The 144179-nt window shown below is 36.2% G+C and overlaps 2 protein-coding genes, 2 long non-coding RNA genes and 1 pseudogene across 4 annotated transcripts; 4 read left to right on the forward strand and 1 right to left on the reverse strand.

Annotated features, from left to right (window-relative positions):
• The first annotated feature begins 22932 nt into the window (after positions 1 to 22932).
• LOC122294129 lies at positions 22933 to 23331 on the forward strand. The gene is made up of 2 exons (XR_006237528.1): positions 22933 to 22993; positions 23091 to 23331. It is a non-coding gene; the product is annotated as an uncharacterized LOC122294129 (long non-coding RNA).
• Positions 23332 to 42891: 19560 nt separating this feature from the next.
• LOC122293741 (TIR-only protein-like) lies at positions 42892 to 66500 on the forward strand. Its single transcript, XM_043102230.1, has 3 exons — positions 42892 to 43457; positions 43621 to 43673; positions 66190 to 66500. The coding sequence occupies exons 1-3, from the start codon at positions 42925 to 42927 to the stop codon at positions 66498 to 66500; spliced, it is 897 nt and encodes a 298-aa protein (XP_042958164.1). The 5' UTR covers positions 42892 to 42924.
• Positions 66501 to 69351: 2851 nt separating this feature from the next.
• LOC122293742 (secreted RxLR effector protein 161-like) lies at positions 69352 to 70071 on the forward strand. The gene has a single exon (XM_043102231.1). The coding sequence runs from the start codon at positions 69352 to 69354 to the stop codon at positions 70069 to 70071; it is 720 nt and encodes a 239-aa protein (XP_042958165.1).
• Positions 70072 to 77823: 7752 nt separating this feature from the next.
• LOC122293744 lies at positions 77824 to 91280 on the forward strand (annotated as a pseudogene).
• Positions 85951 to 86404, reverse strand: LOC122294923. The gene is made up of 2 exons (XR_006237798.1): positions 86313 to 86404; positions 85951 to 86221 (listed from the first exon to the last, which is right to left on the reverse strand). It is a non-coding gene; the product is annotated as an uncharacterized LOC122294923 (long non-coding RNA).
• Positions 91281 to 144179: the final 52899 nt, after the last annotated feature.

Here is a 144179-nt window from a genome sequence, read left to right on the forward strand (position 1 = left end):
ATTATTTCCAAATTTGAAATATCTCACAGGTTGGCCTGCCTTATACCTATCAACAAAATAGGACAGTGGAGTGCAAATACTGTCAGATTGTTGAGATGGATCTCTCTCTCTCTCTCTCTCTCTCTCTCTCTCTCTCTCAGCTGCCTCCGTCGTAGTCCACAAATACTGGGACGACGCCTTCCTCACATCCACCTTTCTCATAAATCACTTACCCTCCTTGGTTACACATCATAAGTCTCCAATTGAGATTATGTTCAAATACGCACTTGATTATAACATCTTTTGTTTATTTGGTTATGCTTGTTGGCAGCACCTTCGTCCCTACAACACCTAGAAACTTCAATTCCGATCGCAAACGTGTCTTCCTCGTCTTCCTCGGCTATAGCCTACGTCACCATGGTTATAAGTGCCTCCATGTCTCCTCCAATCGAGTCTACATCGCTTGCAACCTTGTATTTGATGAGACTTAATTTCCATTTGTAGAAACACCACCTCAACCACAACTCTCATTCCCCACAACAACACATCTTCCCCCAACTATCACTCTTCCTCCACCAATTCCCTATCCTGAATCTACCTTACCTTCCCTTTTGGCTTGTACTCCTTTGAGCCTGCAACAATCAACCCCTCTTTCTCCATACACCCTCAACAACACCTATCTTGCCTTCCCCACCTCGACCCCCAATTGTCACATTGGCCTGAAACAACATCACTCGGCCCAAAAAATTATTTCCAAATCTCATCCCCTACTCATTACCTCAAGCCTTATTTACACACTCTACTTCATGTGATTTTGAGCCCACAGTTATTTAATAGTTGTATGTTTCTCAAAATGGCGTCGAGCCATGAATGATGAATTTTTGGCCTTAATGAAAAATGAAACATGGGCCTTGGTTCCTCCACGGCCCAATATTAACTAAGTAGGATGCAAATGGGTGTTCAAGATCAAATGGAAGATTGATGGCACAATTGATCACTACAAGGCCCATCTTGTGGCCAAAGGCTTTCACCAACAGCTAGAAATTGATTTTAGTGAAACCTTCAGTCCAGTTGTAAAACTTATTACCAGTCATGTAATTCTGTCTTTTGCAGTTACAAACAACTAGAACATTCGGCAATTAGATGTCAAAAGTTCATTTTTGCATGAGGATTTGAAGGAAGATGTATTTATGTCACAACCACCTGGGTTCGTCTATCCATCATTCCCAAATAATATTTGTCATCTCAAAAGACCATTTATGGCTTGAAATGGGCCCCATGAGCTTGGTTTGCTTGGCTACATTCAACGTTAATTTAGTTGGGCTCCCTCAATTCAAAGTCGTGGATGTCATCTTTGATACTAGGCCTAATTCACATTCCATCACTCATCTCATCAGTAAGTTACAAGCTAAGTTTGAGCTAAAGGATCTGGGCCCAATCCATTATTTTCTAGGCATCAAAGCCTCTATTCATCCAGAGGGACTTCTCCTATCTCAACAGAAGTATATTTTAGATTGCTTCAAAAGACTAATATGAGCTTTGCAAAACCAATCTCAACTCCCATGTCCACCACTGGCCATCTTTCTCAATTGTCTGGTGAAGGTTTTCGTGATCCTAGTCTTTATTGAAGTGTTGTTGGCTTGCTATAGTACCTGTCTCTCACTCGCTCGGATCTCTCGTTTGTTTTAAATTGAGTCTACCAATTTATGCACACACCTACAGTCCACCATTGGACTGTTGTTAATTGCATTCTACTCTATCTCTGTAACACTCCAGCTTTCGGACTTCCTCTCAAGCGCCGCTCCTCCTTTACTCATATGAATTCTCATATGTAGATTGGACTCAGACGATTGCCGTTCTACAAGTGGTTACTGCATCTTCCTTGGCTTCAATCTCATGTCATGGAGCTCTCAAAACAACCAGTCTCCTGATCAAGCACTAAATCAAAGTATAGAGCCATCTCAAATGCTGCTTTCAAACTAACATGGCTTCAATCTCTACTGCATGAACTCGACATCTTCCTTTAACAAACCACCAAGTATTGTGGTGTGATAATATCGGAACAACATATCTAATTTCAAATCCAGTCTTTCATGCCCACACAAAACACATAGAAATTGATGTTCATTTTGTTTGAGAGAAAGTTGCCTCCAATGCGCTCCAAGTCAAGTTTGTTTCTAGCATAGATTAGTTGGCGACTCTTTCACTAAACTCTTCCATCACAATGGTTTACCTTACTAAGAGACAAGCTCAACGTCACCATAATGCCAATGAGTTTAAGGGGCATATTAAAACAAAGTCCATCTCAAACTCCACCAAAGCAAAGCAACAAAGAGATACGGCTATTGTATTTTCTGTGTTCTATTTATTTATTTTTTTAATGTAATAAAGTAGTCATTGAATTACTTATGGCCTAAATTTAGAACTACATGTAACGTATTGGATAAAAACACTTACTAATCTCTATATATAAAGAGCACGTATAGAGTGTGCAGAAAGTCAATTCAAATATTCTTTGTTTTATGATTACTAGTACAAGAGCAACGTGCAAAGCACGTTTGTCTAGTTAGGTGAATTAATTATTTTAGGAAAAAATAATATTTTTCATAAAAAATTGATCCTAATAAAAAAAAAATTTAATGCACAGGAAAAAAAAATCTAAATTCTACTAAATATTTTTGGATAACAATAGTTAAGTAGAATATAATAATTACATGTTTGCATAGATCGAGAAAGGAAAACATCAGTTCAAAATTCAACAGAGTAATACATATTCATCATATTGCTATTTTTGTCAAATTTGTTTAGGACAAGTTTAATTCAAGTTTAACAAAAATATCAGTCCAAAATGTGGGATTTTTTTCATCATTATTGCAGTTCTAGGCCACGTTGTAAGGGATCAATAGAGACAATGTTGAAGTTTTTGTGTTGTTGTTGGCTGAATCTATCCGGGTCTGCAGGCTGCAGCAAATTGAATCATTAACTGTTTTTCTGAAGGTTGTGCTATAATATTTTCTATATATAGTAAATGCTCATGCATAATAAATATTTAATAGCATTGCATGATTAATAAAGACGTAAATAATTTATATGTAGAAACTTGAAGTATTGTTAATCAAAACAAGTTTTATTATGCAACGTAATTAGATTATTGGCATTTTTACTTTTGAGAATAAAAGTTATTTTCTATTCTACCTATCCTTCAATGAAAAATCAACGAAAGGATTTTTTTTGTTTGTTATAATTTGGTTTTAATAGATTTTTTGTTTTCGTAATATAAACCTAAATTGTGTTATAGATAATGTAATAAACATCTAAAATTACAAAATAACATTCTTTATTTTGAACAACAAAGCAATTAAAAATAAAAAAGATAACTCGCCAATGTGATTCATGAAGTCAAATGTTGAACAACCCAATGCTTCTTCTACAATTTCACCAAATATAATAGTAGTTAGTTTTCCTATACTGTTGTCAACTTCAACGTATGCTTGGTAGCTAGAAATGATGACAATATCATTTTATGTTAGAATTGATAAAAACTACATTGTGAAATTTTGTGGAATAAATTATAATCTAAAAATTTATAGTACTACAAAAATAGTTAACATGCAATAAAACTCTATACTCAAGCCTTTTTTTACCAATGTAGCACGGCTTTGAGATACTTGTGGCAACACTCATCTTTTCCACTAAATTTGGAGCCTCTCTGCAATCTCAAATAGATTAAGAAATATAATTATCATATAAAATATGGAAGAATGATGTGTCTATTCTACAGTAAATACACAACACTTGGCCAGACAGAGGGACAAAAAGTAAAAATGACCATCACAAAAAAAAAAAAAACACTGCTCATTGGGCAATAGCTACTTTTATGATATATAATTGTTATCTGAAAGAGAAGGTCCCAATTCAAAATCCAAATTATGCTCATGGTTGAATTTTGAGCATGTTTTAATTGACACATTTGACCTTGAATATCAAAATGAGTGTGGCAAAAGAGACCTGAACTGGATTAAATTACCTATTCTATGGGTAAAAGTTCCAACGAGCAAAAACAGACTCTGAAGTTTGAACCCATTTTTGGAGCATCATCCGATCCAAGAAAAAAAGTTGAGCTAGACCTCCACTCCAGAGCCTTTTGCAATTTAGATGAACTAGAAACTGCCAAAACTACCAATCAAATGTCATATGCAATCATATCATAGATTCATTATAGCTAACAAACATCAGAAAAAACCGACACCATAAGGATCATGTAGGGATAAGAACTTATAAAAACTTCGATTGTAATGGCCTTTATGATATATAAATAGAAGTATTGGCGACTAATGTATGACTTTTATGCAAAAAATGGCACCTCCATAAAGCTTTAAATAGAATTTACCCACAAGATCCCAATAAACAATCATATAACATATAAAGCCAACAACTGTTATACAGTCAAGTGCTTGTATCATTTTTGCATTTTTCTTTTATTGACATTTTGACTCTTATTTCTATATTGTTAAGCACATGCATCAAATATGCACATATTAGTTATCTATCAAGAGGGGATACCACAATTACCCAGGGGTGCAAAGAGGCTGAAAAAGTAAATCAATCCAAATAAAAAAAACCAAAAAGAAATAGACCAACACAAATCCTAATATAACTGATGGCCCATACAATTTTTTTACCTAAATTGCCAAAGACAACATGCATAGATCAATCAATCTCATTCCCCAATCATAATCATGCCCTTTCTAGCACTATGCACTGGGGCAACAGTAACCTAGCTAGCTTAATATACAGAGATGTCGATTTTTTAGTCAATTTTAAAAGATAATAGGGGTATTAATAAATAAAATTTTACCAATGTTTGATCTTCAGTGTGGTGTGGTGGAGGTATGTTTTTCCAAAAGAGATTCAACTATGTGGGGAGATGTTTCTCTCAAAGGCTCTTGGAAGAAACTCAGGTTTTTGCTCTATGTCTCCACCCAAAGGGCATAATAAAATGTTCATTTTATACCTCCCAAGAAACATAGCACTCAAAACCTAGAGAATTTAAGTTGTCTGAACATTAGCTCTAGCGAGGTGTCAAGCGCGAGTCTAGTGTACGTTGTACTTCAAAAGCCACTCAAGCGCCACGTTGAGCGAGGCTTGAGCAAACTCTCTATCTGGATTGTCGCTCGAGCTCTATGTCGAGTGATGCTTGAGCGAATTCTCTGTGTGAGTCCTGCTCGAGGGTTGTGTCGAGCGCTTGTCGAGTGAACTCTTTGTATGAGTTCAGCTTGAGCGATGTATGGAGCGCAAGTCAAGCAAACTCTCTGTATGAGTTTTGCTCAAGTGCTGTTGAGCACACTTCGACCCATTTCATGTCACCCCACTTCAACTTGTTAAACACAATTTTACAAAGTTCTTTTACAAAAATATGCCAACCAACTCATTTTTACATCAATAATCTCCCTCTTTAGCAATTCTTTGACAAAACCTCTAACCTATACATAGGACCTAATCCTGACATACCCCACACAGGATTCCCATATATAGGTACAGTCTTGAACAAGTTGGATTATTTCTGCAAACATTTCACAAACAGGTAAATGTACAAAAAAAAAAAAATGCAAGAAATATTCACACGTGTAATCAATGTCTACTAACAAATCAAGAAACAGAATTCAAGTATAGACATGACAAGTAGAAGAATTCAGGTGTATACAAGACAATCATAGTTTTCATCAAGAAAAGTTTCACTCAGAATTAACGAGACATTGAGTTTCAATTAAGAAAAGAAACAGTAGCACAAAAATTATGATTCAACTGTCCTACTCCATATGCTACTCCCCCTGCATATATAACAAAACCCCCACAAAAATTGTGTTTCACAAAACAAATCAACTATCCTACTCCATATGCTACTCCCCTTGCATATATAGCAAACTCCCCTTACATATGTACCACTCCCCCTTTTTGTCACAAAAGGCTAAGAGGCCCAATCACCACCATCATAAGTTGAATCAATGAGGAGCTCTTCCATGCCGTTAAAGTGTCGGGCCATGAGCTATTGAAGCCTATATCAACTCTAGTATCAAGGCGGGCCAGTTAATCAAGGACCGTATGTAGGTTGGGCTCGGTTGAATTTGGTGCAGACGTGGATGATGCCGAGCTAGATGGCTGAGAACTGGACAGTTGAGATTCGGATGGTCTAGAGCCTGACGGCTGAGAGGGGGTTATAGAAGGATGCTCAACATTCAAAGGGTGAGGGTGAATGTGTGCACAACTGAGCTAAATGGTCTTATGACCAATGGGAGGCTTAAGAGGGATTCTAGGCTCTTGGAGAAGAATGGCAACAGACTGAGATGTAGCAATCCGGATGACAAGATAGGCAAACGACAATCTAGTTCGTACTTTGTTGGACTGAAAAGCCTCAAGCATGACTCGACAAAGATGACTCCCAAAATCAATGGAGGCGTCATATACAGTAGAGTGGCTCGGTCAAGATTGACATCACTTTGATGACCAGCATGGTATAGATTGGTGAGGACAATCCTACTGAGTAGGAGATAGTCAAGATAAAATTTAATCTTATGAAGTGGTGACCTACCATCCCAGTTGATGTAGTAGCCACATAAGAATTCGGAGATGGCTGACTTGCTAGGAGGAGGTGTCCGGATATAAGGATAGACTAGGTTGGACACACAAATGGCATTTAGTAACTCAGGTAACATGCCTGGAGTGCGGTGAGAGAAGTTCTGAGCATATAGGTCCCATGTCCGTGCATTATGGAAGTGTTCTTGAGCGGGGGTAGGAGGATTTTGATGAGGACACACACATTGAGACATGGTGGCACACTGTAGATAGGCCAAGCACAAGTAGTGAGATAGGGTGCTAAAACAAATGAATGTGCATGCCTAGTAAGTCCAATGTACATGTCTAATGTGCATGCCAAGTATGCATGTCTAATATGCCCAAAATACACCTATGAGCATTAGGGTTTCAAGCCACGTGCCTGGAGGCACCATCATTCAATGCATGAGAAGTACATCCAAATGATAAGCACAAACCATGCATGATGTTGAAATGAGATAACAAACATGCCCAACACCTAAGGTGTATTCACATCACACGTGCAGGCTAACAAACATGCCCTATGACTTGCTTAAGTATTCACATGTAAAACCAATAGTGAGTTAGTCATTTCATCGAGCACATGGTGTGCGATCTATGCCAAGGTTGGGTTTCAAATACCATGGGTGTTTCATGACCCTCCTAAGCACAATCCATCACTCAACGGTGATTATGGTTCTTTAAGGATATAGAAAACAGACCCACAATACCTCATAAACTGTGATTCGGGTGAATCACATGATGAACACACAAGTGTGTTCACGAACTCTACTTACCATAAAAATTGAATATCAAAATATGAAAATGCTCAATGGGATGTGAAGATGAAATGCTTACCGTGATTAAGAAGGGATTTTGTGAGAAAAATCAAATGGAACCCACACGGAGAGCAAAGGGGAAGAGGGGAACTTGCACGGAGAAACAAAATGGGCAAAACTGTGCGAATGCTAGAGCGGAGGTGGGCAAGAAAGGATTTTAAACCTTTGAGCGAGACAGATGGGTCTCGAGCAGTATATCGAGCGAAGGTAAAAGAGCATCCTAGTTTTTACAAGATGTGATTTAAAATATTAGCAGTGGCACTTTAAAAACCAAAATACACATCAAATGTAAAAGAGCATCCTAATTTCATAAATCACACATGTAGCAAATGTAGATTATCACAAATAATATGAACATGCATGTTTAGAAAGTCCTTGCTCAATCAAGAAATTTTAACAGGAAGATATGAGTGGAGTTGGGTTGAACAAGAAATCATAAATGTTTGGGAAGCCCTTTTAAGATACAAAAAGTCAAACCTAAGGCTGCTAGGACCTAGATGCTTTTGTTTGAATACCTATATTAGTATTGGGTACTAGATGACTTTCTTTTAAAAAAAAAATTATTTTATTATTTTTTTATTATCATCACTATCAATTTTCTTTTTCTTTTGATATATAAGATTTATGCACAGGAGGAAAAATAATGAGGTCGTCTAGCCCGTGGTCAATTTTGTATATGAGTAGAGCTCCCTAACACCTTTGATTGCCTCCCAAAAAACTCATAGGTGGTAAAACGTCAACCGAGCTGGGAGTGTAGTGTGTAATGCCAATAACAAATTACAAATGATACACATTTCAAACCTTTGTAACCAATAGACATATGATACAATTCTCAAAAGACATATGCACATAGATTTTTAGAATTGTTAGCATCAACATCATATATCGCATCCATGGAATGCATGTAAGGGCAACAATAACTAGAAATAGAAGGAAAAAAAATGAACAAAACAATAAATAAAAAACATGCATGTAATGCATGTTTAAGCCCTCAGGTCAATGCACAAATAACAATAGCCTCTCTAAGACATTCAAATCGAAGCCCACCCAAGAGTTTAGTAAAAAGATCGGTTGGTTGATGTTCGGTGGGAATGTACTCAAGGGTCACAACGTGTGATTCCAAGTTCTCAAATGAGATGATGCCTAATGTCAATGTGTTTGGTTCTAGAGTGTTGGACATGATTTTTTGAAATGTTTATGGCACTAGTATAATCACAATAAACACTCATAACACCTTGAGTAATGCCATAGTTACATAGCATTTGCTTCATTCACAACAATTGTGTGCAACAACAATTTACTCAGCCTCAACCGTGGATAAAGAAATAAAGTTTTGCTTCTTGCTCATCCATGCTACAATATTAGTGCCTACATAAAAACACCCACCAGAAGTGATTTTCCTATCATTCGCATTACTGGTCCAATCAACATCTGAATAGCCCACAAGCTTAGTATTAAATTCTTTAGAGTACTAGATCCCATAATTAATTGTCTCATTCATATAGTGAAGTATATGTTTAACAGCTACAAAATGTGATTCTTTGAGATTGACTTGAAATTTAGCACAAACCCCAACACTAAACATAATGTCTGGTCTACGCACAGTCAGATACATTAGATTCTCAATCATGCTCCTATACAAGAATTGCTCAACATTCTTGCCTAACATATCAACGCTAAGCTTGACACTCATGCTCATGGGGGTTCTGGCATGGCTATTACCATCTAACCCAAATTTTTTGATAAGATTCTTCGCATATTTGGATTGGGATATGAACAACCTATCATCCAACATGCATAGATCAATCAATCTCATTCTTCAATCATAACCATGCCCTTTCTAGCGCTATGCACTTGGGCAACAGTAACCTAGCTAGCTTAATGTAGAGACATGTCGATTTTTTAGCCAATTTTAATGTGAAAGGTAATAGGGTATGAATAAATAAAGTTTTACTAGAATATAAAAGCACACTATAGAAGCAGATAACAGTACAAATTGATTAATAAATGTGTTCATTACATACAACACAAAGTATTGGTATTAAAGCTGAAATAGTTTAGAACATAACAAATGATTTTGTACATAATTATTTTAAGTCTATTAGTATACATCCGGAAAAAGTAGTGGTTCTACCCAACACAACACCTAGAGGGGTAGAATAGGTGTATTTCGGAATTTTTAGTTTAATAAAAATAAAGACATGCATAAAAGTCAATAAAGGAAGCATAGCACACAAATAATCAACACAATGATTTTAATTACGAAGTTGAAACTCATTTGAAGAACATTTTCAAAGTCTAAAACCACTCCAGGTGTAAGTCACAACCTAAAATCCACTATAGCACATAAGTTTGTTATAACCAATTTAGAGACACCCACAAAACCTTTAAAATAGCTAAACTTGGCTTGCAACATCCCGAGTGACTCACTCGATTTCTACATGCATGTAGTGTCATAACTCTTACCTTTTTATAGTTTCCCACGAAAACCTCTTGATCTCTGCATCAATAACAGCTCTAGAACTCTCCTGGCCAATGAACACGTCCACTCCAATAGACTCAACTAATGTTTGATCTTGAGTGTGGTGTGGTGGAGGTATGTTTTTCCAAGAGAAATTCAACTGTGTAGGGAGATGTTTCTCTCAAAGGCTCTTGGAAGAAACTCAGGTTTTTGCTCTATTTCTCCACCTAAAGGGCAGAATGAATTCATTTTATACCTCCCAAGAAACACGGCGCTCAAGCCCTAGAGAATTTAAGCTGTTTAAACATTAGCTCGAGCGAGGTGTCGAGTGTGAGTCGAGTACTTATTGTACTTCAGAAGCCGCTTGAGCACCACATTGAGTGAGGCTTGAGCGAGCTCTCTGTTTGGTTGCCGCTAGAGCAACATGTCAAGAGATCCTTAAGCGAACTCTCTGTGTGAATCCCGCTCGAGCGCTGTGTCAAGCGCCTGTTGAACGAACTCTCTGTATAAGTTCCGCTTGAGCACAAGTCAAGCAAACTCTCTATTTGTGTTTTGCTAGAGCACTGTGTCGAGCGCATGTCGAGCGAATTCTCTGTATGAGTTCTACTCGAGCCATGTTGAGCATACTTCAACCCATTTCATATCACCTCACTTCAACACTTGTTACAACACAATTTTAGAAAGGTTTTTATAAGAATGTGCCAACCAACTCATTTTTATATCAAACCATCCGATATGAAATACTTATATGTTCACCATATAGTAAACATAGTTTGACTCTCTACACGTGACATTAACTTCTTTCCTGTTCCTACCAAACTCATTGAAAGCATTCTACATTTGATGGATCAAGGAAGGGCCTAGGTGACTAATGGAGACTTTAATTCTAGAACCTTGACAACAAGAACATTTAATTGAAGCACTAGACTTGGAACCTTTACTGCAAAACATCACACAAATTCCATATAGGAAGAATGAAGAGAAAGTACTTAACATGCCAAAATATGTAAAAATACAGTACTAACCCCTTGCACTTGGAGCAGATTGCATAACAAGAGAGACAACTTCTTGGATGTCCCATTGTAGAGGTCCTCCAAAGAAACCTTTAGGGGACCACATCCTCTCCCCTCCTATGCTTTCATTATCTGTTGCTTCCACCACCTGAACAAGGTACACATGTAACGTGTCCAATTGTAACATGCCAATCAATATACACACACAAATTTAAATCCACCATCCATTAAAATTCAATACACAACAACCAACACAACCATAAAATGCAATAAAACCACTTGCAATATAGTATGTCCAGCTATTAATATCAACATACAAATGCTCTTTCAAGCTTCATACACACCAACAACAATCCCAACCAACATATCACTTCAATATTTAGTACTAGAATAGTTCTATATACAGTCCTCCTTAGAGGATTGTATTGCAATCCCAGCGTATGAAATGACCAGATTGTCCCCATTTTAGGCTTGAATTGACTACATTGCCCCTCTTTCTTCTACAACCTAAACCCAAAATATTTCCAATTGCAGAAAATTGTTTTTCCCTCTACCGTACTTGCCCTCTACCCAAACTACTCTCTCCTTCAACATCGATGACCACCCTCAACCCAATCTTCTCCACCCCTTAAAAATATTTTCACTTACTGTTCTCTGTGCTCAAATATTTTGTCCCGAATTTTTATTCTTTTCTCTCACTTTCACAAATCCACTTATCTTTCACTATTTGGGTTTTTTGTTTTGGAATTTGGGGAATGCAGTTGCAGAAGATGGAGGAAATGGAGCGTTGAACAGAAGCAGCTTGTTTGCCTAGCCAGAGTGCCCCTCAAGAAGAGAAGAATTCTGGTGTTGGATGAAGCTACCGCTTCTATTGATACTGCAATAGATAATATAATTCAAGAAACAATAAAAGAAGAAACAAGGGGATGCACTGTCATTATTGTTGCTTATCAAATAAATATTGTTATCAACAATGAATTGGTTCTGGTCCTTGATGAAGGTATGCTAAGAAATCCAATAGCCATTTAAGAAATTGGAAAGATTGACTTCCTGGGCTTTTTCATATATATAAAATTGCTAAGAATCATAGAGAAGTCATTACAGCTCAACCATGTGTGTTTCACATTCTATGTATGAATGAATCATGTTGATTGGTGCATGTCTTAAAGAGTGTCCAATCCATTGAAAAGATTCTCCAACTCCAAGCTTAGAAACTCTAATCAATTGATGGTCACAACCTTTTGCAAGATGCCTTGAAATATCATACTTATATTGTTGTAGCCAAAGTTGATAAAGGCGTTTGCTTTTTATTCCAGCCAACATGAAAGTCAAGGAATTGGTACTGCAGATTTACTCTTCTCTGAAGAAGGGGACGACAAATGCGATAGGGAGAGGTGATGGTGACAGCGATGGTGATGGGGTGATGGGGAGAGGCAACGGTGATGGCGATGGCTATGGGGAGGGCAATTTCATCCAAGGAAGGAAAGTTTCTCGCTAGAAGACCTCCCTCGGGCATCCCTTTCTCCCTTTTCTTTTCATGTAATGAAACGTAGTGTTTCATTTAGGTCTGCAAAGCAGTCCCCCGAATGGGGACTACAAATAGATTTATTCTTAGTACTAATTCATACTCCTATAGGCATAACTCAAATTGTAAGGCATCTCAACATGCTTGCTACTCATGTAATCCAATCCAACATAAATGTAGATATTTTATCCATCTAACACTTGAGTTCAACATAATAAATGACACAAGCATATGATCATAAACCAAATTCAAATATCACAAAATCTGAAAATGCGCTTAAAATCAATACACATACTCATAGCCCATCAATATATCACTTGAGCTCAACCCAAATCCATCACAAAACCATTGTTCATGCATAGCACATCCAATATACTCAATATATAACCTGTCAACATAAACATTTATGAACATTCTATTCAATCTATAAGCCTCTTGGTAATACATACTCATTCCAAAATCTCAATCCCCCACAAACACACATACTCTTGATGACAAGATTCCATTCACTATATCAATTCTTTATAGTTTATTGCAACCTACATATTCAATACATAAAATTTGTCCATATCATTTATACATCTACACAACACAATCACAAAGTTTTGTAAATTACAATCATGGCTCCACAAAACCACAACAATAGATCACTTCTTATTATCCATTTATACACTTACAAGCTAGTTATTTTCTCTATCAACTTTTACAAGTTTTCAACCATTTTTTCTTGATCTCTTAATCAATTAAAGCTTTACGTCTTTAGTTTCTCAATTATCCAGACTCCATTGATCATCGTTGGAAACGCCAAACAATATTGAATAACTAAATAGCATTAGTACATGCAATAAAAGCCAAAAAAAAAAACCCTCATGAAAGAGAACCCTGTAAGTAATCAAATCATGGTACAATGTATGTCTCTCAATGCTGCAATAATCCAACGCTTCAACAATACAAAGGAAGTACTCTACACATAAAATTTTCATTTCTTATTTTACACAAAAGAGTTAAAAAAAAAAAACTATTGCCAAAGTCTATTGTACCTTCTCTTTATGAAGGAGATCTAGAATTTAATTATATAAAAACTCTTGCAAGGGCCTGAAAAAAACTATTTATGCTCATCAAGTAATTAAGAAAGTAAGCATATAAAACACATGGTAACCCACTCCTGCATCTAAGACCAGATAATAAGCACACACAATCAAAGACAGAAAGATTGCCCATGCATCAAAATATATGGCAGCTAAAAAGGCTAATCATGGCTAATTGGCAAATAGCACAAAAGAAGGGTTACTGGTACATCATGACAAGTCAAGGTGCTCAATACAAACTTTTCATGTTTGGTAACTCAAATCACTTACAGATATTCTGAATAAGGGTTGCTAAAGGCCAACAAACCCACACATATAAAGCAACATAAACACTGAACGACAACATTCAATCTAGATGGAGACAATGGAGATGCCCCTAAGCAAGAAACTTGAATAAATCTCATGATACTACCATGTTCTTTGACAATCTGCACAAGTTAATAAGGATGAGAAAGAAAGGATGGAAAATACATGTCCCACAGAAAAAAGAAAAAAAAATCATCAAACACCCAATTTGCAAAAACTCTCTGACAAATCCAAAATTTAGGCACACACATAAATAAGTATCTTGGCTATTCTTTTTTCCCAAAGGAGGGGTCCTGCATCCCCCCAACAATGGAGGGATTTTTGGCCGATAATTTAACTGCTAATGCAATCTTCAACCTAGTTTCTAAATTTAATTTCCAATTTCTACTAATTGCAAGCCATATCACAAAAACTAAAAGAACCATCAGATCACAAAAATATCAGGTCACAAGTATATAATGCAAAAACTGAGAGAGAGAGAGAGAGAGAGAGAGAGAGAGAGAGAGAGAGAGAGAGAGAGAGAGAGAGAGAGAGAGAGAGAGAGAGAGAGAGAGAGAGAGAGAGAGAGAGAGAGAGAGAGAGAGAGAGAGAGAGAGAGAGAGAGAGAGAGAAGAAATAATTGTTGTGAATTTCACAATATATGATAGCATATGATTTACATACCTAGTCAAGTTCAACAACTCTAATTTTGGATAATTCTCAACAACTAATTGCAAGCTTTTATTTGAAATATTTTGTAATTTCCATATCAAAAGTACTGCACTAAGACAATCCTTTAAGATAGATATTAGAACTCAAAAGCTTAGTATGGATGCAAGATATATACAATACATATGAATGCACTTATGTATGTAAACTGCATATTTGGTATTTAGTTAGTAGGATGGAACCTAGCATTCAAACACCTTACAGCCACTTAAGTTCAATTCAGTTACATATTTGCAGTTCTTCTCCAGATGTTTTATTCCCATATCTGTTATTGTAACACCTCGGTCCTAAATGGATCTAGAGAGTTAGTTCTTATAACCTAAAACCATATCCCATAACATAATTATATACTTGAAATTCCAAATAAATTATAAATTCATTATTTCCAATCAAATATATATGTTTCTTCACCAGGACACCAAATAAATACCTCAATAAAATAAATTAGAATCTCCACAAAGACTCAAAAATATCCATAACTTAAAACACCAAAATGACATAAAATGATAATTCTATTAAATATGTCTCTCTCATAAATACTTGTACCCTTTCTCACGTCCTTTTCTACGATCATCAAATCTTGTTAACACTTTCTACTTTTGACTTCCAGCTGAAGTATCAAAATTATCTAGAAAATATTGTAGAAATAATGTGTGAGTTATCAACAACCTAGTAAGTAGAGAACATATACTAACATGTAAACATAAACATTTATAGAGTTCAGAATATAGAACAAAGTATTATTTTTAGAATGCAGAATCAAAACATGTTATCAAAATATAGAGTGAAATTTTCAAAAACATTCTTATTCAAAAATCCTTTGGCATATCATAAACTGAGACATTATTTTCATATCATATCAAAGCATCATTTCGGGACATATGCCATGTTTAACCCTTGTGATAGGGTTATAAACCAACATTATACCTGTGGCAGGGCCATATGCCACTATTATCATTTGTGACTGAGCCATATAACACTGTTATCACCCATGGTACAGCCTTAACAAAACTGATCATGAATAGAACAAAATCAGATATAGAATCAGAATCAAAAATTATGCCAAAGGTTTTTCAAATGGCACATCTTATATCATAACAGGTACTAAATAATTTCATATCATTTTTACATATTCAAAAGAGATTCAGAGCATCTTTGCATCACATGCATAAATTTTCAGTTTTAATATTTGCTTATTTTTTGCACAATTCAGAAATGAATGCAAAAAATGAGCTTATGTCTACAGTAGTCATGGTAGAAAATACTTTAATTTTTTATACAGATTTCATGAGTAATGCAGAACCAATAACCGAGGTTGTTTCAAATTTATTTTCATAATAAAACATGCATATTTTTCCAAAATCAACCTTAGATAATTTATTTTATACAAAGTCTAGTATAGAAACCTCACTTACATAGACTTCTTAACTTTTCTAAATTTTTCACAATAGTGACGAACAAGAATATCAATTGTCACCTATAAAATAGACATATAACTTACTTAAACCTCTAATTAAAATACACATTTTGATATTTAAGCCTGAAATACTAAAATAACCTATTTTTCTTAAATATCTAAAATTCTCGTAATTCTAAAATATCATCACTTTCCAAATTCATATATATCCACTTAATTTCTCTTACTATTAAACTCTAAATTATTCATAAAAAAATGCATGACTAATATTTTTACTAACTACAACTAATCCCATATAAAATATGTCTTCACTTAGTAATTACTTACATAGATTCATTTGAAACACAAGTTTACTTAACATCAAGCCCATCTTAAAAATACATGTCCAAAATTTAAAAAGTCATGCCCAACCCCTGTTTTGCCAAGGCTTTCCAATTAAGGCAATAATGTAAAAATATTGAAAAGGGTTTGAGGTGCTTTACGGATAATCAATGATCCAAAAGGGCTTGATGGCATATTCGTAAATACTAGGGAGATCAATGTCCATCAGGTTTAAAACTAGCTAAAAGCTACATTTCAAAGAGTCAAAGACCTATACCCATTTCTCTTAGAAGGGGGTGGCTGCTGAGCTAGACTCCTACTCACATCACCACATTTCTATTTCGATCAACTCAGATAACTTGAATAATAGAAGGACCCTTACAGGTTTTTATGGACAACTTGTTACTGCAAAAAGAAGTGAAAGTTGGGACCTATTGAGGTTAATCCAATCCAAAATCCTTGGTTATGTGTGGGAAACTTTAATAAAATTCTTTACCAAGATGAATAATTTGGATCTAACACCCGCCCCTTCAAGCAAATGGAGGAATTCAGACTGGCCTTGTTCGATTGTGGATTGGTTGATATCGGATTCATAGGTTCCAAATTTACCTTGTGTAATAGAAGGGAGGGGTCTGACTTTACAAAATCTAGACTAGATAGGGCCCTGGTAAATGAGGAATGGTTAAACCTATTTGCAGTTAATCAAGCCTTTGTGCTACCTGGCTAGAGCTCTGATCACAATCCCCTCTTAATCTAGTGCATGAACCCTGCTCAAGAAGAAGCTCCTAAATAGAAGATTTTCGGGTATGAAGTTGCTTGGGGCAAAAGAGTGGGATGCCTTGAGCTTATCCAAGTTGCATGGCAAAAGGGTAATTCTAATGGATTAAAGCTCACAACCACTCGAGAAGGCTTGGAAGTATGTAGAGAAAAGCTCAAATCCTGGAGTAAGGAGGCCTATAGGAATCATAAGAGGCTTCTTAATCAAAATAGAGAGAGGCTTAGATTGTTGCAAAACTCAAATACAGGCCAGTTTAGTAGCTAAATAAGTTCCCTTCAAAGGGAAGTAGATGGGTATCTAGAAGAGGAAGAGCTCAAGTGGAGACAGAGCCAAACAAAGGTGGCTTAGGGATGGGGATAGAAACACCAAATTCTTTCATAAGTGTGCTACTCAAAGTAAACATCTGAATTCTATTAGAAAGATTGTAAATGAGGAAGGTCTTATAGCTTCTAGCCAAGAAGGAATTGCCAGGACATTCCAATCCTTTTACCAAGGCCTTTTTTCTACCTCAAACCCGAGGAATATAGAAGTTGCTTTATAGTCTTTCCAGCCTTTAGTCAGTGAAGAGATGAATTCCTCACTTTCTAGGCCTTTACTGAAGAAGAAGTTGTAGTAGCCATCAAAGGCATGAACCCTCTTGGATCTCCTGGCCCAGATGGTTTCCCACTTGTATTCTACCACCAACATTGGGGCACAATTGGTAAGGAAGTTACGAGAGCAGTACTTGAAGCACTCAACAACATGAAGGGCCTTAGTGATCTCAACTAGACTTTCATATCCTTGATTCCCAAGAAGAAATCCCCCCAATCTATAGTAGATTATAGACCCTTCAGCCTCTGCAATGTACTATATAAGATCACCTCCAAAGCAATTGCTAATAGGCTTAAAACCATCCCACCCAACCTAATTTCTCCAACTCAAAGTGTTTTTATTCCAGGGAGATTAATTTCTAATAATGTGGTTGTTGCATATGAACTGTTGCACTCTATGCAAACTAGGTTAAAAGGGAAATGTAATGGTTTTATGGCCTTAAAATTAGACATGAGTAAGGCTTATGACCATGTGGAATAGGAGTTCTTGTATAAAGTAATGATTACAATGGGCTTTGCTGCTTCATGGGTAGACTTGGTGATGCAGTGTGTTACTACTGTCCATTACTCATTATTGATCAATGGCATCCCCCAAGAGCTCTTCTCCCCTTTTAGAGGAATCAGGCAGGGAGATCCTCTCTCTCCCTACCTCTTCATCATTTGTTCTGAATTCTTGAGTCATAGCCTTAATAATGCTGAGTTGTAAGGCCTAATTTTTGGAATTCCAGCTGCTCGAGGTGGCTTACAGGTGAATCACCTTTTATTTGTAGATGACAGTCTAGTTTTTTACAGATGCAACCCAGCTGAATGGAGTAGATTACAGTAAGTACTCAGCAATTATGAACAAGTAACTGAACAAAGGCTTAATCTTGACAAAACCTCCATCTTTTTTAGCAGCAATACCAAGCCAGAGATCCAACAAGCCATTCTACAGCAAGTAGGGATTAAAGCCTCTGGCCCTTTTGACAAATATCTAAGACATCCAACATGGGAAGACAAGGAATCAAAGCATTCAGCTTAGTTTTGGACAGAATACTAAAACGGCAAGTTGGAAGACTAATGTAGGGGTGTTCAAAATTCCGAGACTTCCGATTCCGACCGATTTCCGCTCCGATTCCGACACTAGCGGAGTCGAAATATTCGGAACTCGGAATCAGAATCGGAATATTCCGATTCCGACTCAGAAGTCGGAATCGGAATCGGTGCCCGGGTTGGTTCCGATTCCGAATACCGAATTTCGAGTTTTTTTAAAAAAATTATGCAGCTGCAAAACGACGTCGTTTTGCAGCTGCATAATTTTTTTAAAAAAACTGGAACGACGTCGTTCCATTTAAAAGGGAATGACGCCGTTTTTCGTAACTCTCACGCCGAGTGCTCTCAAGTCTCACAGACAGGACCAGTCTCGACTCTCACTGTCACATGACTCACATTTCTTGCCTCTCAGACCATTCACAGAAGCACTGCTGCCTCTCACGCCTCACGGTCTCGACTCTCACCGATTTAGTTTAGGTCCCTCCACAGACCTCTCACGCCGCAGGCCCCCACCGATTAGCCATCGCCGCACTGCGTGATTGCTGAATCCAAGCAGTTTTTTTAGTAAGGTAAATATAGGAATTATTATGAGATAAATTGTGTATTCCGAATTTTATTTAAACGGATTATTTGATGTATGGAATTTTTTTGTGAATGGTGAACGATGTTGTGATTCTGTGAAATGATTATGTATTGAGGAACCATTTTGCATTTTCAGTATTTTTTTTGTTTGTGATTTTGGACATTGAAGGCAACCTGTTTGTAGAAATGTCACAAAGAAAATGTTGGGCTATTTTCAGCCGTGGTTTCACTGGTTTGGTGGATGTTGGGGTCCACTTTATATATCTACATTATCATATATATGTCCTAATTTATATATATATATATATAATATCCGAATATAGTATAGACTATGGTTATATACTTATATCTCAGCCCAGGACCCCCAAAATTGATACGTTTGGTTCCTGAAATAGATGGCTTCTCCCTAGATAGCCACCCTCCAGGTAAATGCAAAATGCTAGTGTAAACTCTCCAATCTTTCATATAATATATTTTAAAAGACTTCAATTATTCATTATTTAAATTATAATATCATCAATATAATCGAGATCACAAAATCTAAGATCAAAAACAACATTTTTCTTATTCCCCTTGGTGTTTATGGACATTGACACCAGAATCATGTGCCATATCCGAGCTTCATCTTGATGAGAATATTCAAATTCTAAGGCTTAAAGGGTGTGGCAGTAGGTATTTGAGAGCCTCTAGGGAGTAGAAAGTTTGAAGTATCAATAACAAATATATATGTAAAGAAGACCATGTGAGGTTTAAACATCAAGAGATTCTTCAATACTGCTTAAGCCTTAAGGTCAATACCTCAAGGCTATCTCTTGAGGCTTCCCTCTAAAGTTTATTATTAATAATTTACTTTGGGCTCATTAGAGAGCGCTGGGACCTACAGGCTATATAGCATGGACATGTTTGTGAGGAGTTAATCCGTAAGACATCAAGAGGCTTAGTAGCTATAGGCAACTGGCGTATTTTGCTTGTGATTAAAATGAGATGCAGTAGAGGCTAATTTTCCTCTACTGTCTAGCCGTCATTCATAACCCTATATTATATATGGTATATTATAACCTGGCTGAAAATTATATTGAGATAAAGATATATGTGTATTATATTATATATGGTATATTATAACCATATGGTATATTATATTTTCCTCTACTGTCTAGCCGTCATGAGATAAAGATATATATTATATATATATATAACTTGGCTGAAAATTATCATGAGATAAAGATATTGAAAACTATATATATATATATATATATATATTATAACTTGGCTGAAAATTATCATGAGATAAAGATATATAGGAATATATATATATATATAACTTGGCTGAAAATTATCATGAGATAAAGATATTGAAAACTACAGCAATCTAATAATAAAAAAGACACCTTAAATTGTTCTAGGTATCACTAGAAGGAACTAGAAGGATGATCATGAGCCTCATTCACCATGCAAGAATCTGTAGTAATGATCTTTGGCAGATTCTTTTATTGTTTTCTTAATAAACTTATTAATTTGGTCTTCTATAAATGTGTCAGATTTGAAGCTATGGAGGAAGAACCATATGGGACCCCAGAACAGGATCAAGATGCCACAATGCTGTCCCCAGCACCGAGATCGAGACCCTCTTCTAGAACACAAACTTCATGTGCAAGTACTCGATTCCCACTCCCGATAAATATAGAAGATGAAGATACATTTAATGAGGAGACTGAGATGGGTATTGGGGATGAGCCGGATGTACCACCTCCATCCGCGAGTGCCAAGCCACCACGTCCACGATCAAATAAAAAAAGATCGTGGACGTGGGAACATTTCACCAAGGTTGACGGTGATCCCTCGGAACCGCACGCGGCTTGCAACCATTGTGGCCAAGAAGTTGGATGTCATTCAAAGAAACAAGGCACTACTGGATTGATATCATATCTAAATGGTTGCCAGAGGTATAAGATAGCGAAGGGATCGGCGGCCAAAGATCAGACAACGCTGAGTTATGAAACTTCTACTGCGACTGATGGTACGCAAGTTAAGAAAATGGTTATCCCTCAATACAGTGAGAAGTTGTTGAGAGATGCGCTTGCCGAGATGATCATTGAAGATGAGATGCCTTTTATGACAGTTGAAAAAAGAGGGTTCCGCAAGTTTGTCAAGCTCATTGAGCCACGATTCCCAATGCCGTCACGGTATACAGTGATGCGGGATTGTATGAAAAGACATTTAAAAGAGAAGGCTGAGATGAGACAAATGTTTGTGAGGACTGGCCAGAGAGTCTCATTTACGACTGACACATGGATGTCTATACAGAATGTTTCCTACATGTGTATTACAGCACACTACATTGACAGTTCATGGATTTTAAAAAAACGGATTATTGGATTCAAAGAAATCAGTGATCATAAGTGTGCATCAATTGGGGCGGCAATGGATGATTGCTTGAAAGATTGGGGAATTCAGAAAGTTTTGTGCATTACAGTTGACAATGCTAGTGCCAATGATACTGCAATCGAATGGTTCAAGCGGAATACAAGAGTGAGAGATGATGTCATCCGGGACCATGAGTTTATCCATATTCGTTGTTGTGCTCACATAATCAACCTGATTGTGACTGAGGGCTTAAAAGAGGTTGATGATTCCATTACCAAAGTCCGCAACATTGTGCGGTATGTGAGGGCTTCTTCCCAACGGCTGAAAAAATTCAGGGCAATAGAAGAACAACTTGGAATAAAACATTCACGGACGCTGTGCTTGGACATTCCCACTCGATGGAACTCTACATATATGATGTTGGATGTGGCACAGAGGTACCAGAAAGTATTTGAGCGGATGGAGGTGAAAGATGGGGGCCTTAAGTATGCTTTGCTGGAGCCTGCCGGAAAGGGGCTCGGTCCGCCGGACACACATGATTGGACGAGTGTAGGATTTTTTGTCACATTTTTGCAGATTTTTTATGATATTACAATGAAAATATCTGGATCCGCATACACGACTGCAAACTTGTGGTTCAGTCAGATCTCGACACTACACCACCACTTGGAAGATGGTTGTGATAACCCTAGCGGACTTCTATCTGGTATGGCTCAGAGGATGCTGTCCAAATATAATAAATATTGGGGGCAAGTTGAGAAGATAAATAGATTACTCTTTGTGGCTGTGATCCTTGACCCCCGAATCAAGTTGGCCGTGATAGAATATTGGGCTAATTCCGTCCTTGGGGCAATGAAGGCTGCATCGTTTATTACATCGCTTAAAACTGATCTCGATGACTTGTACATCCATTACAAAAATAGTGGACAACCTTCATCTTCAGCGGGTACCTCACATGTGACTCCGACACCTCCCTCTGATGACTTTAGCCCAGTAGGTGCATTGTCTCGATGCCATAGGAATTACGACATCATGAATGAGTATCATCAGCTCGTTGCGTCGAAGAATATTATGGGGTGTACTTCAGAGGTTGAACGGTATTTTATGGAAGAGGTCGAGGCACCTAGTCCTGCATTTGAGATATGCATTTGGTGGAAGGCTAATTCTGTCAAGTATCCAATCCTTTCCCGTATTGCCCGAGATGTGCTAGCCATTCCTATTACGACAGTTGCATCTGAGTCGGCGTTTAGCACTGGAGGTCTAGTGTTGGATGCTTTCCGGAGTTCTTTGTCACCGTCAACTGTGGAGGCCCTCGTTTGCACACAGAACTGGATCAGTGATACACCCCTTGGACTAGATAGCATTGGCATTGACGATGAGAGCTATAGGCTTGAAGATGGTAACCTTATTTTACTTGTTTTTTTATTATTGATTATTTTAATTATTTTTATGATTATACTAATTTATTTAATTTATATTTTTTTATCATTTCACAGATGTAATTGTGAACCCCAGTATAGTTGCTGATGACTGATGGAGTATGGATAAAGATAAGTTGATATCAGAATTAACTTATTCCGTCCTTGGTATTAATGGTAATTAAATTTTACTTTTACTTGGTTACATTTTCTGAATCAATATTTGGTTACATTTATTGATTGAATTTTTTTTTCTTAATTTCATGTACTTCAAATGACCAACTACGATGCTGCAAATGATGTTTCTTTTTTGGTTGAATCAAAATGTTTGTTCTTATGGACTGTTTAATCAAACTTTGAACTCGGCTGTTATTTCTATTATTCATTATTTATGATCTTCTGAATTATGTATAATTAGCTCCTAGCTAGCTATAAAGGAAATATATAGTCAGACTTTTAATGAAAATTATATCAATCTAAATTTTGAATATGAAGATAATAATATTAATACGCAGATCGGTATGTAAATTCATTTGTATGTAACAAAACTCATAAGCCAAAAATGCGAAGGGAGCTAGCTAGATCATGAGCCGCCTATATATATATATACACACACACACACAGATATATATATATATATATATATATATATATATATATATATATATATATATATATATATATATATATATATATATATATATATATATAAGTACTATATCTCCCGTAATGCAAGTCTCCTTAATTAGTAAATTAAGCATAAATGGTAAAAGAGAAATGCTATGTACTAATTTCAAAAGTACAAATTCAAGTCTTTTATAAAAAGACTGACTTCATTATAAAAAAATTTATATAACACTGAGTGACTGATCAAGAACTATATTTTTAATCGAAGAATTTTACTACATATAAATTATAAGCAGAGTCGTGTATTAATCTACATATAAATACTGATTTCTTTATATTTAAAATTTAAATTAATACTATTTTAAGTTAAAATTTACTTTTTGATTAATCACATTAAACTAATACATATATTAGTATATAATTAAATTTAAAATAAGATAAAACCTATCATACTGAATAAGTCGGAATTCGGAATTCCGGAACCGATCGGAATTCCGAATTCCGACTGGAATCGGAATTCTGACTCATGTTCGGATTTCGGAAGTCGGAATTCCGATCGGGAGTCGGAATTCCGACTTCCGAACAGAGTCGGACTCCGATTCCAGTCGGAATCGGAATCGGAGCTCGATTTCGATTCCGACAAAAGTCAGAATCGGAAGTCGGAGTTCCGATTCCGATGTAGTCGGAATCGGAGCACACCCCTAGACTAATGTACTGTCTCAAGCTGGGAAAGAAATATTACTAAAGTCTGTCCTACAGGCAATCCCCACCTAAAGTATGGGCATCTTTAAACTTTCCAAGCCAATTCTCAGGAGCCTCAACAAGTTGTTGCAGTCATTTTGGTGGGTCTAGAAAGATAACAGATCCAAAACATTGGTTGAGTTGGCAGGCACTTGGAAAACCCAAGGACAAAGGGGCTTGGGTTTTAGAGATTTTGAGCTCTTTAATTTAGCCATACTAGCTAAACAAGGGTGGAGGATTATCTAAAATCCTTCCTCCCTTGCTGCTTAGGTACTCAAGGCCAAGTATTTCTTGGGATCATATTTCTTCTCAACTAAATCAAGAGCCAGTGATTCATATGTTTGGAGGAATTTCCTCTCAGCAAGGCCAATTCTCATGGAGTGACTATTATGGAAAGTTGGAGATGGGCAACAAATGAAAAAATGGCAAGACAAGTGGCTCCCATGCCCTTCCACTTATCGAGTGCAATCTCTTGGCTAGACTGAGGCAACAATTTTAGAACCCATCAATCCAGAAACTATGCAATGGTATTTACCTCTCATCCATGCCATTTTCTCAGAGTCTGAGGCAAGTTTAATTAGCAGGATGACCATTAGCCCCTGCATAAATCAAGATGTGCTGACATGGAGGTTCTCAAGCAATGAAATTTTTTTAGTGAGAAGTGCTTATCACCTATAAGGCACTATGATGGAAGACAGAAGGGGGCAATCCTCAACACATCCCCACACATCGAGTTTTTGGAAGAAAATTTGGGGTATCCAAGCTCCTCAAGCCATTAAGTCCTTTTTGTAGAGAGCAACTAGGGAGTCCGTTGCTACTAATCTGAACCTATATAAGAGGAAGGTGGTGGAGTCCCCTCTCTGTCCAATTTGCTTCCTGTACCTTGAATCAGTTACTCATGCCCTTTGGACTTGTATAGCAGCCCAAGATGTCTAGTTTATGAGCTCAAGAAGGATATAAAAGTTGGGTATACTGAATGGCACTTCTTTAAAGAGATCTTGATGCTTATTTTGGACCAACTACATTCCTTGGAATTCACAGAAGTAACAATCACTGCAAAGGCAATTTGGCGTAGAAGGAATTCTTGGATTTTTGAGCACCAATTTTACTCTCCCCTTCAAGTGTCAAAGTATGTCCATGCAGAGTTGATAACTATTGGCCTATGGATAGAAAATGGGGGAAAACAAACTAAGATCCAGGTGGCACATAGTACTCAATGGTCTGCTCCTCCACTAGATTTCTTCAAAGCTAATTGGGATGCAGCCATTGATAAAGGAAATTTGAGGATAGGACTTGATGTGATTATCAAAGACTCGATTGGTCTTACTATAGCCTCATTATGCTCATCTATCCCCTTGAATCATGATCCATTGCTAGGGAATGCAGTAGCAGCACTTATAGCAACTACACTGTGTGCTAAACTGGGGCTTCACCAGATCATACGAGAAGGAGATTCCCTTGCTGTGGTTCAGTTTGTCCAACACAAAGATGAAAGCTGGAGCTCCCCTAAAATGGTTAGAGACATCAAAACTTTATTATCCAAGTCCGGGAATGGTCTATCCATCATATCCCTAGGGCCATCAATGTAATTGCTCATGCCTTAGCAAAATTTGTTCTGACATGTTCGGAGGACTATATATTTCTGGAGGACTACGTACCCTCTATGTATACAGCATTTACTCTAATGGAATGAAATTTATCCTTTCAAAGAAATATATATATATATATATATATATATACCCGTTTCTGGAGAGAGAAGTAGGAAAAAAAAGGGGGGAAAGAAATTAAAGAAAATTTAACATCGGGATGAGGAGATTACCGAGAGGCAGATGCGGCGGAGACTCGGGCAGAGCAGGTTGCTGAACAATCTGAGGAAGAGATAGAGAGAGTGTGTTGAGAGAGTGAGAAAACAGAAAGGGAGGGCACGGCGTCGAGCGGGAGGGAAAACTCACCGTGAGACAGTGAGCAGCTTGCGATGGTCTGGGGTGACGTGCAGTGCTCGGCGGCACCTTCTGTGTAGGTGGAGACGACGTGGAGGGGCTGGCGACGTCGCTAGGCTTCACCGACGTGTCACGGGGCTGAAAAATTGAGACGGGGAACAGGTCTTCTTGCTCTGTTTTGGGTTTCCTGAAATAGAGGCTCTCGGTGGTTACAGAGGTCTGGGTAATGCTTTACGTTGACGGCTTCTGTCATGCGGGGGAACTCGGCACGTTGAGTTCTCCGCCTATGAAAAGATTTCACCTAAGGGCATCAGCAATGGTCTAGCCATTGTCAAGTCTAAATTTTGGCTAGAATTGTAAATTTTAGCTATAATCAAAACTTTTAGCTAAGTCCATCACATTGAACTAGTTATTTTGAAGTAAAAATAATAATATAATATTTATTTTATTAACTTATCACATTGAACGGAGCTGGACGACGGAGGCATGTAAAAACGAAAATGAAAATGAAAACAGAGATAGTGGCATGCGACGGAGCTGGGCAGCCCACAAGTGGCTCGACAGAGCTGGGCATCTTCTGAGGCGATATGGAGGTGCAGCGGCGTAAGCGAGGCTCCGATTGGCAGCCCTGTTTTTCTTTCTGAAAAACAGAGCTCATTAGTCAATGACAGTGAGGTGGACGGAGGTCAGCTGCGACGGAGCTGGGCGGCCCGCAAGTGGCTGGACGGAGGTCAGCTACGCCAGAAGAAAACGCCGTCGATCTGCATGGCCCCGTAACTGAGAGAGAGATAGAGTGATGAGAGAGAGAACAGAGATGAATTTGAAAAACACTTCCATGCGACAGAGAGAACGAGAGCACAATATTCTACTCTGTTTTGAGGTTCTCCAATTACTGAAAACGAAAACACTTCCATGCAACGGAGCTCCGGCGTAGAGAAAAAAAAGAGAAAGAAATGAAGAAGGAGCAGATCAATTGCAGATGAAGGAGCGGAAAGAATAAAATAAGCTTTGGCTGGACAACAGTCGCTCGCCAAGTTTGGAGGAAGGGATACAATTACTGTGTCAATTATGTTAAACTTTCAAGTTTTAGCTAGGCCATTGCAGATGAATTTCTGTAAATTTATGCTCCATTTTAGACTTGCATGGGCAATGGCGAGGCCATTGCGAATGCTCTAATTCAATTAAAAATATTTAATGATTTTAACTCAATTAACAAGCCCAATAAAAAATATTTGATATCCGTGAAAAATAAAAATTTAGATATGAAATCCCACTCCCCCCCCCAAAAAAAAAAGACATACTTTTTAATCTCAAGTAGACTTTTCATCTATATAAATCTAAAAAGTTTTAGAAATTAAACTTGATAATAGGTCTGGGTGTTACATTCTCCCCCTTTTAAAGAACATTTTATCCTCAAAATTTGTTGCATCGAAAGTAAGGCCTAAAATACTTAACCCTCATAATCCAAGCCTATTATAACTTCAATTTTTGCCAAACCTAATATTTGAAAATCCATACTTTCCAAGATGATCTTTCACCTCGGGTAGTCAAACCTAAAACTATGAACCTCAACAAAGGAATTACAACCCTAATAATTCCTCTATTGTTTTTTTTTTTAATTTTTTTTTATAACTAAACCTCAAATATCATTATAAAATAAAAATAAAAACACTCTCAACATAACATTTCGATCTCCTAATATATGGTAAAATGCTCCAAAGTTAAGTCCTGAGCTCAAATCACAAATTCGTGAATCCTCCCAAGGTCTACTCTTAAACCATCAAATTTCTAAAAATTCACACTTTCATTATGCACACTGACCAACCAGAATTTTTAAAAAGCGGGTTTGGTGTTAGGTCAGGTGTTACAGTAATCATAGAGTTGAGTTCATAATTCAAGTTAATCAGTGACGAAAAAAAGTATGGATCTAAAAATAGGACTTGAAAACTTGTAAATTTTCAAACCCAATGAATATTAAATACCTCACATTCCAATAGATAGAGAAGACCTTCAGGGATGGACAAACATTGGTTATAGCTTCAATTCCCTCATCGGAGATCTTTTGGCATTCATTCAGATTCAGATACTCCAGATTTTTAAGAGAATCCAAACACCATGAAATACAAGTTATCAAATAGAATCTTAAGTTACAGAAAAGTATCCATTAGAAAGCATATCATTTTCTGCTAAGCAAGATAAGTTTTATTAATGGTGATAAAAGAGAGACCATGGCCTTCTACTTTCCAGATTTTACAAAAATTTATGCCCGATTAGGCAGCACATAACCATCATGATCACAATGATTAAGCAAATTGAAAATATACAAGCCATATGTGTGAGCAATCCAGAATCACTAATATTCAAAACTTTTGTTACTTTATTTGTTTCTCTATCTCTGAGTCTTCTCTATTTCCTGCAATCTTCAAAATCGTTTATGATTCACCTTATTGAACCAGTTCTTGACTAAAATTCTTTCCAATACATATAAATCTTTCTGTAACTATAATATATGACCTGTTTTGTCAAAAATAGGTATGTCTACCATTATATTCCAAAAATTATACCTACACATAAGTATTTTCATGCTAAGAATAGTTGACCATGCTTCTTATTTGGTAAGGAACACATTCAATCTCTACCTGAGTTGCCATTTTCTTCAAAAGCAACAAGAGAGAACACATATTTAGGTATCGTTTGGTTATATAGTTCAGATGAAATGAAATATTTTGTTGAAAGTTGAATAAAATATTGTTATAATATAATTTTTAATATTAGTTTTGTTTTAGGATTTAAAAAAATTGAATTGTTTATTATATTTATATAAAAATTTTAAAAAATTGTAATAATGAGATAACATAGTTTGATTTTGTGTAACCAAACCAACCCAGGGGAAAACCAGGGCGAATACCCCATTTTGGTGACAGGACATGGGCCTCTAACTCCGAACACAGGTATAAAGGCAACCTCCAGACAACAAAGTGGAGTTGGACTTTAAAAACTCTGCTCACTCCTACTACCCTAAAACCCTTAACCTGAAGTTCTATTGACTTAGGTTTTTTTTGCTTAAGGGGTAGTTGGATGGAAATCAGTGTCTGGTGGTGGTGGTTGTCAACATTGGGGTTGCTTTGGTGAGGCTCACAATGGTGTTGTCATGAGAAGTGTGACGGGGCTGGTTGTGAGTTTTGATGGAGGAACCAAAGGGCCCAAACTTTGGCCAATCGACTTGGTGGTGCTAGTCACTGTGCGACAATCAATCTTGGGTCGGCGTGACTGCGGCAGGGGTGCTGGTGCGGCTAAGGTGGTGATGGGGAGGTTGTGTTGGTTGTGCAATACACGATGGAGTAAAACAAAATAAAAGGGCAAATGGCAATGCAGAGAAAGAAGGGTCAGAAGCCCAGAGACAGAGAGAGAGAGATCTACGTTTACCCCTATCAGAGTTGGACGACAGTGCAAAGAGGTGACGATGATGCAAGCTGGAGGGGAGATGTGAGGCAGCATTTTGGGTCTGGAGATAGAGAGAGGAAGAGGGAAGAGGGAAGAAGGAAAAAAGGAAGAGAAAAAGAGGGACACACAAACAAAATAAAAAAATAAAAAAATAAAAATTGCTAGACATAGGTAAAATCGATTCATGACTAAGACAATACATCTATGGATCCGACTTGCCTCCAGTTGCAAAGTAACACGACATCTCCTTTTATAAGATCCAAGGACTATTGTTGCATCTTTTAAACAATAAAAGGATGCTAGTGCTGTGTTGGAGAGCAGCATATTTTATTTATTTTTTATTTGTTAATTTTTGTCAAAATCTTGCTAAAAATAAATTTTAAAGATTCCTATTTTTTCTATATTATTTATGTGTTGATATATAAATATATTATTTATTATAAATAGTAAAAAACAAAAATATATTTGTCTTCCATGTTGGCACTTGCAAAAATATAAATATTAAAAAATAAAAAAATTTTGTCCTCCACGCTATCACTTGCAATAACTTTACTCCAACACATTGCATCAATTATAATTATTTTAACCAAAAAATAAAAATAAAATTATTTTTTTAATTATTAAACACACTAATAATAAAAAAACCTTCTATTTATGAATTAAACATAATTAATATCAAATATATTTATATTTTTTTTAATATTTATATATAAACATATAAATAACATAACAATTGTCTCTTTAAATTTATTTTTATTAAAATTGTAAGTACATTTTTAACATGGTTAAAATTTTCTTGTCAATATACAATGCTAGTGACCGTTTAACAGGAGATTTTCTGTTACTTCGGACCCTACAGCCGTAATCGGATACAAAAATGCTGACACACATTTGCCATCTTATCCCAGCCGACCACAAAGACCCCATTTTTTTGTGGTTCGACAGCCAATCCCATATCTGACACGAATGAACCTTCGCTTAAATATATATAAAGGACGATGGTTTTTTTTTAACCTTTTGTTGATTTCGAGGACGGTGTTAAAGGCCGTGGAGGCTTGGTTGTAGAAAAATAAACGCAAAATAAAGCCACGTGGAGGCTACTATAGTAGTAAAGAAAAGGTAGGATATCAGATTAAGATATAATTGTCTTTTAGTCCTGAATTGGTAGGATATCACTTAAGCCACGTGGAGGCTTGGTATTATTTTGTCTCAGCGATTTTTTTCTTTTATTTTGTTTGTGTGTTTTTTTCCTCTTTCCTCTCTCTCTCTATCTCTAGACCTGCCACCCCAGATCTGCCCTCCAGCTTGCAGAGCCGTGGCCGCTACGCACTATCGTCCAAGTCCAGAGGGATGCTCTCTCTCTCTCTCTCTCTCTCTCTCTCTCTCTCTCCCTCCTCGTTGGCTTCCCACCCTCCTTACTCTACGTCACCGTTTGACCTTATGTTTTGTTTTATTTTGCTCTACCATCATCCCTCTCTCTGTCTCTGTCTCCCCCTCTCCCTCCTCGTTGGCTTCCCACCCTCCTTACTCTACGTCACCGCTTGCCCTTTTGTTTTGTTTTATTTTGCTCTACTATCATCCCTCTCTCTCTCTCTCTCCCTCTCCCTCCTCGTTGGCTTCCCACCCTCCTTACTCTACGTCACCATTTGCCCTTTTATTTTGTTTTATTTTGCTCTACCATCAATATCCCTCTCTCTCTCTCTCTCTCCTCGTTGGCTTTCCACCCTCTTTACTCTACGTCACCGTTTGCCCTTTTGTTTTGTTTTATTTCGGTTCCTCCATCAAAACCAAAATGATCAAATCCACATATAGATAATTCTTGTCCTTACATTGAACACCTAAAAATAAATAAATAATAAATACGAGTTATTTTTTAAAACAATTTACACATTTATATTTTAAAATAAAAAATATTTTTATAAAATATCTAAAAATAACATCATTCTACAACAACATTTCATAAAATTGGCTTTTTCAAAATCCAGTTGAACACGCCCACCATTATGGAATAGACAAATGAAGAAATCATATAGGATCCACATGACGTAAAAACGTGTGGCGAAGCCGGATGTGGTGACTTTTGACCGAAACTTATCGGTATTGGGTGTCCATGGTAGCTGTTGCTCGCTACATAGGATGGATTTGTAGTGCAAGATAGGAGCGCAGATAAAATTTAGAACACGGGAAAGAGGGGATGCTTTTGAGTGCATTGCGCGCTGCTGAATAAGCAATTGTCCAAAAGCAAAATAAGAACTAATAGTTACAGTCGTAAATATGTAAATGTTGTGTAATTATTTTAAAAAAAATAAATAAATATAAGATTTACATGAAAAATTAATTTTTTAATAATAGACCTATTTTTTTTAAATGACTATATTATTTATGCGATCCATAACTATATATAGCATTATTTAAACTAAATAGGAAGCTACAGTTAAAAAAAAAAAAACCTATATATAGAAAGCGCAGTTCAAAACCCAGACTTTGGGGTCGTTTGTGGCTTGAGTTGAAACACAACGAGGTGAAACCATCTCGGATTCAAACCATCTCAAGTATCCAAACAAAATGTAAAACACAACACCATCTCATCCCATTCCCATATTTGTGTATTGCGAATTAATAGCTCACACTATTGGCACCCACACACTTTTACAACTCAAACAATATTATCTTAATTCTAACTATATATCTCACGTCTTTTCACAAATTTTTTATCTTAACTCATCTTAATTTTCAAATAAATCTTTAGTCCAGGGAGCCAGATGTAAGCTGTTGTAACAACCCGACTTAATTCTATTAAAGATTGAAGGTAAATAATTTTATTGGATGTTGTTTTATATTATTGTAAAAAATTTTAATTATAATTATTAATAGTATCAATTTTATTGAATTCTATGGCATTAATAGGTTGTTAATATTTTAAATACGGATTTTATTAAAGCTATTATTTTAGTTATAATTGTTAATATTTTCATCTTAAATAATAATAAACTTCTTAATTACGCTTTAATATTTTTTGATTTTCCGTCGCCTCCTTAACCCTATATACCGGATTTTCGACGTTGTGTCGTTCACCCTCTCGAACATTCGATGTTAATTTCAGTTTTATGTTGTTAACGTGCTGAAATCTATATCTTTTTTTTTTTTTTGGATAGAAAAATCTATATTTTAATGCCTCTTCTTTCACCACATTATTTTTTGGGTGGGACTACGTCAACCGCTCTTAGCTCTCGTAGAGAGTACTATCAGTTATAATTAAGTTTTTTTTTTAATTGTATTTTTTAATATTTTATAAAAAATAAAAAATCATAATATTATTTAAAAATATTTCTATAATTATTAAATAAAAAAATTAAAAAATAAAATAAAAAATTTGAATAGTAACTAGGGGTGTAAAACAAAAAACCGGTAAACGGGATCGGACCAAACCAAATCGGTGGGATCATTCTAGTCCTAAGTTTGGTTCGGTTCCAATTTTTCTTTTTTTAAAATCAGATCAGACCGGTTTATATATATTTTTTAATTTTTTCTATTGTATATAATTTTTATATATAATATATAATTATATATATAATAGTTTTGTATTATATGATAAATGACTGATTAATATAATATTAAATTTTAAAATTTTATATTATTTTATTTATTGTATTAATAGTTATACTAATACTATATTACTATATATTATAATATACTATAATATATCACTATATTAAATATTATAACATATCACTATAGTCTATAATATAATTATAATATATATCATAATATACTACAATATATTATCACTATAGTATTATATACTATAACATAAACTACAATATATTATCACTATAGTATTATATACTACAATATAATATAGTACATTACAACCAAAAAACTGGACCAAAAACTGGAGTACCTGTTTATGAGAATAACCGGTGCGTAATTAGTATTAAAAAATATAAAACTGGTATATACTGGTTCGATCTTAAATTTTGACCGGTTAGAGCAATAGTATTGACTTCATCAAAAGCCAATAAATCTTTAAATTTTGATGAATTTATTTAAAATGAACCTGTATTGGATTCATAAAGGGCTATTTGAAAAATTTTAAATTACAGTATTTGTTGCTCTTCTTTCAAATTTAAAGGTCTACTATTCCACTTTTAAACTAATATTTTATTCTAATTTTAGTAGGTAATGATTTTATTTTATTTTATTTTAAATTAGTTGGGAATCAATTATTTAAGTACTAAATTAAGCTATTAATGTCCATATGATTAGTATAATTATAAAATATGAAAAAAAAATAAAAAATATAATTATTAAAAAAATATTATTATATTATTATCTTGATGAATTTAATAGCTAATTTAATGTGAAATTATAAATATGAAAGTTTTAAATTTATAAAAAATTTATACTTTTTATTAAATTTAATAATTCCAATACCAGAAGTCTTACACTCCTATCCGTAACAGTAACACGAAGTGAGAGTAGCATTTTTCTTATCTTTTGCCCTTGCGCCGCCGCATTCACGGTTTTGATCCAGTCAACGGATTCACACGGTGTACGTGCATGGCGTAATGCCACAAAAGATCCCAACGGACCAACGTAAAAAAAATAAAAATAAAAATATTTTAATAATTCATCTCAAAATTGTCAGTGGCCAAACCGGACATATGCCCCCACGGACATAAGTCGAAGTTCGACACCACCCAAGACACCGCATCGTCAGTGGCCAAACCGGACATATGCCCCCACGGACATAAGCCGAAGTTCGACACCACTAGGGCTGAGCACCGATTGAACCGGAGTCGGATTTGGCATCCTCCGACTCCGACTCCGACTTTGTCGGAGGCCGAATCCGACCTCCGACTCCGACTCCGCTTACACCCTACTCCGCTCCGACTCCGACTCCGACTTGTCGGAGCGGAGTCGGAGCGGAGTCGGAGTTGGGCTTTTTGTTGGGCTTTTTTATTGGGCCTTTTTTTAGACTTTTTTCTTTAACCCAATTAACATTTCAATTTTACAATTTCCAACTCTAATCGGATTTGGACTTCTATATCAATTTTTTTTTTTAAATATAATTTGAGATTTCTAATTTATCTAACCAAAATCATCACATTAGAAAATAAAACTAAATTCAAAATCTATCACTATAAAAAATAAAACTAAATTCAAATGTGCAACTAAAATTAAAAACTAAATTAAAACTAAATACACACATTAAAATTACATAACCAAAATTACAAAATGTTAATTAAAAAATACATAACCAAAATTAAAACTTAAAATTAAAAATACATAACCAAAAGTCCAAAATTACAACCTAAAATTAAAAATACATAACCAAAGGTCCAAAAAATGTAATTTTTCAACTTGTGCCTGAAAAAAAAAAAATTAGTAAAGAAATAAGATATCATATAAATTTATAAAAATAAAGAAAGCAAAATTGAAATAAGATACCAGAAACAAGATTGTCAATCCTCTTCACGGAGTATGTTGGCCATAGAATTGGCTAATTCTGCATTAAGATGTTAAAGTATAGGAAATTAGTATTACAAAATGTTAAAATCAACTCATATAACAACTTAAAAAAAATCTCTAAATACATTACCCGAGTCTAGCTTATAACTCTCTGCATCATCAATGGCTTCAGAATAATTTTGACTCAAGCATATGGGAGTAGACTTCAACTAATTTTGCGAGCACACGAGAGCTTCTACAGTTCTAGGAGCCAAAGAGCTCCTAAACGGATCTAGGACACGGCCTCCTGTGCTAAATGCTGACTCAGATGCAACGGTGGTGATAGGAATGGCCAAGATATCTCTTGCCATTAGAGCAAGAACTGGATACTTGGTAGAGTTGACTTTCCACTAAATTAAAATATCGAAACTCCCCGTAGGAATCTCAATATTCTCCAACAAATACCGCTCTAACTCTGACTTACAATCCATCAAAGATGCTGTATGCTCTTTATGGAACTCCTTCAAAAAATCCAATGGATCATAGTCTGTAACTGTACTACTACTCCCCATTGATGCACTAGCTTCACCGCTTTGAGTTTTGTTAGCACCAGTTACGCACCCACCACCAAACTCTACATATGCCTCATACAAATATTCCATATCCCTCTTGAGGAGTGCAACAAATTCCTCACCCTTCGCCTCACCCAATGTTTTCTTGAACCAATATGCTTGAGTAACCAATTTAAACCGCGGATCAAGAATAGCAGCAATAAACAACAACCGATTTATTTTTTCAAGATCACCCCAATATTTATTATACTTTGTCTTCATTCTGAAAGCCATTGAACTCAAACGTCGATTACTATTGTCACAAAAATTATTCAAGTGTTTATGAATGGCAATAAGCTCCTGGACATAATTATTTGATGTGACATATAGTGTACCAGAAATGCGCAATGTAACACCATAAAATATTTGAAGAAACTTCGAAAAGTTTCTTATGGTCTCCCAATCATCCGGCCCAGGAGCTCCTAGACCCTTTCTCCCATGTCCATCCTCAGACAAATAAACTCGTGAGTAGGGATCTTCATCAAGCAAAAGTTGGAAGGCTTTTTGATACTTCTCAGCCACGTCCAACATAAGAAAAGTCGAATTCCATCTAGTAGGCACGTCAAGAGTCAAAAAACTAGAGCATTGAACTTTTGATCTATCAACACAAGACTTGAAAGTGGCAAGTCTTTGGGGAGAAGACTTCACATACTTAATCAGATTTCGGACCCTTACAATTGAGTCATCAACATCTTTCAAACCTTCACTCACAATAAGGTTTAAGATGTGTGCCGTACACCTCATGTGAATAAACTCGTGATTTGCTATACAATCCGCACTTCCTATTTCCCTTGTTCTCAACCAATCAATAGCAGAGTCGTTAGAGGTAGCATTATCCACTGTAATTGTGAGGATTTTGTCAATGCCCCAATCAAGCATACACTCCTCCAACTCCCTCCCAATCGTTGCCCCCTTATGGTCGCTAATCCAAACAAATGAAATGATCCGCTTATGCAACTTCCAATTATTATCAATGAAGTGAGCGGTCACACACATGTAATTAATATTTTGGATAGAAGTCCAAGTGTCGGTGGTTAGGCATACTCTTTGTTTGGTGGTCAAAAACATTTTCTTCAAGCTATCCTTCTCTCTCAAGAATACTCTCATACAGTCACGCATTACGGTAAATCGAGATGGAATAGGAAACCTTGGATCAAGGGCTTTAACAAATTCCCGAAACCCTTCTCCCTCAACACATCTAAATGGTAGCTCATCCACTATCACCATCCTAGCAAGGGCAGTTCGTATTTTTTTCTCATTATATTTGGCCATCCCTAAGGTCTTCTCCCCTTCCCCTCCTTCACTTCTTGCTTCCGGGACCAAGAATGTTTGACTCTTATCCAATTTACTCTTACGGTTTTTGGGGCAAAGTTGGATGTGTGTTTTCATGGCCGAAGTGCCTTGCCTTTTGGGATGGCATTTCCATTGCCTATGACAATGATTACAAGTAGCTATAGGCTCTTCGGGATCACAATCGGGCACTCTTGTGAAGTGGGACCATACCTCAGACCTATTCTTAATATTTCTACTACCAGGTGGAGGGCGAGGGGTAGAATGAAAGGCACTAGGAGTACCTACTGAAGAGCCTATTGGTCCGCTAGACTCATCAACTATTGGAATGGGAATATCAATCGGTTGTTCTGGGGCTGGAATGCCAGGACAAGATGCACCTGTGGATGTAGGAGTGTTTGTGCCTTCCATATCCATTATTTAATAACTAGAACTGTAGAGCACAACAAATAAGATAAACATAAAGAAAATAAATTCATGAACTAATGTAAAGATTACTCAAGTAACTTATATGATATACATATATACTTATATAGTAGTAATGAGAAAAAATGTCCTAGGAATCTATAAATGTGGTTGCATCGCTAGACCCTCGCTCGACACTGAGCTCGAACGAATTCAGGCAGAGTGTGCCGCTCGACCCTCGCTCGACACTGAGCTCGAGCGAATTCAGGCAGAGTGTGCCGCTCGACCCTCGCTCGACACTTCGCTCGAGCGAACTCAGTGCTTATTGGGTTAAAAGCTTCTGCCAATCTGCTTAAACCCATGACCCCCATCCATCTCTCATGAAGAAAACCCATGGCCTTTCATAAATAGCACACAACAATCCTAAAATCCACAACTATCCAACGATTCCAGCACACAAACAAACCTAATATCCACAACTATCAAGAAAATGAACAAAAATAATGCAAAAATAGTTAAGATATACAAATTATAGAGAGAGAAAGAGAGAGAGAGGCACCTCGGTTTTGCAAAGAATGGGCTTTCAGAGGAGTGACGGAGGTCGGAGGGGCGACGGCACGGCACCGGTTCAGATGAGAGGTGAGGCACTGAGGAGTGAGGAAGAAAATGAGTTGTGAAGGTAGTGGGCACTAAACTGTCTAAACACTGAAAGTCTGAAGGGGGAGGGGAGGGAATCGGGGGGAGGGGGGGGGGAAAGGGGAGGGAATCAGGGGGGGGAAATGAAAAGTGAAAACCCTAATGGGTTAGGCTGAAACGGCGCCGTTTCAGCCTAACCCATTAGGGTTTTCCACTTTTCACTTTTAAAAAATTGGAAAAAAAAAAGTTAAAATACAAATTATTAATTTAGTAAAAATAAATTAATAAGTTAGTAAAAATATATTTAAGTTAGTAAAAATGTATACTAATAAATATATTATATATTAGTAATATACTAATACTAATACTATTAGTCTATTAATATATAGTAAATTAGTAATATTTATTAACTTATTTACTATAGTCTAATAACTAGATAGTCTAGATGTAATAACTACTAACTAGTAACTAATAATATGTCCATAACACTAGTTACACTAGTACTAATAGATAATAACTTAAAGATATATATTTAATATATATAATAACTTAAAGTTATAACTAATAACTAGTATATTACTAATTTACTATAAGTATATAAGTATAACTATATATATATATTATATAAGTATAGTTAATTAGTAAGTTAATATATAACTATATATATTATAGTATATAAGTATAACTATATATATATATATATATACTATAAGTATAGTTAATTAGTAAGTTAATATATAACTATATATATTATAGTATATAAGTATAACTATATATATATATATATACTATAAGTATAGTTAATTAGTAAGTTAATATATAACTATATATATTATAGTATATAAGTATAACTATATATATATATTATATAAGTATAGTTAATTAGTAAGTTAATATATAACTATATATATTATAGTATATAAGTATAACTATATATATATATATACACTATAAGTATAGTTAATTAGTAAGTTAATATATAACTATATATATTATAGTATATAAGTATAACTATATATATATATATTATATAAGTATAGTTAATTAGTAAGTTAATATATAACTATATATATTATAGTATATAAGTATAACTATATATATATATATATATATACTATAAGTATAGTTAATTAGTAAGTTAATATATAACTATATATATTATAGTATATAAGTATAACTATATATATATATATATATATACTATAAGTATAGTTAATTAGTAAGTTAATATATAACTATATATATTCTAGTATATAAGTACTCCTCCAATATATTATATAAGTATAGTTAATTACTAAGTTAATATATAACTATATATATTATATTATATAAGTATAACTATATATATTATATAAATATAGTTAATTAGTAAGTTAATATATAACTATATATATTATATTATATAAGTATAACTATATATATTATATAAGTATAGTTAGTTAATTACTATACATAGTATAGTAACTATATACTATACAAGCCCTTAATATATATAGTATATATATAACTATATATTATATATTGACTTATAGTAAACTAGTAATGTAAAATATAAAATAAGCTATAGTAACTTATATAGTAACTTATAGTAAATTAGTAATGTAAATTAACTTATAGTAACTATATTAACTTATATTATTCATTATAATGTTTATAGATTATTATTTATTAGATGTTAATATATTATTGATAACAAATATTTTTATAAAATATGCACAATATCGGAGTCGGAGTCGGAGTAGAAGTCGGAGTCGGAGTCGGATTGGAAGTCGGATTGGAAGTCGGAGTCGGAGTCGGAGTCGGAGTCGGAGTCGGAGTCGGTGTGTCGGAGTCGGAGTCGGATCGGAGTCGGGACACCTCTGCCTCCGACTCCGACTCCGACTCCGACTTCCAGGGGGAAAAAACTCCGACTCCGACTCCGACAAGTCGGAGTCGGAGCGGAGTCGGAGCGGAGCCGGAGTCGAAGTCGGATTTTCGGATTTCTGCTCAGCCCTAGACACCACCCAAGACACGGCATCAACCCTGTTTTCTCATTCCAAAATAGAGCACTCTAGCCTTCTCTTCCACGCCGGAAGCCACCACGGGGAGCCATCACAGATTATGCCGCCAGCCACAGAAAGTGCCGCCGGTTCACTCTCCGTTAACCTAGTGCCGCAGTGCTAAACCCACACCGAGATCCCTCTCGGTAAGCTCTAGCGCCACACTCTCTCTCTCTCTGTCTCTTTCTCTATCTAAACATCTCTCTCTCTCTCCTCAGAGATCCTCCACCACGGACGTGGGAAGCCAGTAGCGCCGCCGTGCATGGTTCTTTCCTCGGCCACTTTCTATCATGTAGGAAACACGGACAGTGCCCCTGAAGCACGTAGGAAACCTCACTGTTAGGGTTGCCGTCGACCACTTTCTATCACGCCTCTTGCTGCCTTCTCTTCCAGTCCACACCCAACATCCTATCGGCCTGTTTTCTCATTCCAAAACAAAGCACTCTAGCCTTCTCTACCAAGCCGGAAGCCACCACGGGGAGCCATCACAGATTAAGCCGCCAGCCACAGAAAGTGCCGCCGGTTCACTCCCCGCACCGAGATCCCTCTTGGTAAGCTCTACCGCCACACTCTCTCTCTCTGTCTCTTTCTCTATCTAAACATCTCTCTCTCTCTCTCTCTCTCTCTCTCAAAGATCCTCCACCACGGACGTGGGAAGTCAGTGGCGCCGCCGTGGTCTTTCCTCGTCCACCGTCTCCGTCGTGCCCTGCCTTCTGCCGCACGGTGCCCTCTGTGTTCGTTGGCTAAGCCACGCCTCACGTCTCTATCGTTCTATAAATTTTAACCGTGCGTTTATTCCAGTCGGTCAAACATGTGGTCATATTTTGTTTATTTTATGCTTGTCTTAGAAACTTTATTTTTTTTATAGAAAATATTTAAGGATTTTTAAATTATATTATCAAGTATTAAATTATTATAGTAATAATTTACAAGCAATTTTAATATTAAGTATTATTAAGTCTGTTCATGAGTTGATTATTTTCCATGGTTATTTTACAGAGGTTGATAAAATATATTATCTACTAAACTACAATTTTAAAGTTTTAGATATGATAGTGATATTTAAATAATTATGAGTTGATAAATATATAGTCTGTTGCTGAATGCTATGCCTTATGGAGAGCAGTGGAGCTTTGTAAGGAATTGGGGTTTACTAATGTCTCTTTTGAGGGGGATGCAAAGGTGTTGGTGGATGCAGTGAATGCAGGTTCTGAGGATGTATCTTAGAGGGGGTTAGCTGGTGGGGGATCTGAGGTCTGCAATAAAGGCTTATCGTGGGTGCTTACAGTTTACTCATAGAGAAGGAAATGCAGTTGCACATAGCTTAGCAAAGAAGGGCTAATTTGTTGATAGTAAAATAGTTTGGATGGAATGTGTTCCACTTGAAAGTATACCGAAAGTTATATATGATAAAGTTTGTAACCAATTGATCAAGGAATGAAATGAGAACATGAGGTATTTCTTTCAAAAAAAGAAAAAAAAGTTTTAAATCAAATATGATTCCTAAGAAATCATATTGGTGTGAAATTATGGTTAGACTAATGTGATAGTTATGCCAGGATTTGAATTTTAAGTATGATTAAGTTAATTATCGAAATGAAATTCTATTGTTATTTTGTTAGGTTGGATAAAATTATTCTATTAGTATTTTATTAAGCGAGATTAGGCGATTGGCTTTGATAAATTTTATTATAATTATGTACTAAGTTGTGAATTTAAAATAAAGAAATATGTTAAAAATATTTTTATATGATATTGGTATTTATTAAGATTTCTTGTAAAGATTGAATAATTATGTTAATTATAAGAAAGTAAATATATTTTAAGAGTTGAGGTTTTCAAGACTTACTTAATATAGCCTAAGCATTCTACTAATTTATAATATGCTAATTAATACTAATTTATAACATGTTAATTACTTAATTTTATTTTTCAATGATTTTGTACGAAACATGATATGTATTTAATTATTCTCTATGGTATATATAAATTAATTTGAATATTACGACACCTTTTTAGAAAGGCTAGTAATAATTTCTATTTTCTATAGGTAAGGAAATACGAAGTAAGATGCAGAAAGCAGCACAACGAGGTAAATAATTTGATCATAAATTAGGATAATCACAATTTAGCTTATATAAATTATTATTAGCACAAATTATTTGGTAGCACTTTAATGTATTACTCATGTCATATGCAAGCATGTCACCCGGCATGACACACTATCATGTCATTCAACATCATATTCGGATTCAGAAATTTACAATTATTTATATCAATATGTATATCATGCATCTCATGTCGCATAAGATACAAGCAATTTTAAATTTAAGTGGAAGATAAAATCAGATCAGTTAATCAGTAAATCAGATGATCATTGAGATGCATATATTGATACAAATGTTGTTTACATCAAGATGGATGTGCAAACCACGGACTCAAGCTTGGTCCACCAATTTTCATGTTCTCTTCGGTCTTATCATTTTTTTTAATTTCCTTTTCTCCTCCAATTAATTTTCTTTATGCTAATTAAAAAACTGAAATGCTTTCGTGGTCACACATGCCAAGTGATTATCAGTGTATCACATAACTGCTGCATTTGTGGTTATTTACACAAGGTTTCTGTTCGGTGTCTTGGTGTCGAAAGTTTTGATTGAAAGCGTACTGGTAGCCAATATTACTCTTATATAACTGCTGCTTAGGCTATTAATATAAGTAATTAAGAGTAATGCAAATCGCAGGGAAATTAGTCGCGGCTATAGTAGCCACGTCGCGGTTACAAGCTTTGCCCAAGTGCTTTGCTCACAGGAACCATTGCCAAACAGTACTAGTACCGGTGGTACTAGCCCCACACGACGTGTTCATAAGCCACCGGGGGCCCGAAACCAGAAGAAACATTGCTGGTTTACTCCACGACCACCTTCTCAGGCGGGGGCATAGGCCTTTCATCGACTACCGAAACTTGAAAGCTGGTGACAAATTGTCCGAAAAGATTGATACCGCCATTCGAGATTGTAAAGTCGGTGTCTTAGTGTTCTCGCCAAGATATTGTGAGTCCTCCTATTGTCTGCAGGAACTGGCTCTGTTAATGGAATACAAGAAAAGAGTTATACCCATCTTGTATAATGTCAAACCGTCCCAGCTTCGGGTTGGGGACATATCCAGTGGACCTTGTGTTTCAGAGACAGAGCTTGAGAGATTCAGCAGAGCACTTGAAGAAGCTAAAAATATCGTTGGGCTTCGCTTTGATTCATCAAGAGGGTCATTTTCTATTGATCTTTCCCTCTTTATCTTAACTCGATCAGTCTTTTCAATGACTGGACAAATATTTCATTTATTTTCATGTTATCTGGTTCGTAGAAGAGAATGCCTCTAATATTGGTCGATCATTTTTGTTTTTTTTTCTTTTTTTTTTGGCTTTCAGATATTGGTCAGAGTTCCTACAAAGTGCTTCTGATGCCATCATAGAGCAGATCGGTCAGAGCTCTTGAAAGTGTTTCAAAAATCTTGTATAGTACGTACTTTTGTCAAAAACTCAAGTTTTTAGCTGGATATCTCTATCCCGGACCTTCTCCGTGCTCCATTTTTTTTTATTTTTTTATTTTCAAGTTCAACACGAGCCATATATTGCCCCTACCCCCCCCCCCCCCCCCCCCTAAAACACACAAACCCCAAAACAAAAAAACAATCAAACATATAATACATGAATAAGAACGAGCCGTGATCAAATAGGAGAAAGGACACGTACAAGAAGGCAAAGGTGGATTACTGTTTAGTGGTCGCACACTGTTGTGTTTGCTGCGTCCAGTGTCCTTGCAGATGTCCATGTCTGAAGGATTAGAAAATGCTACTCTTACCAATCAGTTTTATCAGTAATTTTTACCACTTTGACTTTTTGTTTATTTATTATTATATTTTTACATGACACTGATTCTATTATTATCTCTGAAATCCCCTGCTCTTTACAATCTCAACCTTCTCCACCTGCAACTCCGATCATTGCATTCCACAAAGTTACTATTAAACAGGTTCTTACTTTAGAACAGTGGGGAAAAAGCCCGTACTTGACGAGAAGATTTTCTCAGCCATATGATCCTCCTTATTTCGATTACTACGATTATCAACAAGCATGGAACAAAACGTTCTTACGACAGAATAAGAATTTGCGCCATTCCTGGTTTCTCCATTTTGATAAATTACAGGAAATTATGAGGTTTGATGACATATTCCCACTTCATGATCCAATTTAATTTTGTTTTAAGAAAGAAAAGGAGAAGTGGTGAACAGTGTGATAATGAAGGTGGACAATCATTCTGTAATGTGAAAGCCTGAAGACTCTCCTGGAGAGGTGGAGGAAGAATGAGAGATTCTGGTCCAAATTGATCCCACCATAATAGGAACCATCGCGGTAGAGTCTTAATTTCCTGTAATTTATCAAAATGGAGAAACCAGGAATGGCGCAAATTCTTATTCTGTCGTAAGAACGTTTTGTTCCATGCTTGTTGATAATCGTAGTAATCGAAATAAGGAGGATCATATGGCTGAGAAAATCTTCTCGTCAAGTACGGGCTTTTTCCCCACTGTTCTAAAGTAAGAACCTGTTTAATAGTAACTTTGTGGAATGCAATGATCGGAGTTGCAGGTGGAGAAGGTTGAGATTGTAAAGAGCAGGGGATTTCAGAGATAATAATAGAATCAGTGTCTACTAAAATAAATTCATAAAAGTTCTGAGTCTTGGTAATGTTCTGGGGAACATAATGCCAATCTGGTAATAGAAAAGCGTCAAGTAATTTTTGAGGTTCAGATAGATGCTGTAATTCTGATTCAATAGGAAAGACTGGATGCCAATGGGATTTAAAGATAATAGGAGTTACAGAGGGCTGAGATAAAGGTGGAGGATTAATAATTTGAGAAGGAGAAGAACTAGTAGAAGAAACAGCTTTTGAGTATGTGGGTAATTTTGAAGAGGATAATGGTGAAAATGGATTATAAGATGGCCTAATGTTTTGTGGTAATGTCCCTAGTACTGTATAGGGTTTTGGTGTGACGGAAGGACAGGGTGAAGGATAAGGAGGAGAAGGTGATTTGGCATAGGAGGATTTGGTTTTCACTCTGGACTTTGAGGAAGACATGATTTTCCCTGTAAGAATTCTCGGGATAGAAAATCAGGAAGAGAATTAGAATCTCCTTTAATATGCTTAATATCAAAATCAAAAATACTTAAAATAGCTTGCCATCTTGCAAAAATTTGTTTAGCAGCCAAGTTTTTAACATCTTTTACTAAAACTTCCTTGGCTGATTTGCAATCAATTCTAAGTAAAAACTTTTGATTCAAAAGATCATCTTGAAATTTAGAAATGCATAATACAATAGCTAAAATTTCTTTTTTAATAGTACTGTAATTCTTTTGAGCAGGATTCCAGCATCCTGAATGAAATCGAGTAATCTGTTCTTTTCCATCTGATAATTTTTGTTTCAAAATTCCTCCATAACCAAGATCAGAGGCATCTGTTTCAACAATTTTAAAGGCATCAGGTGATGGGAGTCCTAAGCATGGTAATTTCTTAACATGAGCCTTTATTTGTTTTATAATATTTGTATGTTCCTCTGTCCATGGAGGTGGATTCTTTTTTAATCTCTTGAATAATGGTTCACATAAAGGTCTAAGTGCTTGATAAAAATCAGCAACATAATTTAAACTTCCTAGAAATCTTTGTAGTTGTTGCTTATCTTTTATTTCATCAGGGAATTTATTAGCAAATTCTATGGCCCTACTTATTGGGGTAATAGTTCCTTGATAAATATCATGTCCAAGAAATCTAATCTTGTCTTGGAATAATTTGACTTTAGATGATGAAACTACTAATCCATTTTGTTTAATGATTTGAACAAAGGTATTTAAATGTTTCCAATGTTGTTCAATTGATGAAGAGAATATTAATACATCATCTATATAAACTATAGAAAAATGGGTGAAAGGTGTAAATATTTCGTTCATAATATTTTGAAATTCACTAGGAGCATTTTTTAATCCGAAAGGCATAACATTCCATTCATAATGTCCAAAAGGGACTGTAAATGCAGTTTTGTATCTATCTTTTTCAGCAATCTGGATTTGCCAAAATCCGCTTTTCATGTCAAATTTTGAAAATATAGTAGCAGCATAAAGTCGGGATAATAAATCTTTTTTATTAGGAATAGGGTATCTAATCCATTGTAAAACTTTATTTAAAGGCTTATAATTTATAACTAATCTAGGAACACCTCTTTCTAATTCTGCTTGTTTTTGTACATAAAAAGCAGCACAGCTCCATGGCGATTTGCTCTTTCTAATAAGTCCTTTAGTTAATAGATCATTAATTTCTTGTTTACAGAATTCTAATAATTCTTTATTCATTTGAATGGGTCTGGCCTTAGTAGGAATATTCTTTTCAGAGAATTCTTTTTCATAAGGTAATTCGACTATATGTTGTTTTCTACTCCAAAAGGCATTAGGTAAATTAGAGCATACTTCGTTTTCAATTATATTTTTGAAATTATTAATTTTTTGGATTAATAAAGGATCTTTTAATTGTTCTTCAATCCTTTTGTATTTTAATTCTTGTTTTAAGAAATTTATTTGTTTTTCTTTTCTTTTGATTTTGACTTTTGTTAAAAAATTAATTTCTTTAGCCAATGATGCTTCTTTTAAGGAATTAATCTCTCTTGAGACTGGAGGGAATAAAAATTTAAATTGAATTTCTTTTCCTAATATTTTAGTAGAAATTCCTTCTTCTGTTACAGAGAAAGGGTAAAGTAAAGCAAGAAATGGGTTTCCTAATATTACTTTGGTGTTGATATTTTTTACTAGAATGAATGTTGTTTTAAAGCAAATTCCATTATTACATATATGCGCATTTGATAATTTATAATTTATATTTAATTTTGCTCCATTAGCTTGAGATAATGTCTCTTTTGTTTTTTCAAAATATTTAGAGGGTATTATTCCTTCTTGTATGCAGTTTAAATCTGCACCTGTATCTAATAAGGCTATTGCAGAAAAAGAGAATTCTTCATTAATAGAAATAGTTACTTCAGTATACCATTTTTGAAAATTCATTTTATTAAGTATGTTTATAAAATTATCTGATTCTTCTTTTGTAATTTTTACTGAGCTTTCTCCTTGCTCTTTTTTATGAGTATCATTATTTTTATCTATTTTTAATAGTATAATTTCTTGTAATAATTGTTCATTAGAAACTTCAAGTTTGGTGTTAGAAGCTTTCAAATTTCTAATTTCTTTCTTTATTTCATTAATTTCTTGATGTAAATCTTTTAAAGTAATATTTTGTTTTTCTGATTGAAATCTATTTACTATTTCCATAAAATCATATGATGAGGGGGTTGAATTGAGTTCAAAAGTCTTGGGATTACTAAAAGTATCTTTTAATTTTTCTAAATATTCTTTTCTTTCTTGTGGATTATTAATTTTATCTATTAATTCTAATATAATATTTTCATGTGACGATAATACGTTAATAGTTTTATTACAGATACAATTATTTCTATCTAAACAATTACAAACATGAATTTCATCTTCTTCTGACTTGTTATCAGAAGATTGTTCTGAAAAACTTGATTCTTTTAATTGGTAAATTTCATCTTCTTCTGAAGAAATTTCATCTTCTTCACTTGATTGTATAAAGATATTTAATAATTTTTCTTTTACTTCTTCAGGTATATCTAATTCATTAATTTCTTTTTTAACCTTACAATTTGATGCATAATGTCCAACCTTTCCACATTTATAACATACAATTTGTTTTTTCTTTTTATTAAACTTTTTTGTATTCTTTACTGGTTTCTTATATACGGATTTTTCATTGGGTTTTTTATAAGGTTTCTTATAATTTCTTTTCTTAGTTGGATAAGTTTTATAAATTCTTTTTCCTTTTTTGTGTCTTGTAGAAGGAGCTAATAATGGAGAATAACCAAACTGTTCACAAAAGGTACCTAATTCTTTTGTAGCAAATTTCTTTTCTTTTTCCATTTGCTTTTTTAATCTTATATCATTACACATAGTCAGACCAGTTCTATTAATAGAAGATATTATATCTCCATACGTAAGATTAATAAAATCAATAGTACCATCTGATTTTACTAAAGATTCTCGTACCTTTTGGGCGAAGTAATATGGAAGTCCGGCTATGAACTTTTCCTTCCAGTATGGTTGTTGGCAATCATCTCTGATCATAACTTTAGTTAGAAAGACATCTTTATACCATCTAAAATCAGATAATCTAGGACATCTTAAATTGATTAATAAATCACTAGTTCTTTCTTTAAATTGGGAAGGATCACCTACAAAATGTTTTGTTAATATAAATATTAGAGTATTAACAGCATCTTCTATAGGTTGACCATCTTCTGTCTTAATCTCCTGCAGATTTTCATCATGCTTATAGGCACTTAATATTCTTATTCTTTGTTCTTGTGTAAGATAATGATCCCACCAGCCTTTTAATTGGCCAGTGAATCCTGTAACTAGAACATGTGCTACCTGATGATCTGATCTTCTACTGGCTTTATAAACATTAGCTACCATAATCATTTCTTGAAAATGATTTAATATTTCATATTCAGATAATCCATCTATATTCCATTCATATAATGCATCTGATGCAAAAGCAGATCTCACTATATGTTCTCTTTCCTCGAATTGTATATCCGGAGGGGTAGGCCTTGGATACCAATTTCGAGTAGTAAAAGTATGCGTTGCTGATTCCCTAGGATAAAATTGCCCACTATGATTTCCTTTAATTTTGTTTATCTGTAATTCTTTAAATTGATTTTCAAGATTATTAATTTCAGAATCAGATAGATCAGGTGAATCTGTCTTACTTAATACATTAATATGAGATTGTCTTGAAGTGGATGCATTATTATCAATATTTAATTTTTCTAATCTGCTAGAGATCTGTTCTAGTAAATCTTCTTTAGTCTTGGAAAAACTAGATTTTAAGTGAGCAGGTATTTCATGGGGAATAAACAAAGGAATTTCTTTAGCTTCTTTAACAGGAGTTTTAATAGGAGATATTAAGTTTTCAATTCTTTCTAATTGTTTACTCATGGTTTTTAAATATAAATTAGTATAATTATTTTGTTGGATTATATTATCAGTATTTTTAGTTTCTGGAGAAGTTAATCTCTTTATTGGTGATGCTAATATTTGTGTATTTCTTTGATTATATTTAATAGCCTCAAAAGGAGGGTATTCTTCATAAATAATTTGATTATTTTCTACTTTAACCCATTGATTAGTGGTCCTATTTATAGTCGACAACTGATTTGATTTATATATTTCAAACCATATGAAGAAAGGTATATTAATTTTTATGCTTTCTAAATATTCATAGTATTTTATTTGGATATAATCTCTTTCTAGTTGTGAGAAAGTAGAGAAAAACAAAAGTCTTTTCTGCTTATTTTCTTCTTTCATATAATCTTGTTTAAGATATTCTTTATTGATTTTGAATTCTTCTTTACTCAGGGTAAATATTTGGGAATCATCTCCAACTACCTGTGAATAGGTTGGAGAAGAAGGTTCAGGTTCTTTATTCTGATGAGGATTAGAAGAGGATGCTGAATCAGGGTGATTGACTGAATATACAGGTGTATCAATAATATTTCCAGGAATAACTCCCCGGACTTGTGTATCTAGATTTTGTATTTTATTTCTAGAGACTGAAGTCATTGCAGATCTATTGTCAAAATTTTGAGATCTATTCCTACTAATTGTAGATCGTGGTGTATGGTAACTGGAGGATGCTGGAGAAGAATAATGAGAAAATGATCTCCTAAAAGGTTGGAAGGCAATTTGGACTGTTCCGTCCTGGTTTTGATCTATATAATCTAAATCATCTTTAGAATTATTTTCTACATTCGGTAATGGAATAATATTTTCTAATTGCCATTCATTAGGAAGAGTAACCTGATTCCAATGAATTTGTTTAGGAATTTGTATACTAGAATTTGGTGTACTAGATTGTAATAATAATGTATAGCCCTTTGGACTAGTAATGAGAGCTTGTGGCTCTAATGTTGTTTTCATTAATTTATAATGGATTCTATATACTACAGTTAAAGGATGTGATCCTTTCATCATATGATAGCCATTTGTTTTAATATTTAATGTTAAGGCATGTAGAATATTAGAGTCAAATAATGAGAGTGAATAATTAGGATAACAGTTAAAATATACTGGGCCTTGGAATAAACTAGATTCAACCATGCCAAGTAATGAATCATGGAAATTATAATGTCTTCCATCTCTTAAACAGAGTAATACTGAAGCATTTAGTCCATTTCTGGTAAGTGGTTTTACAGCCACTTGTACTAATCCAATATGTATAAATGAATATTTCTGTTCCTTATGGTGTTTAATGGCTTCTTTTGTTAATAGTTGTAATGATTCATAATCATTATTTAGGCTAATAGTCTTTTCTACTGTTTTAATTGTATAATTTGTGAGGAATGATAATTTTGAAGAAAAAGTTGAATGTTTATATATTTGGTTTTTAGGTACATTAGGAATTGTCCAATCTTGTAAATTTCTTTCTATATCTATAATGCTATAATCTTCTTGATTTACATTTTCAGTTTCTAAAGGTGTGTTAACCGTAGATGTTTCAGGTTTGAATAAAGAATTCATTGAAATAGAATTTTTATGCAAAGATTTCCTATATAAAAGAGAAATAAGTAGATTAAGATCTTGAGGGAACACCACCGGGACCACCCTTAAAGCCTCCTTGGCAAGATTGGGCTGACCAACGGATTTTCACGGCTTACCATCACAAGATTCTCAATATACTCTATTTTCTTTTATGTAGGTTACCGTTGATAAAATTCTATACCAACGAATTTTTACTCTTTTTTTTTTTTATAAAGCAAGAATACTTAGGTGATTTTTTAAACTTTTAATTTCAGATCTTAAGAAGTTACAGTGATCTTCTAATTCTTCTATTGCAGCTTGCCTACTTCTATATACGTGATATCTTTCCATCATTGAGCAATAATCTAGTTTCATTAATAATTGTTTTTCTTTAAGATGTTTTATCCTTTCTTGTAAATTATTTAATTCAAGTCTCAAATTATATTCTAAACAATTTAATTCATAGCGATCACGGAAACCAACATTATGTGCGTAATAATTCATCATGAAATTAAACATAAATAGAATGAAACAACAATAAAATAAAATAAATATAATAATAACTATATATATATAATAACCGTTGGCTCTGATACCAACTACGTATACCAGGATATATATATATATATATATAATAGCTAATATAATAGATATATTATATTAATAGATTATAGAATATATAATAAGGAACAAATAAATATAGTGCAGGAAGTAAAGGCATGAATAAAAGTAAAGATAGATCAAAATAAGATAAACTCAATTTTATTGAAAACATAATACTTACAAGGAGATTAATTCTCAGAAGTTTGAAAGGCAGGAGACATGGAAAGGAGTTTACAAGAGAGAAGTTTTGAGAGTGACGAGGGACTAGGATTGGCTTCAGATGAGAATTTCTGAATGCCTTTCCTCACTTACAAACTGCCTATTTATAGACTCCAAAACAGTACCTTACAATAATATTACTGACATGTACAGTGACTCATACAGTAAATAGGCGGCTACATTTATTAAACATGGGCGGCTAAACAGTAACTAGACAGCTGGATGATTCTTGACTGACGGGCATCTTGAACAGTGACGAGAATCTTAAACAGTGTTCTGATAATGGAAGAAAAGGACGATAATCTTTTGGAATTACATAATCTGAGGGTCATAATTTGCCAGTTCCAATTCATACGGATCTTGAGAATCCATCATCTGTGAGGGATAATATGGTGAGTTGTCATGAGAATGGCTGTAGTGGCGATGATGTTGTCTGCTGTGCTGGAGATAATCTGACTTGATGGTCTTCTTCTTCATCACTGTCTGATACTTGTGACATTGCTTCTGCTAATTTTTTCAAGTCTTTTTTATTGGTAATTGTTGCTAATTGAGCTTGGAATCTGCTTCTCTGAACAAGAACCTCAGGAGCCTTGGTAATTTTTGAGAACATTTTTACAACATGATCATAATTATACTTTTCCCACCATTTTACAGATTTTCACGGCTTACCATCACAAGATTCTCAATATACTCTATTTTCTTTTATGTAGGTTACCGTTGATAAAATTCTATACCAACGAATTTTTACTCTTTTTTTTTTTTTATAAAGCAAGAATACTTAGGTGATTTTTTAAACTTTTAATTTCAGATCTTAAGAAGTTACAGTGATCTTCTAATTCTTCTATTGCAGCTTGCCTACTTCTATATACGTGATATCTTTCCATCATTGAGCAATAATCTAGTTTCATTAATAATTGTTTTTCTTTAAGATGTTTTATCCTTTCTTGTAAATTATTTAATTCAAGTCTCAAATTATATTCTAAACAATTTAATTCATAGCGATCACGGAAACCAACATTATGTGCGTAATAATTCATCATGAAATTAAACATAAACAGAATGAAACAACAATAAAATAAAATAAATATAATAATAACTATATATATATAATAACCGTTGGCTCTGATACCAACTACGTATACCAGGATATATATATATATATAATAGCTAATATAATAGATATATTATATTAATAGATTATAGAATATATAATAAGGAACAAATAAATAAAGTGCAGGAAGTAAAGGCATGAATAAAAGTAAAGATAGATCAAAATAAGATAAACTCAATTTTATTGAAAACATAATACTTACAAGGAGATTAATTCTCAGAAGTTTGAAAGGCAGGAGACATGGAAAGGAGTTTACAAGAGAGAAGTTTTGAGAGTGACGAGGGACTAGGATTGGCTTCAGATGAGAATTTCTGAATGCCTTTCCTCACTTACAAACTGCCTATTTATAGACTCCAAAACAGTACCTTACAATAATATTACTGACATGTACAGTGACTCATACAGTAAATAGGCGGCTACATTTATTAAACATGGGCGGCTAAACAGTAACTAGACAGCTGGATGATTCTTGACTGACGGGCATCTTGAACAGTGACGAGAATCTTAAACAGTGTTCTGATAATGGAAGAAAAGGACGATAATCTTTTGGAATTACATAATCTGAGGGTCATAATTTGCCAGTTCCAATTCATACGGATCTTGAGAATCCATCATCTGTGAGGGATAATATGGTGAGTTGTCATGAGAATGAGAGGCCTGTTGGGATGGAGAGGCCTGCTGTAGTGGCGATGATGTTGTCTGCTGTGCTGGAGATAATCTGACTTGATGGTCTTCTTCTTCATCACTGTCTGATACTTGTGACATTGCTTCTGCTAATTTTTTCAAGTCTTTTTTATTGGTAATTGTTGCTAATTGAGAGAATAGGTTGGAGAAGAAGGTTCAGGTTCTTTATTCTGATGAGGATTAGAAGAGGATGTTGAATCAGGGTGATTGACTGAATATACAGGTGTATCAATAATATTTCCAGGAATAACTCCCCGGACTTGTGTATCTAGATTTTGTATTTTATTTCTAGAGACTGAAGTCATTGCAGATCTATTGTCAAAATTTTGAGATCTATTCCTACTAATTGTAGATCGTGGTGTATGGTAACTGGAGGATGCTGGAGAAGAATAATGAGAAAATGATCTCCTAAAAGGTTGGAAGGCAATTTGGACTGTTCCGTCCTGGTTTTGATCTATATAATCTAAATCATCTTTAGAATTATTTTCTACATTCGGTAATGGAATAATATTTTCTAATTGCCATTCATTAGGAAGAGTAACCTGATTCCAATGAATTTGTTTAGGAATTTGTATACTAGAATTTGGTGTACTAGATTGTAATAATAATGTATAGCCCTTTGGACTAGTAATGAGAGCTTGTGGCTCTAATGTTGTTTTCATTAATTTATAATGGATTCTATATACTACAGTTAAAGGATGTGATCCTTTCATCATATGATAGCCATTTGTTTTAATATTTAATGTTAAGGCATGTAGAATATTAGAGTCAAATAATGAGAGTGAATAATTAGGATAACAGTTAAAATATACTGGGCCTTGGAATAAACTAGATTCAACCATGCCAAGTAATGAATCATGGAAATTATAATGTCTTCCATCTCTTAAACAGAGTAATACTGAAGCATTTAGTCCATTTCTGGTAAGTGGTTTTACAGCCACTTGTACTAATCCAATATGTATAAATGAATATTTCTGTTCCTTATGGTGTTTAATGGCTTCTTTTGTTAATAGTTGTAATTTTTTTTAAATATTTAAATGTATTAAAAAATTATATATAAAAAAAATCTCAAAAAAGCATAAGGGCTCCCGGCGGGGGGAGCAGCACCGCCCCTAAAGGATTTGTACTTACACACCTACCCACGTGGCCATGCATGCAGTACGTGCGTGTTCTCTTTAAGTTGCCTCGCGACATTTTCTCGTCTCTAGCGCACACTTCTACTCACTTGGTTTTGCGTTGACGTTCTTGGTTGAAACTCGTACTGTTTGACCATTGAAATTTTTCATCTCAAATATAAAATTTTCATCTCATTATTATAACTTTTTTAAATTTTCATATAAAATATAATAAATAATTTAATTTTTTTTAACTTTTTCAAATCTCAAAATAATAATAATATTAAAATATAATATTTTAATATTTAATCTTAAAATTCAAAATTCTCATATGAGAATTCTCAGGAGCCAAGCAGAACAAGTTCTCCTAATTGGATCTGAAGGTCCATCAAATACGCGAACTTTCAATATAATTAAGAGTAATGCTATATATAATTATTTTTACATATTTTCTATAAATTTCACTTATATGATTGACTGGATTATTTTTTTTAATATACAACCAATCATATTACTGGAGTGCACAAAAGAATACACAAAAATGACTGCATATAGAATGTTTATATAAATATATATATATACTAGTAAAGCAGCACATGCAATACATGTGTGCTCAGTTGATATTTTTCTTAAGTTTCACAACTTTAAAATTTTTTAGTATAAATGGATAAAGTTTCATCTATATTTTAATAATTTTTTTCCTACTCATAATAAACAATATATATTATCTGCAAAATATTCATAGCTACAACATAGAACTCTCATAAACATAAATTATAACTATATACGAGTACTTTGTACTTATATATTATTACAGTTGGAAGTTTAAAAAGAAAGTTCTGAAAACACATTCTACTGTTCATGGGACATTATTAATAGAAAAATTGGTACGCTGCTTAATCGGAGAAGAAGAAAGAAGAGCTACATAAAAGAAAAAGAAAAAGACAATGGTATGGCAAGCTGAAATAATGCAGAAATAAGAAAAAACAAAGAAATAGTATGCTAAAGGGATTTTAACGTAATGTATCTTATAATTCAAATGATGTTGAAATTATTTGTACAATAGAAATTGGATCTTTTTCGAATATTAACACTTTTGATAATATTATACATAGGAACACATCTACTTTATCCATGATAGAAACTTCCAACTCTTTCAGTATTCTAAAAATTTCAACAATTGGTACTTGTTTTAAACGAATATTTGAAATTGTAATTTTGGAGGCAAACCACTTACCCTTTGTAGTTTCATGCTAATATTGTGGAGTAAGAAAATTTTATCATGAAACAAATTGCTTTTGTTGCGTTGATGGGACAATAGCGTTGAGCCATAATCAACATTCAGATGAGCTTTATTAATTATTCACTTCTAATTCAGCTAAGTCTGAAAAGTTTTGTACATATGCACACACATACAATAATAAATTCACTTTCATATCATTTGGAGTTAAATTCAATAAAAAATTATGTAGACAAAACTGAGGGATTTACACGTTTAAAGTTCAAGGATAAATGTATCATTATATTGAGGATTTAGTCCCTGAAGATGGGCATCCTTCATATTTACAATTATATTTCTTCGATATCAACCATGAATTAGAAAATCTTATCCATGATGCTGAAGATTAGATCCTTTTATCATTGCTCAATTAATGGATATACTTGAGGTTAATCTATACTGTTGTTTCTTTGCAACCCTCAATAACATTTCAAGTCTTGATAATCATATAATTCATATAAGATCAGATGTTGATTAAGACCAACGTGTTTACAATGCTCCGTCGGGTACAATATTTAAAATTTACAACTGGAAATTTTAAACTAAAAACGCACATCAAAATATTGCATGTTTATACCCTCAGAAGTGCATGTAAAATTAATTAATGTTTTGCATTTCTTTTATTTCTTATAGTGTGTTTTAGAATTGAAATAAATTAATAAATAATATTTAAAAAAAATAAAATTGTTTGAAATTGTTCATTTGTACTATAGTTTAAATAAATTAATAAAACTGTTTCCACTTATGGCATTGTAATGAAAGCCTTTTTTAAAATCGAAATTTTTTTACCTATATTTACCTAATATGTTTTGGACCATATATTTAAATTTATATTTCAAAAAATATTTACAGATTTAAAAAAAAAAAATTATTAAATTTTTATTAAATTTGTTTGGCTTCCAAATATGATATATATTTAAATATTTCTCATATAATTTTTTTATACATAAATTGGATATATTCATGTCATTTATTCAGTGAGTTGATGTCAAATAGTTCATTATTCCTTTATATTATGTTCTCAAATGTTGCTTGTAAAAAATATCAAACCACAAATATTTCTCTGTAAAATATACTGTTATCTTTAAAATTACTTATTTTGACCAAAAAATAAAAGTTATTAATTTATTTTTTAAAAAATTATAGTAAATGTTTTCAATGTATAAAATTTGTGGATATTTGTTCTGTAGTATTATTATGGTAACGAGGCATTTTCTGTATTTTACTTTCTTTTTTTTTTCATTAGAATCATCATAAGTTTAGTTGGGATGAAAGCCATATAATATCTTAGAGAACTAGCAATAGCTTATTTATCTTCATCTTTATTTTCAAATTTGAATAACCTTCCCTTAAAATCATCTACATTGGCTTATCTATATCTATAATTTTGAATAACTATAAACAGTCATTATTTATCTTTGAAAATATTATTTTCCTTCTTCAAACATTATTTTTATTATTTTTTCTCGTCCAAATTATGAATTTATATGAAATTAGACCACAACTAAAGTATGTGTGGATTTTTCTATATTGTTGAATATATATATGGTAGATTGAATTTATTGAACTTGGATATTGAATTTGATTTAAATTTATTGGACTATCTAGATTTTAAGGAAAAAAAAATATAATAATATTTTATTATTATTTGATCAAAACATACATAATTCAATGTAGAAATTTTTCTTCATCTTTAAAATCATATCATCTTTAAAATCAATTTTTAAAAAATATAATTTTAAAGATGAAGATGCATAAACCATTGCGAGTGCCTTAAGGATGGAGTTGTAAAAAATATTATATCTTAAGGATGCATAAACCACAGCTAAAGATATTATTATTATATCTTTACAAAATTCATATCATGCAATAAGAAATACCATTTGAACCTACTGCAGAACTTGGCATACTTTCGAGAGAGGGCCTTAGCCTAGTTTACCACTAAAGCCTACAGGACTTCTTAACCTTTGCTCTGATACCAAGATTTGTCACAACCCCACCCTATCAAGAGCGAGACCGTGATCCCGTACCTATTCTTTTCCCTATTATAACAGTAAATTTATTTATATATGAATTCCCACATTGTTATTAGTATTATTATTATTATTATATTATTTTTTTTAAAAGATAATGCGAGACGATTTGAACTCATCACGCATAAATTCTAATTTCTAACTGAAAGATACATCTAATAGACATACCTTTACATTCCTTTACAAAGGACTCTCAGAGTCCATCATCCATTTATTTAACATAACTACTTTAAACAAAAAGGAACTCAGTCCCTTCAGTCTTTACAAAAGGAAACTAACTTAAAGCAGGAGGGGTTTCCATTACCCCACTATATACCTTATACCCGAAGGTATCTTGTCTAGAAGTTAACTCAATAAAACATCCTCGTGTGGGGTCCAGTATTAAAACATAAGAAACATATATTTTCATAAAAAGAAACCAGACTACCCAGGGACTACTAAACATCGGCCCCTCCCTCCTCAGAAATACTCAGCTCCTCAGTAGATTCGTCTGTATCTGGACATTTAAAATATAAACACAAAGTGAGTCTAATACTCAGTAAGCAGTACACCATGCTATTAACTTAATAAGCATATAGTACTTTCTTTTGAAAACATGCATCCATAAAAAAATACTAATTCTAACAATACTTCCATACATATACTTTCTTTATAACATCATGCATACACTTACTTCTTACTATCATGCATATGTTCACTTCATACTTTCATGCAAAATCTTTATTTCTTATTTTCATACATACTTATATATCATATCTTCATGCATACACTTCATTTAATCTTTGACTTTCTTGTGGCCAACACACTATTACGCCCCGTTTGTTGGGGTTAGCGGTCCTATTGAACCTGGATTCCACCAGTGGCCACAGGTTAGGAACCCCTTTCTGTCAGGGAGCAGCACTGGGTGCACTACCAGTACTACTTACCTGGCAATTCAATCTGCCCATTTCTTTGATATCATTTCCTTTCATGTGGCCATTACATATTTTCATACATTAATTCATTCCTTTTCTTTCTTTGAAATCAACATTTTCAATATCTTCCTTAGTCCGATGAATATGTTTTTTTTTTTTGAAAAATAGCATTTTATGTCATGCTTACATATAAATAAAATCTTAGTTATTTCAAGAAGCATGTATAAAAATTTCATGACTTAGGATCTACATGCATGCATTACCATATACACATACAATCAATTATAATCGATAGGATACTTAACAGGGGCTACCAAGAAAGGCTTGTACATAATATAAACTCATTTATTCTTTAATTAGAGGAACGTTTGGAAAGAGATAGAGATATATTCTTCCACAAGAGAACTTGGCGTGGGCGCATGGTCATAGCTACTTACCTCGATCCGCTGCAACCCCTTTAACTTCAGAAAATCCTAATCCAATAAATAACAAGTGTGTTAAAACTCATCCAACATCCTTTAGATCCCCTTTTTTAACGATGGCTAAAAAATTATAAATCTAACGTCGTTTTCTACCCTTAATGTTACTTCAAATAAATACCCTCTCGACAAATCCTTACAAGAGTAGCATAAGAAGATATTTAATTTAGTTAACATAACATCAAAACAGCTCCATATATGCATTTAATCACTTAAAACAGAACATAATTATATATATATACAAAACACAACATCAAAACAACCCTATATATATAATTAATCCCTTAAAACAGAGCATATATGTAGATATACAAAACATAACATCAAAACATCCCCATATAAATACTTAATCCCTTAAAACAGAGCATATATGTATATATATAAAACATAACATCAAAACATAAACTAAACAATTTAGTTAGCTTCCAAAATCACATAAAATCATATTAAACAATTTACCTTAAACTCCTAGATTCTTTCAAGAGGTGGAGTGAAGGTCCAAAGCTTGAAGAAAATGAGAAGAGTTTGATTTCTTGAAGAGGAGAAGAAAAGAGGGAAGTGGCGTTGGCTAGCATGGAAAGAGAGATGAAGAAGACTTGTTCTTCATTTGTTAGGTGTAGACCGATGGGTTTGAAGGGGTTCATTTGTTAGGTGTAGATCGATGGGTTTGAAGAGGAAATTCTTCATCTATTAGGTGTAAACTGATGGGTTTGAAGAGGAAATTCTTCATCTATTAGGTGTAGACTGATAGGTTGGAAGAGGAAATTCTTCATCTATTAGGTGTAGACTGATGGGTTTGAAGAGGAAATTTTTCATCTATTAGGTGTAGACTGATGGGTTTGAAGAGGAAATTCTTCATCTATTAGGTGTAGACCGATGGGTTTGAAGAGAAAATTCTTCATCTATTAGGTGTAGACCGATGGGTTTGAAGAGAAAATTATTCATTTGTTATGTATAGACCGACGGTTCATAAGAGAAAAAGGCTTAGTTAAATTTTTGATCATTAAAAGCTTAAGGAATTGGAGGGTTAGGATTAGATTTAGGAAGATAACTATTCCAATTACCAATCCAATGGTGGGAATCATTTGTGCTCTTTCATAAATAATAAAATTTTAGGATTTAAGGAGAAAATACTATAAGGCCTTAAAATCATGTACTTAATTTATTTTAACAACCCACATAAAAGTAAAAACACACCCATCTAAATAAAATAATAAAAATCTTTACATGAACATATTTAACTTAAGGAATAAAATAAAATGACGTAAAGGCTCGCATAGTAAGACTAGGGTATTACAAGAATCCGCTCATCAGGTATTGTTCTTCTACCATCTCACTTTTATGCACCAAATTCTCCTACTTTCCCTATGCACTCATCTCAGAATATGCTCACAAGAAATCACATTCCCTTAGATCAACTCCGAGTTGAGACTAACTCTATCACCAATTCCACCCCAAATACTGAAATCACATCAGCATTCAATCCAGTTGACTTTGAGACAACCATTACTCCTCCTCAAACCTCAGATCTTTTACTTGCATTCTCTTCTACACAGATTCTTACTCATGACTCAGAGATAGCCTCCACTTCCACTCCAACCTCTACTTCTTTACCTGCCTTCCCTCCTGCACAGATCATCACTAGATCCATGACAGGAAATTCCAAACCCAAACAATTCCCTAATTATCATTTATATCTCTCCAACAAGTCCACTAAGCATTCTATTAAAGTTTTACATACCAGTTTCCTACCATGTGAACCCAAATCATTTTCTAAAGCTGTGTCTAATTATGATTGGTTTGTTGCAATGCAAAGTGAATACAAGGCTTTACTGGATAACCAGACATAGAGGCTTTGCCCGAGACCCAGAGACATAAATGTTATCCATAATAAATGGGTGTACAAGTTAAAGCAAAAAGCAGATGGTACCATTGGTAGATATAAGGCTAGATTAGTTGCAAAAGGGTTTGAACAAAGAGATGGCATTGACTATATAGAAACATTTAGTCCAATAATAAAACCAGCCACAATTTGATTACTTTTGCCTATTACATTACATTTTGACTAGCCTATCAAACAATTGGATGTATCCAATGCTTTTCTGCATGGCTTTCTCAATGAGGAAGTTTTTATGGAACAACCTCAAGGTTTTGTGGATAGAACATTTCCTAATCATGTATGCAGGTTGCATAAAGCTATTTATGGCCTTAAGCAAGCCCAAGGGCATGGTATACTCGACTTACTCAAGCCTTACAAGGTCTTGGCTTTACAGGTTCTTTATTGGACACTTCTCTATTTATGTATCACAATGGTTCAGTACATATTTATGTATTTATCTATGTTAATGATATACTAGTGACTGGTTCTCATAGCTCTAGTATTATGGGGCTAATTCAAAGTTTGCAAAAAGAATTCAAGATGAAGGATTTGGGTGACTTGAGTTACTTTCTTGGCATTCATGTACACAAAACCTCTACAGGGATGCATTTCAATCAAGCTAAATATATCTATAATCTGCTAGATCGTACCAATATGCTTGGTGCCAAGCCTTATGCATCTTAATTTTTGGATAGAAATTAAGCAAAATTGAGGGTAATCCTTTACCTAATCCCACCATTTACAGGCATATTGTTGGTGCCCTACAATACTGCACTCTTACAAGGCATGATATCTCATACTCAGTCAATCAACTATGTTAGTTTTTACATTGTCCTACAACTATCCATTTTACAACAGCAAAAAGGGTACTAAGATATCTAAAGGGCACAATTGATCATGGCATATTTTTCCAACCAGGACCATTGCAATTGGCAGCATATTGTGATAGTGATTGGGCTGGAGATCCTCTAGACAGAAGATCAACCAGTGGCTATGGAGTGTTTCTAGGCAACTTTTTGGTCTCAAGGCAAGCAAAGAAATAGCCAGCTGTATCTAGATCCAGCACAGAAGTAGAGTATAGAACTATGGCTTTTGTAACAACTGAGTTATATTGGTTAAGAATGCTTTTCAAAGACTTGCAGTGTTCAATTAAGTCTACTCCACAACTGTGGTGTGATAATATGGGAGCATTAGCACTAGCCACCAATCCTATTTTTCATGCTAGAACTAAACATGTGGAGGTTGATTATCATTTTATTAGAGAAAAAGTGCTTAACAAAGATATCATACCCGATACATATCCACTGCAGATCAGATAACAGATGTTTTTACAAATGGATTCACTTCTTCAAGATTCTTTTTGCTCAAAGACAAACTAATTGTCACTGAATCTCCCATTAGTTTGACAGGGGATGTTAAGAATATCATTTTAGTTCCAACTCTCAAGAATATCTCAACAAAAGAACATATATCAAAGGATGGCAGCTGTCAGCAGAGTCTGTTACAGAATTAATAATATTTGAATAATTTTATTTCTTTTGAATTCATATCTATCTTATCTTATCTTTCTATAACCATCAATACTTATCATATTGTAAACACTCTATCTATAAATATCAAGCATACCAGGCAGGATTGTTACCCTTACCAATTCAACCATTTAGACTTTCTTTCTGCATACACATTTGTATATATCTCCTTCCAAATAAAAATTTTGTATATATCTCTGTGTATATATATGTATATACACACCACCAGAATTCTAGGAAACACCAAAACAGAGTACAAAGTCACTCTGCATGCACCAAGATATCTACAAGACAAAGGATGATAATATCCCATAAAATCCTCCACGTCAAACATACTTTGCATGCTCTTTATTAGGCAAAACCAGTGGTGTATACCTTGTTTTGGTGTTGCTAGGATTCTGGTGGTCCAAATATATATATATATATATATATATATGAGAATCGCTTTGGAGTGGTCGGTTTACTCTTCCCCCATAAACATCCTTTAATTAACTTTTGACATGTCACTTATTTCACATTAAGTCAATAGAATGCATCACACTAGATTTCATCTATATGACCCAGACCCCTCATGCTCAGAACACTTCGAGTCCTTTTGTCTTCTCATTCTGCCATCGCGAAGCATCTCCTCTTCTCTTGCAGTCGTTGTCCATCATTTTCGCCACCCACTATCTCTGATGTCGCCCATCTCTGTTTCCCTTTAGATCAGGAGTGCTTGTATATGCAATGTGACATCCACTGGTTTTGAGTGCAACATATATGGGTGGAAGGTGGAGAATCAATAGGCTGGTACCAAATCACAACCAGAGTAATTTAAAGCATGCAAAAATAGAAAAACAAACCACCAATGGCTGAATTAGGAGATTAAACTATGAAAACAAATATAATTAATTACCTGGTGTCCAAAGGCAAAGCATATACCTAGAAATTTTTTCTTCATAGAGTCCAGTTTCATCAACAGCTCATGAACACCCCAAAGTACCCTCCACACATCTTCTTCATGTAGTTTGAGTCCTTTACGCACAGAAGAACGGTGAATCTCTTCCCGCCCATTTCCATTCTCTCTCCCCTCTCAATTCTCTCTTTCTTTAAGTGCGGGCTAATGATAGATAAAATTGAGGAGCCTACGTAGAGATTACCCATTGGAGGGCTGCTGTTTGGAGTAAAATGGATCAATTGGTTATAAGATTAACTGTCTCCCTCTCTCTCTCTCTCTCTCTCTCTCTCTCTCTCTCTCTCTCTATATATATATATATATATATATATATGATTGTTGGGGTTGGGGAAGGGCTTTCATGGAGTAGTGCTTGCATCTCTTTGTGTCTCTAAGAATGGAGGTTCTCTACTTCACTTCTTCACTTGGTTTTCCTTTATCTCACAGCAAACCCCACCACTCTGCCTTTCAACCCACGATCAGAACCTTAACCCTAAACAAATACCCCAAAACCTGACCCTCCAATGTAGTTACTACAATGTTGACAAACCCTGCGCTGCAGAACTCCCACAAGTCCTTATGGCTTGCTACTCTAATTGATACAATGCCACTTGAGACCTCAGATCATATGTGGAAATGTAATTTGTGTTTGGCTAGGATTAGATGCTTATAATGTTAGGAATGAATGTAATCTTAATTGGACTCTAGTGATCCGATAAGATTATGTATTTAAATTAGAACTCTTATCATAGTTTGTTTTATCATAAGATAAGAGTTATTAAAGAGTCCTAAGAATGTTTAGAGTCTTAGATCAGTTGAAGAGATAAAGACGTAAGGCGCATTGAAGAAACTGAAGCTGATTTGAACTCTACGCAGTTCAAAAGAATAATCCAGTCCGAAGTGTTCGCAAGTTGGTAGAAATATCTCTAACTAGAATACTAGATAAACCTGTCAGCAGACTCCTTTTACAAGTCGATGACATCATTAATTATATAAAGGGAGTTGGCTAAGGGTTTATGAAGTAAGCACAGATAGCACATATTTTACATTGATCGAGATCTTGAAGTTCTGGGTAGACACTTCAAGAGATCAGGTTTTGAAAAATTCTTTGAAACAAAAAGGATTTTTCTGAGAAACTCAATTCGTGGAATTAAGGGGAACATATTCCAAGGGGGAGTTGTCCTGTTCGAGGTTCAACCACTGGAGGTTCCAGTAGGAAAGGTAATGATTGGAGAGTATCAAAGGTTCTAATTACCTACTGAGGTAGAAGGCAAGTGGGTCGCATATCTTGAGTAAACGGGTTGGTTACAAAGGTTTTGTTAACAGTTTACTTGTAGTTTTCTAAATCAATAAATTGACTTTCTTGGGTTTGGTTGCCTCATATGGTTTTATCTTTGAAGAGTTATTCAAAGAGTTTCCATTCATAACCAAATAGTATGTTCTAGTGAATATTTTATTTTGGTTACTAATCGGTGCCAACAAATTGTGCTAAGTGTTAAACGTGACAAATTAAGGGTATTTGGGTAATTTCAATTGGCATCAGAGCATGGTTCACTCAATCTGAGTGTAATCCATTCCCCTGAACGATCATGGCAATACTATCATCACCACCACAATTTGATGGTGACAACTATGCCTATTGGAAAGTAAGGATGAGAGCGTTTTTAAGATCACTCGATGAGAAAGTATGGTTAACCGTGGAATTGGGATGGACGAGGCCTACATCACCTGTAGAAGAATGGACCAACGAACAATCCAGCAGCTGCAATTAGAATAACAAAGGTCTAAATGCCATTTTTATGTAAGTTTCACCTAATGAGTTCAAGAGGATTTCAATGTGTGAAAATGCCAATGAGGCTTGGGATATTTTGGAAACCACACATGAAGGGACCAAGACAGTGAAAAATTCTAAATTACAAATATTGACTTCAAAATTTGAAGAAATAAAAATGTTAGATGATAAGACCTTTAATGAGTTCTATGCCAAACTAAATGACATTATCAATTCCAGGTACAATCTTGATGAGAAGGTGGAGGAGGCATGAGTTGTGAGGAAAATCCTGAGATCCCTGCCTAAAAGGTTTCGACCAAAAGTGACAGTCATAGAAGAAAGCAAAGATCTAGATACAATTTGGGTAGAAGAACTGGTAGGCTCTCTGCAAACCTATGAATCTACTCTTCCACAACAAAGGAAAGGTAATTCCATTGCACTCAAAATTGTTAAAGAAGAGAGTCATTCTGATGATGAAGATCTGTGCAGTGATAATCTAGCTCTTGTGGCCAGAAAATTAAAAAAAAAAAATTGTTTAATAAAAGAGTTCTAGAAAAATGAAAAAAGGGAAGAGTTTTGTTAAAAAGAATGAACCTAAAAAATGGAAGAAAGATAAACCAGAAATTAAAGAGAAAGTCCAATGTCATGAATGTTCTAGTTTTGGTCACATAAGAATTGAATGTCCGAATTATAAAAGAAAGGCAAAAGCTTTGAATGCTATTTTGAGTGCTGATTCTAATTCTGAAAGCTCAGATACATCTTCTGATAATGAAACTGCATTTATTACTTTCTCTACATCGATTACTGAGCATATTGAGAAGAATAAACTATGTGCTAATGACAGCATAGGCTTATGTAATACTGATTCTAATGTTGCCACAAAAGTGTATGATCATGAATTAAGCGTGCAGGAAGCATATAAGGAACTATGTGAAGAATTCGTGAAATTTCAGAAAGTAAATAAAAAGCTGTACAAAAACTTAACCACCATGAAGAATGAGAAGAATAATTTGGTGGAAGCACTAAAGCTGACAGAACTGGAAGTGACAAAACTGTGCGAATAGAAAGAAGTGCTGGAAAAGGAATTGGCAGCTTGTCAGGAACTCAAAGAAAAAACTCCCACTCAAAAACTAAATGAACTACTGAGGGTTCAACGAGATAGTATCGATCGTACAGGTTTGGGATACAATTCTTTCAAAGATTCATATCATAAAGCATCCGCTGCCTCTACATCTAAAGGTATTACCTTTGTAAAAGGAAGTAACACATAAAATATTCCAAAGAACTCTGGTAACAAAGGTATGATTGTTCCTACTTGTCATTTTTGTGGGATAACTAGACACATTAGAACAAATTGTCTCCAATTTAGAAAAGAAAAAGAGAGGAAAAAGAAATAAGTTTGTGAGAAAAGATAGGAACCTAGAATTTAATGTGGACAAATTGAGCAACCAAATACACACTCTTGGCAAGAAACTGTGCAAACTATCTGAATTATGTTCTTCAAAAAATTTAAAGAATACAAATATCAAGACCAAGTGGGTAGTGAAAGAAAAAGCCATATGTCTCGTAGCACACACAGCCCTCAAAGGTATGGACACTAGCATGTGGTACCTAGACAGTGGTTTCTCTAGGCATATGATAGGAGACAAAGGATTGTTTAAAGAAATTGACTCCACTAGTGGTGGGTCAATAACTTTTAGTGATGAAAGTTCAGCAACAATGGAAGGAAAGGGAAGTGTGAATATTCCTGGCTTACCTACTCTTCATAATGTTATTTTTGTTTATGGTCCCAAGGCAAATTTGTTAAGTATCAGTCAATTTTGTTATAATAATCTTTCTATGCAGTTATCAAAGGATGAATGCAAAGCATATGATGGTGCTAGAAAATGAATTTTAAGAGGCACCAGAACTACTGACGACTGTTATGGAATCACTCTCATCAACACAATACGATGTCACAAGGTAGAATTGGATGAAATTGAGTTGTGGCATTACCGTCTAGGCCACATCAACTATAGAGAAATGCGAAAGATTCTCAAGAAAGAAGTTGTACGAGGACTGCCAAAAAATTTGAAAAACAAAAAGATAGTGTGTGGAGCTTGTCAAGAAGGAAAGCAGACCAAGGCACAGCACAGGAAGCTAAGTGACATTTTGACCTCACGACCACTTGAGCTGCTACATATGGATTTGATGGGTCCTACTCAAAATGAGAGTCTTAGAAGAAAGAAGTATATAATGGTTATCGTAGATGACTATTCAAAATATACGTGGATCATTCTATTGAGAGATAAAATAGAAACTTTCGAGTTTGCTAAGAAATTGTTTAGACGACTACAAACAGAGAAGAATTCTTCTATCTCTCGTATTTGTAGTGATCATGCTAGAGAATTTGAAAATGCTAATTTTTCTTCCTTTTGTGATGAACAGGGCATACATCAAGAGTTCTTAGCCCCAATCACTCCACAACAAAATGGAATTGTGGAGAGGAAAAATTGAGCAATTCAAGAGATGGCACGCACTATGCTAAGTAGCAAAAAGTTAGCTCTATACTTCTAGGAAGAAGCTGTCAATACTACTGGACATATTTTGAACCATGTAATTGTTCGCGCAAGCACCAAACTCACTCCCTATGAGTTATGGAATGGAAAGAAACCCACGGTAAAGTATTTTAAAGTATTTGGGAGTACCTGTTACATTCTAAGAGACAGAGAGAGTACTCAGACGACCCACAAATTTGACAGCAAGAGTGATGAAGGATTATTTCTGGGATACTAATCAAACAGCAAGGCCTACAAAGTTTACAATTTATGGACTAAAAAAATGATGGAGTTGGTCAATGCAATTGTAGATGAAAATTCCAAACAAGTGACCACCACATAATTTGAACAACCTATTGAAAATATCAAAGAAAACTCAACAGATCAAGAGGACATAAATGCAGTGGAACCTATCTTACCAAACTCAACTCCAACCCGTGAGAAGGAGCCATCGACAAGAATCAGTCACAACCACCCAAAAGAAAACATTCTTGGAGACTTGAGAGTGAAGGTATGAGACTAAGAAAACGAGTTTTAAATCAAGTCTCATATGTTTGCTATTTATCGCAGGTTGAACCAAAAAAGGTGGAAAAAGCTTTACAAGATGAAAGTTGGGTAAATGTCATGCATGAGGAACTGCACCAGTTCACTCGAAATCAAGTGTGGGAATTGGTACCTAGACCCGAGGATCATAACATCATTGGAACAAAGTGAATTTTAAGAACAAGTCATACGAACATGGCACCATTGTTCGTAACAAGGCCAGACTGGTGGCACAAGGATACACCCAAGTTGAAGGAATTGATTTTGAGGAAACTTTTGCACCAGTAGCACACTTGGAATTAGTTCGCATACTACTAGCAATTGCAAGCCATTTACATTTTAAGCTTTATCAAATGGACGTTAAAAGTGCATTTTTAAATGGCATACTAAATGAAGAAGTATATGTTAAACAACCAAAGGGATTTACTAATCACATGTTTCCTGACCATGTTTTTAGAATGAAGAAAGCTCTTTAGGGATTAAAGCAAGCACCTCGAGCATGGTATAAAAGACTCACAAAATACTTGTTTGATAATAATTTTGTAAGAGAGCAAGCTGACTGAACATTATTTTTAAGAAAATTTGGTAAGCATTTACTTATAGCACAAATATATGTAGATGATATTATGTTTGGTTCCACTCTTGATAAACTTTCACATGATTTTTCTAACAACATAAAAAATGAGTTTGAGATGAGCATGATTGGGGAATTTAATTCTTTCTTTGAATCCAAATCAAACAAACTGAAGAAGGAATTTTTATTTCACAATCAAAATATGCTAAAGATCTTGTTAAGAAATTTGGAGTGGAAGGAAAGACACATGCTCGCACTTCGATGAGCACTTCAATTAAAATATGCTCAGATTCTACAAGTAAGAGCATTGATCCTACTCTCTACAAAAGCAGGATAGGAAGTCTTCTATATATTACTACTAGCAGACCAAATATTACTTTTAGTGTAGGTGTATGTGCACGGTTTCAGGCAAAACCCAAACAATCACATCTCACTGCAGTCAAAAGAATTCTGAAATACTTGAGTGCTACGGTTGACTATGGCATCTGGTACTCCAGAGATTCAAATCTAAGTATGGCTGGCTATTTTGATGCTAACTGGGCTAGTAATGTTGACGATAGAAAAAGCACCACTAGTGGCTATTTTTATGTCGGTAGCAAACTGGTAGCATGGATGAGCAAGAAGCAAAATTCCATCTCTCTCTCCACTGTTGAAGCTGAGTACATTGCAGCTGGTAGTTGTTGCACACAGCTTCTTTGGATGAAAAAGATGTTTGAGGACTATGGATTCTCACAAGATGCTATGACTATTCATTGGGATAATACTAGTGCCAATAGTATCTCGAATAACCCTGTGCAACATTCTCGAACCAAGCATATAGATATAAGACATCATTTTATACGAGACTTGGTTGAGACAAAAGTCGTGTCACTTGAATATATTAATACCGAACACCAATTGGCTGATTTATTCACTAAACCTTTGGATGGGTTAAGGTTTGAATTTCTAAGGAAGGCCATTGGTTTGTGTGTCATGCCCTGATTTTTTAATAATAATAAAATAATAATAAAACAAACAAAAAAAGGGGGGGAAGTTGTTTTGTTTTTGTTTTGTTGTTTTTGACTTTTTTTATTTTTTTATTTTTTTTTATTTTTTTTACTTTCATAGTTTTTATGTTGCTATCATACACAAGGTACAGGTTTGCTGAGTATACCAAGTCCATGCACTCTATAACCACACAAATTCATTTGTTTGGGTACGAACTAGATCTTCTCTGGTATGTGTTCTTACCTTTGATGCAAAACTCTTAAGAAAGACCTATTGAGTACTCAATCCTCTGCATAGTGAGGAGTCAGATTTGATCTCCTAACAAATTAATGACATCATGTTAACCTCTATACAATGCATCACATGAGGGAGAATCTATGCCGTCGAATTAACTAAAACTAGTTGAACCTATTACTCAAAAAGAAAAATAATTCCTCTTGCCATGCACACTGGTCAATCCTTATCGAAAAAGTTGAGTGTTCAGAAGTCATTACGGAAAGAGGCAAACACTCATGCCAGGATTTGAGCCCTTCCTGTCCTTGAGAGAAAAAATCATTGTCTTCATCATTATGGAAAAAGATAAGCAATATTAAATGGACATACAGGCTCTATTGACCTTGTGCTTGGAGGGAAATACTTTTTCGGGTATATAGGCCATAGCATAAAGTTTGAATTTCAAGGAAAGTTCACCCTTCTTAGATCATTACAAAAAGGGGCCAAAGGAAATAAATAATAACAGGGGAAGATTTTGTCTACCTCACTCACACACACACACGTGTTCTTGGGAGGTCATATATTAAGTAAACTGCTCAATTGTGAAGACTGACCAGTTAGGAATAATTCTCCTGAATAAATGAATAAGTGTTTTTTTTTTTTTTTAAAAAAAAAAAAAATCTCTTGGACAAAGGTGTTATTCAAAAGACTCAATCGTGTGGATGAAATGTACATATTAATTGTCTTTTGATTCTTTAAAATTGTTTTGGTTGTTTCTATTTAGTTTTTTTTTTAAATTATAATAAAAAAATGAGGGCACAGCTAGTATCATCTTGGAGAGTTGCCTCTAAGGCATACTCTAAGGGGCTCGCATGCATGGCAAGTCCCAAGCCTCACGTCCCACGTTCTGAGCGGGAGATTAAAAATAAAGCTGCTGCTTTGCAGCATTAACTACATGCCATCTTCCATAATCACTCATTAATCCGTCTTTCATTCCCAAGTGGGCTGATATCTTCTCTGATACTCCTCGAGTTAGAGAAACCCAAAAATCTCTCTGTGTCGTTTGAAGTTTTACTATTCGTGATAATCCCTCTTCACAACCTCAAGGTAAGATTATCTCATCTGAATATTTTGCTGAAGATCGACCATCATTTATCTTTGGGCTTCACTGTTCTTAATTTTTTTTTCAAATTCCTTAAAATACTTGAAGCTCTGTTGGGAATCTGCTTGAGTTAGCACTTGAAAATCAGTTGAAAAGAGGATTAGATGAGTTTTTGAAAAATAGGCATGATGATTGTATTTACAAAAGTGACTAATGAAGTTTCTCTGTTTGGCTTGTCTTAAATATCGATCATGTTTCCCTTTGTATTGCAATGACATCCTGATTTGGAGTAGGAAATGTGTCCATCGGATAAAGATTACTGATTTCTAAATATTTTTTAAAATACGAGCATGGATGGTTTAATTTGTTTTGAAAAGGTACTATGTTAGGTTTTGAATATGGAAATACCTATGAACCTGAGTCCCTTAGTATTATCTGCATTTCTCATACTCTGAACGGTTTTGGCTTGTAGATGAAATATAAGACTGTTACAAAGAAGGCAAAATTAGACCGGCATGCAATCCCTAAAAATTCCTTGAGTAAAGAGGAAACTGAGCAACTTGAGTAAACTCCAAAAAGAACTAAAGAGACAGAAAAAGGGTCAGTCCCTAACAAAGGAAAATGGAGCAGTTCGAAGCCTTCGACTTCAGGTTCTAACCACTAAAGTTCTCGAGTAAAGAAGCTAAAAGCATCTACAAAACAATTTTCTCTAAAAGAAACGTGCTTGGAGAAAGAGAGATAACATTGAATGATCTGAATGAACCTAGCTTTGATTTTATAGCCCACATTTTTGGGACAGAGGGTGGGAAAAGATAACAGAGGGGGCTCCTGCTCCATACATTGAGGTTGTTAGGGAATTTTATGCAAAAGCATTAATAAGTGTTGATGACAAGTTCATTACTTTTGTTGTCAAAGGAGTTGATTTAATCATTACTCCCGAAATTGTGAGAGAGTTCTATGAGCTCCCAAGTGTGGAAAACCCAGATTTTCCATCATGGGGACCCTGTTAAAGGCCCAAATGAAGGATCTGTTTGCTGGGCCCAGTGCACCAGTATGGCCCCCAAAAGTTCATAGGCTCCCTATGAAGTCCATGCTCCCCAAATTTAGGTTTCTGGCCAAAGTAGTCCTGACAAATCTGTGGCCCATTTCTAAACACACTGAGCTAACAGTTGAGAAAGCTCAATTTATGTATGCATTAGTGAAAAATGTTCCTATTGATCTTCCTTCACACATTGTTGGTGTGATCTCAAAGGCCAGAACTGATAAAATGGACAAATAAAGTTTGCCGTTTGGTGTTCTTATCATGAAATTGGCCAAAATATCTAAAGTCCCCTTGAGAAGTACTGAGGCCACACTTAAAATGTTTGGAAAAATCTCATCCAAGACTGTTACTAAGTTAGAGGCAGTTGTTGGGTTAAAGAAAATGACTCATGCTGAGGCATCCACATCCTCTAATTCTCATTCAAAATAGTCCACTAAAGTGGTTGAACAACTTCAAATTTTGCAATCAAAATTTGACTCATTTGTGCACAAATGGGAAGAGAAGATGGAGAAGATTGATAACTTGCTTGCAGATCAGCAAGATGAATCTGAAAAAATAAATGATAGACTACAGCAAATTGTAGTGGATGTGGATCAGATCTTGAAAACAGTCACTTCACCAGAAGATGAAGATAACTTTGAGTCTGACTGATGCTGCCAGATATAGGGGGAGAAGGGATTACTGCAGAGGGAGCTGGGCTGGTTATTATGCTGGAGAGCTGTTGATGACGTGCAACCACCATCATCATTTCATTTCTTTTGAGTTTCAGTTTTATCTAAAGTTATTTCAGTTGGGTGTGTATTTTAAACTATATATTTGCATGTGTAGCATTTATTTGCTAGTTCACATACTTTGTGCTATGATAATTTTTGTCATGATGGAATTTAATATGAAGTATGACTATCTACATGAGATCCTTGATGTTGGTTGGCTGGTTTGTGTTTGGCTAGGATTAGATGCGTATAATGTTGGGAATGAATGTAATCTTAATTGGACTCTAGTGATCCGATAAGACTTTGTATTTAAATTAGAACTCTTATCATAGTTTGTTATATCATAAGATAAGAGTTATCAAAGAGTCTTAAGAATGTTGAGAGTCTTAGCATCAGTTGAAGAGATAAAGACATAAGGCACATTGAAGAAATTGAAGCTGATCTGAACTCTACATAGTTCAGAAGAATAATCCAGTCCGAGGTGTTTGCAAGTTGGAAGAAATGTCTCTAACTAGGATACTGGATAAACCTGTTAGCAGACTCCTTCTACAAGTCGATGACAACATTAATTATATAAATGGAGTCGGCTGAGGGTTTATGAAGTAAGTATAGATAGCACATATTTTACATTGATCGAGATCTTGAAGTTCTGGATAGACACCTCAAGAGATTAGGCTTTGGAAAATTTTGAGAAACTCAGTTCGTGGAATTGAGGGGGAGCATACTCCAAGGGAGAGTTGTCCTGTTCGAGGTTCAACCACTGGAGGTTCCAGTAGGAAAGGGAACGATTGGAAAGTATCAGAGGTTCTGATTACCTACTGAGGTAGAAGGCAAGCGGGTCGCATGTCTTGAGTAAACGGGTTGGTTACAAAGGTTTTGTTAACAGTTTACTTGTAGTTCTCTAAATCAATAAATTGATTTTCTTGGATTTGGTTGCCCTGTAGGGTTTTATCTTTGAAGAGTTCTTCAAAGAGTTTCCCTTTGTAACCAAATAGTGTGTTCTAGTGAATATTTTATTTTGGTTACTAATTGGTGCTAGTAAATTGTGCTAAGTGTTAAGCGTGACGAATCAGGGGTACTGGGGTAATTTCAATATGCCGCCCCAATTGATGAAAGTCTCGGCTGAGTCTTTAGTGTATGAGAGTGGCTTTCTCGGTGTTGTGTTAAGAATTAAGTAAAGAGAAGAAAATGGAAGGAAACTTGTGTTCTCATTAATTTGTCTCATGTCTCTTTGAACAATATGCCAATATATATACAACTTCAGTAGAGCTTTCTACAATTGGAAAGGATAAAAAAAAAAAAAAAATACAAAAGGTCACTATCTTTAAAATGGCAGACTCTATCATATGTACATGTATGAGGCTACAGACATGAATTTCCACTACTTGCTCTAAGATGTTAGTTCTCTCATTACCTGGTGCTATGGTGCTTTGGTGCTAAGGAGCTGCTGCTAAGGTTAGTGCTTGGTGCTCTAGTACTCTGCATCAAGAGAGGGGAATCCGTTTGTTTTCCTTTTGTCTTTGTTGTATGCAATTCTTGAGACTCCCCCTTAAGATGGGCATATATGTTTAGGACACCCATCTTGGATAGTAATGAGAGGAATAGAGGTGGTGTCAAAGCCTTAGTCAGCATGTCTACTAGTTGAAATTTCAAAATCACATGCACTGACTTGATGATACCTGCCAATACTTTTTTTCTAACAAAGTGGCAGTCCAATTCCACATGCTTTGTTCTCTCATGGAATATGAGGTTCTTAGTGAGGTGTATTGTGGATTGGCTGTCACAATACAATAGAGTAGGCTGCAAATGCATGATTTTAAAATCTTCTAGGAGTGTTTTTAACCAAATGATCTCACAACTTGTATGTGCTAAGGCCCTATGTTCTGCTTCAGTTGATGACCTTGAGACCACAACTTGTTTATTTAATTTCCAATTGATCAAAGAATTTTCAATAAACACACTAAAGTCAGGTATGGATCTCCTAGTTTTAGGACATGCTACCTAATCTGAGTCACTAAATGCGTTTAGATGTAAAGATGACTTTGAAGAAAAGAAGATTCGTTGGCCTATTGAACCCTTAACATATTTAAGTATTCTATAGGCTGCGAGAAGATGAGTGTGAGTGGGTTTGTCCATGAATTGACTAAGGATGCCAACAGAATATGTAATGTTATGTCTTGTGGTGCTTAAGTTAATGAGCTTTCCTACTAACCTTCGATAACTAGTGATATCAAAGAGGATTTCTCTAGAGGAATGTGTCGATCTGTGATTTGATTCCATTGGAGTGGTCACAACCTTGCTGCCAAGTAATCCAAAACTTTTAACAATTTTTAAAGCATATTTCCTCTGACAAACATAAATACCATCTTTTGATCTTGCAACCTCCAATTCCAAGAAATATTTAAGCACCCCTAAGTCTTGGATCTTGAATTGATCTTGTAACTAAGCTTTGACAAAATTAATAGCAGCTAAACTATTGCTTCCCAAGATAATGTCATCAACATACACTAAGAGGGCAACAACCATCTTTGTCATTCATAGTAAATAATTTATAATCTGATTTTGATTGTAAAAACCAGTGGCAACAAGAGATTGAGTGAATTTTTCATTCCATTGCCTTGAGGCTTGCTTTAGGCTATACACTGACTTGTGAAGCTTGCATACTAGTTTCTTCCCTTCAAGTTGAGATTCCCCCTTAAGCTGAAAACCAGGTGGCAAGTCCATGTAAATCTCTTCATCGAGATCACCACGGCGAAAAACATTATGAACATCTAATTGTTCTAAATGCCAATTGTGAATAGCAGCAGGTGCAAGGAACAATTTGACAGTGGTCATTTTAACTATGTGGCTAAAAGTTTCTTGATAATCAAACCCCTCACATTGAGTATCCCCCTTTGCAATTAGTTGTGCCTTGTTTTTGTCTACGGAACCATCTGATTTCAATTTTACTTTGAACACATACTTGCAGCCAATTGATTTCTTTCCAGTAGGAAGAGGGATGATTGACAAAGTGCCATTGTTTTCAAGGGCTTTAAGTTCTTGAATGATGGGATTACGCCAATGATCATGTACAACAGCCTCCTCATAGTTTTTAGGTTCAGATGTGACAGTGAGAGATAGAGCATATGATTGATGAGAAGGAGAAAGCCGTGAGTATGAGAGTGTTTGCTGTAAAGGATGTGCAGTGGAATGTGTAGTGGAATGTCAGAGAGAAGGATGATGAAGAGAGGAAACAAGTTGTCACTGATAGTCATGCAAGTAGGAGGGTGTATGTTTGATTCTATCAGATCTCCTAAGTTGTATGGATTGAGAGGGTTGAAGTGGACTAGGTGATAGTGGTGTAAAAGGTGTAGAGGGTGGATCAATTGATATCATCTCAAAGTGGTTTGGTGAAGGAAGGGATGTAGATGAAGGAGATGGTGGGGAAGCAGGTGATTGTGGTTGAGGAGAGTGAGGATGTTCTGTCTAGGTTGAAGTAGAGGGCGATAGGAAAGGAATTGCGTGAAGAAGAGGTGGGGATAAAGTGAGGTCTGGTGCGACTGGATTGAATGGTTCAGAAGTTGTTTTTGCAAAGGGAAATTCATACTCTACAAAAACTACATCTCGAGATACAAAGGTTGTACAGTTGTTGAGATCATACACCTTGTATCCTTTGATTCCTACTGGGTATCCAATGAAAATGCAGCTTTTGGATCTAGGATCAAGCTTTGTTCTGTCCCGTTTGGTGGTGGATACAAAGCAAAGGCAGCCAAACATTCTTAGATGAAAATATGATGGCTTAGAGGAGAAAAACTTTTCATAAGGAGACTTGTTGTGAAGAAGAGGTGAAGGGATGCGATTGATCAAATGTGCTCCTGTCAAAATAGCATCACCCCAAAATTTTGTTGGGAGATTTGCTTGAAGGAGAAGTGCTCTGGCCACATTAAGGAGATGTTGTTGCTTACTCTCTACCACCCCATTTTGTTGGGGTGTGTAGACACAAGATTTTTGGTGCAAGATTCCATGAGTATTATAGAATTCGGGTATGTGAAATTCAAGACCGTGTCAGTCCTAATTTGTTTGATTTTAGAGTTGAATTGAGTGTTGACCATGAGAATAGAAGTTTGCAAGATAGACTTGATTTCAGATTTGAATTTCATGGGATAAACCCATGTGGTTCGGCTATGATCATATACTATGGTTAAAAAGTATTGATGTCCATGCAATGAGGCAAAACTGTTGTGAAGTTCTTTGAAATGACTAGAACTGAGTGAACTTGTGAGCAGGTAGTAGAGGCCACGATGGATCCTAGCTAGACCAATCGTCTTCCATGAAGCAAGGTCCTTTATAAAACATAATTTCTCCATGAAAATGAGACACAGAAGTGGATTATAAAGGAATTTGCTGACAGACAAAAGGTTAAATGTGAAGGGACACATAAAACTCCTGTGAGTGTGATGTATTCAGAGAGTTTGACAGTTCCAAAATGAGTGACTTCCTCCTGTGAGCCATTTGGTAGTTGCACAAAAGCATGAGTTGTGGAAGTGATTGAAGTGAGAAGGGTTGGGTAATAGACTATGTGGTCTGTTGCCCCAGTGTCAATAATCCATTGAGTGTTTTGTAAATTGTGTGAGTGATTATGCAACAGAGATGACAAATGAGGCTTATGAATTTGTGAAAAAATAGAAGTATTGGAGATGGCAGATAAGCATATACTTGCCATTTTCAACTGGGGTGTGTTGAGCAATGAGTTAGGTTTCATGGGAGGTGGCTGTTGTGATTGACCATTCACTAATGCCATTAGCTTTTGGACTTGAGACTGGGTGAGTGACACTTGATTTGCCGAATGAGGGCCTGCAAAGGTGGTATTAAAATGTCCCTGCTTAGGCTTAGTGAACTTGAAGTTAGGGGGGAAGCCAATCAACCGATAACACTTCTCTCGAGCATGTCCAGTTTTCTCACAGTGACTGTATGTGATTTCTTGCTTTTCTTTGTTTTTGAATGGGGTGTTGTGGACTACTACTATAGCTGAAGACTTGGCAGAGGAAAGCAGCAAAATCCTTGATTCCTTTTGTCGTTTTTCTTGTAAAATTAGAGGAATATTTTGTCAAGTGAGGGAATGGGGCTCATCAAAATCACTTGCCCCTTGACATTCTCATCAGAGACATTGAGACCCATGAGAAACTTGAAAACATAATCAACTTGTTGAGCTTCTCCAACTGTGGTAAGGCTCTTGCATGTGCAGAGACCACATGAACAATTTGGGGTAGGTCGATAGTTGTTGGGAGGATTGAGTGAAGTATTCACTCACGGATTGAGTGCCTTGCACAAGGGTCCCAAGCTGCTGTTGAAGTTGATAAATCTGTACTGAGGGTGTGAAGCTGATCCCACACAGTTTTGGTAGAACTGATGTAGAAAACATTCGAGGCAATTTGATGCAACCTAGTTCTCTGATACCATGTTAAGAATTAGGTAAAGAGAAGAAAATGGAAGGAAACTTGTGTTCTCATTAATTTGTCTCATGTCTCCTTGTATATATATATGTATGGGGCTACAGACATGAATTTCCACTGTCTTTGTATTCAATTCTTGAGATGTTGAGCCTGAAAAGTTGGCGGCGGCTGCCGGAGATGGTGGGGATGGGTTCGAGCATGCCATCGGTTACTTTCCCAGGATATTGTTGTCTAAGGTTTATGATATTGCGATCGAGACACCAATGGAGTATGCTTCAAAGCTCTCTGAGAGGCTTGGTGTCCATATTAGGCTCAAGAGAGAGGATCTTCAATCTGGAGTATGTTCTCAGGAACAGATTCTCAAAGGCTTCTCATAGACCTGTTGGCCCATTTGGTCATAAACTGACTAAAAAACTCAATAGCAAATCTTCACAATTACTCGGAGAACCGAGAAAACCTTCTTTATATCTTTTTCGTTTGTGGGTCTTCTTTTTTAATGTTTCGAAAGCAAATTTGTACAAAACTAGCTAGCTAGCAAATATGATTCACACTTTACGAGGTGTGCTAGCATTACAAAGAGATTTACAGAGTAAAGTTTCTAACCAATACAAATGAACCAGTTCTAGAAATTTCAATCATCAGGATTCATTTTGGTCTTTTCAGAGGATTCATTTATCTGGAAGTGCTTTTAGAAATTGCCCTTAATTCCTTTTTTTGGTTTCCACATTTTCAGAACAGAAAAAGCTTTGTGCACTGACACTAGAAAATACAGCTAATGTCTTCAAAGTTTCAAACTGCTAGGTATTCTCCTTCAAGCGGAGGGGAGTTTATAACATGATGGCCAAGCTTCAAGGGAAGAGTTGGATAGGGGAGTCATTTGTTCATCAGCAGGGAACCATGCCCTAGATATTGCGTTATCGAGAAATGCTATAGAGCAGCCACTGTAGTGCTGCACACAGTGCACACCCTACGTGGCTGCCTTTTTTTTTTTTTTTTTTTTAACAAAACGGTGCGTTTTGTGTATGTTTTGTAATTCAGTTGGATTGGCTTTTCGTCATTTGCTTCCCCATTCGAATTTGTCCTGCGAAAGAGCTCCTTCCTAGCCTGCCCGCGTCGCATCACCTTCCTCTGCCCAGCGCTGCCCTGCGACGCCGTTGTCTCTCCGTTCAGCGACACCAAGCGATGTTCCTCTTCCTGCAAAGCGCCACCACTCCCTGAGTGCTCCTCTGACAGAGCAAATCGCACATTAACCCCGAGTAACAAAGCCGTCCGACGTTCCTCTGTTTCGCCGCCGTCCTTGGTCAACGGTAAAAAGTTGTTCAGTTTTTTGTTCCATATGATTAAGTTGTTATTGTTTACTGAGAGAGGTGCAATAAAAGGGTATTGTGAGAAGGGTTTCGAAAGAGTTAGGGCCTGGAGAAAAAACCAAACTTTCTGCTGTTAATGACCTCTATTTTCATTAAAGTTTTGAAAGGCATCGTTTTTATTGTACTGGAGTGATTTAGTTTAACTTCTAATTGTAGCAGCCCTAAATACGTATATATTAACACATTGCCTGTTGCCTTCCTTTTGGTGCATTCGAAAAATAGTGATTACCTCGATTTGGTTGGACTGGAGCATGCAGGTCGCAAAGCTTGCATTGATGATACTATTTCAAAAACTAAAGAAGAAGAATGCTTTTTCTTTCGATTGAGAGAGAGAGAGAGAGAGAGAGAGAGAGAGAGAGAGAGAGAGAAGCGAATCAGGTGGGTGATATGAGTTGTCTAGAAGCGAGGGGTGTGTCTTTGTGAGTGTGTGCAGAAACTGAGAGGGATGTGGGTGGGGTACTGAGTCTGAGATTGTAAGTTGGTCTAACTGAGTGGACTCACTGGGGGCTTGGACACGCTCCACCCTGCCTCAGTGTCTCTCCCTGAATCTTTACTCGTTACAGCTTAAACATGGAGAGGGTGAGCCCCAAATTGGCAGAGAGAATTAAGACTCCCTAAATGGATGTGTTTATCCTGATTTGATTTTAGACCTTTCACTCTCTGATTTCTGATCTCAGTGTGGCTACCTATAACTTCTTTTTTGATAGTCTATTGGTCTATCAAGAGGTGCTCCTTAGAATTCCATGAATTTTTTTTTTGCCAGTGGTTCCAGGTGAGTTTACTGAACTTAATTGATTTTTCAGAGAAATCTTCCGAACAAGTGACATGATTTCCTGCATTTTACTATCCATGTTATATTATGTGCATAGTTTGTGGGAAAATTATTAACCATTATATGGAACTGAATGGAGCCATGAGGATCTGCAAAATGCTTTGTAGATGTTTTGAGTCGTGCATTTTGTTGTTAATACGAAGTGGTTGATCGTATGATAACCAAGTAATGTTTTTATATGCGAATCTGATAGAGATTCATCACATAATCTTTTTGATTTTAAATAGGATTCTCACAGTGAATGTTATGAGCAGTGAACACAAGCATATATGGTTAAGGAATGGTGATCATTATGATAACCAAGATGCTTAAGAAAATAAGAAATAAGCAGTGTAGGTTTTTATGCATGTAAGAAAAAGAGCTGCCCATATACCTATTAATATGAAGTGAATTTTAAAATGAATTTGGAATATAAATATCGATGTGTTATGTTTTTCATTTGTTATAGCTGAATTGTATTTCCCATGCAGTGTTGATGGCCTTAGGATATTTTTATTAAAATATCCTGGTTTCATGCAGTTTATTTGTATAAGATCTAAAGGATACTCTGCAGAAAGTTTCTTCATCATTAGTATGTTTATGTCCATGTTTCAGCATGAAGTGATTAATTTAATTTATTAATTAAAGCATGGGCTGTTGGTTGTCTTTGTAAACTGTACCTGCATTTTATGTAGGTACATCAATTTTCTAGCAATGCATTCCTTAAAGAAATGTTTATGACACTCCTTTTTTGTGAAGATTTTCATCCTAGGAGAAAGAAGATCAGCTGGAAATCTTATTATTTTGTCACTCATGTTTCAGCTATTAAAATTAGTCACATTAAATGTGTTCATGAGGACGGTTGTATAATCTGAAAATTGCACTGTTCCATTTAAACATTAGATCTACATAAATTTCCTATTTTATATATTGCTAATTTTTTTGTGCTTCGAGTTTAAATCCGAAGGAAGCCATTATCTGTTTCAGTGTCTATTAAATTTAAATTAAGTGTGTTTGAAAGATGCTCATGAATCTAACTATTTCCATAATTACAGAATCAAGTTGATGTAAATATGTCCTACCCTCAACCGAGTAATTCGGATGACTTTAATCGAGTTGAAGAGCCATTCCAAGTATTACTTACCCTAAATTCCTAAATTTTTTGCCAATACCCAACAAATTTCAGAATTAATCTTGGATGAAGTCATGTTTCCAAACTAACACCTATAATTTTTTTTTGCATTGAAAAACTATGCAGTACCCTTCGTCGGGCAATCCATATGCTTCTTTGCAAGAATTTCCCGAACGCCCAGAGTTCTCAGAAAATGTTGGTTGTACATTTGATGATGCTGCTGATGGTATTTAAGTTCTGTATGCTTTCACTTTAATGATGCTCTCATTGAATTCGGTCTAATCCATCCCACTGTTTTCATCATTAGAAATGTACTTCGACATAGACGAAGACTTAGAGGGTAACACCATTGTCCCGGATGATGAGGTACGGGTTGATGCTTCAAGATCTGGGATGGAATTCAAGAGTGTAAAAGAGCTTTTGGGATACTATAAGAAATATGCTAAGCAAGAGGGATTCGGTGTAAGGACACAGAGGACGAAGAGAGATGATGATGTTCGGCCTGTGTATGTCACAGTTGGTTGTGCTCATGGAGGAAAATACCAACCGAAGCACAAGGATATATCTAAGCCACGACCAACGACTAAGACGGATTGCAAGGCGAAGGTAAATGCCACTTTGAAACAAAATGAAAAATGGCTTGTCACCACTGTTGAGAATACACACAACCATATTACTGTGAGCCCCAAGAAGACTAGACTCTTAAGATCACACAAGGTTCTAGATGAATATAGTCAAAGAATCCTTGAGCTAAATGACAGAGCCGATATTCGAATGAATAAGAATTATTATTCTCTGGTAGTTGATGCGGGGGGGTTTGAAAACCTAGAATTTCAAGAGAAAGATTGTCGGAATTTCATTGATAAGTCTAGACATTTAAGGTTGGGAAAAGGAGGTGGTGAAGCACTCAGGGTTTATTTCCAAAGAATGAGACAGAAGAATGATGGTTTCGTTTATGACATCGACGTTGATGATGAGGGACGGCTAAGAAATGTTTTTTGGGCCGATGCACGTTGTCGAGCATCTTATGAGTGTTTTGGGGACGTTGTGACATTCGACACAACGTACCTAACAAATCGATACGGAATGCCTTTTGCTCCATTTGTCGGTGTTAATCATCATAGGCAATCCATATTACTAGGGGCAGGCTTGTTGTCAAGTGAGGACACACACAACTTCATTTGGTTGTTTAGAATGTGGTTGGATTGCATGAACGGTCGAGCGCCGAAGGCGATCATAACGGACCAAGATCGAGCAATGAAGAACGCAATTGCCCTTGTATTTCCGGGAACCCGCCATAGATATTGTCTATGGCATATAATGCGCAAACTTCCCGAGAAGTTAGGGTCTCACTCCCATTTCAGCACAGGGTTGAAATCCTCCATTCAGGCTGCTTTGTATGATTCACATACCTCCACGGAATTTGTCGAGAGGTGGGGTCAACTACTTGATACATATGATTTAAGAGAGAATAATTGGCTCAAGTCCTTATACGAGGAAAGGACCTTTTGGGTTCCAGTTTATTTGAAAGACGTATTTTGGGCTGGTATGAGCACGACCCAACGTTCAGAAAGCATGAATGCTTTTTTCGACGGGTATGTCCATTATGGAACGACGTTGAAGGAATTTGTCGACCAATTCGATAATGCTCTCAGGAAAAAGGTAGAGGTGGAGACCACGGCTGATTTCAACTCTATTAACCAAACGATCCCTTGTGTGTCCCATTTCAACTTTGAGAAGCAGTTTCAGAAAGTATACACGGCAACAAAGTTTAAAGAGTTCCAAAAAGAGTTGATGGGCTTAATGTGTTGTAATTGCACAATGGTCTCCCAGCAGGGGTGCATTTCAACCTTTGATATTTTGGATGAAATAGCTTTTAATGACTGCACAAAAATAGTCCACTACACAGTTTATTATAATGAAGAGGAGTGCGAATTGAAATGTACATGTGCTCTATTTGAGATGAGGGGAATTCTATGTAGGCATGCACTTAGAGTTTGTCAGTTTAAGAGGATTAGTGTGTTGCCAGAAAGATATGTCTTGGATCGATGGAGAAAGGATGAGAAACAGAGATATACATTGATCCCAAGTAGTTATGATGACTGTCGGGCTAGTGGAGATGCACGGAGGTATGAGATGGTGGTTAAACGATGCATGAAACTAGCAACAAAAATATCCCCAAGTTCTGAGCGTGTGAATGCTTTCCTGCGGTACGTCGATGACTTTGATTCGAAATGTGATGATGAAGATGTACGTCGATGCAACAATTCTGAATCAACCTTGGTCGGCCACAACGTAGTTGTAGATCAGGGAAAGAAGCTATTAAGCCCCCATGTGGTCCGAGGGAAAGGGAGACCCCCAATTAAGAGAAAGGTTCCGCCGATCGAGAAGTTGGCAACAAAGAGAAAAAGGAAAACGGTAATTATTTTAACATATTAAACATTAGTTAAGTTTAGTTTAACTTTAAGTAATATATTTGCATGATTTTTAATTTTTGTCCTTTATGAATGGTTAGACTTGCAGGCTGATATTTGAGAATGAAACAACATTCTTGAACAGCCCGGCATCTCAGCGTGATGAGGGAGTTGAACGTGATGAGGGAGTTGGTGATGCTGGAATACAAAACAGTGTTCTCACACAAGGGCTGCCATTGGGGAATGAGGAGGTGTTATACACATTGTTCTACCTCTTGCGCTTTCTGTTAAATGCATTTTGGTCATAACTGAGTTAATCTAGTTACTTGGTTGTTTATTTATTGAAAGGTAAACTTGATAGTGTATATTAATTTTTTTTTTCCAGATGGGTGACCATTTTTGATGTGGTCTAATGCTGGAGTCATCATGGATAATATATGTGCTCTATTTTGGATGGGTGACTGTTGTGTTGATTTTTCAGATGCATGACCAAGTGGAAAATGTTGTGTAATTATGGAGGGAGTTTTTGGATAATTTCTATTAACCACTTGTGATGAACAATAATTTATAGTGCAGTGGGGTATGAAAAGGTGCCGATGGTTAACAAAGCTTTTGGAGATATGTAACAGGTGTGAGTTCTCTATACAATAGGCTTGTTTTACAGTTTTGCAACATTTTTTTTGACTTTTTGCATTTTTGGGGCTTACTTCTAAATCTTGGCAGTGGTGTTGAGCTGCAGGGGTGGCAGTATGAAGAGTAGATTAGAATGGAAAATATAGGTGGTACAAAGTTGAAGGTTTGATATCCTTGAACCTCAACCTTTTTTGTAGACGTTGAAAATTTCATGAAACAAATTTAAAAGTTGTTTAAGTTTTGTATTTGTGAAATGAGAAATATTGTGGGAGTTTATAGTGCAAACTTTTGTTGAGGCTCGGCATTTATAGAACATATTATGAAATTCGGCTTACCAAGATTGTCTATTTATTCATTAATTTTTGCTTTGTATATTGTCAGAACTACGTGGGATGATTGAGTTGATTTTCAACTCAGGAGGGAGATATGTCTTGGTTAGGCGGCTTTAAGATGCACGGCAACATATACAGCGCAAACTTTCTGGATCATGCATTTGTTTTTTGGGCAGAAGAGTAGCACTGAATGAGTTTTGGCAAACACAAAGTCACCCATCTACGTGATGCTTATGAATTTTATATAACAAATTTAATGATCCGAATGTATTTAACGTTCTGTTGGCTTATACATATGACTTGGATGTAATACGATGAGTTTGATTCTAATGTATGCAAGTCACGGTATTAGTTATTCCCTTTGGTATTCTTCTTCAAATTCCAGAAATACATAAACTGTCCTAACTTACACAAAAGGGACCATATTTCATGGATGGTGGTTAGGTGGCTGGAAACTTACACAGGCATATAATCCGTCGGCTATTAACCAAACAGTTTAATTGGTATTTCTGGATGCTACTCAATAGCAGAATATGAATGGATACGAAGTTGATACATATATTCATTAATTAAAGAGCTAAATAATTATACAAGGTGGCTGGAAATTTCCCTTAGTTGTACATCATAACCAAAACTATTACAGACACTAATTACATGTCGGGAACAAGCACAAAATGAAACGTTTCCATACATGACAGTCAACTTCCAATTTATCCAAACCAAGCTATAATTATTACAGCTGTGAGAATCCAATACAAACACAATAATGTTCTATTAGATTTTTTCAGGCTTCTCTCTCTCTCATTTACTTTCTCCTCCCTTTTCTGCACTTGGCACTCTTGCAGCAAGACCTCATCCCACATAGTCCAAACTTTAGTCTCTCTAGTTCGAATGTTTTGATCTAGCAAAAGATATATATCCGTCCACACGAAGAATTCACATCGTGCATCGCCCTGCAACCAGTTCAAACTCCCAATTATTAACACGAATAGGCTGGAAGCATGAATATTAGCAAATATTATGACTAAAGATTAGCTGCTTTACCGTATCATATTTTGGGCAAGCAAAAAATTTTCTAAACGGATTAGACTTAGTGCGGGATGTCTTTAGTTGTGTTTTTAAGCCACACCAACAAGTTGGTGATTCCATCACAAAATCACCAAATGAAGATGATGATTGGGATGATGCCATGCCACCTTCAAAAAATCGAATGACAAGTACAAACACAAGAGTCTATCTAATTGTGATAATCCAGTACACGGTAATAGAGCCTAATGAATGACTGCTGAAGAAAGATGCAGAAAATCACTAGCAAAACCAAATAAACAGACTTGAACCCCTGCACAAATACAGTCTATCCAGTTGATTCTTCATGAACAACAAAACAGTAAGCATGTCCATTAGAATACGCACCACTTGGCATGCCAAGATCTACAAGCCTTTGGATCAAATATGTCAGATATTTTCCTTATCAAGTAAACTTAACCAACAACATCAGGTTGAAAAGAGATAAACTAACTAAAAGCAAACACCCAATACACATTTGGGCAATCCATATTTGATACAAGCTATGCACATTTAATGAGTACCACTTTCATGTATTATAAATATTTCATGAAACGCTTAAATTATTTGCATGATTCATCACATGCAGCAGGTGTGAGCCATTCCAATTATTAGCAAAGTTTTTTCATGATTCATCACATTATTCTCGGTTTTATTTTGTTTTATGCACAACCAAAACTACAGATTTGCGAATTTATTTTGGTACTTTTTTCCACTACACAGATCAAACTAATAATCATCGAAAAATTATAACATAGCACTACCATAACTAGATACAATGATCTAATAAAAAAGAGTCTTAAGGAAAAGGCAGAGTACCAGAACAATTATCCCTCTTTTGTTCGACTTCAAAATGTAAATGATAATGTTTGTGAAACCGAGCTCGTCAAGCAGAAAATAAGGTTTGCAACGTGTTTGCCCTAGGTCTTTCGAAACCAGTTTCTATCAAAACCCATCTCTTCCGAAACCCATCTCTTCTGAAACCCATGTCTATCGAAACCCATCTCTTTCGAAACCCATCTCTATCGAAACCCATCTCTTTCGAAACCCATCTCACAATACTCAACAAAACAAATTTCTCAGTAAATTATTTGATAATCATTTGAAAGGAAAACTAGGTACAACATTTACCTATGCGACTGAGCAAGCGCCGGTGAAACAAATATGACAGAGGAAGGTGATGCGACGCGACGAACCAGCTCGTATTTTGCAAGACAGATTCGAATGGGGGTGGGTTTTCTGGGCGACCTGGGGGTTACGGGTGGGGATGGGAGAGAGGATTGGGATGGGGGGGAAGAGGGTTTGCTCGTGCGGGGGTGGGGATGATTCGGAGAGGAGGAGGTACAACGTTTCTTCATATTCAAATGGGGGTGGGTTTGCCCTAGCGACGCGGGGGATATGCTCGTGGGGGGTGGGTGGGGAGGATTCGGAGACGAGATGAGAGGAGGGGGAAGTTTGAAATGAGCGAAATATGATCTTCTGACGTTCTGTTTTCAGGGACATAAATGTCATTTTACTGTAACACCACGTAAGGTGTGCTCCGGCTGAAGCCAAATAGTGGCTGATGCTAAGAATTATTCTTGCGTTATCTGCACAAAATTTGGGTTGTGATGCTGTAGTTGCGATGCCCGTTACAACTTCTGAAATCAAAGTTGATGGCCCTTTCCCCTTCTGAACAAAAGCTTTTGTTTTGTCTTAATTTTTAATTTTTTTTTTTTAACAAAAAAAATAAAAAATAAAAATCTCAATTTCTTTTGGTATTACACATATTTAGCTGAAGACGGTGGAGACGTTAGGTGCTAAAGCTGTACTTTTGGCGACTGCTATGCTGACGCACAACAATATGCAAAACAGCGGGCCAAAGAAGAAGGCCGAACATTTGTACCTGGTTTTGATCACCCGGATGTCATAGCGGGGCAGGGGACTGTAGGAATGGAGATCGTGCGTCACACGCCAACTCCATTTCATGCAATCTTTGTGCCTGTTGGAGGTGGTGGACTGATAGCTGGAATTGCTGCCTATGTGAAGACAGTTTTCCCTGAGGCATGTGAATTGATTTCCTTGAGATTCAACGAAGCAATGTATTTGGGCTAGTACTTCAATGGAATGCCTGAGAAATTTAGAAAGTGAAAATATAACATACTTCTCGGGTTCAAGCACCAAAGTCAACTTTGAGTTCATGAGATTTGGGCACTTTGTCCTCATGTAACACTATCAAATAAGAAATGTGACTTGTGGAAAACTTTGTGTAATCTGACCTATCAATGCATTGATAGCAAAGGGATGAAAAAATATATTATTCCTGGATTTTGGCTTGTAGACTGCTCAAAGTTTTTTGCTATGCCATAAGAATTTGGGGTGATGCATGACAAGCTTTTTATTCTGTTTATGTACTAGCATCATATATGATAATTCACTAGTATTACTCCAGTACAACATATTGTGTGAAATAAATTTGATGATTCACTTATCTGTTTGATGATGTGATTCAACTGAGGAGTGACTTAACTTCTAAGTACATTCCTCTTTTCCAAAGCTGGTCCTCAGCGTTTCCAAACAGATAGCTTTCTTCTAGTGCCGAGTATTCTGCTTCAAATCTTATTTTCTCGAAGATTCTATTTTTAAGATATCATTTATTTGTTAGATGTACTATTCAAGACCTAGATTCTTGGTTTATTTATTTATTTTTTTCAAATGCTTCAGTTCCAGTCTCCTTGGTGATCAGGGATACTGAGTTACGGGCTTATAGAACAAATCCTGCTCAAGTAGAGTCATGGATTCTTGGAATTCATTGTTGTAATTATCCAATTTTTGTCCCACTTACCATGTGATACTTTTCCTTCGATTTATTTTGGCTGGTGCGTGGATCTTCTATTTACATGTGAGTAAGACCCTAATAACCGCTATCAGTAACATCTTATATGTAGGTCAAGATTATTGGGTTGGAGCCATATGATGCGAATTCAATGGCACTATCAATCTTCCGCGGGCAGTGAATTATGCTTGATAATATAGGAGGATTTGCAGATGGAGTTGCTATGGAAGTGGTTAGGGAAGAAACTTTCAAGTTGTCCAGAGAACTCATGCATGGAGTAGTACTTGTAAACCAGGATGCTATCTGTGCATCAATAAAGGTGCCTCTCTCTTCCAACTCTTATATCACATGCTTTACATGACAATTTTCCTTTGATTTAACCGTGTACTTAGTTTCTGTTGTTTTTAATGTTTATGAGAGAAAACATGAATTTCCTTATAACATGCTACTAAGGGCCACTGTTACCTGATATCTAAACCTGATTCAAGGTTTCAAAAATCAAGTTGAACATTCAATACTTCCCTAATACATGATGGGCTGAATATTTTTGTTGTTGAGTGAAGCTCACAAGTGAGCCGTGTGAACGTGATTTGCTTTCGGAACAATGTCTGTTAAAGGGTTAATACTACTTGATATGACTCATTCATTGGCCAGAAAAGACAAAGAATGTCAGTAACTCTATTGAGAAAATGGAAAGAAAAAACTGAACATTTTAGCTAGTGTGCCTACAACATATCACACTTCAACTTTTGGCATTTGGCCTCCTTATTCATAGAAGCATGGAGTCAATTTCTTGAGTTCTATCCCTGCCACCAACCCTCCTTCCCCCCAATAGAAAGGAAAAAAGAAAAGATAGACCAAATCAGCTTGCTAAATTTTTGGAGATATTATAGCAACGGCATTATACAATTTTGCATACCAAAATTATCATGGGAGATTTTGCTGCTGGACATGTTTGAGGAAAAAACAAAAAAATCATACTTGAACCAGCAGGAGCCCTTACCATTGCATGGCAGAAGCATATTGCAAATATTATGGTCTGAAGGGCGAAAATGTTGTAGCAATAACTAGTGGAGCAAACATGACCTTTGATAGACTAAGTTTGGTATCCCAACATGCTGATGTTGGTAGGGGGCAAGAGTCTGTCCCTGCTACATATGTTCCAGAGAAGTGGGGAAAGTTCAAACAGTTCTGTGAACCGGTATGCAGACAAAATAATTTTTATGTGTGATCTAGAAGCCAATTATACTATTATCTCTGTTCCATGGAATTTTCTGAACTATGATCATTGGCTTGTTTGTCTGTTATTACAATCGCCCTCAAGCAAATATTAAAAAAGCTGCAATTATTGGTCTGCAATATTGAAGTGATCTTGTTCAGCAAGCTGTAAACTAAATAACAGGAACCAAGATTGCAATACAAACCTCTTTAGGCAAAATAAAAGTTGAAAGAAAGAGGACACAACCTTTTGTTCCACATTTCAACTTAGTTTGTTTGTCATCTTTACTGGCAGTGTCAGATTCCTGAGTCCTCCAATTTGTTGTCTATCTACTCGGGGAGTGGGAATCTCATTTGCTTGCGGTTCACACAAGTACAGACCTGATTAAAATTGTAACGTCTCTCAGAATTGAGGTTCATGGTTTGGGGGTTTGTTTACTTAGCAGATATTTTATTGATTGAACTAATGATAATAGCCTCTTGATTCTTGTCTTCTTTTGCTGTTTTGTTGTCAAGATCGAACTCTTGTTAGATTCCATAGCCTCTATTTTATTTTCTTTTCCCCATAGAAAAAATACCACCCCTTTTTCATTTCATAGGTTAGAGTTCTGAACCACCCTTTTTGAATATTCAGGCGGGTGATGGATCAAGCATTGAAAATGAGATTCTCTGTCGGTTTGTCATCCCCGAGAGGCCAGGTGCTCTAATGAAATTACTGGATGCCTTTAGTGGCCGTTGGAATATCAGCATGTTGAATTACCAAAGACAGGTTGTGCTTAACATTCCTTTAGCTCATTGGCTTCTCAATTATGCAAAAGCTCACTTTTATTTTAATAATTTTCTCCAAAATGATTTGTTTTCAAGAAGAGCATAAAGAGTATAATGTGTCTGACCTCCTTACAGGGCCAGATTGGTGGAGAAGTGTTGGTTGGTCTCAAAGTTTTAAGCTCTGAGATGGATGAATTCAAAGCTTTGGCTAACAGTCTAGGATCTGATTATGCATTTGAAATAAGCGATGAAACTTTACCACTACTGTTGCATCAGTAGATATTGCACATTTACTTAAGGGGTGCTACTGCATGTTTCATGAAGAAATCAATCTGAGTTGTTATACAAAGGGAAATTAGGAACCAAGGAAAGTCATTACTATTATAAAAAATCTGTCATAAAAATTAGACAGCGTAGTCGTTATTTTCGTAATATGATGAAAATTTACAATGAAGCTTAAGATTAATACTTGAGTTGGAAATAAGCATGTTACATTTGTGGTCTTTTGCTCAAAAGAATGTATGATACAGCTGTTGTTCTTCCCAATTTGTTTACATATTCCATCATAATATTAGATCAGATTTTTCATAGATGTTCTCTTGTATGTTTCCTTATTGCTCCATCTCTACTAAATACCTCAGCATAGACTTTGTTAACTGGCTTCAATAAATTACATCATATATCACACTCTTCCAATAAATTACATTTGGTCTTCATCTGATCTAGTTTGTGTGATCACTATTTGTTTCAAAAACTTAAGTTGATGGGAAGTGAGATTTTATTATTTATTTTATATCTTAACATTCCCTTTCAATGAGTAGACCCAATATGTGAAATATTTAATTAAATATGATAAAATGTAGAGTCAGGATTCAAACTTAAGACCTTTACTTTGATACGATGTGATATCACTACTTATTCAAAACACTTAACCTGGTGGGAAGAGGTAAATTTTATTATTTATTTTGTTTATTACCACTATGTTTGGGTGTTTGGATGGTTAGCATAGACGTCTTTATCATTACATCTCATAATAATACACACACATGTATGCATATCATGTGGTTATTATGTCCTGATCTTTACATCTAGTAAAGATGTAAAACTTTAAAAGGAAAAATTTAGTTGCAAATACAACTGCACACTAATATGTACACCAATCTAATGTGATTGTTCAAAAAGTAGATTTTATTGAAAATAATGTTAATTTAAATTTTGAATATAAAAGAATCAGTATTAGTACGTAAATTAGTACACGATTTTGCTTGTAAATAACAAAACTCTTCTTAGAATTTGTGTCACGGGCAATATAGAAAATAAGAAACACTCTATATTGTGAGTTGTATTGTGGTTACTCCGCTCTAATTTATGCCTCCAGCACTCCAACAATGGTGGATTAAGCTTATTAGCCTCAAAGGCTACTTTTGGTTTCAACATTTTTTCAAAATTTTTCAACTACAATTTAAACATAAAAAATTTGTATTTTTTTTTTAAATCGTCAAATCATTTACTTCGGTTTCACGAAAAGAAAAAACAAAAAAATAACACAATTTTCAAACCAAAAAAAAAAAAATCATACAAACTTTATCAGAACAACTTTAAATTTGGTAACAAATCTTTTTGAAAAGTTTCTCAAAATTTTCTCATTCTTAATACAAACATATTTGCATCAAACAATCTCAATTATTGAAGCATCTTATTTTGATTTTCTTAACAATAAAAAACTCTCTCAAAAAACTCAATAACTCTTCACAAAAATTTTCTTCTTATTCATATTTTTAATGGACCCATCATTTTTATCAGACCCTAATAAAAATACATCTCAAAAGCTTTCTTATTTTATTAGTTAATTCATTGGATCCTCAAAATTCTGGCAAAGTTCAATTTGATTAGAGTTGTTAACTGAGTTTTGGCTTGCATGAGTTTTCTCATCTGCATCCATGTACAAAAGCAGTCACAAATTTTTCCTGATATGCACAAGTTATTGGTTTTATGACTCGTGCATGAATTTTAAAAGAGATGTTTCTGAGTTTTATGAGTTTTAGCTTGCATGACTCCAATGACTGTTTATTTAAACCAGAAGAGATGTTGAACTGTTTGTATTATGGATCAAGTATGATGATAGTTTGCTACCAGGTTCACTTAACCATACTAATGATATGTGTAGTGTTAGAAAGCTTTCATGCCATATATTTTAAAGCATACTAGTGATATATATATACACATATTTTACTACTGCCAGTGATATAATTTATCGTAGAATAACTGTTCTACATCCAAGTTGCCATGCTTTGTTACAGACTAAAAAAATAAAAAATAGTCGCTTACTTTGTATGGTGGAACTTTTTATTTTGGTTGAAAAAGGTTGTGCATAATGTTCAAGAATCTGGTGTAAAATGGAAGACAAAAGCCCCATTGCTTTTGTTTCAAACACAAATTTCACCATAGTGGCCATTGTTTAATTGGTTGATATGAAATTCATGTATATCAAGTTCACTTGAAAAGCCTAGACCTTGTCCTAACATCAGGTTCACTACTTAGTTTTAGAACACTTTTTAACACTAGAGTTCCCGGATCGAGAGGCAATGTGTTATCTTGAAGTTATGGAGGCATATAAATTGTTTTATGGGCCCCTAGTTGAAGAACTTGAATGGTGAGCTATATGGCCACTTATTAACCCATGAATTGTGGCTTGAACAACATACTATTACTGTTGATCTTGGTACTCCAGCTCAGGTTGCTACTCGCACATCTCAAGGTCTTGGCACTACTCTCACATATCCCTTAGCGGTTCCAATTCTTCTCAGCGATTCTCCTCATTTGGTTATGGACAACCCCCCAATTCTACTTCATCAATACATCCAACAATCGCCACTATGCCAGGTGTGCAACAAATAGGGTCACACCACCCTAAGTGCTATAACAGATTTGGTCACTCGTACAACAATGACAACTAATCTCCAATGTTTGCTTTCATTGCCACTCCTCAAAATCCTAGTGATCTCTCTTGGTATCCTGACACAGGTGCCACACACCATATGACATCTGATTTCTACAACCTCAACATTCAAGCTGATGCCTACCTTGGTCATGATCAAGTCTGTGTCGGCAATGATCAAGGTTTGAATTTTCATCACATTGGCTTTACCTATTTATTTGGTAATTATCAGTTTAAATTGAATAACCTGCTACATGTTTCTCAAAACCAAAAAGATCTTCTTTCCGTGCTCCAATTTACTTGTGACAAAAAACTATTAAGTTTGGCATAATTTTAAAAAGTATTTTTGAGTTTCTCTCAACTGCTTTTCCCACCCTGGAAAGTGACTAAGAAGAAGTGAGTAGTCTTCTTTCTCCTTTGAGGAAGAAAGTGTCTGGTCTCTTGCTTGCAATTGTGAGCAGAGTAGTATTTCGGCTGAGTACCAAGTGAATGGAGGAAATGGAGGAAGTCTGGAGGCAACTGAATTGAACGATGAGGAAGATTTTCTGATAGAGATACAAAGGAAATCGATTGGTGCGATGCGAAGGAAGGGTGATCGCAGTTTGGTGGGGAAAATAGTCTCGGATCCAAGGATTGGAAAGGATATAGCGAGAGTTATGATGGAAAAAGTGTGGAAGGTAGGTAAGCCATTGGAATTTCAAGAAATTGACAGAAATTGTTTTGTTATCACTTTTGTTTCTCATAAAGATAAATTGAGAGTGATTGATGGTTGTCCATGGCTGTTTGACAATCACTTGTTTGTTTTAAAAGAATTTGATGGAGAGACTCAACCTAGTATAATTGATTTTGATCAAGCATGTCTTTGGATTCAGATGTTAAATCTACCATTGAGTTATATGAATAAGATGATGGGGGAGGTAATAGGGAGATCAATGGGGGAGGTTTTGGAGGTGGATATGCAAGAGGATGGTTCAATCTGGGGTAGATGTCTAAGAGTGAAGGTGGAATGTGATTTAAGAAAACCTTTAGCTCGAGGAAGAACCATTGTAGTGGATGGGAGGAAGTGTTGAGTTCCTTTCCAGTATGAGAAGTTGCCTAGGATGTGTTTTAAATGTGGAAGGATAATTCATGAGAATGATGGTTGTAAGGATAATGCAGGAAATTCTGGCCAGTATGGTGTTTGGCTTCGAGCTATACCTCAAACAAGGAAGAATGCTGTAAAGAAAGGGGAGCAGAAAGATAAAGATAAAAGTGAGGAGAGGGGAGATCAAGGGGGTTAGAGATTGAATAATATGAAGGAAGATGGGATGCTTCACAAGGATGAGGTTAGAGAGGAGATTGTGAAGATGGGAAGTGATGTGAGAAATAAGGAGTCCAAATTGGCTGAGCTTCAGGTTGGGGCTTCACAATCTCCAGTTCTGTTGCAATAAGTGAATAAGGAGAGGTTAATTGGTATTGAGAAACAAAAGGAATTTCAGATTACTATGTCTGGAAATGAGCAGTTGATTGAGAATATGTATGCAGGTGAAGGGGATGATAGTAAGAGGGTCTCAAGATGGAAGAGGAGGACTAGAGCTAGGCCTGAGTCAAGTAAGACCTCTAGTCATTCCTTGATTAAAAGAGGTTTTGAGGATATTGAGGAGGTTTGTGAAATGGTGGTGGAAGGAAAGAGGTTCAAGGGCAATTTTGATTTGGTCTGTATTGAAAACAGACTAGGGGTGGTGGCTGCTGAGCAGTACCACCTAGCATTATGAATATTATATGTTGGAACTGCCAAGGGCTTGGGAACCCTTGGACAGTTCAGAATCTTAGCCTATTGGTTAAGGATAAGTGGCCCACTTTGGTTTTTGTTTGTGAAACAAAAACTAGATCTTATAAAATTTCAAACTTACAGAGAAGATTAGGCATACAAGGATGCCTTGTTGTGTATTCTGATGGGAGGAGAGGAGGTTTGATCCTACTATGGAGATATGAGAATGCTATTAAGGTGATTAATTACTCAAGCTGGCATATAAGTGTGATGGTTAAAGGTGAGAAGAAAGGAAGGGATTGGCAATTTACAGGTTTTTATGGGCACCCGGAAACAAGGAAAAGAGGGCTTTCTTGGGAGTTATTAACGTAGTTAAAGCCTGATAATGGTACTGCTTGGTGCGTAGGGGGAGATTTAAATGAGATATTATGGCAAAATGAGAAGGTGGGAGGCAAGAGAAGACCAGATGGTCAACTCAATTTGTTTAGGAATGCATTGGAGGACTGTGGTCTATGTGATATTGGATTTCAAGGTAGTGCTTTTACATGGTCTAATAGGCATGATGATCTTACCTTTACAAAGGAAAGATTAGACAGGTTTGTAGCTAATGAGAAATGGAGATCTATTTTTAAGGAGATGAAAGTAGAGGTGCTAACTGGAAGATGCTCTGATCACTAGCCTATTTTGCTTTCTATTACTGAAGGAGAGCCTTAGAGGAGAAGACAGAATTATCCTTTCAGGTTTGAGGCTTGTTGGATGAAGTGGGATGGTTGTGAACAAATTTTTAAGCAAGGTTGGGAGAGAGGACTGTTAATGAAAGAACCTATTCAGAGAGTCCAAACTGGACTACAATTTTGTAGTGATTCTTTATCATCTTACTTCAAAAGAAAAGACAAGGGGAGAGTCCAAGAGATAGACCTGATTTCAAAGAAGATCAAGATGTTGCAAGGGAATATGTCTTAGGAGAATGTGGTTGAGATGAAGCTGCTGCAAGAGAAGGCGTGTTTTTTATTGGAACAGGAAGATATTAAATGGAGACAACGTGCTAAAAGGAATTGGTATACTCTGGGAGATAAAAACACTAGATTCTTTCATGAGTGTGCCAATCAAAGAAGAAAAAAAAATAAAATTGTATCAATCCTGGATGGTCAATCAGTTCTGATGGAGGATGAGGAGGGTATTGCAGTGGCTTTTTGAGATCATTTTTCTGAGGTTTACTCTAGTGCCAAACCATCATTAGAAGTCATAAATGAATGCATTGCTGAGATAGAGCCGAGAGTGTCAGAAGCTATGAATAATTTTCTTGAGGAGACTTTTACAAGAGAAGAAGTGGAGATTGCACTGAAAATAACGGGACCTATGAAAGCTCCAGGGCCTGATGGCTTTGGGGCCTCTTTTTTTCCAAGAATTTTGGCATGTGGTGGGAAATGAGGTGAGTGATGCTGTGTTAATTGTTTTAAATGGAGGTAGTTTACAAGGGGCTGTTAATCAGAATTTTATAGCATTGGTGCCCAAAGTTAAAGATCCAAAGAGTGTTAATGAATTTAGGCCTATTAGTCTTTGCAATGTATTTTATAAGATCATTGCAAAGACCCTTACAAATAGGCTTAAAAAGCTGATGGATGAGATCATTTCAAGATGCCAAAGTGCCTTCATTCCTAGGAGGTTGATATCTGACAATGTTATTGTAGCTTATGAAGTGTAGACAGAAGGGTGGGGTGGGACGCATGGCTATGAAGCTTGACATCTCTAAAGCCTATGATAAGGTGGAATGGGGATACCTAGAAGCAGTAATGAGAAAGCTTGGTTTTTGGACTAGATGGACAGGTTTGATCATGAATTGTATTTCTTCAGTGTCTTATGCTACTCTTGTGAATGGAAGGTCAGGTGAGTTCATTATTCCTACTAGAGGATTAAGGCAAGGAGATCCACTGTCTCCTTACCTTTTTCTCCTATGTGTTGAGGGATTAAGTTTAATGCTTGAAAAGGCAGAACAAAAAGGTGAACTTAAAAGGGTGGCAGTGGCTCGAGGTGGGGTTAAGTTGACTCATTTGCTATTTGTAGATGATTGCTTAATTTTTGGGAAGTCTACATGGATGGAATGGAGGAAAATCAGTGGGATTTTAGAGGTATAGGAGAAGGCATCTGGTCAGAGTCTTAATAAGCACAAGACAACTATATTATTCAGTCCTGCAGTTGGGTTGGATGTGAGAAATGCAATTGGTAAGGACTGTGGGACTCGTGTGCAGAACAACTGTGAAAAATATTTAGGCCTGCCAATTATGGTTGGTAGGTCTAAATACCAATCTTTTAGCATTCTTAAAGATCGTGTGTGGAAAAAACTAAGTAATTGGAAGAATCAATTCCTCTCTCCATTGGGAAAAGAAGTGCTAGTGAAGGCAGTTATTCAAGCTGTTCCTACCTATTATATGGGTGTATTTAGATTGCCAAAAAGACTGTGTAAGGAGATAGCATCTCAAATGGCTAAATTTTAGTGGGGTTTTAAACATAAGGATAACAAAATACAATGGAAGACTTGGGCCAAGATGGGACTGTCAAAATGTGATGGAGGCTTGGGCTTTAAAGAGTTGGAAGCTTTTAATCAAGCACTCCTTGCAAAGCAATATTGGAGGGTGATGATGAATCCCCTTTCTATGGCAACTACAGTTTTGAAAGATAAATATTTCAGACATTCAGATATATTGCACTCCTCTTTAGGGTTTAAACCCTCTGTGATATGGAGGAGTTTGTGGAATTCTCTTAATTTGTTGAAGGAGAGGTTTGTTTGGAGGGTTGGTGATGGGAAGAGTATAAGGATTTGGGAAGATAGGTGGATACCTATGGCTATTACTTACAGAATTCAATCACCAATCAATATTTTGCATCCTAAAGCAAAGGTGAGGGAGTTGATAAGAGTTGATAGTAAGGAATGGGATGTTGAACTAGTGAAGCAAGTGTTTAATGAGTATGAGGCTTCAATAATCTATAAACTACCTGTCAGTTTCTCTAGGTTTCCTGATAAACAGATATGGGCATTTTCAAAGAATGGTATGTATAATGTAAAAAGTGCATATCATTTTGAAGTTAATAGGAAAAGAAGGGAGAAATGGGAAGTTTCAAACAAGTCAAGTGAGGTATGGAAGGGGTTGTGGAGAATGAATATCTCAGGGGTAGTTAAAATTTTTGTTTGGAAGGCTATAAATAATTTTCTACCAACTAAGATGAATTTAATGAAAAGAGCTGTTCTAAAAGAAGCTTCTTGTCCAATTTGTAAGAACATGGATGAGTCTGTATGTCATGCTTTGTGGAGTTGTAATGGGGCAAGTGATGTTTGGGCGTGTGAAAGGAGTCCAATGCAGAAATGGCAAAGTAGTGAGAAGGACTTTTTTGAACTTTGGTTTGACTGGTATTCAAAGTTGTCTCAAGATCAGACGGAGGTAATGGTTGTGGTGCTAAGAGGAGTTTGGTTAAGAAGAAATGGGTTGGTGTTTGAAAATAAGTTTGAAGGACCCAATGTAGTTTTTAACAAAGCTGTTGAATGTTTGTTAGAGTATTAGTTGGCACAAGTCAAGCAAGGTAAAGTTCAGGAAAATGGTGGAACACTTGGTAGCAACTCTTCTCATTGGGAATTACCTGTGGGAGATATGGTGAAGGTTAACTGAGATGCAGCTTTGAAGTCTAGTGAAAACAGGGGTGGGATTGAGATAGTGATCAGAGACAATCATGGAGAGGTGCTAGTATCTCTATGCTATTCGAAAGAATATGTTTCTAATCCTGTTATAGCTAAAGTCTTTGCTTTCTGGTGGGCCATGAAGTTATGTGATGAGCTCAATTTCAAAAATGTACAACTGGAGGGTGATGCATTAACTGTTATAAACACTGTTAATAGTTCAGAAGTGAGCTAGGAATGGCATGGTCAACTGATTGAGGATTTAAAAGCTATGTTGAATAACATAAGGAATTGGACAGTGGCATATGTGAAGAGATCTTGTAATAATGTTGCTCATAGCCTTGCAAAGATGGCTTTAAATGTAAGTGAAGAGTTAGTTTGGATGGAAGATTATCCTAAGGAGGTACTGAAAAATGTTATATTTGATAAGCTGTGTAATTTGATTAACACATGAATACAAAATATAGGTTTCTTTTCAAAAAATAAATAATTACTTGTGACAATAATGTTTACATTGAATTTCACCCTCATTATTTTTGGGTCAAGGATCCAACCACGAGGGCAACTCTATTGCATGGTCAGAGTAGATACGGCCTACATCCTCTAGCCTCTACCAATTCAACTTCATGTTCATCACCATCTGCCAGTCTTGGTGTCTATACCCCCTTAACAATTGGCATCAACGTCTCAATCGTCCCTCTGCTCGTATTCTTCGTTAAGTTATTTCTAAACACAATTTACCTGTAGTCAATTGTCGTCAGAGTCAATCCATATGTAATGCTTGTCAAATGGGCAAAAATCATGCTCTTCCCTTTCCCCAATCCCCCTTTGTCTCTGCTTTTCCGTTAGAACTTATTTTTACTCATGTATGGGGACCTTCCTACACTACATCAGCTAGTAGTAATAAATGTTAAATATTTTAATATGAACTTTAATAATCAGATCTTTGACTTTCTATAATCCATAATAATAAAACAATGATAAATAAACACGTATATTTCTTCATCAGTTTGATGAAGAATTAGATCTGACTATAAGAGAATAATCACCCGAACAACTTTGCCTCTTAAGTATCTCCCGATGGCTAGAGGTACTCTAATGTTGTAAATGAGAACCCTTTAACCTCTCAGTACTATTTATAGACTTCTGATTATCATTAAATTTAGAGACTTTGTGTCTCACTGTGATTAGGTATAGAGGTGTTTTAGTTCCACTATAACTCATTTAAATTAAGTGATAAGATTGATCTAATCTAAACCCATTAGACATGGGTGTGTGGGACATAGAGTTTTAATAAAACTCTAACAATAAATACCATATTTCATTCATTGAAGATTTTAGCAGATTTGTCTGGCCTTGTCCTTTACAAAATAAATATGATGTTCTCTTGGTTTTCCTCACTTTCAAAAGTCATGTTGAACATCTTTTTTATCTTAAAATTAAATCTTTGCAATCTGTTTAGAGTGATGAATTTCAACCACTTACCCCTGTTCATTCCAAAGTTGGAATATCTCATAGCTTGGCCTACCCTTATACCCATCAACAAAATGGGGCAGTAGAGTGCAAACATTGTCACATTGTCGAGATGGATCTCTCTCTCTTAGCTGTGCACCACCGGCTAGCTCTCTCAATTTTCTGGTAAAGGCTTTCACAATTCTGGTCTTTATCGAAGTGTTGCCGGCTTTCTATAGCTCCATGGAAATCGAGCCTACCAATTTATGCACAAACCTACGGTCCACCATTGGACTGTTGTTAAGTGCATTCTGCGCTATCTTTGCAACACTCTAGCTTCTGGACTTCTTCTCAAGCACTGCTCCTTTCTTACTCTTATGCATTCTCAGATGCAGATTAGATAGGTTACTCAGATGATTGCCGTTCTACAAGTGGTTATTGTGTCTTCCTTGGCTCCAATCTCATCTCATGGAGCTCTCGAAAACAACCAACAGTCTCTTGATCAAGCACTAAATCGAAGTATAGAGCCATCTCAAATGCTGCTTCCAAACTAACATGGCTTCAATCTCTACCAAGTGAACTAGGCGTCTTCTTTTAACAACCACCAGTATTGTGATGCAATAATATCAGAGCAACATATCTAACTGCAAATTCAATCTTTCATTCCCACACAAAACACATCAAAATTGATGTTCATTTTGTTTGAGAGAAAGTTGCCTCTAGTGCACTCCAAGTCAAGTTTGTTTCTAATAGAGATCAACTGGCGACTCTTTCATTAAACCTCTTCTATCATAACAATTTACCTTACTATGAGACAGGTTCAACGTGACCATAACGCCAATGAGCTTGAGGGGTCATTTTGAAAGAGAGTCCATCTCAAACTCCACCAAAGCAAAGCAAAGCAAAGCAACAAAGAGATACGGATAAACGTAGGGAGGAAGGATGAAGCTTATCACAAGAGTCTCGTTAATTTGCTGCTGTTTTATTTTTATTTTTATTTTTTTTTTATTTTTTTATTTAAAGTAACAAAGTAGTCATTGAAGCCAACTCAATTAATTATAGCCTAAATTTAGAACTACACGTAACCTATTTGATAAAAAACACTTACTAATCTCTATATAGCACGGTTGAACCACAAGACTTCGTAGAACGTCAATTCAAATATTCTCTGTTTTATGATTCAATAATACAACTTTGTCTTTTTATTTTATACTCTAATTTTAACCATTTATATATTTAAATTTTTTCTTTTATTTACTAATTAAAAAAATGACTACTAGTTTATTAATATTTATTTTATATTTTTTAAAAAGATTTAAAAGTGTTAAAAAATAAAAATTAAAAAACTTGAGTTTTGCTTAGGTTGCACCGGCACACTTAGGGTCATTGTTGGGTGACAGCTAGCATTGCACTTTATGATTATATATTTTAAAGAAAAATTATATACACCATACTATCATTTTATTTTCATTTCACTGTATAAAATATGATATATTTATTATTATTAAATGATCATTTATTAAATAATTTTTTATTATTTAATAATAATAAAAATATGTTACATCTTATAGTATGGGAAAGTGAGATGGTGTATTCTTTTAAGGCGCTGCACCGTCGAGTACATACTAACGTCAAAGTTCTCGAGTTGAAAGCATCATGATTTATTCCAATTTTAAATCAAGATGGAATAAAAACCAAAAGATATGCACGCGTAATTAAAGTATCCCATCCCTCAACGCGCGACGACATGCCGGCACAGACTCACCCATGATTTAATAATCATTTACTATTACGGCACAATACCAGGAAAAACCAAAATGATCAAATCCACGTATAGAAAATTCTTGTCCTTAAATTAAACACCTAAAAATAAATAAATAATAAACATGAGTTATTTTTTAAAACACTTTACACATTTATATTTTAAAATGAAAAATATTTTTTTATAAAATATCTCATAAAAATAACATCATTTTACCAAAACATCTCATAAGATTGGTGTTTTCAAACACCCCACCGTTATGGAATAAACAAATTGTAATAAAAACAGAATTTTACTGTTGCAAAACCAAATCTATTCCCATGTCGTGACTGAATGAAACATGCAGGCTTTCTGTGGCCCCGCCCGCCTCCTACATGGTGGTTTCTTTTTTTTGGAAGAGAAAGTAGCCTTTATGAATAAACTTTTTCTTCTTTTTCTTTTTCTTTTTTATTATTGTTTTTTTTAGGAAAATAAACTTAAATCAAGGTTTGGATAAATGAGTAATATCATCGGTCAAAAAGACATTATCACTAATGCTAAGAGCATCACGACTTAAAAGCATGGCGACTTTCGATTCTTTTAGACTTCCTTTTGCAAACAGACGCTGGGTTAGTATTAATTATTATTGATACTTTAAAATAATGAAGTTTCAAAACATAAGATGATTTGAGTTGTAAAAGAGATTTTTTGGCGTAAAATAAATCTGTAGAGTATATTTAGAGTACTGACAAAGGAAGATAAATATAAAATGTAATGATAACACATTTGTCCCCATTTTTTGATTAGATGTTTGAGATAAAGAAAATTTCAAATTCAAGGTGTTGGGGGATTTCTCCTAGGGCCTCGAGTTCAAGAGAATATGTCCAAACCGAGCAATAAGGGGACCTCTTTTCCACCTCGAGAGGCCCGAAAAGCCAGGCCTAGCACCCAAGACCTTAGGCCCGTCGAGCTCCACGGCCACCTAACCCAGCCAGCTATCCATGACCTGAGTGAGTCAGGCATGGGGTTCCGAGTTGAGAGATGGGGCGTCAGTTAGGGGACACGAGAAGCTACACGGACGAAAGAGAAAGGGAACATGCCAGATGGATAGGACTAAACTCGAAAGCAATCCCAGGATAACATGCCACATTAATTGTATCACCCTGAAAGCCACGTCACATTAAATGAAACTTGGCAGAGGGGACTCCAGGAGGACACTCCTTTCCCAGCCGTGGGGCATGGCCGTCTAGGCCCCAATGTAGGATATAAAAGGAACCCTTAAAAGTCATATAAAGGGATCCGGACACTGATAAGATCTATCTATCTTAAATCTCAACTTTCCAATATGAATATGGAGAGATTACTGATTTAAGTATTGGAGGGTCCTTAGCAACACAAGGGACACCTCCTGCCGACCTCTTTTCTGTGATTGCAAGCCCACAAGAAAGAAGATCTAGATTGCTGAGAGCCTAGCCCTTAGGTGTATGAAACACAACATCAACAGTGATACCGTATGTGAGATTTGAGAAATTTTAATGTGTCCGTCATATACCTGCAATCACTCACTCTCAGTCAGTTCAAGGTGGCAACACATGTAAGTTGATGTGATATGCCTTTAGTTTGGTAGAAATTAGGCATTAGAAATTCATCTCCATCGTCAGTTCTAATGATCTTTATTGTGGTCTCAAGCTGAGTTTCTATGAGGGAATAGAAATTTTGGAGCGAAATTGGTACTTCAAACTTAGCTTTTAGCAAATAAATCCATGTAGACCTAGTGAACTGATCAACAAGCTGAGGAAATATTTGGAGCCATCATGGGTTTGTGTTGGATTAGGACCCCATATATCAGCTGATATAAGATCAAAAACTTCGTTTACTTTGACAGATTGGGGAAAAGGTAATTTGTGTTGTTTGGCAAAAAGACAAACATTACAAGGAAATTTGTAATAGCCAAAAGTTTAACATAAGGTTTAGTGATATCATTTAAAACATGTTGGGTCATGGAGCTATGTCCAAGCCAATAGTGCCATAAAGTAAAGTCATCAAACTTTGTATTAACAGTAGTATTGATAGATTTTGAAGGAAGTAATGTATAAAAAAAAGATTGTAGAGCAGTCGAGACAAGTTTTTGGTGCTGCAAGTGATACAAGCCATCGTGCACTTTACCCTGTCTAGTCGTCATATAAGAGAAAAGGTCCTGGATGTAACAAGTGTCCAGAAAAAAATTAGATAACAATTAGAGTGTTTAGTAAATGATTTGGCAGAAATAAGATTGAAAGAAAAATTTGAGACACAGAGAACATTTTTGAGAATTAATTGGGGTGAAAGATGAATATCACCAATGTGAGTGGCAGCAGTAGTGGTGCCATTAGGCAACTTGATCATATGAGTTATTTGTGCAGTGTTGTGTGTAAAGAAATTGGGGCTACAGACCATGTGGTCTGTAGCATCGGTGTTGATGATCCATGGTATTGATTGTCAATGAGTGGTGTGACATGTGAGTGCTAATAAACAAAATGTTGGGGTAGTGATTTGGTCACAGGTAGTGGCCTGGACGTGGTTAACTGCAGCAGAAGTGGATTCTTGTGGCGTTGGCTAAAGTAAGGCAAGAAGCCAGTTGTATTGCTCCTGAGTAATAGGAGAGCCATTGTCGATTTTCTCTTGCTCAAAAGGAATGCTGTTAGCATAGGATTTATTATTGAAACTATTTTTGTGTATGAGAGGGAAATCATGTAATTTATAGCATTTTTCTTTGTTGTGGCCAGGAATGCAACAGTGGGAGGAGATAGGGAGGTTTGGATTAGCTTTGAAACAACATTCCAAATAATGGCTAGAGGTGTTGAAGTGAGAGCAAAATAGACGGTCTTTGTGAGAAGAAAACTACTTTTATTGAGGGGATCTTCGTGTGGCCATCGCTACTGGTGCTGGAATGGAATGGAGCTGTTGGCCTCATTCTTCTTTTTGAATTAAAGATAGGACACGATTCAAGGTGGAAAGAGGATCATATAACAGAACTTGGGCACGATTATAATCATAGGAGTCCTGTAGTCCCATCAGGAACTGCATCACCTTGCCGAGATGATGGCAATCCATCAGTGTCTTCACAAGATGATGGTAATCCATAAGTGTCTTCACCAAGCCACAAGTACAAAGTGGCATTGGTTCATAGATATCGAGTTCATCCCAATAGCTTTTTAGTTTGTTGTAGTAGAGCTTCACATAATCATCATCTTAAGCTAAAGAGGAAATGGCCTTTGTGAGTTGGAAAATGCGAGGTCCATTTTGGATGGAAAAATGCTCATGAAGGTCATTCCATATATTCGATGCAGTGTCAACATGAGCGATGGTGGATCTATGTTCAAAACTAATAGAGTGTTGAATCCAAACGATGATCATGTCATTGCAGCGTTCCCATGCAATAAGAAAATGATTAGAGAAATTAGTAGGTTTAGAAATTTTACCATCGATAAAGCCTAGCTTGTTTTTGAGGTTGAGAGTGCGCCGCATTTTTCTAGTCCAAGTGACATAGTTTTTGGTTGTGAGGAGCTCAGGAACCAACAGAGAAGAGGCACCCTCACCATGTTGGATGAAGTATGGACTTTCTAGATGATGAGGGTTATTCTCAAGATTAGGAGGGGTTTGCATGTTTGTATCGTTTTGGGAATTTGTTTGGCTCATGATACCATATTAAAATTGACACAGAAATGAGAGAAATGGCAAAATAATAGAGTGCAAGATGACAAAGAATAAGGCTAAAGAATAATGAATAAAAGAATGTATTTTACAGCACATTGTAACCACCCTAAAACAGAAAGCATCCAACTACTGCAATATTCTCGAGTCATCAGAGTATTGCTTGTCTGGAGGAATCGGAGGAATTTGAGGCATTTCATGAGGTAATTTCAACAAACACCTCCACCATTATGGAATAAGCAATTTGAAGAAATCATATAGGGAGCTACATTGAAGTAAAAACAGAATTTCACAGTTGCAAAACCAAATATATTCCCACTTGTGCCAAGCCGGATGTGGAGTAACTTTTTGACAAAGTTAGCGCATCTTCACCAAATCTTGGCTAAGGAGCTATTTCAATGGTCCAATGTGGATGCTTAAGAGCATTAATATTGATTTGACCAAATGTCAGTGAAGTCCCTAACATGCCTGATATCACTTTAACATAAACATAAAATTTTTATCTTAAACATAAAATTCTCATCTCATTATTACAACTTTTTCAAATTTCCATACAAAATATAATAAATAATTTAACTTTTTCTTAACTTTTTTAAATCTCAATACAATAATAATATTAAAATATAATATTTTAATATTTAATCTTAAAACTCAAAATTCTCATTTAAAAATTCTCAGTGGTCAAACAGAAATGGGTTTCAATGGATTAGGAATCTTGGAAGAACTTTGAGCTACAATAACTAGTTCTTTATTTGGCTGACACTGTGGCCAGTTCAAACCACTTGTTTAATATCAAACATTTTCAATGCTAGCATTTAACTGAAACTTATCGGTATTGGGTGTCTATGCATAGGATGGATTTGCAGTGCAAGATAGGAGCGCAGATAAAACTTAGAACACGTAGGGGAGACAGTTGTTTTTTAGTGCAACTGTTGAATAAACAATTGACCAAAAACTATATATAGGAAGCACAGTTCAAAACCCAAACTGCTCGTTTGTGGATCGAGTTGAAACACAAATGAGGTGAAACCATCTCCTACGGTCCAACTACCTCAAGTATCCAAACAAAATGTGAAACACAAAACCATCTCATCCCATTTCTCATCTTTGTTCATTAAAAATTTAAACTTAATAATTGGTGGGGCTCGTTACTTTTTATAATTCCCATCAAAATTTAAAGCTATCAATTGTATCTTATTTCAATATTAAACATATTTCACAATAGAACTCGCACACTTTTATAATTTATTACTATTTATAGATTTTTTATATTAACTCATTTTAATTTCTAAACAATTAATTTTCAAATAAATCCTTAGTCCAGAGAGCCAGATGTGGGCTGTTGTTCACGAAAGTTAAAATCTTTCTCCAATAGTTAAGTAAGGAGCTTGGATCATGAAGAGTCGATTATAAGCCAGCTAGCTTTTTCCATGGTCCCCAGATGCACAGTACCATGATTCTCATGGGCCCCAGATGTACCTCATGCCCATAGTGATTAGTGAAGTAGAATCCTGTACCTTCGAGTCGACAGAAGCATCGGACCCATGCCAAAATAAGCCCCGTACGTCGTCTCTAAATGTCTGACTGTATTATAAGATTTTCGTCAAAATAAGAACCTACGTCGTGGAACGTTTCTATATGGTACTTTCGAGTGGCTTTAATGTTGTTTTGACACCCTCCGTGGTCCTTTCTGTTTGCTCTGAAATTTCAGAATTAATGTATGTTAAAGATATAAAATAACATATTTACATGTTATCAAGCACTAGAATTGATTTCTTTATATATATATATATATATTTAAAATCATATTTTTTAAAAATTAATTTTGCATATCAAGAAAAACACTCACATTAGATTATGCATCCATAAACCAAATAATAAAAAATTATTATTATTTTTTTAATTTTTTTCTTAAAAATATTATTTTTATATATTTTACAATTAGTATAATGTGCTAAAAAATATCAATTTTATATATCTAAATATTATCAATTTTATATATTAAAATGATCAATGTTATCAATAAATATTAATATATACTAAAAAAACTTTGTATCCTCAACTTAATTCAAATTTCATATATCAAAATCATCTTAATATAAATTTCACAAAGTTAATTTTAATGAGTAGAGAGAGAAAAATAGTAAAATAACACTTAGAGAGAGAAAAGTGCTTCTTCAAATTTGAAAAAATATTATTTATAACTATGTAAAATTTTGAATATGGATAATCTAATATTTTATAGAGATATCATACAAATATAAAAATTCATCAGCATTGCCAATGCCCAAAGTCCACCACCCTTTTCTCAAAAAAAAAGTCCACCACCCAAACCCAGCTCCAAACCCAAACCACAGGCAGAGAATCAGGAACCCTCCTTTCCTTTTTACCTTTTTATTTCCCTTTTCCATGTCCTCTTCTGTCATATCATATTTATTCTATTTCCTTGTCTCCACCAATTTTTTTATGCACATTTAAAAGCTGAAATGCTTTTGTCGTCACGCATGCCAAGTGATTATCACATAATTGCTGCATTTGTGGTTATTTACACAAGGTTTCTGCTCGGTGTCTTGGTGTCGAACGTTTTGATTTGAAGGCGTACCGGCAGGCAGTATTACTCTTACATAACTACTGCTTAGGCTATTAATATACGTAATTAAGAGTAATGTTAATCGCAGGGAAATTAGTCCAGGTTATAGAAGCCCGTACGTCGCGATTACAAGCTTTGTCAAAGTGCATTGCTAGCAGGAACCATTGCCAAACAGTACCAGTACCGGTAGTACTACCCCCACATGACGTGTTCATAAGCCACCGGGGACCCGATACCAGAAGAAACATTGCTGGTTTACTCCACGACCACCTTCTCAGGCGGGGGCATAGGCCTTTCATCGACTACCGAAACTTGAAAGCTGGTGACAAATTGTCTGAAAAGATTGATACCGCCGTTCGAGATTGTAAAGTCGGTGTCTTAGTGTTCTCGCCAAGATATTGTGAGTCCTCCTATTGTCTCCAGGAACTGGCTCTGTTAATGGAATACAAGAAAAGAGTTATACCCATCTTGTATAATGTCAAACCGTCCCAGCTTCGGGTTGGGGACATATCCAATGGACCTTGTGTTTTAGAGACAGAGCTTGAGAGATTCAGCAGAGCACTTGAAGAAGCTAAAAATATCGTTGGGCTTCGCTTTGATTCATCAAGAGGGTCATTTTCTATTGATCTTTCCCCCTTTATCTTAAGTCGATTGGTCTTTTCAATGACTGGACAAATATTTTATTTATTTTCAAGTTATCTGGTTCGTAGACGAGAATGTCTCTAATATTGGTCGATCTTTTTTGGTTATTTATTTTTATTTTTTGGGCTTTCAGATATTGGTCAGAGTTCCTACAAAGTGCTTCTGATGCCATCATAGAGCAGATCGGTCAGAGCTTTTGAAAGTGTTTCAAAAATCTCGTATGGTACGTACTTTTGTCGGAAACTCAAAATTTCTGGCTAGATATCTCTATCCCGGGTCTTCTCCGTTCAATTCTTTTTTTTTTTTTTTTTCAGTTCAACAATTTTTTGAATGTAGTTGGGAGGATTGAACCCCAGCCTTTGACCCCATGGTCCCTAAGAAGCAGGAGGTCCCTAAGAGCCTTGAGTGCATGTGCCATTCGGCCACGAGCCATATATTGACTCTCCCAGCCCCTAAACAACAAACATATAATACATGAATAAGAACGAGCCGTGATCAGATAGGAGACAGGACACGTACAAGAAGGCAAAGGTGGATTATTGTTTAGTGTTCACACACTTTTGTGTTTTCTGCGTCCGGTGTCCTTGCAAAAGTCCATGTCTAAAGGATTTGTACATACACACCCACCCACCTACCCACGGGGGCCACGGGGCCATGCATGCACGTGCGTGTTCTCTTTAGTTGCCTCGCAACATTTTCTCGTCTCTAGCGCACATTTCTACTCAACATATCATATCAATCATGTGTGATAATCTATTTCATTGTTCATTTCAGTATATGGGTGCGCGGGTGACGCCACCAGCTGCTTGTGTGTTGGAGATATCTAAAGGATCGAGGAAAGACATATAAAACGAAGCGGGGCCTGTTGGTCGATATATATGTACTCTTTTCATGCATGGGAACTGGATACGTTTTATTATTGTTCTTCATTAATATTGCAAGTTAAGATTTAAATTATATATGTATCTAACTTTTTGGTCATGGTGATCGATGACGTGTAGATCAAATGTTTCGTGGATTTTCAAAATTAAGTCACGTTTCTCTTTCGACAGCTTGTATTAGTACTATATTGTCTGGGTTCCCGACGACTGAGGTGAATCATTGGGAAACTTTAAGGTTTTGTTTGGTTAATCAAAACCAAAAATTTTATCTTATTTCAGCTCAATTCATCGTTACAATTTTTTCAAATCATTATATAAAATATAATAAACAATCTAATTTTTTTAAATTTTAATATAAAATTAATATTAAAGAATTATATTATAATAATATTTTATTTATTAATATTTAAAACATTTCATCTCATGTCAAAAGAACGGAAGGAAGTACAAGTAAACTCAAAACTCTGCGTCTGAAGGCTTCTCTAATTAAAACGTCGCGTCTTGCTTATGAAGAAGAATGAAGCCGCTGCAGGCTAAACGCTGCGTTTTCTATTTTATTACTAAAGTGTCCATTTACTTTTCTGTCCTGCATTTTCTATTTTATTACTTTAGTGTTTATTTACTTTTTTGTCCTTTTGCTTAAGTTGCAGTCTACATAAAACGTTGTGTTTCATGCTGCGTGGCGTCTGTCCTTTGTGTGTAGCACTGTTCATATGGGCCGGGTTTTACCCGGCCCAGTCTGGAATCCGATTATGGGTTTCGGCCCGGAATAAACCCGGGTCGGAACCCGCATCATCAAACCCGGGCCCATCCGGCCCGGATACGGTTTGACAAACACCCGGTATCCGAATTTAATAAAATCCTTTAGAAACCCTAGCGCCCCCCCCCCCCCCCCAGCGGCTGAAACTCAGACTCTCTTTCTCTCTATCTCTCTTGCGCCCCCCCCTCCCCCGAATCTCACTCATCTCTCTCTCTCTCTCTCTCTCTCTCTCTCTCTCTCTCTCTCTCTCTCTCTCTCTCTCTCTCTCTCTCTCTCTCTCACAGAAATAGCATTCAAGAACAACATCCTTTCTCTTTTTTCTTAGATGGCCACGAAGTTCTTCTCTCAGGGCTCGCCGAAGGTATTATTTCCATTTTTTTCATCCTATTTCTTGGGCTCGAAGGTCTTCTCTCCCCCTCTCTCTCTATCACACACGAAACCCTAGCCAGTGGCCACAAAGGTTTGTTCTCTACAATTTGGTTCTGTTTTATTCCGATTTGGGTCTGTGTAGCTTTTCTTTAGGTCAGATTTGTTGCATCCTTCTTCACATCTTTTAGGGTTTTTTTTCTTTTATTACTTTTTTGATTTGGGTCTGTTGTGATGAGAATGTACACTCTCTCACCGATGGCTTGTGGAAGCTCAGCTTTGACATCCATATGCCATATGACATCTATCCGAGCCTTCTAGACCCGGTAATTACTTCTCATTTGTTCAGAAATTTTTGTGCTACTAAATCAGAGTTTTTGGTTGGATTCTATCTAACCCTTTTGGTTTTTTGTCTCTCTTTTGCAGCCAAAGTCCAGTAATTTCATGTGTACGAGTTCAACAAGCGCAATAGTGGAAGCCCTGTCTACCTACGATTGAGGCATAAATCGGTCAATGCCCTCAGCGATCTAGTCCCTTTCAGTAACAAGGTAATTTTGATAAGCTAGCTTTTGGGTATGTTTTGCTCTCTGTTTGTTGCTTTTGGATTTGTTTTGATGTGAATGTTTGAATGGAATAATCTTTTAGGAGTGGTTTTATGGGTTAGATATGAATTTGTGAGACCTAGGAATGGTTTTATGGGTTAGTATGCATGGTGAAAAGATAAAAGCGGTCAAACTTAACATCACAGAATATCACTGGTATTTAAGAATTTGAGACAGATTCATTCAAAGCTTACTAAAATATAAGCTCTTCTCGTTTATTTTCTGGACAATGACCATCATTTCTTTACTGAAGTATTCCTATATAGTACTAATGGCTGATGATGATGGAGAGGGTAATTTCTCTTTACCACCAGAATTTTTTTTTATAGGGTTTTCTTCTATATTTTCCTTGCTAAGTAATGTGGTTTTGTGATTTTAGGAGATTAAAAAAATTGTGGTCTTTGAAGGTGCATTGGAGAAGATTTTCAGCATCATCAAAGAGGAAGGAGGAGGTTCTGAGGAAGGAGGTCTAGAAGATTTTTCAAAGTTGTGTTTTGTAATTTATATATTATAATTTTGTGTTTGTTAATGTAATGTAATGTATAAATACTAAATAATCTAATATGTAGTGAATTGTGATGTATGTTGCATGTAATATGGATATATTTTCTTTTACATACATTTAGTTAGATAGGTAATTAGTTTCTAACTTTAGTTTCTTTTACATGATTTTCTGAAATAAATGCTTTTAAAAAAAAAAAAAAAAAAAAATTGTCTTTTTTTTGGTAAAAATTGAACAATGTTCAATGTTATTATGCTTTTCAACATAATTTCTTGAAATATAGACTTTTAGGTTAAAAAAAAAATGTTTTCTACATTTTGTTTTTATTAGAGAAAAATTTAACCAAAGGTTTGAGGTTTCTGAAAAAAATAAAAAAATAAAAATAAAATAAAAAAATCCGGGTTCAACCCAGAATCCGGAATACGGGTTTTATGAAATCCGGATCTATCCGGGTTCCAGACCAGGTCTAACCCGTGTTAATCCGATCCGGATTCTGGCCCGGATTTGACATCCAGATTCCGGTCTGGGTATACCCGGATTCCCGGGTCGGAACCCGGATGAACAGCCCTGTTTGTGTGCATTGTCCTTTATCCTGCACACAGTCTATTATGCAATTATGTTATGCAATGTCAGAGTAGTGGAATAAGCGGAGGGAGCAGAGGGGAGGAAATCAACTTTTGTCATCTTGTATTAGGAACCTTCAAGAGGTTGGGATCCTCCTCCTTTTTTTTTTTTCTTTTTTTTTTTTTTAAGAAAATGAGATAGGGCCACGTATTCAAGAGTGACTCATTCTCAAATTTATTAAAAAAATACTCCCACTTACGGTGGAGGAATACCAAAATTACATAAGAACTAATAAAAATAGAAAAAATTACATGCCTTAAAATAAATCTCCCCACCAACAAGAACAAACCTTTAAGCAATAAAAACAACTTAATGACCTCTAATCAACTTAATTACCTCTAACATAAGGCAAAGACAATTTATCCATGCGAATCAAACCTTTAAAAAATTTTGAAATAATTAATAAATATCGCCAAACCAAGGTTAAACCTTGAGCTCCCATTTTAGTTAAAAAATCAGCTTCTCTATAAACTTGCTTAATAACAAAATCCCCACTTTCGTACAGTCTCATAACCTTCTCCCAAAAATATTCCAAATACCAAACTCCACAATACTTCTTCTGAACCCAAGATATACAAATCAAGGAATCAGAACCCTAGTGACTATGAATTTATGACAATTCCCTTCTCTTCTCTTTACAAATCTTTTACATCCATTTCTCAAATCTACATACAATCTTCACGCTACAGAGAGTTATCATTTTCCAGCAGCTAACATTTGGTATTAAGAGCCACCAATCTTGATGGCAGGCGGCACACGTTCTAGATAGCGGCAAAATGCAGTCCAAAGCAAGTGGAGTCCCTTGAAGATAACATGAAAACAGTGAATGACAGGTTAGACTAGTTTACTAATATGATGAGAACTTTCATGGCTAACCAAAATAACAATATGAATAGAGACATACAAGTAGGTATCGAAGGTGACCAAATGCCTAATAGAGGAGTTTTTAATAGAGGGATTTGGATTGACTTTCCTTGTGACGTCCTAACTTCCACGTACGGATATATGAAAATCGAGACGTCAAGATGATGATAATACGGGTCACGTATCCTAACGACAAGTGTTAAGTGTATGCACATGCAACACGTGTAAGACAAAAGATGTAGCAGATCAGTTAAGTCAATCAACTAAATACCAGAATTTTTTAAATACAAGTTCGTTTAAATATAATCGTATAAAAAATATTACAATTTCCAGCAACCACAATATTGCATAATCAAAATACATAATCCGAAAGCGGAGAAATAATCCCAATATAAGCATGTGACACCAAATCATTCCTCCAGCGGAGCCGCATACTTAGGCTCAGCCTTCTCATCATCTGCATTAAAATCTACGGTACCAAGAGACGGTACTACAAGTAATAATCTAAACAACCACAAGATAAAAATACATTCATGCAACAGAAATATGCATGCACATGATGACAGATGCATGAGACCCAAAAGTCATCATTTCTAAAAAATAACTAATTTTTCACGCACGCCAAAATTTCATTTGGCCCAAAAATCTAATCCATTAAAACATCAATCATTTTTTCAAAAAATAGCCCAACATAAATTCTACAATTTTTCCAGAAAATGGTTCGCATATCCTTTAACCAAATCTCGTCATTTTCCCAGAAAATGACCCATTAGAAAATCCACTTATTTTCTAGAAAATGGTTCACATATCCTTTAACTAAATCTCTTTATTTACCCCATTATCCATTTTACCGTATGTACCATGATCTCCCCTAAAGATCATCCGCACACCCTGACTCTTATCGCCACACCGTAAATAACGACCACGCATGCGACTTCGTAACGAGTGATACCCAATTATGTGCCCAGCGTGTAGTATAACCAAGCATCCTCTATCCCCTGCCAGCAGAGGCCACGAAGTCGGCACGACAGTGTTACCATATCGTCTGAGCCTGTTGTCGCCCAGCAACAATCCAGGAGACGTCACTTAGTATATTACGCTCCCAACTGACCAGAGGAGCTCCACCAAGATAATGTCCCATCTCAGCTTGAGGTCCTGATACATGCACCCAAAAATAATTTTACAAATGAAAACTTAGTTTTTATTTCCAACATATGAATATGTATGCAATTATGCGAAAATCCAGTTTTCATTTACAAACATGAATATGCGTGCACTTATGCAATGTATATGACACGACCCAGTTATTCAACAACCAACAAATCCCAACATCAACCAACCACACAAACAACTCTGTTCTCTAATCCAACCGACCCCCAACTCCTCGAAATCAATGTCTGGCAAAACCAACCAGATCACAAAGTATTTGTTAATGCAAAATATATTTAAATCTCAAAAGTTATTTAGAAAATACTTACAGTGCTATAATATAATTTTCAGAGGATCACAGAGGTACAAGAGGCGACGTCACAGTGCAAATTGCACTATGGTCGTGGGTCTCAAAATACCCAATTTTGAATGGGGACAAATGAAGACTTGGGATGGTTAGGAAAGAGCTTAGAGATGTTGGTGAAACTAAAAGTAGTGGTCGTTGACCTTGGGTGGCGGCGTAGAGGGCGATCGAAAGCCAAAAATGCCAAATCGAAAAGTGGGCTAGGCTTCACCAGTGGCGGATCGGGGCTGGGGAAGGGTGGTTTGGGTTGTTGTAGGACCAGTGATGAAGCGGTGAAGATGTAGTGGCCAAGGGTGGCGCTGGAGCACAAAAGCCGTGCGGCTTGGTGGTCTTCATGGGAGCAAACGGCTAGGAGTTAAAGGCTGGGCTTGGTGGAGGATGATGGTCGGCAGGAGGGGAAGCTATGGTGGTGGTGGTGGCACCATTGGGCGGCGAAGTGAATTTATAGCCCATTCAGGCTCTACACAGCTAGGAGAGAGAAGGGTGGGGCGTGGGGGGTGGTGGCTAGATGGTTAAGCTTGCCGAAAGGTAGGGAAGGTTGTGGGATGGAAGGTGAAGCCGAGCGGTGGTGCACGGCGGAGCCAAAAGTAGTGAGAGAGACGCATGGGAGGGATGAGAGGGAGGAGAGGCGTGCGGGCTGGGAGGCAGGGGAGGAAAAAGAAAGAAGAAAAAGGGACGGGGAAAAAGAAAAAGGAAGGGAAATAAGTGAATCCATCCTTTTCAACTCAAGGTTTGAAAACTAATACAATGAAAATAAATTTTAAAACAGCAAGTTAAATAAAATAATTTAAACGCAGTGACTTAGTAAAATGAAATAATAAAATCCAATAATAAACTTATTTAAAAATAAAGAGCATAATAAATAAAAGCCAAATAAAAATACTACAACTCAATATTAATAAAATAAAATAGTTAAAGACCAACCATTATATAATTCAAGTTAGAGAGTAATTTAAATGCAAAATAATTATTAATATCAATAAAACACATTATTTAAATCTCACAACTTAAAAATCATAAAACAATACAACGAGAAATACGTTTAATTTAAAATAAGAGAATCACTAATTATAATAATTTAGATAATCCTTCAGGATACAAGATACAACTCAGAACACACTTGAGAAAACGTATCCTCAACTATTCCCATACAAGCATGAGTAATGCTCTGCCAAATCCACTTCTATAGGCGATTCCATCATACTTGCGCCAGTCTCCCAGTGGTACATCACGCCTAGTACTCCTAGGGTGGCTATGTAATCCGAAATCTCCATTTCCACCAGAACCTTATTACAACACCTAGTAAATTCCAATGATTATTATTTTTATACAACAAATTGTGCTAACCTTGATCGACTCTTATGCTAAAACTCACAAGCCTTCATTGTATTCTACAAGTTTGTAACCTATTAGCCACTTCCAAAGTTAACCATCAATAAGCATAATTAGTACAACCAAAAGATAACGCTCCAATTAGAAGTATCTTCTCAAAATCTTGAGTCACCACTAATTCCTCAACATCAACATAAAATTTGAACACCTAATTATCTCCAAAAATCACGCTTTCTTGCACACTTTGATAACTCACCAAAATGCAAAAAGACTATGTCCTCATAAATTAACATAATTGAGTACAAGCTAGTTCAACACATATAAATAAGAAAATCCTTTACCACATTTTGATATAAAATAATATACCTCCAAAAACCACGAGTTATCACTTATTCCTCAGTTGGCTCTCGCTACCTTAATCAAAATCTACATTCCTAAAATACATCCATGATCATAGACAGGAAACCAGTACCAAATCAACCCCAACATCCCAGATTGAAAACAAGTAACTTCATCTCAAAAAATACACAACCTCCATCTAAGATAAAGAGCAAACCTTAAAAGGCTCGAATCCATCTCGACCAACCAATAAAAGCGCCTACAAACTTCTACCCGACAACTTAATACTTAAAAGCTCATCACCTAAATTATGAATATCATCTAACCTGACGGTGACTAAACTCACTACGAACCACCATTGACTTCACTAAAATATTATCAAAACCCTCATGGTAACTCGCCCACCTGCTTCTACTCTCATAAGCTCTAGTATTAACACGACTAATTCCTTTAATTGCACATCACAATTAAATCTCAAGGCAGGTCATACTGCTCAAATCTTCGATCCACCAAAACTATTGTACAACACTCATGGATCCCAATGCTTTATTACCTCATAAATATGGTTATGCTATCCACCTTTGATGCCTAAGTTTCAACTTCCAATATTTTATCACACACCACACATGGTGACCCAACAAACTCTCTTCAAGTAAAATAACAATGTCTATAATTTTCCCAACTAGATGCTCGATCTCCAAAGAAAAGTATAGCTTCCAAAAATTTAAATTCATATATGACCTCAATTCACAACTAATTTTTGAATATAATCACAATAATTATTGCCAACCATCATTTCATTGGGTATCACGCTTCGACTAAACACTCCGATTGACTCGCCAAAAACCTAAAGCTAAGATCTCTTGAATCTAATATTATCACATCGAATCCACCTCAACACCTACCAAGACCACATCTTCCAAGCCAAAAAATGAAACAAGGATCTGTACTCTCCAAAATCCATACACACTCACCACTACTACACGTCGATCTCATGCATTCTAGCCAAAATCAATACTCCATCAAATGTGCAAGTGATCCATCACTTCCATTTCCATCATTTGGACCTATATCCTCGAAATCAATAAAAATCATTTCCTAAATTTGCACCATCTATTATCCTTAAAATTGACATGAATCAAATCCTAAACCAACCACTACAACCTTGAATTAAAACAATCATTTTTTTAGATTGATATCTTCAATCCTCAGAAAATACACGCACTAGATCATAACCTACAATCTCCAAAGAAGTACTCTCCTGAAAAATTCTCATATCGGTAACTCAACCCTGATCAATCCTATTTTAATGGTTACAGACTATCCATCACTAGAATAGATCAAGCTAGCGAACCAAGTCTATAGAACTAAAAACTCAAATCTTATTACAATTAATCCTTCAAGCCTGCACCTCTAAAAACTTAAACTATATAAGATTCATTTCCCGAAATCTTCAAGATCGATGGCCTTAAATCTAAAACATTCACCTTATAAAGCTTGTAAATTCTAAAGCCCTAATCATTACCAAATTGCTTATCCGAGCCGGCAAATCTAAAACATCCAATTTAATTAATCCCTCAAATGCTTGTTGAACCTACCACCTTAAATCCCATAAACTTGATTCATGAAATTTATAGGGTCTCAAACCTTAGATGAAATTCTCATAAATCTATTCTTGAAGTTCGTCAAACTTATGCCCTCCCATTATATAAACTCTATGGAATCTAAAACCTCAAGTATCCTAAACAATTTAAAGTTATTCCACTCCTCAGCATGACTTCAGTTCTTACTCCTAAGAGTTCGCCTAAACCATGTTGTTCTCTTCGAACCTTGATATTATAAAGTAAACAAAGTTGATAAAAATTCAAGCCTACTACTCTAATTATTCACACCTAACAAAGACATTCTCGGTCGTACCATCTTCCTGTCATAGTATAACCCTTAAGCCACTTTTCAACCCCGCACAAAACAACCAAAATAGAGTAGAATAAAATAAATTCCATAAATAAAATAACATACAATAAAATAAAAAAAAAAACAAATGAAATAGTACACAATAAAATAAATAAAACAAATAAAATAAAATAACTTACAATAAAAATAAATAAACAAACAAAGTAGTATAAAACAAAATAAATAAAACCAATAAAAATAACATACTTTAGATTAAATAATTCCAAATTACAACTTTAACATTTTTTGGTACTTCACCTACAAGACATATGGTTTTATCCAAAGCCGAACTGCTCTGACACCATCTGTGACGTCTCAACTCCCACGTACGGACACTTGAAAATTGAAACGTTAGGATGATGAAAACACAGGTCATGCATCCTAATGACAAGTGCTAAGTGTGTGCACATGCAACACGTGTAAGACAAAAGACGCAGCGGATCAGTTAAGTCAATCAACTAAGTATCAGAATTTTTTAAATACAAGTTCGCTTAAACAAAAGCATATCAAAAATATTATAATTTCCAACAACCACATTGCATAATCAAAATACATAATCCAAAAGCGGGCAAATAATTCCCAATATAAGCATGTGACACCAAATCATTCCTCCAGCGGAGCCACATCCTTAGGCTTAACCTCCTCATCATCTACATCAAAATCAACAATACCAAGAGACGGTACTGTAGGTAAGTAATAATCTAAATAGCCCACAAGATAAAAATGCATTCATGCAACAATAATATGCATGCACATGATGACAGATGCATGAGACCCAAAAGTTATCATTTCCCAAGAATGAATAATTTTCCACGCATGCCAAAATACCATTTGGCCCAAAAATCAAATCCATTAAAACATCCTCCATATTTCCAGGAAATGGCCCAACATAAATTCCACAATTTTTTCTAGAAAATGGTCTGCATATCTGTTAACCAAATCTCGCTGTTTTCCTAGAAAATGACCCATTAGAAATCCACAATTTTTCTAAAAAATGGTCCACATATCCTTTAACAAAATCTCGCCATTTTTCCAGATAATGGCCCATTATCCATTTTACCGTATGCACCATGATCTCCCATAGGAATCATCCGCACACCCTGACTCTCATCGCCACACCGCAAGTAACAACCAAGCATGTGACTTTGTAATGAATGATACCCAGCTTCGCGCCCAGTACGTACCATGACTAGGCATCCTTTAGCCCGCGCTAGTAGAGGGGCCACAAAGTCAGCACCATAACGTTACCGTACCGTCCGAGCCTGTTGTCGCCCAACGACAACTCAGGAGACTTTACTCAGTATATTCCACTCTCAACTGACCAAAGAAGCTCCACCAAGATAATACCTCATCTCGGCTTGGGGTCATAATACACATGTACCCAAATATCATTTTTCACATGAAAACCTAGTTTTCATTTCCAATACATGAACATGCATGCAATTATGCGAAAACCCAGTTTTCATTCACAAACATGAACATGTGTGCAATGTATATGACATGACACAATTATTGAACAACCAAGAAATCCCAACATCAACCAACTACACAAGCAACTCCGTTCTCCAATCCAACCGACCCTTGACTCATTGGACCTAATGTCTAGCAAAACTAATCAGATCACAAATTATTTGTTAATGCAAAATATATTTAAATCTCAAAAGTTATTTGGAAAATGCTTATAGTGCTATAATATAATTTTCGGATGATCACGGAGGTACAAGAGGTGACGGAAAGGCCATGTCACAGTGCAAAATGCACTATGGCCATGGGGTCTCAAAATATCCAATTTTGAACCTGGAAAAATGAAGACTTGGGATGGATAGGGAAGAGCTTAGGGGTGTTGATGAAGCTAAAGGTAGTGGTGGTTGGTCGTGGGTGGCCATGTAGAGGGCAGTCGAAAGCAAAAAATGTCAAATCGAAAAGTGAGATGGCTAGGCTTCACCGGTGGCAAATCGGGGCTAGGGAATGGTGGTTTGGGTTGCTGGAGGACAAGTGATTAAATAGTGAAGAGGTGGTGGCCAAGGGCAGCGCGATAGCGGCACTAGAGCAAAAAATTCGTGCGGCTTAGTGGTCTTTGTGGGAGCAAACGGCTGGGAGTTAAGGGCTGGGCTTGGTGGAGAGTGATGGTTGGCAAGAGGGGAAGCTATGGTGGTAGTGGTGGCATCGTTGGGCGGCACAATGAATTTATAGCCCATTCGGGCTCTACACAGCTAGGAAAGAGAAGGGTGCGGCGTGGGGGCGGTGCCAAAAGTAGTGAGAGAGACACACAAGAGGGAAGAGAAGGGAGGAGAGGCGTGCGGGCTGGGAGGCAGGGAAGTAAAAAGAAAAAAGAAAGAAGAAAAAGGGAGAGGGAAAAAAGAAAAGGGAAAAAGAAAAAGAGGGAAAAAAGAAAAAAATGGAAAGAAGTGAAATACAGCCTTTTCAACTCAGGGTTTCAAAACTGATCCAATGAAAATAAATTTTAAAACGGCGAGTTAAAAATAAAATAATTTAAACGCGGTGACTTAGTAAAATGAAATAATAAAATCCAACAATAAACTAATTTAAAAATAAAGAGCATAATAAATAAAATAAATAAAAGTCAAATAAAAACACTACAACTCAATATTAATAAAATAAAATAGTTAATGCCCAACAATAAAATAATTCAAGCTAGAGAGTAATTTAAATACGAAATAATTATTAATATCAAGAAAACACATTATTTAAATCTAACAACTTAGAATTCATAAAAAAAATACCACGAGAAACATGTTTAATTTGAAATAAGAGAACCACTAATTATAGTAATTTAGATATTCTTTCTGTAAAAATACACGTAAATACGGAGTATCACATTCCTCACTTTTATGGGGATAATCTAGCAGGTTGGATATTTAAAGCCAATCAGTATTTTGAGATTACCAAACAAACCTAGCCCAGAGGTTGTTAATAGCCCCTTACCATATGGAAGGAGAAGCATTGGTCTAGTACCAAGATGCTTCAGAATCTGGAAATTTAACTAATTGGGAGTTTTTTCTAAAAGCTTTATTGCTGCATTTTGGGCCAACAGCATACAATGACCTAGTGGAAGCTCTTACTTGCTTAAAATAGACAACCACAGTTTCAGTCTATAAGGTACAGTTTGAATCATTGTCTAATCGCTTAAAGGGTCTCTTCGTTCACCACAAGCTAAGTTGTTTCTTAATCGGGCTGAAAGATGAAATCCACTTACCTGTTAAAATGCTAAATCCTGTTAACTTGGGAGAGCTACCTTTGGCTTAGCAAAAACACAAGAGGAATACTTACTCACTTGCAAAAGACCATACACTAAAACCCACTCAAACAAGCCATTTTCTTCTTAGGGAAAAGCCCCAATCCCATTGGACAGTATAGTGAAGGAAGTAGCAGCAGTAAGATGGGGAAATATGTGCCTCCTAATAAAAAAATTCCTCTACAACAATCGATGAGAAACACTGTAAAGGACTCTACTAGTGCTATGAAGAAAAGTGGAGCCCCGTGCATCATTGTAAATTTTCAAAAGTTTACCTATTGCAGACATTAGATGAACCTGTTGAAGCTAGTCAGGGAGAGGACTTAGAGTATGAAGGGGACAAAGAGGAGATGAAACTGACTTTGGAGTAAGCTGAAGCATAAATTTCTTTGAATGCTACATGTGGGGCCCCTAATTCTCAAACAACGAGACTCATGGGCCGCCTATGAGGGGAACAAGAAGTTTTTTTGGTTGATTCTGGTAGCACAAACAATTTTGTGGACCCTTGGGTTTCTAAGAAGACCAAACTACTAGTGGTGTTGACAAGACTAGTTTCGATGAAGAGTGCAAATGGAGATGTCATCCAAGGAGAGGGCCAATGCAGTGAATTATCACTCAAATTGCATGGTACACACATTACTACTTCTTTTTATTTGCTTCAATTGGGTGGCTGTGATCCTAATCTGGGAGTGGCTTGATTGCAAACTCTTGGTCCCATCATATGGAATTTTGCAAAAATCATTGTGGAGTTTGAAGAGGCTGCTGAAAGGGTAATATTGAGAGGCTTGAAGCCAGAAGGGTTGATAGTTGGGGGTGGTAGTAAATCTCTACTCCATTCTATAAACTGTGGCCAAGGCTTATGGATATAGCTGCAAGAAGTTCAAGATTCCAATTTGAACCTCAAAACAGAATTCCAAAAAACCCACCCTAACATTAAAACCATCCTAACCAATTTCTAACAAGTCTTTGATACACCACAAGGACTACCCCCACCCCGTTCCAAAGACCACTGAATCATCCTTAAAGAAGGAACCCCACCAATCTCAACACAACCCTACTACTCCCCTCACTACCAAACAAATGAGATTGAAAAGATTGTTTTAGAATGATTGCAAATAGGGGTTATAAGGCATAGTTTCAGCCCTTTCTCATCACTAGTATTGCTTGTTTGCAAGGCCGATGGAAGTTGGATCTTATGTGTTGATTACCTGGCTTTAAACAAGGAAATTGTGAAAGATTAGTTTCCTATACTATTGTTAGATGAGTTATTAGATTAAATGCATGGGGTTGTGGTGTTTTTGAAGCTAGATTTAAGATCTGGATATCATCAAATAAGAGTGGTTGAGGAGGATATTCGGAAGATGGCATTTAGGACTTGCGAGGGTCATTACGAGTTCTTCATTATGCCTTTTGGCTCACAAATGCCCCATCAACCTTCCAAGGACTGATAAATGAAATCTTCTGACCCTTCCTAAGGAAGTTTGTCTTGGTTTTTTTTTTTTTTATGACATATTGATTTATAGTGGTTGCTAGATTGCTTATTTCTCTCATATTAAAAAGGTGCTGGAGACATTGTAGGAACACAAATTGTTTGCTAAGTTTTCAAAATGTAAGTTTGGAGTCCCTGAAATTGAATACTTTGGTCATGTGATCATGGCTAAAGAAGTAAGAGCTGATTCCTAAAAAATACATGCTACGTTGGATTGGCCAAAACCGAAGAATGTCAAGTCCCTAAGAGGCTTCCTTGGCTTAATGAGCTACTATTGCAAGTTCATTAAGCACTATGGGGCCATTGCAGCCCCCTTACACAATTGTTGGGAAAGAATTATTTTGAATGGAACCTGGAAGCTAAAAAGGCTTTCCAAGACCTGAAGAGGATTGTAACATAGCCACCAATTCTAAGGCTACCAGATTTCTCCCAACCTTTCACAATGGAGTGTGATGCTAGTGGTATGGGAGTAGGGGCAGTATTAATGTCATTACAACAGCCCATAACATACATGAGTAAGGCATTAAAGGGAAGGGCCCTTTCCCTTTCAACCTACGCAAAGGAATTGTTCGCCCTTGTCACAGTAGTACAAAAATGGAGACTATATTTTTTGGGTCGACCCTTTACAGTAAAAACAAACCAACAGGTTCTTAAATTCCTACTGGAACAGAGAGTGGGCATGGCTGCACAACAAAAATGGCTAAGTAAACTTATGTCCTATGATTTTGTGATTTCATATAAAAAGGTGAAGGAAAATAACGTGGCTGACACATTGTCCAAGCAAATGGAAGTGAAAGTGATGACAGAAGAGACATTGGCCATGATCTCTTTTCCAACACCCGAGTGGGTGGAAAAATTGAAGGATAACTAATAGACCTAAAAACCAACCAGTTGGTTCAATTTTGGTCCCAAATTGAAACCAACTGACTAGAATAAATTGAGTGTGGAAATTTGCTGAAATCAACCGATATAAAAGGGTAAAACTGGAAGGACTAGTTCCGCCTGGTTCTAGGTTGGTTTGGGCAGTTTGGGCTAGTGTTTTTGGGCCTTTTTATTCTTGCCCAATTTCATATTTTTTTTCCCTCAATTCATCATCCAAGATCTTTTTGAGCTTTTTTTATCTCAATGCATCATCCAATTCATCATCAAAGATCTTCTCAATTCATCATAGTTAGTAACTAGTAACTAGTAACTATTTTAATTACTACTTACTACATAATTAAAAAAAAAAAAAAGATAACTTCACTAGATGTTTAATATTACATATTACAAAATAAGCTAAGTTGTCTTAAGCATAGCAAAACACTAGTAAAAAAATAACATAAATAAATAAAAATAAATTGTCTTAAACAATAAACATAGCATCAATGAATCCAAAAAATATCAATTTGCTTATTGCTGCTTCAAGCCTTCAACCTTCAATCTTCAATAATTGTTACATTTGATTGTGTGCCTAATTCTATAAACAAATTACAAACAAACATTAATAAATATTAATAATAAAAATAAAACATCAAATTAGGGAATTTGGATTATGAAAAATTCTAAAATTAAATTACAATGAAAACAAAGAAAACATTACCCTATTCTAATACAAAACTCTCCACATTATCCATAGGTGTTGAAGGATTTCTTAATCAATTTTGAGTATAAATAAGTGCCTGAACGGTTCTCGAAGCCAACTAATTTCGGAAAGGATCTAGGACATGAACTCCTATACTAAATGCTGATTCGGATGCAACCGTGGAAACAGGCATGGCCAATAAATCTTGGGCAATCCTTATGAGTATAAGATAGTTAGGCTCATTAATTTTTCACCTTGTCAACAAATCAAATGATGGGTTGAATGCCTCACAACCGTCTGATAAATATCAATCCACTTGTATTTTGGCAATAGTAGATCCCATGGTGAAAGATGCCCTATACCACTTATGAAACCATTCGGTGTCACGTACTTTGCCATCACCTTCATTTATGGTTCTAGATGTTAGGGGGTTGATGGACTTGGGTACTCATGGTGGAACCGAATGTAACATTATACTTCTCATACAAATTTGCTAATACCTATCTCACGCTTGAAACCAACTTCTTAGCACGAAACTCATCATGAGTTTTCTTCAGGTGGAAAGTAAAAAGCCCTTCTTTACTTCATGGATCAAGCACAACAGCAATTAACATGAACAAATTCATCCTCTCTAATGACTCCTAATACTTATCATATTTTATTCTCATGTTTATGGTCATGCTCCTCAAACAATTATTAGCACTCTCACTCAGCATAATCAACTCATTTTGGAGATCACAAATCTCTAAAAATTGGTATTAGTTGTCATATATAAAGACCCAAAAAATCTATTAGTGGCATCATAAAACATTTCTAAAAATTTAACAAATCCTTGCACTGTCTCCCACTCCCTAGCTTTAGGAGGCCCCATGTGCCCATCATCAAAGTAAGAGAGGAAATTATAATCCTTACTCTCCATCCGCCTGAAAACCTTCTCAAACTTCTCGACCGCCTCCAACATCATATAGGTTGAGTTCTATCGTATCTGTACATCAAGGCACAACATTTTCTTACAATCAATTTTTTCTTTTTTTGCATATCTCTTAAACTTGTCTAATCTTGCGGGGGATGAATGCACATATTTAATTGCATTTCTAACCATTGTGATGGCATTATTGCACTCCTTCAAATCCTTATTCACAATAAGATTCAATATATGAGCACAACATCTCATGTGCATATACTTACCTCCAACACATTCTCAGTTAAAAATTGTTTCAAATAGGAAATCGCAGTTTCATTTGAACTTGCATTATCAATAGTTATAGTAAATATTCTATAAATGCCTCAATCAAGTAAGTACGACTCAACATATCTCCCAATAGTATCTTTTCGATGATTAGGAATTAAACAAAAACTAAAGTGTCCAGTTGACACATATAATTCAAATTCTGTATCGATATCCATGTATCAGTCATCGAAGAAACCCTCGTGCCACCATCTTTAAATACTTTTTTAAGTTTTTCCTTTTCTAATTCAAACAATTTCATATAATCTCTTGCAACTGTGACATGACATGGCACTTTAAACCAAGGTGCAAGAGACTAACACACTTTCCTAAATCTCTGTTCTTCAACAACCCTAAATGGCATCTCATCAATAATTATCATCTCTGCAATCTCCAAACTCACAACCTATTTACTATATTTGTGGGTTACAAGACTCCTTAATATACTACCATCACTATCTCACCCCTCCTCAAGTGTTGCCTCACCTTTCAATATTCTTTGGTACCTATCCAAAGACTCAAGTTTATGAGGATTTTTAGGACATGAAGGCAAATAGTTTTGCATTGTTGAAGTTCCATTCCCCTTTGAATGGCAAGCGTACATCTTGCCACAATAATTACATTTAGCTTTCGAATCATCTACAGGACAACCCTCCATCTTTGTAAAATGGTCCCATACAATTAATGGATCCTTTCCTTTCCCTTTTTTAGGCAATAGATAGGTACTATTATTAGGGACACTAGGGGGCTTTTATGTTTAGGTCTCCCTCTCATCTCCCAAGTTAATGATTGGTTTATTTGAATCAACATCAATCGAAGTTGACAAAGAATCCATCTAATTTATAAAACAAAATATAAATGTTACATGTTTATTAATAGTGCATAACGCAAATTAGAATTACACTACAGCTAGTTTGCAACATGGAAAATATCACAAGTCTAAAACTCCAATCTAAGTTTTAGTTCACTCATCTTCTCTCAATTTATATCAAACTATTTTTATATATACAAACAATACAAAGTTACAAACCAACCAATAGCAACATAGCATACTACCATACACATAGCAAATAGTTTTTAGCATACACATACATATTCCATGTTACATACAAACTAAAACCTCATGGGCCTTTACAAATTCACAATCCAGATTCCAAATAGTCATAGACTCATAGGCCAAACCTCACAAATTCACAGACTCATAAATTTACAATAGCATGGTTAATTTATACAAATTTACATATATATAAATTTACAAATTCAAATTAGATGCTCTTTACAACTATATATATAATTTATAATTGAAAATTTGAGATGAAAGGGAAAGAGATGAGAATGCTCACGAAGGGACGGAGTCACAGAGGCGTTGACGTCACGCTATTGAGAACTGAGTTATCGGCAGAGATGGAGTCACTATGAGGCATTGAGGTTTGAGAGTCTAAGAGTCTTGAGGATGGGTGAAAGTTTGGCAGAGAAGAATTAGGGAGGGCACGTAACCCTAAGTTCTAACTCAGAGGGAGTTATAAACAACACCGTTTGGTCTCAACCAAATAGCGTCGTTCTATTTATTTTTTTTAAAACATTTTAAAACAAAATGACGTCATTTCAAACTATATAGGATCAATCAGTTTGGTAGTTTTTCCCTGGTTCAAACTAGGACCAAATCGGCCCATGTCGGTTTAAACTAATTTCTACCGCCAGCTGACCAGTTCTCCACCGGTTCTAGCTTGTTCATGCTTACTAGCTACTAGGGTTCAATTGAGACACAACAGTTAATTTCTAAACTGAATGATAAGGCTGAGCAGCACCCAGGATTTTGTAACAGGGATTGATCCTTAAAAATGGTAGACTATTTATAGTTCCTAATTCAACCTTTAAAACCAAGGTGTTGCATTTTACTCATTTTGACTCAATTCGGGGCCACTCGGGTTATTTGAAGACATATCAAAGGGCTAAGACCAATTTTATTTGGAAATGCATAAAGGCAAATATCACATGGCTTGTGAGGGAGTGCACAATATGTCAACAGGTCAAGTATGAAACAAAACTACTTACAGGTCTATTGCAGCCACTCCCAATGTGATACATTGTATTTTCGTGCATTTTAATTTAATAATTATTTTATTTATTATTAGTATTTGCTCTCTTGTTTTAAATTTAATTGAATTTTCATTGTATCATTTTATGATTTTTAAGTTGTGAAATTTATTTCAATATGTTCTTTTTCTTTTTCTTGATATTAATTATTGTTTATTATTTAATTGGCTCTTTATATTAAATTATTGTTATTGTTGGATTTTATCATTTTATTTTACTTAGTTATTGTGTTTTAACTAATAGTTTTCATCATCTTCGTTTGATCAGTTTTAAGACCCCGAGTTGTAAAAACTGGATCTCATTTATTTCCCTTTTTCCTTTTTCTTTTTCCCTTTCTCTTTTCTTCCTCTTTTTTTTTTTTTTTTTTCTTCTCTTTTCCTCCCCTACTTTCCCACGCGAGCCCTCTCTCTCTTTTCTCCCCTGTGCATCCAGCCCCTCTCCCCCAGCCCCACTGTGCACCACCCTATGGCATCACCGCCCAAACCCAACATCTCCCCTACCCACAGGGGAACCACCCCCTCCAATCTCAGCCCCTACCTCACTGCCACCTTCCCCTAAACTCCCCTCAAAGCGGATACTTCCCTTCACTCCAGCGCTGTTGTGGCGCCACCCTTTGCCGCCAGCTCTTCACCCCACCATCAGTGACCCTCCAGCCACCCTCAACCCCTATCTGCACCTCATGAAGCCACACTCTCTCTCTTTTAGATTTCACTCCTTTGGCCTCCAACTGCTACCCACACCACCACCCACAACCACCACTATTAGCTTCTCCAGCCTCCCTTAGCTCCTCCTTGCCCAACCCAAGCTTCCCCTAGCTCTCCTCTCCATTTTTTCCATTTTGAGATGCATGGCCATTGCTTGGAAAACATTTTCGCCGTTGCTCTGCCACTTTTGGCGTGACCTTTAATCTTCCAGAATTTTCTCCCTCCATTTAAGTATTTTTTCAAAGAATTTATTGACATTTAAATATATTTTTACACTAACTTATTTTATGCAGTCTGATTGATTGTACCGGGCCATAGGTCCAAGAAGTGTGGATTTATAGATTTTTGGTTATTATCTGATGTGGCCCTTGGGTTGGTTTGGAGGACGAGTTAATTTTTGGTTATTATCTGATGTGGCCCTTACGTAAGGCTATGTCGTTGATGAGGAGAGCTCAGGGCTCTTACCCGAACCATTCATCGCGGTGAGTGCCAAGAATCGGTTTGTGCATGAAGGCCTGCAAGTCAAGGGACCTGCATAAGGCTAGGTCATTGATAGGGAGAGCTCAGGGCTCTAGCCCAAACCATTCATTGCGACAAGTGCAAGGACTAGGCTTTTGCATGAAGGCCTACAAGTCGAGGGACTCACATAAGGCTAGGTTGTTGATGAGGAGAGCTCAGGGCTCTAGCCTAAACCATGCATCGTGGCGAGTGCCAGAACTCAACTTTTGAACGAAGGCCTACAAGTCAAGGGAGACTTGCATAAGGCTAGGTCATTGATGGGGAGAGCTCAGGGCCCTAGCCTAAACCATTCATCGTGGCGAGTGTTAGGACTCAACTTTTGCACGAAGACCTACAAGTCGAGGGACTTGTGTAAGGCTAGGTCATTGACGGGGAGAGCTTGGGGCCTTGGCCTAAACCATTCATCACAGCAAGTGCCAGCAATCAACTTTCGTACGAAGGCTTGCAAGTCAAGGGACTTGTATAAGGCTCGGTGGTTGATAGGGAAAGCTTAGGTCTCTGGCTCAAACCATGCATCACGATGAGTGAAAGCACTTGGCTTTTGCAACTCAAGCAAAGATGAAGAAAATGACAAAGTAAGGAAGATAAGACATTATGACACTTTTCATTCATAATAAGTCAATTACACAAAGGAGAACATCAGAAAGAATTTTGGGAAGGGGGGGTAACGCTGTTAACCTAGCTGAAATACTTCTTCAAGTGTTCAGCATTCCACTGGTGGGGGAGCTCACTGCCATCTTGGTCTTTTAAGTGGTAGGAGCCTGGTCTCCCACTAGTCGTTACAACATACGGTCCTTCCCATCATCGACCCACATTTCCCTCCTCTTTGGTGGTGACTCCTATTTTCCTTAAGACCAGGTCTCCACTCTGATGTTCCAAGTTCAGAATCACCTATTGAAGTATTGTTCAACCTTCCTTTTGTTACTTGCCTTTCAGGAAGCTACCTCATCCCGCCTTTCCTAAAGGAGATCTAGGTTCTCCTTTAGGCGCTCATTGTTGCGGGTCGGGTTGAAGTGCTGGATCCTGTAGATTGGCATTCCCACCTTGATGGGAACCACTACTTCAGTCCCATAGGTGAGAGTGAAGGTTGATTCTCCCGTGGGAATCTTGATGGTTATTCAATAAGCCCATAACACCCCAAGGAGCTCGTCTACCCAAGTCACGGCAAGATACATCGCCAGGTGCTCCCCTAGCTTGGTTTGGCTTAGGAGAGGTTGGTGAGCTAGGTACTCCTTCAATTCGTCAAATGCCCTATCACACTAGACATACCAGTCCCTTGCCTTCCTCAGGACCTTGAAGAAAGGGAGGCAACGGTCGATAGATCGTGCTATAAAGCGGTTCAGGGTAGCCACTCTTCCAGCCAACCTTTGGACCTTGTGGTGCATCTTGGGTGATGGCATGTCAGTTATTGCTATGATCTTCTCTAGGTTGGCCTCAATTCCTCGCCCTGAGACCATGAACCTTTGAAACCTTCCTAAATCCACCCTGAAGGTGCATTTTAGCCAGTTGACCTTCATCTGGTACTTTCTCAACACGGTGAAGGCCTCCCTCAAGTCCTCGATGTGCTACTCTGGCTTTTTGCTTTTGACCAAGAGGTTGTCCATATATATCTCCATCTTTCAGCTAGTCTATTCCTTGAACATTCAATTAACCAATCATTGGTATGTGGCGCCAGAATTCTTCAACCCGAACTGCATAGCGTTATAACAGTATAGCCCTTGATCCATAATGAATGCCATCTTTTCTTTGTCATTTGGACTCATTCTAATCTGGTTGTAGCCCAAAAATGCATCCATGAAGCTGAGGAGGGGGTGTCCGACAGTTGAATCCACTATTAAGTCGATGTGTGGAAGGGGGAAGCTATCCTTCGGGCAGGCCTTGTTAAGGTCGATGAAGTCGACACACATTCTCCACTTGCCGCTCAACTTCTTCACAAGAACCACATTGGACAGCTACTCTGGATAACGGGCTTCGCTAATGAACCCCGCGGCTAGGAGTTGGTCTACCTCCTTAACGATGAAGATGTACTTCTCCAAGCTGAAGATGTGCTACTTCTGTTTGATCTTCTTGGCTTTAGGGTCCACACATAGGTGGTGCTTGATGATCGATGCATCAATCCCTGGCATCTCTTCATGTTTCCATGCAAAGACGTCCGATGCTCTATTAATAATAGCTTCATGGATCTCCTCAGCTCGGGGACCATTCGGATGGTCAACTCTGGCTTCTGTGGGTCCATGCTTATCAACTCAAGGGGCTTGTTCGACTCTGCTTGCCATAGGGCTTGCTCATCTCTGACTTCCTCATCCAGCTCTATTATTGCTAGGGTTGCGGCTGGAGGTAGATCAACAGCCACTTCCCCATCTCCAAGGACATGGACTTCCCTTACCTCTTGTCTTAGCTCCCACACGTAGCATTTTCAAGCTAGCTTCTGCTCAGCGCTTGCTTTTTCTATTCCCATGGGCTGAGGGAACTTCATCTTCAGGTGGAACATAGAAGTTATTGCTCTGAGGGAGTTCAAGGTGGGGCACCCTAGGATTGCATTGTAAGAAGAAAGTGCCTTAACCACCAAGAAGTCTACCATGGTGGATGTCGTCCTAGGGGCTTTTTCAATTAGAAGAAACAAGGTTATAGCCCCGATCACCTAGATCAAGTTTCCTGTGAAGCCTTTAAGCAGCATTGGGGCTTGGCATAGTCTATCGGGGGTGATCTCCATTCGCATGTAGGCTTACCAGAACAAGATATCGACGAAGCTGCCATTATCCACCAAGACCCTTTGGGTCACATAATTGGCTATCTGCACGCTTACTACCAGGGCGTCATCATGGGGGCACAAGACGCTATCTTCGTCCTCTTCATTGAATGTGATGGTCGATCCTCCTAACTAGCCTCTTGAGCTTGGGACCCTTCTTGTGATGAACACTTCCGCGTACAGGGCTCTTCAGGCATAGGCCTTTCGTGCCGAAGAGATCGTTCCTCCCCCCGCATGGAGTCATCTTCCCTGGGTGGTCCCCTAAGGTGTGGGCTGGTTTGAAGTCACCTCTTGGCTCTACTCCTATCTAGGCTTTCACTGTTTCGTCGTCGAATGGGTTCTTTGGGTTTCTATGTGCGCCACTCTTCCTATCGCTGGTCCAACAAGACTCCCAACTCTTCCACCTTCAATTTTCTAGTGATGCAGTCTTCAATTCAATGACTATCCGTTCAGTGGTAGATGCAATAATTGTGTCCCTAGTGTCGCTCTCTTTGTGGGCTTAGTCTCCTTTCAACTTCCACAGCCATATTGGTATACGCATGACGCCCTTGAATAGGCTATAGAGGCCCTCGTGGAGGATGCTCGTTTCCCATCCTAGCCTCAGGCATCTTTTTTTTTTTCCACACTCGTGACTGATATGGCTACCTCGACTTACGACCCTCTTGTTTGCCTGCTCCAACTCGGACTGTTGTAGGGTAGTCAGTGCTTGGATCGCGTCTTTGGCGTTGATGAAGCTGTCAGCCCGATCCATGAACTCCCCCGATGAGTAGGGCGTTTTCCATGCGATCTCTGCCATGAACTGGTTCTATGGCTAAAGGTAGGGCCGTCAGGGTAATCTTTACATCTTGGTTGTCCGTTTTCTTGTGCTCTTTGTTGAATCAGCTGAGGTATGACTTCAGGCTCTCGTTGACGTGTTATTTTATTGTCAAAAAGTAGACCGTAGGGCGTCTCCTTTTCCTGCTTGCCATGAACTGTGTCAGGAAGAGGCACGCTAGCTATGCAAAGCTATCAATGGTGCCAGTTGGCAGGGACCTAAACCATGTCCTTGCCACCCCTTTCAACATGAACAGGAAGGCTCTACAAGCCACTTGCCCCAGGAACCCTGGTAGGGTCATATGGGCCTTGAACGTTTCCAAGTGGTCCACCGAGTTTCTGGATCTGTCATAGGCTTTCATTTGTGGAACTTTGAATCTCGGGGGCAGTGGGACTGCCAGCATCTCTGCGCGCTGTAGGGCAAGTCGATGCTACTAAGCAATTGGTCCATCGAGGACAATGTGCTCGTTCGTTTGGCCATCTCCAAGTACTTGTCTCCCACTTCTCCGAGCTCTAGGTGCATTTGGCGTCGTTCTTCTTCGGCCGCATTCGTCTCTGAATTCCTCTACGATTCTGAGTGGTGGATGTGGTTGCTGCCTTCTTACCCTTCGTTACCACCACGTAAGATGGCGATTTCGCCATGGTGTGCTTCTACCTCCCCTATCAACTTTTTAACTATTTCTTCCATTTCGTCATTCCTAGCTTCCATCATTCCAGATCATCCTTCTTCACATCATGAGGCTTGGGAACGTGTTGAGCAAGAAGCTACTACCTATCCCATAGATGGTGCCACTATTGATGTTGTGTTTCGCAGCTTAGGCAACTCTACTCTGTTGGGTTCGGGCCTCGATCATCTTACGGCTCAAGTCTCATATTTCTGATTGAGATAGGCTCTGATAGCATTTATAATGACTCAATAAAAGGCTCAAACCACACGGCCGATACTCCAAAAGAACTAGTCAATGATACAATTGGAGCCACATTGAATCTTATAAAGAGCAATAACTTCTCATTTCCAAGTAATTTAGGATTTCATACACGATCTACTTTTATTTTTATCATATGGGGTATCAAAATCTATCCCCCTTAAATTCCTGACGTCCTCGTCAGGCCAGTCTATCATAGGTGGCACAGCTCAAATCCAACATTTCTAGTTAGGATAGGCTCTGATATCATTTGTAACGCCCTAATAAAAGACCTAAACCACATGACATATACTTCAAAAAGACTAGTCAATGATACAATTAGAGCCTCATTGGAACCTTATAAAGAGCAAAAACTTCTCTTTTCCAAACAATATGGGATCTCATACACCACCTACCCTTACTTTTATCATATGATGTATCACAACCACTATGACTTATGTAAATCTTACTTATAAGATCAGCTTCATCACTCGAGAAAACTGCCTTGACAAGCTCCATATTCCACTGTTTTGACTCTTTATCTATCAATACATCTACCTTATCCTCTTTTTGCAACAAATTGACTCCACTCTGAATCATAAAAGATGTGGGTTGAGGCACCCATTTGTCAGACCAAATTTTGATAAACGATCACCACTCCTCACTCTCCAGATTAAGCGTTCTTCAATAAGTGTTTTTGCTATCATGAAGCTTCTCCATAAATATGATGGTCTCCTGCCTAGCTTAGCTTTGTGAAAATCCCCCTTTGAATAATATTTAAGAGACAAAACTTGAGTAGCTAGAGAGTGAGAGGTCTGCACCGATCTCTAGCATTACTTGGCTAATATTGCCAAGTTAAAATTATCCAAATCTCTAAAGCAAAGTACATGAAGCTTGCTCATAGGTCTCCATCAATTTTAACAATATACTCTATTCCAGAGAGTTAGCCTTGCAAAAGAGCAAGCTTTCATATGCCAAAAAAGATGGCTGATGTGAGCAAAAGTACCACAGAATCTAAATAAGGTTTGAACCTAAAAATCCTTAATATTAAAAAGTAGCATATGAAGTTTTTTATTAGTACTAGATATTGTTATTATTTTGTTATATATTATATATATATATATATATATAATTTATCCAAATATAAGGGCGGAAAACCGATGGCTTTGGTGTAATTTTGGTCCAAAACAAAAACTGCATCAACATCTAGAAAAAACATATTTCTCTACCGAAACCGATCGACAGGGAGGAAGAGAATCGGCAGGCATTTGACCGGTCGGCACCAATTAGTTTGGCGGTTTGAATCGGTTCCCATCACCATAATAGTTTCTCTATCACCAAAGGTCCAGAACAGTTTCAAAGCCAAAAAATCCACCGAAAAGACAAAAAATAAAAAAGCTACTTAAAGTTTAAATGAGAGACGGAGGAGAGGGAAAGAGATGAGAGAAGAGATAGGCGTTGGGCCTTGGCTATGATACGGCCACCGTGGGGCGTGGAGGTTCTTCGGAGAGATAGCCTGATAGAGGAGCGAGGCTTCAAGTGAAGAGGACTCCTCTAGATAGTGGGCAAGGGCAATGAGACTCAGAGACGACAAAGAAGAAGTAGAAAGTGAGGGATAGTGGCTATGACGAAGACAACGAAGAAGTTGGGGGCATCGGCTGAGACTTAGAACGACGAAGATAAAAAGTGGGGTTGGGGGGAGGATTTAAACGGCTCAACCCTAGCTCAAAATGACGTCGTTTGGTATAAACCAAATGGCGTCGTTCCCTTTAATTTTTTTTATAGGTTTTTAAAGCAAAACAACGTCGTTTCAAGTGAAACAGCGTCATTTTGTATCATATATATGAAAAAAATATATAATATAAACTATCGGCCGATTCGGCTGTTCGAGCCAAAGTCGAATCAGGACCGAACTGGCCGACATCAGTTCTTATTCATTTTTGCTACCTGCCGACCGGTTCTTGAATCCGTAGGCTGGTTGGCATCGAAGACAATCATTCCAACCGATTCCTGTACAACCCTACCACATATATATATATATATATATTATTTCAAAATAATACCGATATCAAAATATTTCGTTTCAAGAATTTGACCGTATTCAAAACTTTATATCCCAACCGGTTCGTGACACTGGAAAGAGGGAGGCGGAAGGGGATCAGAACCAGCAACAAATTAATCAGCAATTCAACATGCAGTAGTCATGCTTATCTTATTTGGGAACGAAGCTAATATAATTTTAATCCATATCAAAAACAATATATGCAATAATGGAGTTGGGAATTCGAAAAGATCATCGAGTGGCGGGCTTTTGATTCAATCTTGTGCCTTGCATGCATGCATGGGATCTACGTACGTACGTTTGATCGAGGTTCAAATTAATTATCTCCCACAATTTGAAAATCATTAATATTTTAACTTAGCTATGCCTTTTTATTTGGAAAATGAAGGTTTGGACAATGTCCGGTTTAAGCATTGAAAATGAATATTTCGATAAAGGTGCATTTCGGGTACTATTTTAGAATTAGCTATATAATATATATATATATATATATATAAACTAATAATTAATAAAGGAAATACATGTATATATAAGTGTGTACATCATCATAAATGTATTTATGTATGTGTGTATATATATATATATGGAAGAATTAAAGATTTTTAAAATGAATATACATTGAATAAATTTAAAAAAAAAATTTGAGATATTGGTATCAAAAGATAATATTAAAAAATTTACAAACTTGAGTTGAAATATAAAAATAATAATAATTAAAGAGTTGAGAAATTATTAAAAATAATGAGATTTAAAAAGAGAAAAGAATGCAAATTATATAATTGTTTTTTTAGATTTTAAAATTACATGAATGCTATCTAGATTTGAAATTTACAAAAATATCATCTAAATATAAAAAATTACAAAATTACCATTAAAAAAATCTAAAACAAAATGTAGAGAAAAATTAGTTAAAACGAGCCAAAATTTAGAGCAAAACTAAATGAGAATATATAATGTATCAAATATCACACCAGAATAGAAAATCTGGCCATTCAATTTGGAAAATGGAATTCAAAACTATGGTTTTGGTCAATTTCAATCCATTATTATAAGAGAAACATGATATAGACCAGAAATTAGGTTTAGGATCTAACATTTTAATTTTTTTTTTTATCACAATCAAACAAAATTAGAATATTTGTGAATAGTAGTGAAATGGTTTGAGTTAAGCTGTTTTATTGAGTTTTGAAAAATGAGAGAGAAAAATTGAATAAAAATAATATAAAATTAAAAAATTGTTTCAATATTATTTTTATTTTGAAATTTAAAAAGTAGTATTTGTTTTTTGTGTTTTGTTTAAAAATTTTAAAAAGTTATAATGATTAAATAATAATTAAATTATAAATATTTAAAAAAAAAAGTCCAGGAAGTATCCTCTCTATTTTCTCTCTGGAAATAGAGGTGGTGAAAACAGTTATAACAAACCGATAGGACAGTGAGTGTGAGGCTACCATGGACGAGTCTGCTGGTGGAGGGTTGATGAGTTTGGAAGAACAATGGAAGAAGCTGAGGCTATCGGAGGAAGAAAGAGTGGTAGTAGATGTTGGTGAGGAGGTTGAAGGGGAAGCTCGGGAACAGGGGGAACGCAGTTTGGTTGAAAAGATCTGCCTAGAGAGGTCGATTAGTAAAGAGGTTCTATCAAGTACGATGAACAGAATATGGCGCATTAGTAGGCCTGCTGAATTTCGAGAGGTTAGTGAAAACAAATTCGTAATTACTTTTCATACTGTGGCTGATAAACTGAGAGTAATGGACGGCAGACCATGGTTATTTGATAACTAGTTATTTGTCCTCAAGTGTTTGATGTGTTTACTCAACCGCATGAATGGTGTTTTGATCATGAGCTGTTTTGGATTCAGATCCATAATCTACCTATGTTTTGTATGACAAAAGAGAAGGGACGTTTGATTGGTGAATCTCTAGGAAAATTAGTGAAGGTGGATACTCCTAAGAATGGTATAGGTTGGGGGGGTTTTCTGCGAGTCAGAGTAGAAATTTCTCTGAAAAAGGCTGTTGTTCGAGGGAGATGGATAAAGGTAAATGGCCAGAATGTGTGGGCTAGTGTGAAGTATGAAAAGATGCCTAGAATGTGTTTTCATTGTGGCTGGTTAACTCATGGGGAGAAGGGATGTTTGATGGGAGAAGAAGGGTTAAGGAATGTAAGCTCTCCTCAAGAGCAATTTGGCTCGTGGCTTAGAGCTGTAAGGTTATAAGGAAGGAGGGGAGAAAAAATATTGGGAGAGGAAAATAAACGAGGAGGATAGTAGTATAGGGGAGGAGAGTGCTTCTTATGAGGCTGAGGGTAAGGATAAGGCTACTGATTCTAGAGAAGAAGAGTCATTTGTGGTAAAACCGATGGAAGGTGAGGGAGAAAGCACTGAGATGGGCAGTGGAAGGGAGTTAATGGTGGTGAAGAGGCAGGAGGGGTTAGAGGAAAAAATAAATAGCATGATAAGTGGGGAGGGAAAGGTTGGTCTAGAAAATGCGGTTGGGGAGGAGGTGGGGCAACAAGCTACGAGTTGTAAGGAGGTGGCAGGTAGGGAGGAGCTTGGGTTAGAAAAGGTAGAAAAAATAAATGAGTTTAAAAAGACTTGGAAGAGAAGAGCTAGAGAGATGATCAAATCAAAAAGCCCGGGGAAGTATGCTGGGAAGAGTAAAAGGTTGATTAGGAGGGATGAGTGGGAGGAGGAAAGGGAAGAGGTAAAAACAAAGAAAGTTAGGAGGGAGGATATTCACTCAGGCAGTGTATTGTTATTGGCAGGTGCTGCAAGGCAGCCCTGCCAGGAGCAATGAAGGCTATAAGTTGGAACTGCCGAGGGCTTGGCAACCCTCGGATAGTTTAGTTCCTTTGTAGACTTGCAAAGGAAAAGTTGCCAGACTTTATCTTCATTATGGAGACAAAGTTAAGAGTTGAGAAAGTCGAAGCTGTGCAAAAGAAATTGGGTTTTGAAGGGTGTATGGTGGTGGAACCGAGAGGGTTGTGTGGAGGGTTGGTGATGATGTGGAGGGATGTAGAGGAGGTGGAATTACGGAATTACTCACAATGGCATATCAGTCTATGGGTGAAGAACAAAGGGGAGAGCTCCAAGTGGCTCTTGACTGGTTTTTATGGGCATCCAGAGGCTGTAAAGAGAAGGGGTTCTTGGGAGTTATTGTAGATGTTAAAACCTTTTCCTGATGTGGGTTGGTGCGTGTTAGGAGATTTCAATGAGATAGTGTCACAAGAGGAAAAATGGGGAGGGAATGAGAGGAAGGAGGGGCAAATGGAGAATTTTAGAGAGGCATTATCTAATGGAGGGTTGTGTGATTTAGGGTGGAGGGGTATTAAGTATACATGGAGCAATGGTCATGATAACAACTCTTTTGTTAAAGAGAGGTTAGACCGTGTTGTTGCTAATCAAGTTTGGAGGAGTTTTTTTAATAAAGTAGTAGTGGATACGGTAGTAACATGGGTTTCTGACCATGTACCTATTATCCTTACCTACTCAAAAGACAGACTTATCTATGAGAAAGGTAAGAGGATGTTTCATTATGAGATGTGCTTGGATAAGGAAGAGGAGTGTGGGAAGACAGTAGAAAAGGCATGGAAGAGGTATGATGGTATTGGGTTTGGAAGACTACCAAGTGCACAAAGAAGATTGAATTCATGTAGACAGGCTCTCGGATTATAGGCAAAAGAAAAGTTTGCAAACAAAGGGGCTGATATTAAGCTTTTAACTAGCAGACTCAAAAGGTTAAAAGAAGTGGAAGGGCCTGAAAATATATCTGAAATAAAAGAAGTAAGTAGAAAGCTGGATGATCTACTAGAGCAGGAGAATATTTGGTGGAAGCAGAGAGCTAAGGCTCATTGGTTGCAGCAAGGAGATCGAAATACAAAATATTTTTATGCATGTGTCAACCAACGAAAGAAAAAGAATTCTATCTCTGAGATTACTAATGCCCAAGGGGTTTTGTGAGTAATCAGGTAGAAATTGAAGGGGCATTTAGTGATTACTTTGCTAAAGTTTACTTAACTAGTAACCCTTCTGAAGATGTTATTGAGAAGTGTATTGGTGATATTGAGCCAAAGATTACCAAGGATATGAGGTGTGGGTTAGAAAGGACTTTTAACAAGGAAGAGGTGCAGGTGGCTCTGAATCAAATGTCACCATGGAAATCACCTGGGCCTGATGGTTTTGGAGCTGGTTTTTTTCAGAAGCATTGGAATGTAATTGGCAGTGATATTAGTGAGGATGTTTTAGAGTTTCTGAATGGGGTACAGATGGTGACAGAGTTAAACCACACTCATATAGCTTTGATACCAAAGGTAAAGGTGCCTAAGATTGTGATGGAGTTCAGACCAATTAGTTTATGCAATGTATTGTATAAACTAATCTCAAAGGTCCTAGCAAATCGTGTGAAAAAGGTACTGCATGCTACTATCTCACAGAATCAGAGTGCATTCATTGCTGACAGACTTATTACTGATAATATTATGATTGCTTTTGAGTTACTTCACTCGATGCAGTCCAAACAAAAAGGAAAGATTGGCAATATGGCTGTAAAAATTGATATGTCAAAGGCATATGATCGTGTAGAATGGCCTTTTTTGCAAGCTATGTTAACAAGACTCGGTTTTGGGGAGAAGATCACTAAGCTGTTAATGCTGTGTGTACAATCAGTTTCTTACTCAGTTGTAGTGAATGGGAGGCCAGGGAAGAAATTTTTTCCTTCAAGGGGATTGAGGCATGGTGATCCTCTATCCCCATATTTGTTCCTAATTTGTGTAGAAGGACTAAGCCAGATGTTTTTAAAGGTTGAAAGAGAAGGGGTATTGAGGGGAGTAGCTGCTGTGAGGGGGGTTTTAAAGGTGAATCACCTATTGTTTGCAGATGATTGTGTGGTCTTTGGGAGGGCTACCTTGAATGAGTGGAGAAGTATGTATGAGATCCTTGAGGGTTATGAGAAGGCCTTGAGGCAGAAACTTAATAAGCAGAAGACCTATATTTTTTTCAGCACCAATACAAAGGAGAATGTAAAGAGTGAAATCTATAAAGAGGTTGGGTCCTATATTTGTGATAGATATGAAATATCTTGGTTTGCCTGCGGTAGTTGGAAGATCAAAGTATAATGCTTTGAGGGGACTTAAAGAGAGAGTATGGAAGAGGATTCAAAATTGGAAGAATGGCTTCTTGTCAAAAGCTGGAAAGGAAATTTTGATTAAGGTTGTGTTGCAAGCCATTCCTACATACACGATGAGTGTATTCAAACTACCTCAGAGATTGTGTGGTGAGATTGAACAACTTTTTTCTAAATTCTGGTGGTCTCAATACAGAAATGAAGATGGGATGCACTGGTGGAAATGGAGTAGGATGGGGCAGAATAAGAAGGGAGGTGGATTGGGTTTCAGGCAACTAGAAGACTTTAATTTGGCTATGTTAGCTAAGCAAGGCTGGAGAATGTTGATGGATCATTCTTCTCTTGTTGCCAGAATTTTTAAAGACAAATACTTCAAGAATGTCCCTTTACTTGAAGCTACTTTGGGCAAATCTCCTTCATTTATTTGGAGAAGTGTATGGTCGGCTTTAGGGGTGATCAGAAGAGGAATGAGGATGAGAGTTGGAAATGGAAATAATATCAGAATTTGGGGCCATAAATGGTTGCCAAAACCTATCACTGGTTGTGTACAATCTCATATTAAAATTTTACAAGCTGAGGATCGAGTTTGTGAGTTGATTGATAGAACTAGCAGGGAATGGAAGGTGGATTTAGTAAGGCAAATTTTTGACAAAGATGAAGCTGATCTGATTTTATCTTTACCAATCAGTCTAGTGGAAACAGATGATAGATTAACTTGGGGGTACTCAAAAGATGGTAAATTCTCGGTTAGAAGTGCTTATCATATGGTGCAACAAGATAGAAGACAAAAGGGTGGAGAGAGCTCAGATTCAGGAAAAGAAGAGAGAACATGGACACAGATATGGAAGTTGGGAGTCCCAAATGCTGTTAAGCTTTTCTTGTGGAGAGTTGCCAACAATATTCTGCCTACTATGATAAATCTAAGGCAAAGGAGGGTAGTGGAGAAGGCAAAATGTCCTATGTGTTTGGAAAATGAGGAATCTGAAATGCATGTTGTGTGGTGGTGTCCTGCGGCCTCTGATGTGTGGGCTGAGTGGGGCAGTCCTGTACAGAAATGGAGGGTGGGTATTATAAATTTTTTACAGCTCTGGGAGGAAATGTATAGTAAACTCTCTACAGAGAATATAGAAAAAATGACCATGATCATGAGAAACATATGGCATAGAAGAAATAAGTATGTGTTTGAGAAAAAATTCTTGACTCCTGCTAGTGTTGTACAGATTGTATTATCAGGTTATGAAGATTATAAGCTAGCTCGAGAGTGTTTAAGGGGGGAGATAGATAAAAAAGCTACCAAGCAAACAATGAAGGAAGGTAATGGGTGGAGAAAGCCGAAGGATTCAATGCTAAAAGCTAATTTTGATGCTGCTACTTGTGAGTCTTCTAGAAGATTGGGGATTGGGGTGGTAATCAGAGATGGTGAGGGTGAAGTTTATGCCACAAAATGTGCTGCAAAAGTGTTCAATGGCTGTGTGTTTGTTGCAGAATGTTTTGCATTGTGGGAAGCAATAGTTTTATGTGAAGATTTGGAGTTAGGGAATGTCCAGTTTGAAGGGGATGCAAAGGGAGTTATTGATGCAGTAAGAAGGGGGGATAGGGATGACTCTAGTGCAGGACATCTGGTGGAGGCTTTGCAGTAGAAAATAAATTCTTTTTTCAAATGGAATGTGAGCTTTATTCGAAGAGAGAGCAATGAAGTTGCTCATCAATTAGCTAAGATGGCATTGAACTATGAAGAGGATAAATATTGGGTTGAGGAGGCCCTGAGGCAATTGTTAATCAAGTTGTTATAGATAAAATGTTTGATGTGACCGAAACTGTTTGAATATCAATACAATGAGATTTTATTCAAAAAATAATAATAATAATTAAATAAAAAAGTTAAAAATTAAAAATTAAAAAATATTTTATATTAGAGTGATATTTGAGAAAAATATATCTTAAAATATTTAAAAATAATTATGTTGGCAAACGGATCATCATAATTATCTTGTGAAAAAAAAGATGGCTCAAATAAAAATAATTAGATAACGTGGAGAGCACGGAAACATCCCCACAAAGATGGAGTTCAACCGGAATTGTTCCACCATGATTCAAAAGATGCATCATTTGTGTTTTTTCTACTCGATCGCCATGTTCCACCAGTACTATTTGCGTAAGATCGAGGAAGGCCACTATAAACTGTATAACTTTTTTCTAAAAATTTATGATTTTTAACATCTTTTTTTAAAAAAATTTAATAAATATAGACTTTTATTTAAAGATAATTATGTTTTTCAACATGAACTTTTCTTGAAAAATATTTCATATAATATAGGCTTTTATTAAA

This window comes from Carya illinoinensis, chromosome 14 (genome assembly GCF_018687715.1).
Source record: "Carya illinoinensis cultivar Pawnee chromosome 14, C.illinoinensisPawnee_v1, whole genome shotgun sequence".
Taxonomy (NCBI): domain Eukaryota; kingdom Viridiplantae; phylum Streptophyta; class Magnoliopsida; order Fagales; family Juglandaceae; genus Carya; species Carya illinoinensis.

Coding starts and splice junctions, on each gene's coding strand:
- LOC122293741 (XM_043102230.1), top strand. CDS start 42,925: ATGCAAATCGCAGGGAAATTAGTCGCGGCTATAGTAGCCACGTCGCGG. Junction 43,458..43,620: donor CGCTTTGATTCATCAAGAGG/GTCATTTTCTAT, acceptor TTTGGCTTTCAG/ATATTGGTCAGAGTTCCTAC. Junction 43,674..66,189: donor TGCCATCATAGAGCAGATCG/GTCAGAGCTCTT, acceptor CTGAAAGCTCAG/ATACATCTTCTGATAATGAA.
- LOC122293742 (XM_043102231.1), top strand. CDS start 69,352: ATGAGCACTTCAATTAAAATATGCTCAGATTCTACAAGTAAGAGCATT.